This window comes from Anser brachyrhynchus, assembly GCF_964034855.1.
Source record: "Anser brachyrhynchus genome assembly, chromosome: 4".
NCBI lineage: Eukaryota > Metazoa > Chordata > Aves > Anseriformes > Anatidae > Anser > Anser brachyrhynchus.
This window is the reverse complement of record NC_137698.1, coordinates 22,204,553-22,348,731: the sequence shown is the minus strand read 5'-3', so window position 1 is coordinate 22,348,731 and position 144,179 is coordinate 22,204,553.

Below are 144,179 nucleotides of genomic sequence, written 5' to 3'. Positions count from 1 at the left end.
CTTGATTTCCCTACTGAGCAAACAGTTGTTTCCTGTACATCATTCCTTAAGTAATTCACATATTTATGGAAATACTTGTTTATAGTGGAGTACTATATTAATAGTGTTGCTATGAGATTATTATTGCTGTTAGCCTACCATTCTATTGCTTATAGCCTTTCAGTGACTTAAATGCTATCAGAATGCAATCACGTTATTGTTTTTGTAAATTACCTTGCTGATGACTATATTATCTAGCTTGAAATTTATAATTGTATGAATATTTAAATGAAACTCAAACATGCAGAAATTTCAAATTTCTGTTGTTCTCTTTTTGATCCAGAATTGCTGGTCTTTGTTACCTTTATTTTTTTCCAAAGATCAGAAACTTTTTTGTGATTTTTCTTAAGAATTTAAAGGTGTTTTTTTTCCCTGCACGTATTGATAAAACTAAGTTTCACAGAATCACAGAATCGTCTAGGTTGGAAGAGACCTCTAAGATCTCCGAGTCCAACCTCTGCCCTAACACTAACAAGTCCTACACTAAACCATATCACTAAGGGCTACATCTAAACGTCTTTTAAAGACCTCCAGGGATGGTGACTCAACCACCTCCCTGGGCAGTCCATAAGTTTCATAGGTAAGTTTCATTAGCTAAGTTTCATTAGGTATAAGAACATACTATTTGAACATACTCTTTACTGTACAAATTAGTCATCTACTTTATTTTAAAATTCTGAAACATTTAAGCATTGAAGTTATAATAAAAGGTGTTAAAAAGAAGAGTGCATAAAAATTATTAGATATAACAGCTGATCAGGTATATTGTGGGGAAGATAGCTATGAAATTGTTGCCAGATGGGTCTTGTTACTCAAATACTGTAAGTGGTTAGGCTAAGAAGAAGGAGCTGGAAATCCTAACAGATTATGAAACGAGATATAATTATGGAGTAAGTGATTAAAAATACAGAGGTGTGAAGACTGTAATTATTTTAAAAAATCGATATTTAAAAGGTTGGGTAACAGAGTGAGAAGAAAATAATGATGAAAAATAAGAAACAGTAGATTGGAATAAAAATCTGGTGTCTATTCTGAAACAAATACTTATTAGGTGCAAGTTTTTATTTTAAACATAGAGATACGTACTTTATTCTTATCCGGCATGGCTGTGTTGTATTGGTATGTTTTTTGGTGGAATTATTACTGTGGCAGGATATCACATTGCTTACAGATTGAACCTGATTCACTACGGTGTTGAGAGGATACATAGAGGATGTTGGGATCCCTGATGGTACTCTGTAAATTTTTCCCTTGTCGTAATGTGCTATAGTTCATCTGGAAGATAAATACTAAAGAAATGACTGTGCTCTTTGCTCAATTTTAATGATTGGGAAAACGAAAGGGAGAGCTTCTCAAAAAGGAACTACTTCCTGTCTAAAACATCTTGTCCCTTGAAAGATGCCTCCATAACAAAATAGAGGTGTGGGATCTTAGTATTTTCATCATACTAGCCAAGTGGAAGCAAGCAGCGATCCAAGAGCAAGTACAGGCCATCTCGGAGATCCAGGTTTGATGGTGATGTACCTCTCGTGTCCAAAGGCAGGAGGAACACTTTACCTCTCAGGGTGTGCCTCTTTTCCCTCACCTCAATGTCTGTTTGGTATCACAACACTTTTGAGTAGTCAGGGGCCCAGCACGTCCCAGTAATTCCCCAGGGCCAGTGGCTCCTGAGAAGAGTTGCCTAGAGCAGTCAGCACGGACTGTGTGGGAGGATTATCCACACACGGTGGTGATGCCTTTTCATCAGCTTTCTCCTCCACTAAAGTGCTCTATGGAGCTTTCCATTAGCTTCTGTAAATACTGAGGTCCCCTTTTCACCATCACCTGCCAATCACTGGGTCACCATCTGCTGGGAGAAAAATAAAGCACCTGCAGTGCTTTACGTAATATGAAGGCACTTGTCCCATTTCTACTGCCTGTTTATTCCCTGTCTACAATAGTTGAGGGCTTATTTGACACATTTTACTATGCAAACCTCTTATCCAAAAAATAAACAAATACTGACAGTGTGCCAACAAGAGGTGAGCACAGAGAACGTGTTCAGTGCTATTTCAAGACAGTTTGGTAGGGAAAGAAGAAGCATAACTCAAAAAAAAAAAAAAAGAAAATCAAGTTTTAATACTCTTGGAAGTTTGGTTTGTGACCATATTACACACTTGATTATACAAACCATGATACTGGTTTCAAAATGAAGTTTTAAGAGGTGTGCTTTTTTTTTTTTTTCAGTATGTTTCCCTAACATATTTTCAATGGAAGAGAGGATTTCTGATCTTAAATAGTTGGAAATAATTGTTATAGAGTCAGCAATGAAAGGTTGAGTTTGTGAAGATAGCCTGAGGGAATGGGCTCAGACAAAAGTTTGGTCATTATAACTGTATTGATCAGAGAGAAAAAGATAACCCATGATGACTAAAGGGAAAAAAAGGATGAAAAGAAGGAGGGAAATAGCTAGTAATAACTTCATTGTAGGTGTCTGGGGAGAGGGGGAAGATTTTGTTGCTAATCTGTCACAGATTCCTAAATCCCCTAGCCTGATTTTAGGGAGAGAAATGCTGCTAAATCACTCAATGAAAGCTTTTCAGCCAGAACGCAGTAGAAAGACTGCAGCTTAAATAAATAAATAAACTGAAGCTGCAGCTCAAATAAATAAATAAATATATGTTTTGGTAAGTGGCTTGAGGTTAGCTGGAAGAAGCTATTTAACAGAAATCAAATTTGTTTTCTAAATATTTGGGTTTTCACAGAAATACTGTAACTTTCAGACATTAATTATTTTCATTTATTGTTTCTTGATTATCTGGCATTTAAAGTTCAAAAGGCTACTTTGCACAGCTTGATTTCAGGTTTTTGCAGATAATGTGAAATAAATAATGTAAGAATGGGCAAGACAGGATCCTTGGCTTAACCACTTCAAAGGGTGTAACTACGTTATGAAGAGAGAACTTGTATACAAGGCTGACAATAACCAGTTGTGGCCACAGTAGAAAAATACATTTTAAGCAGCCGAAATGCACACAAATGAAGTGTAACTTAAAACGTTTTAAATAGCTGTGTTTCAGTGTGCAAAACAAATGACACTTCCATAGTAGATTTTCATGTTAAAAGGTAGGTTTTGAGATAAGAGCATTGAATTTAAATCAATCACGTTCAAGAAGCATCTGTATTTTCTTCTTAGCTGCCAAAAATTGTCTTTTTAATTAAATTTGTTATAGCACGTTATAGCTTTGGTCTTATAAAAATTGCTTGGCGGACTATGTAACAATACGTGATTTTTCCTTTGCACTACACAATAAGCAGCAATAACGAGGGTTTTTTGTTTTTTTAAGATGTATTAATAAGGCACGTAAATTCCCCCTTCTTTTTTGTTCTTTGGGCTGCTGTCCTACTAGTTTGGGCATTTTCTGAAGCCTGCACATAGAGGAGCCCTGTGCCTTGTTCTGGGTGAGGACATGTAGTGGTCTGTCCTGGAGATGTGGACTGGCACCTCTTCGGTTCCAGCATATTGAGCAGATTCTCAGCAGCGAGAACATGGAGGAGAAGCGTGCTCGGGCTGTCTTGACAATAGATATGTTGAGATGAAGAAAACATATGGAACTGTGCTAGCAAAGAAATTCTCCAAGTAGCCAAGCCACAAGAAGGCTCAGGTCGTTTCTGTTTTCCTTGGCTGGTGCCGATGCTGTGTAGCAATTTCTGAGGAATGGGTGAAGCGGAAAATCAGGGCTTCCAAGTGGAAACTCGAGTTTAGTCTGTCTCTTCAAGGAGAAATTTAAGAAGGCTACCATTAGAGATTAGATGCCTGATTGTTTGAGGCATATGTCTGAAGCTGACCTTGAAAAAAATCACGCTGACAATGAATTGCACATTTTAAGCCGTGAGTAATGGAACATGGATACAGTTATTGTATGGGAGTGGAAAGCTGCCTTTGAGAGATGGACTTTTAAAAATCAGAGTTGGTTGGGTTTTAAAAGCAGGAATAGTACAACTGCACATTGTTCACCTTTCTGTAGAAGCAACTGGGTTATTTTCTGTGCTCTGCGTGTTTTTAGGCTAAGATTAGGACAAGTAATGGCCTCTCTTAGAATTAAAAACTGAGTCTGGTAATACACAGATTGCATCTCAGGAAACGGGTGCATTTTTAGCTCTATTGCAGAAGTCTTGGTTTCATTTTACAGTAAGTTAAAATCTGTTTTCAGTTACAGTGAAAGTACAGATGAATGTGGATTTAGTTCGTATATCCTACAACTGATCGGATTACTGGTTCTGTAAGTATGCAACTAAGAGCACACATAGTAAAAGAAGACAAGAAGACATTACATAGTAGTTAAATTAAGCACCGGTTTGAACATTTATGCAGCTTTGCACACTCAGTTGGGTCCAATTCTCCTGCATTGAGAACAGTTTGTATTCTGCAGATGCCACGTAATATCTTCAGGATACCTCACACAGGATTCATTTAGTCTGTAAGACAAATAATTAATAACTATCCTTGAGGGTATGTGACCTGTGTCTTATGATTGGGGGGGGGGAAGTCAGCTGCTGTCATTTATACTTTAAAGAACTGTAATATCTCTCTTCAACACACTTTGTCCAGCTTCCCTTTGAATTTGAAGCTCCCTATTGCAGTAGGCTATCGCTAGCATATTGAAGTCAAATGAATTGTTTTCCAAGAGCTGCAGTTATTGTTTCCAAAGGCTGTCATCTTATCACATTAGATGTAAACCGTTTACAATGGGGAGTATTTTAAAAACCTGTAGTGGGAATGTACTCAATATCCCGCACTTTAGCCTTCAGTCCTTTAGAATCTTACCTGTGCTGTGACAACAGAGCTGAGATGTTAAACAGGGCTTGTGCACAAGCAGGTGGAAGGAAGCAAGAAGTGACCAGATGAAGTATTCGATGAATGACAAATAATGTGTGCTCCTCGGTTTGGAGTAGGGAGTATTGAACTTTACAGATATAATTACCAGGTGTTTGCTTTTGCTAGAAAACTTTTTTAAAGAGCTGCTTAAAGAAACTAAAATCCTTTGTGATAGTGGTGTTTTGCTGTTGTTTGTTTGGTTCGGTTTTTGTTTGTTTGTTTTTGTGCTGTTATATTTTCTGTGCCAAAGATGCACCTTTATGATATTTCCCCAAGGTTGTTTTGGAACATGCTGTCTTATTTTCATTACTTATGTAGCTCCTTACTTTATACAAAAAATGCTACCACATTTCATGGTTTTCTTTTTCTATTAAAAAAAAGCTGGCAATCTCAAGATTTTTCTGACAAAAATGCTGTTGATTTTTCTGGATTTAGAACTGCTATGCATTAGACACTTGCTATGAGTTTCTCTGTATATAGAGCTTTACAGTGCTAATGGTTGTATGTAACTAAGCTGGGCTTGCAGTTAAGGCTATGGGATATCTCAGCCACTTTTCCATTTTGAAAACATATTTGTTCAATTATTATTATTATTTATTACTATCGTAAGGCTGTATATGTGAATTGGCTGGCATCTCATTGTACACTTGTACCTAAGATGAGTCAGTTGTATGGAGTAATGGAAACTGCTGTGTGGACCCGTTGAGTTGTTGTTGAGATGCAGTTCTTGGGATGTAATCTGTAAGGTATTTCATGAAAACAAATACTAAAATGTCTAAAAACATAACTGGAGTGCATGCTACCATGATTTATTTTATTCAGTGAGCTCTCTCTCGCCGATTATGTGAGCCACACAGCATGTTTGTTCAGTTCTGGTATATACACTGTCATGTGCAGCTGCTAATCAGAGATTAATAAGGTTTAAATTGGACAGCAGAATAAGCAGCACGGTCTTTATAAACAGTTGAGTGTTTGAGTAGAAAATCTTTTTTACATGCTTACAGCGAGCCATTGTGGAGACCTGATGGTGAACCTGGTCGCTGGTACTGAGCCACACAGGTTTTCTGGCTTTCAGAACACAAGGTCAGGGTTGGAGTGAAGTCCTCAGGTAGCAGAACTACTTCCACTTTTACTGAGACAGCGATGGCCTCTTAGCTGTTTCTGGGAAGTTAATATTTTCTGAGTGGGCTCACAGAGGTGGGGTGGGTGTCAGCTGCCATTCCTTTATTGCTGTTGCACATTGTTTTACAACCCTGTAGCCTTCAAAGGCAGGAGAGCACTGAATAATACCAAGTACAGCATATATCCATTCATCCCTTCTGACCAAGTAAGTGAAAAAACAATGATGTGGAAGATCTTTAAGCAAAATCCTTCCCTTTCAGGAAATTTATTGCTTCTGTTTATTGACCTGATCTGGGAGTGAAACGCACACCTTTATAACTGTGTGTACAACTTACAGCGTAAGATCTCAAGTAGTTAAAAAAAAAAATATTATTTGCTTGTGACAAATGCACAAAAATACCTGGCCTGTTTTTTTTTTTTCCAATACAATACTTTGAATATGTGCTGTTGCAAGAAGAAGAAGAAGACAAAAAAAAAGCTTCACTATGAGTTACAAATCTGTCTGAGCTGTAACTGTAGGATAATTAGAATAATCGGTCCCTAACCTAAAATATTGCTATTGCGTAGTTATGAAATGTGACATTGGAAGCAGAAGTCATGTTTCTCTGATTGCTGGGTAGATAACATGAAAATAAGATGTCTTAATTAAAATATGGATACTAAAGAAAAATTCTGGTGATGAAATTCCAAATTAACGAGTATCAAAAGTGGGGCAGAAACATCTGTTTACAAGTTTTGTGAGATTCTTTAAAAGTGACAAAAAAGCCTTAGTTTGAAACAGTAATGATGTAAATAATCATTACTTCCAATTTAAATTCATTTTTATGGTTGTGTACACACACACAGCACACCTAAGATTCAATAGGTAGCTTGGTTATTCTGTACTTCCATTAAACAGGTAACAGATGTTAGCCCTCCCAGAAAGGTATGAGCAATCTTATATATTATCTGCTATGTTTAAGTCTTCTGAATTTTGAAAAGCAGAGCAAGGTATTATATCCCTTGCATCTGGTATATTCTTGATTTTGAGGTACACAGAAGTTAAATTATTTTTAACCTGTTAACTTAAATGTCAGCTTTTAAGCACTGTTCACTAGTTACCTGGGTAAAGTTAAGCATGCCTTTCCCTGAAATCAGCATTAATGTTACAAATAGGACAGTTAAACAGTATTTAAATGTATTAAATTCGATCTACAGAATGCAGTAAGGGTGTGGTATTTATTCTTTTCATGCTTGCTGCTGAATTTAAATTAATAACCTTTCACCCTCATTTTTCCATTTGTGAAATAGGAACAGTCCTAGTGTATGTGTTCTGAGTTATAAGTAGCATTATCATTATGATATCAAGAATTCATTCAGGAGAATATATTTGCAAGTACAGTTTTTTCATTTTGGTTACATTCTTTTTCTCCTGCTATTTTGTATACAAATTTAAAGCTAAAATACCTCAAAGTGGAGTTTGTGTCTCAGCATAACAACTGACCTCTGCTGAAAAATAGCATGAAGTATATAGCATAAATCCATATACTGGAAAGATAATTAGTACCTTGCTATTTTGAACATAATTTATATATTTTATAGGTATTAGTCTTTGCATTTAGAAATATATCTTTCAGTAGCTTCTTACTGAGGCTTTCTTCTAGTGAGTGGAAATACAGACAACTTTACAATCTGATCCCAATCAGTATTAGCTTTCTAAAACAATACGCTAAGCTTGAAACAACTTTTAATGAGTGTGTGTTTGATAAATAATGATTTTTCTCCACTTTATGCATTTGGAGAACATGTGTATTGGGAAAAGAAATATTCACTGAGATGTCAGAGAGATGAATGATAAGAATTTGCAGGGAAAATGGGAGGTGGGGGTCTGTAGGCTTCAAAGCTGCGAAGAAAATTCATTTAAAAAAAAAAAAGGAAGGTTTTTCACCCATATACAAGAGAATTACAAATAACAGTGGAACAAATTAAAACAATATGGGATGGAAAACTATAGCTGTGCTTAAATGATTATTTTTTCCTGTAAAAGGTGTTAGCTTGTTTAATTAAAAAACAAACAAAACCCACAGAACACAAATACATGCCCCTGCCAGAAAACCGAAAATTACAGAAAACAGAGACTATGAGAGCTAAGGAGTATCTTTGTTTATACATACTGTGACGCTGAGTAACCAGTATCCAAGTTAAGGAGTGGATGTGGGGATTCTTAGGTGGAGAAATCCAGTGTTTGATATCCTTGTTAAAAACTAACTTGGGGTGCTGCTCTTACATTTGTCGAGTCTCTTAGCTGCATAGAGCAGTGTGATATGGCACATAGTGGTGTAAGGCAGCTAAAGATGTGAGCAGATCAGCTACATGTTTTTATCTTTTAGTCTCTGTCAAAGTAATTTACATAGACTCATGGTTAAGACTCCAGGTCTGGGTGCTTATTGGATTGCTTGAGCTTGTTGGGGGAAGAGTAGTGATGAGTTGCAAACTAGAAGAGATGATGATCTCTTAAAAATAAATTTAAATATATATATATATTTGCAAGCTCCTGACTGAGAATTTCTTTAGCTGAAGGGTTCTTGTGTCTGAGGATCACCCCAAGAACTGTTAAAAGCAAATTTTTTTGCTTCATTTAGAGTTTACTTTTGGATTAAAATCTAGTAAAATAAGGACAAGTGCATTGATTCCTTAAAATGCTGTTAGAGCTCTAAAATGGGAAGTTGTTAGCACCTCTGTTAGGCAAATTGTTTTTTTAATATAATTACATTTTTGATAGTGCTTAATATTGTCAAGGAGTTGAAATGGATTCATTAGGACAGCTACCAATGTATTATCTGGTGGTTGTTCTACCTCTTTAGAAAAAGAATTAAAGAAAATCTGACAGTGTCTGTAGTGTCTGCTTGTGTCTACGGCACAAAAGCTACCTGAAAATTCTCAAGGCAATGATAAGATTATTTTTTTCTAATAGTTTTTCACTTGCTTAATTTGCTTTCTTCTTTTTACTACAAGCAGTTGACAAAAACATGCCATTTTGTTCAAGAAAATGCACTGAAATTTCAGTTACGCCTTTATGAAGCATGGTACTTTAGGTATGTAAAAGATGTCAACGATTCAGATGAGCATTGCGCTAATGAATGTTATGTGGGCTGCATGGCGTTTAACAACCAGAATAGCTTTGTTAATGCATCATTAGCAAAAAAAAAAATATATATCTTTTCATTACTTGTAACTTAGAGCGCCTATGCATGCCACGTGTTTGTTGTCTTCAACTGTAGCCTTGCTTTTTTAGTCTTGATAAGTTGCAAATAGTATTGATTTCCTGTACTGGTACCATGTGTAGTATGATAAATGGCTTAGGCACTAGCATTCAAAGAGATCTCGAATAGGACAAACAATATTAATGTCTTAATAGCAGTATGTTCTTATAGATCTCTGCGTAGTAGATGAAGTATCTCACACAGATACTGGTGCTAAGGAACGTTTAATCTAAAGGTCTGTCAGGTATACTTGCGAAGGCAGCTATATGTGAGCATGCAGTACTTCCAGTCTGTTCAAATAGCATAAACACAGAAAAATTAATTGTGAATTTAGAATGGGAGAAATTAATGCCTTCCCTGCTGTGATGTTAATGAATCAAGAGATAGTTTATGTTAATGATTCATGTATTGGAGATGAGTGTAGTAAGCCTAGTCTTTTGTTTTGAAAGGTAAGTAGGAGTTGCTGAGATACCAAACTGTTTACTTCTTCATGAGCAGGTCCGGACTGGCAGGTTTGGTCTTGTCGGAAGAGAAATTTGCTATGTTAGTAATAAATTTATGGTATTGTCTGTTAGCCTCATAATCCTCCTGCTTTGCCTTTGTGGTCTAGATTAACAGTTGAGATATATCCATACAAGATCTGTTTAGGAATAAGAATTTGTAAATCAGAACTAAGTATTAAGAATAGATTCATAGGGAGGAAACAAAAACAAAAAAGGGAATTTATGTAGGGATACCTAGCGTACTGAAATATACTCCGGGATGTTATTTAACAATACCTTAAAACTTACAGTTAAATGAAGCAAAACAAGTTGTTTTTATACTAGCTTGAAACTTAACTATAAAAAGTGAAATAAGAGGGCAAAATTCAAGTGATGTTGTTCCTTTTGTAGTATGTAAGGCTGTATCTAGTGAGGAATTAAATGCAAGGGGAAACAAAATGAATTACGAAGTATCTAGATGTTCCTCACAACTCACAGTAGTTAGGATAAACACCTTGTGAACGGCACAGAAGAAACGGAATACGTTGCCATAGAACTTTCCCTGAAATACTTTCCTACAAATAGAATATGGACGTCTCACAAGGATGAGTTAAGGAAAAGTTCTCCTCTCTTACGAAAAACAGATCAAAGCTGCTGAAACTCTAGGAGCCTTTCTTCCTATTAAGAAATAGTTGGTCTGCCAACTCTTTATCTCTCTTTCAGTATTGACATTAAATCCAAAACAGTTCTTATATCAATAAGATGACAGTGTGAGGAGCTGTTCCTTCCCTGGGTGACAGCCTCAGAAATTGTAAGACTTACTATTTCTTCCATGTGCTGATCACTTACTAATTTACCATAAATCTTGAAAGATGCCATGCTCTTCAGGCTCCTTACTGTGTCAGATGTGCTGCCAGCCTGAATGCAGATATTCTGTTACTGGAAAAAGAATTGCTGTTAGAAATTACTTGGTGATTCTGTGCAAACAGGTATTTAAGTTGGGAGGGACCTCCAGAGGTTGCTCCTTGCTCAGCTCCGAGCAGGCCTGGTTAGGCCGGGTTGCTCCGTGCCACATCTAGGCCTCGGGCACCTGCAGCATGGAGACCCCACAGCCTTGCAGAGCATTTGTCCATCCTTATGGTAAAACCTCTCCCATCCCCATAATAAGGGGTCACGGCTCCTTTGGAAGAGCGTATATTTTCGCAAAGTTTTCTGGTTTCAGATGAACTAGCAAGTAGAAACATGCCATCTTTCTGCTGCTGTCCCCTCACTCTTTTGCTCTGAAGCCAAAGAAGCTGCTTTCATACTGCAGCAGTTGCTAGACTGCTTACTCCTCATAGAGTTGTACAACACTTCCTACACTTAAGTATGTAGTCTAGCTGTAATTTTCTAACTTTTTTTTTGTGTTAGTGAGAAAGAGTGCACTTTCCTCCTAGTTGATTCTGCTTCAGTAATTGGCTTTCCATTTTCCGCAGGAGTCTATTGCAAGGTGGAACTCTGAGACACAGGCAACGGTCAGGCAACAATTGCTTTAACTTAGAGGTCAGCTATTGTTAAGTTTCCTATTTGCTATCATATTGGCAGGGAAGTGGGAGAAAACTGAGAATGGGGTTTGAGAAAGATGACATTTCCATATGTAAAAATAGTTTGCCCTTTTCTGTGGATGCCTATAACCAAGTGATATTTGTCCTCAACCTTTTCTGGCGTTACATACATCTTACCCTTTCTCTTTCAAAATGCAAAAGTTCTTACCTCCGCCCATCTCTAGCTGACAAACAGAAGTTTTTAATAGTTATTCTTCTTCCCTCACTCACTGCCAGGAAAAAAAAAAAAAAAAGCTAACAAAAAACCTTCAACTATTTGTCCAGTTATTCAGCTGTGGTGAGAATGGATTTTGAAAGGGGGTAGAGCTGGGGATACAGTTTTTGTCTGGGGAAAGATGAATCATAGCTCTTCCCAGGCAAGCATTTCCCCTAGTTTCTCACAGCGCACATCCTTTATTGACTGAAGGTGTCTCATACCTGCTTCCAAAATGCAGCAGGGCCCAGCCCCGTCACTCCAGTGTAAAAGCTGGGAGCTGCTCAGTGCCATAGGGTTGGTCTGTGTGGGCCACCAGTAGAACGAGCCGTTGATTCTAACATCTAAAATACTTGATTTCTACAATCATACAAATAGAAGGAATGTGCTGGAATAGAAATGTGAGTAAGATTTCTTTTCACAAAAATAACTGCATAATATGTTTCTTCACTGCAGAATGCTACAGTTTAATAGGCTAATGATATACCAAAAGGTTAATCGGGTGTCCTCTTTTTTCTGAGGCAACTATTTCTTGAAATAGCTGTTTCTAAGCTTTTCATCCCAATTTCTGTCAACCAGACTTCCACAATGAACAGCCCAAAGGAGCATAAACAGCAGCTTCTGTTGTAGAGTGTGCTTCCTTTTTACTTTAAAGCTATGATTAACCCTTTTTTAAACTTCCTTTTGATGTGACCAGACAAAGAGAGACTCACAGCCCTCTGGGATTTGCCTGCAGTGAACCTTCTTCAGAAATCATGACCTTGACTGTCCAAGTGACATGGCTCTCAAGTCGTTAAAGTAGATTTTAATGAAAAGAAAGCAGGATGTCAAATATGCATATTTGTTTCTGAAGATGTAGTGTAGCTGCTGGCAAGACTTTGTATTAGTTAAAGCACGTGAGTACACTAACTACACAGATTGATGCAGACAGGATAGAAAACAAAACTACTATCATGCAGAAACACAGTGGAACAAACTGTACTATCATCCTCTTGTCTAAACTTGCAGTCATTGAATGCACTGAAAATGAACACAAGTTATGTTTACTTATGTCTGGGTATAGGAATATCGACAGTCTTTCTCTCAGTAGGAAGGACATTCTTTTTAATGCAGATATATGTATACCTTTTCCTTTATGGTCATAGCAACTTCTTGTCATATGAACCAGAAAGTCCCAAGTGAGGCTTTCCCATCACAGTAGAACAAGAACTCAATAACTTGTTATTCAAAACCCTATGATGGAATACATTTCTGTCTTCACAAATGGGGTTCTTCACACATCTTCCTGGGAAAAAATGCACTCCAGTGATTTCTTCAATGTATGCACTGGGTTATAAAGGGAGCTTTAGAGATACTGTACTTATCAGCTGCACATGAACAGTTTGTGGTTTGAAGAGGGAACCTGGGATGGAGAAATCCCGCCTTCTGTATCCAATTTTACCCAGCAGAATATGGCATTAAACAACCCCATTGTGTGTTTAAAATTTCATTTTGTCTGTTGGAACACTAGGCCATATGGTTTATCTGGAAAAGCTTATGGATTGTTTGTTCATCGTTGTTTTCTCATTTTCCACTTTATAAATAACATTATATGAGGCAAAATATTGTGATATTCAAAGATAAGCCTTGAAGTTCAGCATGGTGTAAAACTACACCTTAGGTCTTAATTATTTAACTGGAATGCAGAAGTTGTGCCTTTTTGATTTAGGCTGTACAGATGAATTAAAGGCGTATTGAACTGAAGAGTAAAACTCAGAGGATTGAAATATTTCACTTGGAGAGGGTGTGGATGGTTTGTTTCGCAATAACTGTTTGAAGAGTTGAATCATCTTCAGGAAAAGAATATATTATTCTTTTTAATTTGTGAGCTGGCTATATTTTTTGACATCAGCCAGTCTTTTTTGTTTTAAAGAATGCTGGTGGTTTTCTGTTGTGTCGTTGTTGTTTTTTCCTTTCCACTGTGGCCTACATTTATTTTCTAGTATCATTTTATATATTTGTTTATATATGATTCTTTTCAAGACACATATTTAGGATGTACTCTGTCTAACCTGTATTTACTAAAAGTGCAAAAGCTGTGCAAATACTTGTGATGTCTCCCACAAGTACATGTGTGAGACAGGCTGGAAGGCTAGGTATCAATAGTTATTTAGTTAGCTTTTAGCATTGCTGCCTATTACAATTTTAGATGCATGTTTTGAACGTGGTACAGTGCTTCTTGCTTCTGGGACTTAAACTTTAAATGGAACAGCCTCACAAAGAAATGTCCTTTAATGATAAGTTTGCAAAGTGAAAATGAGTGAGCAGAGAGAGTACGCCAGGACTATAATAATGTTTGTAACATTCATTAAACTGTTTGTTAAGTAATGTATTCAGACTGACTAGTGTTTCCCAGCTTCTACATCACCCATTATGTGTTCTAGTAAATTAAAGCTAGGAAGCCTTTGTTGGAGTTATAATACTCGAACTGACATGTAATTCCCCCAGACAATAGGTACAAGCCTGCAAGCCTCTCTAATTCTTTCCAGTCTTTACATTTATTGATTCTTTTGTAAACGTGTTTCATCCAATCTATTACAAACATCACTGGTTAGAAGTGTGAAGTTTACCATGTTTGATCTAAGGCACATTAAAAACAATAGCTATCTCGCATACTATCATGCATCCCAGCCTTAGACTTAATCAGAAGATTTGGGTCTCTAACTACTCAACTGATTTGATGTCCTGCTTTGGTTAGAAGTGACATGTTGATTCTTTGATCTGACTGGTTTGGGTCTGAATTTATCAGCTATCATTTATATTCTAGGCTCTAATATTTTATTACTTTCATTGACTTCTGTAAGTAGTTTACTTTGATTCAAGGCTTCCTTTTGTCTAGTTTTGGGTAATGTTTTGCATATACAGATGTAAGTTTCTTACTGCAAAGTATGAATGTAATCTATATTTTTTCTCAAAAGGACATTTTCTTTGCATTTTCTATTATTGATAATTTATCAAATCATCCATAATCTCTGAATGAATAGAAAGAACATTAAGTTTTAGCGAAATGAATATAATGCATTTTTATTTTGTGCATATCTTATACTGTAAAACATATGTAATAAATAATTGATGGTAAACAAGCACATCTTATTTTTCTCCCTATATTAATCATCAGTACCAAAGCTTTGAAGTTCAGTAAATAATTTATGAAATTTGTTAGTGTAAGCAAATCAAACCGTGCTCCTGATCCTGCAGGCTTTTTGTCCTTGTTGTTCCCAAGCAGAACTTGGATTGGCCACAATGCTGAGTGAGAAAGGGTGCATGGGTAACCTAGCAGATTCGTTAAACATGAAAATGAAATTGAAGATTTTATGAAAAAAATCATGTGAAATATATAATGAAAATTGTCTTATGCAATTTCTAATTATTTAATTGGGGAGGAGGGACAGGACAGGGGACCTTACATTTTAAAATACAGTGATGGAGGTAAATGCTTTTAATACAAAAAGGAACGTGTCTTCAGCCTGCTTTTGTTCACAGAGCTTCAATAAGGGTGTCTGCTGGCTTGGTTAAAGATCTTGCTGAGACCTGCTGTATTTACAAAGAATAAAAAAAAAGCTGCCAGACAACAAAAATCAGGAAATACAGGGTTCTGGCCTTTAATGAAGTATTCTCTATAATACATGTTCTAATTCCTCTGTTTTTTCTTGCTTACATGGAAAAGCCAAAGACTTCAGTGATATTTTTAGGGGCTGAAGATATGGTTTCCAGGTCATTCATTCTCTTCAGTATGACTTTTACTATATGCTCTTATAGAAGTTCTTAAATACTCCAGTAACATATTCTCATATTCTCAGTTTGACCTTATTTTCTGACTTATTTAAGGCTTCAAGTAAGCCAGGAAAAACGATGTGATTTTAGGCAGATGTAAAAATTCTGTGTGATACTGTAACTTTCACGCACTGGTTTGTAAGGTCTCATCTCCAAGCCTCAAGACAGTTTTGTCAGGACAGAGCCAAATGGTTTGAGTCCATCCTCTTTTGGCTGCAAAAACCTCTGCAGCACAAAACCTCACACATTGGTTTCCCAGGCTGGGTGGGAGCTGGGATAAAAGTTTCATGTTCTGGATTTCTGCTACTTTTTTTTTGTCTGTGTGTGTGAAAACCATTGTTTACGTATAAATACAGATGGCGTGATCGTACTTGTGCTCAAGGCGACGGGATTTCTGGGAAGTCTTTGGCCTCACTAACTTGTCGGTGTGCGGTTACAACCTACAACTCTTCCCTTAGTGTGCGGTTTTGCAAATGTGAACCCCTGAGGTTGTGCTTTGTTTCTGACAGGGGAGCAGGGGATAAAAATAGGTGCTATTTTGTGCAGCCATAATTATAGTGAGGCATCACAGTGAGGCTTTAAATGATAACTTTGATGCAGGGCTGAATGTATTAGGTAATAACAGAAGGAGGCAATTATTCCCTGGTATGGGATATTCTGGGTTTGAGATGCGCTGTCATGTGAGGCTTTCTGCATAGATGATGATTTATAGGGGTCATGAGCAAGATGTTGTGAAAGTCAGCAAGAATAACAAGGATAGTTAGCTTTCTCTTGCCTTTCAGGTGGTTGTTGGCTCCCAAGATTTCCTGTATACCAGTGTTATTTCCCTTGAAAGTAGTATGGGTCCTGCCTTCTGCTGGCAAGACCACATGAAGCTATTATCTTTATTGGCTCACTAATTTTGCTGGTGTGGCAGATGACAGAAGAGGAATGTTTTGGAAAGTTTCTGTCTTTGACAAATATGATGATAATTCACTTGGCAAAGGCAAGTTACTGCTTTCTCCCTGTTGAGTAGTAATAACCTTCTCCAAGAAATTAATTTGTTAATTTTTTTTAAAAGCAAACAAAAAACAAAAAACCCACCATCTTTTCTAGTTGAAAGACTTAGCCTAAATATAGATGTTATCACTGTTGCTCTGTGTTGTTGGACAGTGGAAAATTGTTTCCTTTAGGGATCTGTGAATGGTGTGATGAACAAGTATTCAATCTTCACGTGGTAGTTCTAGCTGCTTTTTAAAAACTACTTTGGTTTGGCTTTGTTCTAAAAGCTGTTTTTCCTTTCTTCCCTTTGGCTTTTGCCACGTATATTTTAACTAGAGCTGTGCTCTATTTTTAACTACTATGCTGTAAAAGCAGTGATAGGAGTTGATAAAGCTAATGATATTTGCAGATGAAGACCCATTTTCTTTTTGAAGTTTTAAAATTATTAAAAGAATATTAGCAAAAACATGGCCTGCAAGAAATGCATGACTACAATGTGACCTCGTGCATGTTAATTTTTCAGTGCAAGAAGAACCTGTATACTTGCCTAAAGCGTCACTGGCTTTCATAGATCAACTTGAAGGATTGGGACTTGCTTTTGTAGAGAACATGGAAGGTATTTGTCAGCTACGGCTCCCTACTTGCAACAATACATCACCTTCATACCTTTCTTCGGTCATAGAGAGATTCTGCTGACAGCAGGACTACAATAGAACAGACCAGATCCCCCATTGACTTTTTACTTTCAGTGTCACCTTGGGGCATCGTGTCTAGTTTCCAAGTAATGATAATTTCATAAATGATTTTTAGTACTTCTGTTGTTGTCCTGTGCACCTTCTACAGAGGTGAAGTTCATGTGTCTCACCAAGTGACATAAAAATACTAGATGCTTTATAAAAGAAAAACAAGATCTCAATTATTTTCAGGTTACCTTTTTTGTAGTCAGATATTCTGAACGCTTTAAAGACTTGTATAAATTTGTATTAATCTGTAATCTGCATAGGAAAAAAAATCTAGATTGCTTGGCAAGGAAGACAGAGCAGAAAAAATGAAAAAAGGCGAACTTCAAGAATGATAAAATTAACCTTAACTATAAAGGGAGGAGGTTAACACTTACCTGTACATTAACAGTGTTCAGGCTAAAATATTGTTCATGCACAAACCTCAGTTATCTGAGGAACAAAGGAAGATTTTTCAGCAACTGTTAATGCAGAAGGATCATAACAGTTAGCTTCATGACCACTGCTAACTTAGTAAAAGACAAGACGTTCCTTCATGCAGTGCTCACTTCTTGGTATTGAAATCTTTGGAATTAAATTAATAAAACAAACCTGTTTAGCTGTCAGTGAATGCCTTCTGGAACTAGATGTTCGTATTTAGGTCACTGGAAGCACCAATCACTCAAGCTATCAAAACCAATGTGCTTTAATTAAAACATTTTTTAAGTGTAAGTCTACTTGAAGAAACAAGTCATTCACATTACGAGGGATGGAAATGAGAAACTGACACGTGTATTTGTACACAACTTTGCTACAATTATTGAACCCTGTCTTTAATGTATATTAGTTGCTAAATCAAGTCAGATTTCTGAGGCGAGAACTGGCGAGCTGAGAGCAAATATTCATAGTGGCAGCTGATAACAGCCTTAATTAAGCTGCAGCTATCTTACCATGATAAATTTAGAAGTTCTCCATAAGTCATCTGACTTAACGCTCCATTTGCATACAGGACTGTTTGATTTAGATGGGTTTCTTTGTTAGGAGCTCTGCAGATGTCTCTTTGATAGCCCGAGCTGTCTCCCATTGAAGGAGAGCCCAGGAGCTCTGCCTCTGCTGCGTGAGGCGGTGTGGAGAAGGAGGCTTATCTTGACCTAAAGCCACCCTCTCAGCATTGTGCTTCTCCAGTGCTGAAATACCATCAGAAATACATTCTTTAAGGACCAGTGTTTTCTTTTCCCAGTTCCTGGACCCCCAATTCCTTGATCTTTTTTAGTCACTGTGGAAGGTAAAAGATGCGACGTGCCAATAGGTGGGTAATAACTGTCCTCATGAGCGCTGAGCAATAACATCTGTTTTACAGAGGCTGTTCAGCACAGCTGTGTTACAAACGAAGCTTTGCACATTGTGATCTCTGAGTTATGTTCAGAAAGGAGGACACCTGCCGTCTACGGGGAAGATCAGATTTCAATTTGGAACTGACTTCTGTACTGAAACAACCATTGCAGCGTATCCCAGTGGTACTGGGGAGAGTGTTCGAGGTAGATACAGTCATGGCATAAAAAGAGCGTTGCTTTCTGGGTGTCATCTGGGACCTTGCAGCCTGCCAGTTTTATGAAACAATCCCAAAACCTTCATCTTCTAGACTAAGCCATGAGAGTTGAAAGTAGGAAAAAAATGAGAGGTGATGGTCAGCTGAGGTTTCCTCGTGGTTGTGGTTGTGGCAGGGTTTTTTGGGGGATCCCTCTGCTCCCGGCTAGTTGTGTACCAGTGGGGATGTGACAGTCATTCTACCCGCTTGTCCCATTCCCTTCTCACGCAGATACCTCCACAGTTAGCCACTGCGTTCATCTTCAGATTCCGTGTGTGTGCAATATCTCTGCCATTATCCTAAAAATTAAGAGTAGCTGGGGAAAACTGCTGACACTTACTTGATCATAAAAAGTTTCGACCCTAAGTTTTATCTTGAAATTGTTGGCTAAAGGAATAATTTCAAGTGTGTTTTCAGAAGTTTTGGTGGGCATAGTCCAAGGCAACTATCTTCCCGTAGCATTAACTGCAACTTTTTCAATCCTTTAAACTGTAAGGCTTTGAGACAGAAACTTGTTTTTTGGAGGATTTTTTGAATAGCAGGTTAGTATTATACCAGTGGATTATTTGGATGGATTTATTTTCTCTGTAGTTTGCTTTAGGGCACTGTGTACATTGTATATGTTACTAAATCATCAGTGAGAAAACTTTCCAACAGAAGTGGTTTTCTCCTTCATTTCAGGAGAGAATAATTGGAGTTGAAAGGTGATTGTTTCGGTAGGATTTTTTTGATCAGAAAGTGAAATGCAACATTTTTTCCTGATTAGAAATAATCTCATTATTAGTTTCTGAGCCTAGCTACTTCAGTAGTGCTCTATACGTTTTGCTTAGAAAATACATAGAAGGAGCATCCAGTACCACTCCCTCACAAATAGTGAATAAGCAATATTCAGTAATTCTCATCTTCATCAAACTTAGAGATAAAATGGATCATTACGCTGGAAATGTAAATTTAAAAAGTTATCTATCTGCGCATTTGGTTTCAAGTCAGTGTTCATATATTTTATCCCAATTAAGTGCAATAAAATGTTATTTCAATAAAGCAATGTCATTTGTGAACGCTTTACTCCGTGGAATGCTGCTTGCTTTTCAATTCCTACAGTGATAAAACTGCTCGGCGCACACCGAGAAGAGCTGTAGGCGTCTCCTGTGCAGTCTTCATGTTGAACGCGTAATGGAAGTGCGTGCTCATTTACAGAGAGAGAGGTGATCAGATGCTTTGAAATTGCTGAGTGAGAGATGTGAAGGGTCTGGTGTATAAAACCACTTAAATTAAAACAAGCAAAAGAAATCAAACTTGTTCTGCCATATTTCTGTTGGCTGTGCTTATAAGTGCTAGCATTCTTTACTAGCTCATGGCTACTCTTTTTTTTTTTTTAATGCGGTGTGCCTTTTGATGGATCTTTAGTTCTTTTTTATAGTACCTTGAACAAGTTTTGACCTTCTCTCTGCACATGTGTGTTTATGGTTATATTTCTCCTCAGTTGAGTAGCAACATATAATAGAAATGGACCTAGTGCCTGTATTCTTCTAAGAAGTGAAGATGATCAGGAATTTTGTATCCTGGGAGCAAGTAATCACTGATCGGACACATTGCCATGGCTTTAACTATGAGATATATCCCCAGCAAAACTGCTTACATATCTGTCTTAGAATGAAACTTGGGGTCACAGAAGTGCCTCGTTCACTGTATGGCCATTGTTTAAGTAGGTGTTGTCTTAAAAATATACATTCGGGGTGTGATCTTGCCTACAGCAGTATGGATAGTTACTGGTTAAACTAAGTGATAAAAATGCATCTTTTTGTATTAGATACAAAGTTGTTGTGTTTTTTTTTTCGTATGCATGTACGTTTGTTACACTGTGATGCTGCTGATTCAGCAGTGTTTCACAGCTTTTGAAATGTTAGGATTTCTGGGTGTCGTACCTCAGGGGGAAGAAGAAGAAAAGCAGACAGCAGTAAGAAATAGTGGCCAACACGCAGAACTATCCAGTGCTTAAAGTGACAACAGTGATTCAATTGCCATTTTCAAGAAACTGATGGGTGAATAAAATATTGTTAGTTTCATTATCAATCGTTACGAAAAAGAGCAGTTAAGTGGAATTTGTACCTGGAATAATAAATGTTTGTAGTGACATCTCCAGGTGTTACGTGCAGTAAATTATCCAGTGATGCATATTGCAAAAGAAGATGGAAAATACTTTTGCAAAACAGAAAGAGCTGCCTATAATTAATCTGGCCTACAGTGAATCTTTTATGAAGTCTGTAATCTGATTAGCTGCATCTTGAGTTTGAAGCAGGCTGAAGGTGTAAAAGATTCTCCATGCAGACAGATGTTGCTGATTCCCTAGCCTAGTAGTAGGAATGCAGATCCGGAATGTGAAGGGTGTTTACGGACCTGAAGAGATTCTCTGGTTTGGGATTAGAAAGGAGGTGGATGCAGGCATCTACCCTAGACCAGTGGCTATCAAAGTTTTCTATCCTTGCCTCACTCCCCTCAGGTTATGTGCTGCCCTCTTTTCTCCAATATTTGACAGGCACTTAACTGAGGTAGCTGATTTTCTGAAGAGCTGCTGAGAACAGAAGCAGATGGCAGCTCATTTAGCCATCCTGCACTATTTACTTTTGTATTTCTCTGGAAACTGAAGTTAACTGACGTTAAGCTGCAACTTCGTACCTCCTGCTCTCTTCCTTTCCTAAAAGGAGGAAATAGAAACCATTTTTTTCCTGTTTTCTTTACAGTCCCAAATATTTCAGAGCAGTAACAAGTAATCTTTGGGAACTACTGGAAAATGAGGTACCCAAAAGACTCCTAGCCAAGTCAGTTTATTCTGTTTCTAGAGACACAAATCAAGAAGATAACAAAAGCATGCTTAAAATACCAATAAAGATTGAGGGTTTGGGGGGTGGGGGGGTAATGTCAGTCTAACCAATCTTTCTCCAATGTTGGGTCCTTTTGGTCAACGTGGATTTTCAAAGACATCTGATTTGTGATGTGAAGGAACGATAGGGAGGTACTTTTCCCTGCAGCAAAAACTAGTCCAGGTAGTTTTGGCACTGCTTGGAGAACTCCATGTGCAGAGTAACTATCAGTGGCTCACTGCCTACAGAGAAGGATGCAAGGGACGAGAGGAGTAGTGAAAGTGTCGAGCCAGTACTAAAGCAGACCTGTGTAGGTGTTTGTAGGAAGCCCAAGAGCCCGTCCTTTGGCTTCCTGTGTGGGTGACCACTTCTCACCTCCGCTTGCATTCTGGTTCTTTTCCTCATGCAAGTTTGTGGAAAAAGGTCGTGTGGGTGAGGAAGTAGGGAGACTGTTTTGATCCACTGGCTTAAACATAGTCTCTGCCATGGTATAGGTATCTCTGTTTTCAATTAGCATGCCACGTTGCGTTTGTGCTTCCTGCCATTTGGAGTGCTTCGCTGTACGTGTTATGGCAGAGGGCAAACAAACAATTAACGGAGCTGTTTCTCAGATTCTGCACAGTTCTGTAATTCCCAGTTAGAGAATTTAATGTGGGGTAAAGGAAACAAAGTGGCTTGTAGCGTGAAAGATGGGTGCTTAATCACGAATGTCATGAGTGGTTTGAATTTCACCACTGCTTTATGTGAATGCTTTAAATTTTGATTATTTTTTTTTCCCCATCTTCCTTCAGGGTGGAATTCTAGGGTGGAAGGAGAAAGAGATACTTGATTGACTGCCCATAACAGAATAAACAGGAGAGGAGGAGACTGGTCCTTAGTTTTGTAACTTCTGTATGCATCTTGGAAATGTTGCGTCTTTCTTTTCTTGAATCTGATATGAAAAGAACTGTGAAGGCAGGAGTGATATTGCCCATAAATTGCCTTACATTAATTCCTATTCCAATTCCGTGTAGCATATGTAAGTGAAAATCCTGGAAATATGTTTGCTAAATCATGTGGTAAATGGTCTTGTTGATGACTGCAGAGCTGCTTTGGGGATGGAGTTGTTAAGCACTTATTATAGGAATCCAACAGGGCAAATTAAGAGAAACCTGTGTGTGTGCTTGTTATTTTAGGACTTTTATGCTTGTCTTCTGAGAGACCTCATGTAGGACCTCATGACCTAAAAAGCCTTGCTGTCTTTTATTCAGAGGTTAACTTGTGAAATCTCTGTTTCTGACCTATCAATGATGAAAATAATCGCCTCCAAGGGAGGGTTTAATGTTACTGTTCTTTAATGCTAAAGAGCTGAGTATTGCTGTTAATAATACATATAAAGTAGCTTTTTAGCATTCTGCTTAGTTCTATGTGGTATTTTTACATGTAACTGTGTCTTTTTGTACTTGTAAATTAGGGGGGGATATATTATGTAAATAATTGCTGAGCAGGTTTCTCATTTGTCTGTAACACCATTGCAAGCATTTCCTTAATCTGCGAGCGTTCAGATGCAGTGGGTGGAACTTCAATCTGTACGTGAGTGTTCCTTGAAAACATTATTCCAAGCACACAAAACCACTGTGCACCGTAGAATTTGCCCTTACAATAAACTTTGTCACAGAAGAACCAATGTATCCCATTTTTTTTGCTAGTTTTCACAGTTTAGGTTTCAAGGCTTGAATGTGCAGTCCATTTAAAACAGGCATAGCTGTTATTTGTACTGCTTGCTAGATACTTCTCCAGATGCACATCTGTAAAGATGTATCAATTTTTAATGTTAGTATACAAATGTATATGTCTACATAAAGTTCAAATTTCAGTATATATAGAGCAGGTGAATCATTTTCGTCCCCCCCCCCCCTTTTTTTTCCTAACTTCACTTAACTTTCTCTGAAATGATATTACCTATCTGAAAAGCCATCATCCTCTTCTAATGCTGTTTTTGCCAGGATCATAAGCATTTTCAGTAACCTTTGCGAGCAGCTTTACTTGATAGATCTTAAGTTCCAGCTGGATCAGTGAAACCTTTTGATGGCATGATTATTTTGCTAGTCATCGTTATTGTAACAGTGGAACTCCCCTGTGTGGAAAAAGGGGGTCATCCATCTTTTGTAAGATTCAAATGTGAGCTTTATCACTACAGTAATAAAATTCATTGCTTGCTTGGTAACCACAAAGTACGTATACCACTGGAAAACGTAGCCACACTTACGTACATTTTGATGTGCACAGTTAAGGTAATTTTATAATAAGCACATGACTGAATGAAAGTCATGCTGATAAACAGGGAATGCGTGCTTTGTTTTAATTATTGGAATGCTGGGAAGTGTGAGTAACATCTTAAAAGCACCAAAGGCTCCGCAGCACTGAAGAAGCATTGATTAGATGGCTGCTCTGTAAAATATATTCTAACCAGGTGTGTTCACTAGTATTCACTGTACTTTTCATGTCCATCTCTGTCTTACTTGTAGTATTAATGAACGTATCTCAAATTAGTTTTATCTATACTTAAAGAATAATATATTTATATAGAAACCGATACCAGTAATTCATACTAAGAAAGTAACTTATACGGTTTCAGAGAACAATATGTACTAGTAAACCTAGCAGTGCTAAATTGACTTAAAAAGGGGATGGAGAGTATTATTTCCAATTTGTGGGGAAAAAAAAAAATCATAGGCCTTTTAGCTTTAGCACGTGGTATAGGGTCTCATGACCACATTATCATCAAGAAATAATTTTCATTCAACAGTAGTTAGAAATTTATTTAAAATTCTGAATTAATATTGTGAGCTGTGAACTGTAGTAGCTGTGCTGTATGTTTGCTTCCATTACTACTGCAGGGCTGTCGCCTTCAGGCAAGAGGAAGAGGCAGAGAGATCAGGCAGTGCTACTTCAAACTACAGTTGTTAAACTGACCAGGTTTGTCTGCTTTACAAACCACAGCATCCTTATGGTTTTCCAGTACAAAAAGAGGAAAATATAACTGAAATCTGAAAAAGCTGTTTTTAGGATACGTCAGTTTTCCCATGGTGCCAAGCACTTTCCATGTCTATTTAAGGAAAAAGTTGCTTAGCATTTCACAGGCAGCATGCAGCAACACGCAGCCTTGCAGTAGCAGGACCGAACGCTTCCGCTCCCCCTGCATCTCCAGAGGGCTTCGAGGGCTCTGTTTGCAAAGGCTGCCACACAAGGGATGAGTGAATGGGGTGGAGCAGAAACAACTCCCCGTATTGTGAATTAGGACATGAAAGTACTTTTCGGATGAAGACTGTTACCGAATCCATTGTTGTTGGTGATATTTCACATTGAGCTTCTGTTAGGTTAACCTTTCCAAAAAATAAAGGCAGTTGAACACGTGCATATGCATTGAAAGCTAAAGCAAATACAAGTCATGGGCTGCACCGTTGACTAAAGAAACTGATGGTGATGGGAAGAAAAACAGGCATTCCTTTTAATGAAATAAAGGAAGTCTGCACATAATCTCTCACACATTAATCTGTGCAGGTGATACCCATCTCTTTAACATTTTCTTTATACGTTTTGAAAGCTGGAGCTACCAAAAAGGAAACAATAAAATTTCTTTTGCAGGCGTACATCTTTAACGCTTTGTTGTCTGTTTCCCAGTTCAATAGAAGCTGATTTGCCCTGAACCTGACAGCCTTACAAGTGGATATTGTACTAAGCTTTTTAAAAAATTCCTGAGATCCCAGTAAGTAATTGAATAAAGGAGACAGCCTTTAGTCTTGCTACAGCTGCAGAATATTTCAGAGTATCATGTAACAAATCATTGCAAGCTCTTTTATATAAATGATGAAACTTTGGATAAAATACCATATGATGGTGCAGAGTATTTTAAAGAATGATTTCAATCTTTAGTGTGCTAAAATATCACAAGCAGATTGCAGATTTACTCAGCCTAATTGGGATTTCACAGTTGTACCATTGTAAAGAAGAATTTCTGTGTAAGCTAAGTAGTGTGTGTGGAAGGAATCAAACTATATGTTTACTACACAAATTAGATGAGAATTAACTTTTCCTAAAATATGTAACAAGCTAGATCACTGAGCAAACTGGTAGCAGCACACTGGGTTTTAGGTTGCTCGGTAGTTTGGATATTCTGATTTGTAGGCTTTTATAAATTCATGGGTAAAAGTGTCTGACAACGTTTTATAGACTGTTTAAAATAATGGGATTGACATTAACCTTTAAAGTTTATTTAAAAAAAAAAAAAGGAAAATATTTTAAAAATAAGCCTCTGTTAGAGGTTCCAGGGAAAAAAATCTACTCTTATGTTTAAAATTGTAACTGATCATTCAGTTTGGCTGTGTGTAATGGATACGAAATTAACTTCATAATTTTTCTGATCTCCAATTACAGGTGTAAAAAAAAATGTTTAAAAAAAAATCCATTTTAACTTACAAAGAGCAGCTGCATTGAAATTTAACCAAAAAAAAAAAAAAAAGCATTTAGGCAATGTATAAAATACCTGTTGAAAAACCTAAAATCAGGAAGGCAGGGCAGGGTACATGCAGTGAATCTGTGTTTCAGTAAGAGGATGCAAATGTAGATACGTTTAGTACTTGTAGGACTGTGGAAAGTGGCAAGAAGTCTTTTGCTTGTGTTTTTTAACCAAAACTCACCTATGTGAGGTTAGTGTTCTGTTGTAGTTCTAGGGTGGCTTCACCTTGCTGGGCAGCTGAACTCCACCGTGCTGCTCTCTCACTCTCCCTTCTCAAAGGAAAAAGGGGAGAAAATACAATCAGAAGGTCTCAAGGGTTGAGATCAGTACAGGGAAATTGCTCACCAGTTATCGTCATGGGCAAAACAGACTAAGTGTAGGAAGATTAATATAATTTATTGCCTATCACAAGCAGACTAGCACAGTGAGAAACCAGAAACACCTTCCCCCCCAGTCCACCCTCTTCCACCTCCTCCCCGAGTGGCACAGGGGAACAGGGAATGGGGGCTGTGGTCAGTCCCAAATAGCACTTCGTCTCCGCTGCGTCTTCACAGTCCCTCTCTGCCCCTGCTCCACCGGGGGCTCCTCCACGGGGGGGCTGCAGCGTGGAGATCTGCTCCATGTGGGACCCATGGGCTGCAGGGGGACAGCCTGCTCCACCAGGGGCCTCTCCACAGGCCGCAGGGAAACTGCTGCTGCCTGCCTGGAGCACCTCCTGCCCTCCTGCTGCACTCACCTGGGGGGCTGCAGGGCTGGGTCTCACTCCTCTCTCCCAGCTGCTGTTGTGCAGCAGTACCCCCCCCCCCCCCCCCCCCCCCCTTTCTTCAATCCCCTCCCACCAGAGGGGCAAACAGCATCTTCTACTGGCTCAGCTCTGGCCAGCATCGGGTCCCTTTTGGAGCCGGCTCTGATCTGACATGGGGCCGCTGCTGGGCTCTACTCACAGAGGCCGCCCCTGCCACCAAGCCCCTGCCATGTAAGCCTAATACATGTTCAAGCACAAGTAAGGCAGGGAAGCACTGTTCATTTGGGGTTTTTTTTGCATCATTGCCAGTACTTATATAAAATCTTGTAAGGCTGGTTCAGAAAGCTGCTCAGAGTAAATATTAACCTTAAGCCCCTCTTATTTCCTCCAGGATCGTGACTGCTTTCTGAAACAGCACACTTTGCAATCATTAAAATATCAGAAAAGGGGGTGTATTTGACTGTGGACAGGGTAACAGGGGGCAGGACAACAGAAGTAGTGACTTAGATTGATTTAAATTGTTACAGAATTTCATTGCTAACTTCATTAGACTCGGTTGTGTTTCGGATTCTCATCAGCGTGTGGCTGAAAAGATGCTGCAGTGTTTCAGGTAATCAGGTGTCTTGTCTATTGATTCTGTTTGATACCGGGCTGTGAAAGATGTTCAGATGCTGGACTGAAAACACTCTGTGAAATAAAACCTACAGGTGGTGGCGATGCGCAAAACTGTCTCTTGACATTGGCCTATAACGATGGTAATTTTTATATTTATTTTTAAATGGATTTATTTTTAAATGCATTTATTTTTAAATGACAAAAGAATAGCTATTATGTAGGGGAAATGTGTTTTTTGTTTGTTTGTTTTTCATACCTCAGCTCAGAATCAGTTATTCATGTTTTTGGAGGTTTTGAAGACATTTGTGAGCCTGATCTACAGGTCATCATACAAAGAACTACAAGTTGTAATGGGAGCAGTACTTCCACAAGTTTTTGAGGAAATCCTTGGGGAAAGGAGTAATATATACAGTCTGGTTTCAAGGGAGCCAAGAAATTCCCAGGCTGAAAGAAAAGGCTACGTTAAGAGAAGTTTGGATATTTTTGCTTAAGCAGTTTGTTCTCACTGGTGAGGAAACTGAGGCAGGGCAACAGGAGTTTCTTTACAGTGGTTTATTTGTGTGTGTGGGTATGGTTTTTAACACTAGCTAAACTTAAATATTTAATTTTGGAGTTAGTGTTTGTGTCACTGCTTTCACTCATTTTTTTGGAGATGTGATCTGTTAATCAAGAGTGACCTCAAGTTTTGGAGCTCTGGGAAGGGTTGCGCACACAGTGTTGCAGCATTTCATGAGGTCAGTCCATTACTAGGAGGCTTAAAGCATCACATCTGCAATGCCTAATTTACGTGAAAGATGAGGAATCTCTGCTCAAGGTGCTTGCCAGTGAGACCGAGGAGAGGGACAGTGCCAACGCCTCTTCAGATGAATGGAGTCTCTTTAGCTCCTGAGACTTGCAGTCCTTCTTGACTAGCGTTGTCCAAATAGTACATCTCGGTGAGTTTACTTGAAGGCATTCTGACTGATTTTGACCAGAAATCACTTTTTCAGGGTAGTGCGCCAAAATAAATGTTTTTGTTTGGGAAACTCGTTATTGAGATCCTGAATGAATATTTTGCAGTTCTAACAGCTCTCATTAATGTCTCATTAAGGGGTTCTCCAGTGTACGGTAAGGTAAATCATGGAATAATTTCAGTTGTAAGGGTGTTCTTGAGGTCATCTAGTCCAACCCGATGCATAAAGCCAGGCCGTCTTCAAAGTCGAGTCAGGTTGCTCAGGGTCTTGTTTAGTCAAGCTCTGAAAATCCCCGAGGATGGAGATTTCACAACTTCTCCTGGCAGGCTTTTCCAGTGCTTAACCATTCTCATTATGAAGCTGCAGGAGGGAGTTTATAGTGTATTTTGTAGGTCTTGGATTCAGATTCTGTTTGGGGTGTCTCATTTCTTATTTCTGGGTAAGATGCAGATTAATTTAACATACAAGACTGTTTAGATCCAGAGCTTTTTAACTGCCCTCTAAGAAGACTCAGGCAGTAGATCTTTGTTTCTTTTAAATCAACATTAGGATTTTAGTTTTTGACTTCTCTTTTGAAATTTTTGAGCTGTTATGGGGTGTTTTGTAACTCCTGGAATGTTTAGTTCTCTTTCCTTAGAAAATCACTTACATATACTTATTTTCTGTTTTCTCAAGCATACAGTATATGAGACTTTTTGCTCTGCACTAATGCTGAGATGGGTAGTTCGCAATGTGCAAACATTTACCTGGTTTTGCATCTATCTCTATGTACAGTACCGTTATTGTCAGAAAAAATAGTGAATCTTCTGAAAAAATAGTGAATCTTCTGAAAAAAATAGTGCTATGGCATGTGCATCAAGTCACACAGCTTGAGAATGATAATGTTTCCTAGAGAATAAAGGATCTGAAAGTAGTAGATAAGTCATTTAAAACAAAATTGTGCATTCTTGAAGGGCAAAAAATAAAGGGGAGAACGGGCTGGTTTGTAGTGGGTTTTTTTTGTTTGTTTTCTTTATGTAATCCTCTAACTAATCAAGGGTTTATCTTTATCTTCAACAACCTAATTAATTTTTATATCTGTAAGGTTTTTATCATTTTTCATATCTGTGGAAATCATATTTTTTTTGTGTGTGTACAATGGGAACACTGCTATCTTTCAAAGAAGAGTGCTCAAGTGCAGAGTGAATGAGGTGTCAGGAACTGAAGCTGTCACTGTTATAAATGATATTTTCAGGAGCCTTAACGGGGGACAAGAATGAGAAGTTCATTTCCTTGATACCTTGTAGCAGACTTTAAAAGTGTATGGTGATCTCTTTGATAATTACAATGAAAACATTGAGAGAGAATGTGTTTATGTAATGTCTTGTATGTCTTTTCCAAAATACGTTATTGGGTACATGTTTAGGGAACGTTTTATTTTTAAAATGAATGTTTTATTTTAAAACGTTTTTATTTTTAAAACTGTTTTATTTTAAAGCGAAAACTGTGTTTGGTACAGATGAGGTAGTTGTGTTCTTTGGGTTAAGGGAACTCACTACTGCTGGATTGTGCAGGTCATGCATAGTGCATTCCAGGAAAACCTTTCTAGGTATTTTGCTCTGAAAGTTTTGAGCACTTCACTTTTTTAAGATGACCTAAATGCTTGCTCATACTAAAATCAGAAATTCTTCAAGTCTGCTTGGAAACTTGGTATTTCTCTGCAATATCAGCCTAGAATTTGGAATACGTTCTGATTTAGTGGAATGTTACACTGCTTCCGCACTGTAATGTTCGTCTAAGGTTAAATTCGTAGGTCACTGAATCATCACTGCAAGGGACGAAGCAAATAACAGCTATGTACCTGGTATCTTACATTTTTATGTCAGTCCCTGGTCATGTTAAAAGCCACTTGAAATCAAAACAATTGAAGTGAATACTTTTTGTTGTTGAGTTGCATAGTCATTTGTTATGGAGAGTTAAAAGGCTGCATAATCATTAGTTATAGAGTTAAAATCCTGTATAGTCATTTGTTATGGAGAGTTAAAACGTTGACTGCAAGAGTAAGAAATTGAACTGTACTTGGATTATTAACTTTTCCCCCCGTAATTGATATCTCGAGTGAGAGAGCTGTCATTTAAAAGTAGTGGGCTGCTCTAACAATATCTGACTGTCATGAACTCATAGCCATAATAGAGTTACAAAGATATATAATGGATAACATCAGAAATTTGGGTGGAGAATTAATAGCTATATTTACTTTCTGGTTATGCTGGCTTTTCTTTGTTAGAGAATACTACTTTCATATTTATTGCAGATGCATGTTGCCAAGTGGCAATTAAGTTATATTCATCTTTTTTGTGCATGAAAGTCGTAAATTCAGTGGAGATTCACCGGGCAGAGTAGTGTGGAAGGAAGAAGGTGGAGTTTTAGCTGCCTTCAGTCCATCTTAATCCCACCTTCTTGCTGCCTGCTTTCGTGCTGTGGCATTGGCAGCTTGCCCTCCTGCTTGCATCTCGTTGGCTGCTCCAGGCAGAGGATGACTCCAGCCCCGTGTAGTGACCAGCTCCTGCACGCTGCTACCTGGGCTCCTCTTTGGACAGATGATGCCCTCTGAAAACTGCCAGGGAAGTACCTGGAGTTAGTGCCTGCAAGCCTTTCACTTGCACTTAAAAATAAATGTGAGTATGGTGAGTTTTTGCAGGATGAGTGGTCGAAATAAAAGCTTTAGTTTCAAGGTTGCAAAGAAAAGTTGAAAAGTATGTATTGTTTACCTAAAGAAGGCATTTAGCTTCTCCTCACGCAGGCATATGCAGACAATAAACAAAGAAAACCAACAACAGAAAATAAAGTAAAATAAAAAAAATGTGGTGCAGGTTCTTAGCACCAGGTTCATTCAGGTTATCAAATTTCACCTTTAGCCTGTTCTTATCTTCAAAATATGGTCTGGTTTAATAGTGCAATAAATCAGTCCCTAGAGTACACATTACTTAGATAGCAGCTCAAAATGCCCATAAAGAGAAAATTCTGATTCAATATAATTGAATGGTTCAATTATATATGGCTCTTATGGTTCATTTTCTTCTAACTTTTTTGGTTAATTCACTTTCTGTGAGGAGTCTTTATGCTGGATCATATGTCACCTGCTCATAGCAGTCTGACTTTGTGCTGATGTTTTGTTGTCTGTTTTCTTACAGCCTACATAAATAATGCAATATATATAACGTCCATACAGTGTTCTTCAGCTAGTTTGACTATTTGATGTAGTCATTTTCCCAGGCCCAGTCCTGCAGGTCCCAGCAATACCGTTAGGAGATGGAGCAGTGCTCCTGGCTGCTGCTGCTGCTGCTGTCATCCATCTCTACAGAGGTGGCTATTGCTACAGAGGGGAAATCATTGAGCGAACATCCTTCTGCGTTCTCATTACAACCGCCAGTAAGAGCTACAAACTGAATCAGACTTCTAGGTGGCAGGCATTCTGTGGAGTTGGTACTGGAAATTCTGAAGCGGTCAGTGGTTATGAATTCTGAAAACAAATCTGTACTAAGTGTGGGCTAAAAAAGAGATATTGTAAGTAAATTAAATCATTTTCTGCAAAAATGTGGAATTGGTGACATCGAACTCTTGTATGATTTTGTGGCAAGTTAACCAGATGGTTAGTATAAGAAGGTCCACATTTTCTGGCTGAACAGAATTTTCAACTCTTTCCTAATGTAAAGAAACTTAAAATGAAATATTCTTTAATTCTTATACCAATTTTATAACATTGCGTTGGGTTGACATAAAAACATACCCATCATATGTGTCTCTCAGGACATTTCTTCTCTTCATGTATTATGGGGATGCAGGACACCTGTTGTTGTAATGTTTAGGGGAAGCGTTTAAAAGTTTGCAAAGAGAAAGTAAATCAGAAAAAAACTTCTGCCTATTTCTCTCCTTGTGCCTATGCCCAACTAACAAATACTACATAATTGTGTACTCAAGTTTTCTTCAGTTTTTGTAAAAGCACTTAATTCATTTGTTCATGCCATACGCTGTATGGCATAATTAATGAATATATCCAAAAAAAATGCAGGTGCCTTTTGCATTTAGAGACTTCCTTTAATTTTTCACTGTCAGTGGTGTAAAGATAGTGGCATCTTTATCTCTTTACAAGGTTAAGTTGGCTAGACTCACAGGATGCATCCTGGGAAATGAAACCTCTTCCAGACTGAAAACCCACTTTAATATCACTGTCTCATTTCTGTTCTTCATGTACATCTGTTTATGACAGCAGATATTGTTAAACTTCTTAAATGGAATATATATAATAAATTTAATTTAGATTTCAAAGTCAACTACCACAGAAGTTAGAAAAATGACAGATTGATACTTGCACTTACAATTTAAATTCTGTTTTCCTGTCCATGAATACTACGGTATCTGTCATGGACTCTTTAACAAATGTGTAATTATATAATTAAAGACAATATCATAACGGATAAAACTAAAAGAACATTGTAGTTTTCCATGCTAGTATTTAGTTTAAGATGGCAAGCCAGACTTGCAGTCATATGCATTTCATTTCATAATTTCTAAATGATTACCTTTGCAGTGTGGGTAATATAAAACATAGTTCCTGAACTCATCGTTCTTCACCATTGCAACATGGTCTGCCATGTGAATTGGAGGCCTATTTTAACAAACATCTGGAGAAGATCACTGTATTAGATTTGGGAATTGGACGTGTTTGAGAGAGCTGGTTGAGTTTTCTTCTTCTTTCAGGAGTTTGAACGAATCCTGTTGTGTAAAGGGCACTGGATTTGGACTGGCAGCGCCATAAGCCGCAGTGAGTGGCTGTTGCTTGAATGAAAATCTGCATTGCTGCAGGGGTTCAGATGTTGACCCCAGAAAGCAATGTGGTGGGGAACGGGGTGGAAGTGTGCTGTTTCCAGTAGCACAGACTCTATGCTTTGGGAAGTTTTTGTTCTCAGAGCAGAAACTCTCTCCTATCCCTGTGGCTGTAGTTTCCCGCTGATAATTGCTTTTGGCCATTGGAGCATGCCTTCAAGTTATACTGATAGTGTTCTGGTAGCGTGCTGATACATCAGTCTTACTGACCAAGACAAAAAAGTAAATTGAGGTTTCTTACAGATTATAGCCAAGTTGGTCCTGAAATAGCTGAACTGAAGAAAGAAAAGGTACTTCTGTACCTTGACAACCACACTAATGCAAAGCTTCAAAGGCTGTCTCTGCACAGTGGAGCTGTTACATCTGAAAAGAAGTTACCATTTCAATTTACAGTAGCAATTGGTAGAAAACCAAAATCACACAGGTCTTCCTATGGTGTACCATCCAACTTGGTTGTGTCACAGTGGGAACGGATTCAGGCACTGAGTCAGTGTCACCTACATACACAAGCAAACTGCAGTCACGCGCAGGCAAAACGGTGTGTGTGCCACTGGTACCATTACCCTTGTCTTTGGTGTTTAGCTGGGGGAAGAAGTTGCTTAAGCAGCATCTTCCCTGGCTTTTCTTCCATGAATTAAAAGTATACAAGAAAATAATCCATAAGTGTCTGAGCTGTAGGCAACTGGACCATTGGTTGCTTTGGTCTGGTGGTATAATATATCTGGCAAGTTCTGTAAGCTGATGAAATGAGCAAAGATCGTTTTATGTGACCTTTGCTTCTCAAATTATTGAGAAATGACGGGGAATAAAACCTATACCATTGTTAAATAATATTTTAATAAGATATATAACTGGAAATATGTCACCAGTTTTCCTGAATAGAATCGCTCATTAATGTTTGTTATCTAACAGAGTTTTGGCTTTAAATCTTAAAAGTTTTCAAGTTGTTCCTCTGACTTAAGCATTTTAGAATAAAGCTGTTTCTATTGTACCTCTAAAAGATGTCATTTGATAAATCTGTAACTTTTCAAGGGCACTTTTTCGTACAAATATGTTTAAAGGAAAGTATCAAACTAAATAGAATATGGAGCTGGGAAAAAAACCTCTTAGAACTGAGAATTCTCTTCTTTCTTGGTGGCATTGAAGTCTGTTTGAACATGAGCAATGACCGTCTCATAACCCTCATTCAACTGTTCAGGTCCCTGACAGCTGGATCACTTACTGACCCTTCTCTTTGTGTGATTTCTTCAGGGATCAAATCTAAGTACTGCGACGCTGAGCATTTTCCAAACGTAGGAGGACCGAACAGGAGACAGACTTATCTTAGATTGACGACTAGATTGATGGTATGCAGCGCAGAAGGTTCAAGCCCCGTGCTAGCATGAAATCATTTGACGGATAGAAATATTTGCTTATAAATTGAAAGAGTAGGTAATAATAGTGGGTTTTATGATTACATTACATGATATTTTATGATTACACAGCCTAATAGCTAGCAGATGGCAGAGTATACATTTTACTTGTTTACCGAGATGATGGATGGCAGTGATTGAAAAACATTTTTTTTCCTTGTTACATTACTCTGAAAGCTTGTGGTGGACAGGCAATTTACAGTATGAGTCAACAATAATTTGTATCTGCTCTGGAGTTTTGGGGGCATCGGTTATTCTGTTTCCTATTTTATTGGAGTTTTTTCTTCTTTCAATGATACTTTCTTCTTGAAAAGGGGAAAAGTAAATATGTGCTATCCATAAAATGTACTTGGACTACCAGGCTTTTAAAAGGGTGCATGTGTGCCTGACAGCCTACATACACAAATAAGGTCTCTTTGTATGAAGAATAAATGGTGGGAGGTTTTTTTCACTCTTCTATTTCAATGTTTATCGTATTACTCAAGCATTTTGAAGAAAAGAGAGATGCTCTGTCTTTTGTTTAGGCACCTCAGCACAAATCTACATTGTTATATTGCGTGTTACCAAGATAGTTAAAGCTATCCAGTCGCAATAATAATTGCAATGTTTTTCATTCCTTCTATTTAATTGGTATTGACTTGAATTATCTGTGGGTGTGTTTTATATATAGCTACTGTTTACATGGTTTTTTTTGTTCTTAAGCACTATGGTTTTTAGAATATTCCAGAAACTTCTGTTGAGTTGTTCTGTGAGTAATAGACTTCAAGTCTGAATTTCTTGTAGGTTCATTCCCAATGTATTTTAGTCTCCCTTGTCAGATGCCCAGCTCCCTGCCATGTCCCCAAAGGTTCCTATTCCTTTCATTCTCTCTCAGTGGTTTTTGGGCAAGTGTGGAACAGCATGCTTGTGGTTTCAGCAGATAGTACCTGAATTTTGCTTAGCTAGTTGGTTGTTGTCTCTCCGGGTGAAAAGGGATGAATCTATGGTTGCTTTTCCTTCAATAGTCACTATGTTGGGTCTTATTTTTTCTGGAAGGTCTCTAGTTTCTGTGAAATTTGTATCTGAGATGTGTAGCGCTTTGTCAAATTCTGTGTAACTTGGCCTACATGTGCAAATGTTGTTATGAGAAATCTAAACACAAAAGCGTAACCTTAGTTTCCTGGAAAAATCAGGCTAAAAAAAAAAAATCAGATGGCACCAGGGTGTCTTCTCTCCTTAAAGAACTCAATAAGATCTTCTAAATGTAAGTATTGAGTCTATTTAAAACCGCCCCTTAAATTTCCTTTATGAACTCACATACGTAACGTACACTAGTACTTGGAAGTTCGCTTTTACATCAATCAAAGATGGATCTACTGAGTCCCAGTAATTTCATCTATTTTCATCTCTCTTCTCTGAAGGGGTTTTCATCGCTGTAAATAGACATTTACACCAGGCATTAGCTGGCAGCTCTAGTGAGCCTGTTTCCCATATTCCCTATCCCAAAGACACACAATTTTTTTTCCCGGTCAGTAAATTATTTTTGCTTCCCTTATCTCTTGTTTTTTACCACTGCGTTCAGATTTGGGGGGCAAATAAATATGCCAACAATTACTGTCTTGCTCAGCTCCCTACCTTTGCCTGTGTCTTTATTTAGCATTCTCTGTAAGACCCAAGTTTCAGAGCGGCATGATAATACAACGTTTTCCAGCTTGTATGTCTAAAGATGAAATAGCTTCAGTACTGATGCTTAGCTTTGGTTGTAAAGAGCAGAACGAGAAGCAGTAGAAATCTAGCTACCAAGAGCCAAAATTCTCTAAACCCCCTTGATTTTTATATGGAAACCTGAATGCTGTCCTTGAATCAGCACCGGTAAATGCTTGAGGTTGGCAGTATGGGAAGAAAACAGCAGGAGCAGACCAGAGGAGAAAGAGCAGTGCTCGGCTGGTGTCCTTTAATATTCACAGTTCCCTTACTATAGCAGAAAATAGGTACTTCAGCAAAAAGCGCCCGTTGCATCAGAAATAGTTCTCAGGTCCGCATGGGTTCATAATTGATGGCGGAGAGCTGGCTGGATTCAGCTCAGGACGCCGGGCTGGGAGGTGGATGGAGGTCAGCGTCCGAGGAGCGCCGCCGGGTCCCTGCCGGTGCCCGCGGCATGGAGCCTGCGGCGGAGCTGCAGCAGCTGTGGGGCGGCAGGCTGGGGGCTCACCCCAGGTACAGCTGCGTGGCAGGAGTCAACCTCTGGCTCAGGTAACAGGGGAGCCATCTCCCTGCACAGATTTGGGGAGGGATGATGGGTAGGGATGCACAGGCATGGGTAGGACTAGAGAAACACGGGTTTTACTTCTTCTGGGACTGCCGTGGACTTGCAGGGCTACAGTGCTTGCAGAAAGCTTCGTAAACTAAGCTTCACCCTGTTAAAGCAGCACAGGGGCTGGTTTCTGGGGGAGAAGGTGACCGTGATCAGCATGCATGTGCTGTTGGTGTGCAGATCCCTGAGTTTTGTTGGGATTACAGATGGTAAACTAGGCCATAGAGCTTACTTAAGGAATACTTAACATGTAAAATTAACTTTATTTGCCCAGATTTTTAGTAGCTATTTTTGTTTTCTTTTGTACATCCATTCTTAATTATGCATGTAATCCATATGGAGTCCAGGAGGACTGCTAGGTCTCCTTAGTAAAGTTATGTAGCAAAAATTTAAATAATGCCTTTTTACAGTTTGTGCTTGAAATATTTATATCTCTCAGCTGCAAAGCTACATAATCCTGATTTTTCAAAGTATTCAAAGTCAGCCCTTTGTAAAAGCTTGCTTTTTTTTTGTATGACTTTTTTTGTTTTTAATAGTTCTCTTGTTGAGAGAGAAAAGGTCTCTTTGAATTTTGTGTGTCTAAATGATGCCTTCATGCTTTCATTGCCACTTATTTAATTCTATTTTTATCCTGTATACACGCCTCACGTAAGTCACTTGCAAGCCCTTCCAATGTACTACTTCCATTAGCCCTCATCAATATGCACAATCAGGAGATATATTCATGTTTGGTAACAAATACTTAAATAGTTCCTCAGAAATGCCTCAAAGAATATACAGCAGCATTTTCAACAATCACCTTAGTATGCAACATGGTACGAATATGGATCAAACCTCAAAATTGAACCTCCCTATTTTGAGAATATACCAAGCCAGCCACGTGCTGTCGTAACTAATTTGCTGTGTGTTTACTCAGGGAAGTGTGAGGGAGTTGAAGAAATCTACAGCACTTGCTCTTTGAGGATTTGTAACTTCTTTCCCCAGAAGCGTGCCCTTCCTGGTGCGTCCTCCAAGGAGCCTGAGGGGCCAAGGGGAGCTCTTCTGTGGCCCAGGGGCTGTGCGTGCTGACACCTGGTTTTGTGAGCCTTTCTTCAGATGCCCGTTTGTGTGCTGCTCCTGTGTGTCTCCCGGGACGGTGGTTCAAGTCTGTCTTGATAATAGGACAGGTTTTCTGACAGCAGGCTGCCATTTAGATTTTAGCAATGGCTTTTACCTTGGTGTGGGGAATGAAATGGATTTCATAGTAATGATTTTTGTCTCTTAAATATGTGCTACTGGTACATGTAAAATTTATTAAAGTATTTGGGGATTTTTTTTTGCTTTGACTTTAGTTCCTAGAGAAGGCAAGCTATTTTATTTTGGTTTTTGATTTATGGTTTAGCTTTGGCATGGTTTAGCTTGTAAACAAAAACAAAGCTGAAGGTCTGTAAGACATTGTGCAGGTCCACCAGTAGTTTCGTACAACACTTCATCATTCTTCTATCTGATCCAGAATGAGTGCTCCTCAAGCTTCCAAATCGCTGCTGAAATCATGAGGACAGCTACAGCAATGCAGGGGGGCAGGAGAATTTCGTTGCTGTTTTTTCTGTTGTTGTTTGTGGTGTGGTTTTTTTGTTTTGTTTTAAGCAAAAGCCTGTAGCCTCTCTTCGGCAATTCAAAAACAAAAAAGTTATTTACTACCTTGCATATGGCAATGTCCAAGTGCCCAATTCAATTTAAAATAAATAATTTACAAATAGGTGTGTTTTCTTACTTTTGGAATAGAAGTTATCCATTGTATTTTGTTCCTTTGTCGAAAAGCCCCAAGTTGAATGGCAGTGCTGGTAGAACTCTATGGGACTTTCATGTATTAAGGGACGGGGGAAAACAATACAAAAAAAATGTAAGTGAAAATGTAGTTTGCATCTCCAGGAGGTGTATTTTTCAGTTACAAAAAGATTTTTGTCTTTTGTATGTTATGCTTTTCTAGTCGCTTTTCAAAATTAGGCTCTGGTGTTTTGCAGTGATGTAGAATTTGCATATTTAATGCTGGAGAAAGAGAGTACCGAGTGTGTGTCTGCATGTGTCTAGTTAGTTAGTTAGTTATCGATGACAAAGGAAAAAAAAAAAAAAGGCACTATGGGAGAAATAAAGTATTAGCACTGTAGAAAAAAAGACCCAACCCTGTACTCTAAAAAATGTGGGTAAAAATTTCCACTGCTGTGGATCTGCAAGAATGTCAGGAAAGAGTAATGGGGAAAAACTATTATAAAACTGTTACTGTTCTTGTCCTCACCTCCTGCCACACCACTCCTGCCCTCCTCCGCCCTGCTAAATGCCACATTTTTATACATTTCTGTATTTTGATTAGAAAGGTGGTTTTGATATTCCTCGTGTTCTAGGTGACAGTGTCTGTGGGACAGGAACAGGTAGGCTCAGGGGCACAGGAGACAAATCCTGTTCCAGGAGTTCTGACCCCCAAAATCATTCTGTCTGCTTAGGTGCCTCCCTGTCCCATGAAGAGCTGTTTAGAAAAATCAAATGGTATCCATTTGTACTATTAGTTTTCTGTGGGGGGGGGGAAATAATTATATTTTTTTAAAAATAGGATATCGATCTGGATGACTATTCCAAACTGTAAAACATCCACTTAAATATCTCGGGTACTTCCAGTCTGTCCCCTACAGCCACTATCTTCAATTTACTTAAGAATAAATAGAGAATAATAATAAAAACCACTCTTTTTTTCCCCTTCACCTATATAAAATGAGCAACTGTATCAGTTTAGATCTGTTACACTGTCTTGTGGAAGCTAGAGGGGGAACTGGAAATGCATCCACTGTATCTCTTGTGTAAATTAGGTTTTTGATCGTTTTGATAGAAGATAATTGCTTAAACATGACAGTTAATTTATGTTTTGTGTTCCAGTGTAGAAGCTTCAGAGAAAGTGTGTTACAGTGCATTCAGTTGACTTTACTTCAAATTTCCTCGACTTTCTACCAGAGGCAATTTTATCAGTGCTACAAGTACAGTAATCTACGTATTTTTACAGTATGCTATTGCAGCAATATGTGCGAGTAGAATCTGGCTTTTTAATTATTCTTTATTCTACAAGTTGCTGGCAATGACCACGTCTTTGCTGTAAAACAATACAGAGCTGGGGAAATTTAATCTTAATGCCTGGCCTTCAGTACGTAGGGTCAGAATATATTAGTTAAAATCAGTCTTGCCAGGCAATGAAAAATACAACAAAATCTGTTTTTTATCAATAGTCTATAGACAGATTTGGATAAAGGACTTACTTCTAATGCTCTTTATCTGATGTTATTTAGTTTATGCTGTATATAAATTATTAGAAACATATATTTTTACAACAAAAATTTGGTAATCCTCAGATAATAAGCAGGCATTAGCTTTAAATGAAATAGTGAATGATTAAATGACAGAATTCAGGGTTCTGACTATAAAGAAGAAATCCAGGTCGTCTTTGTTAGTCCATCTGAATCAGTTTTCAGTTTTTGTTGTTTGACATGGATTGAAATGAAATAATTCAACTAAATTGTAGCATAATGCTGTGATGTTACACCTTAGTCTTAAATTATGCTTGTGCTCAGGATGGTTTTAACGAACTCAGAATATCCATTGAACTCGTGCTGTGAACTTGATGTGAGGGTACCAAGTCGCTCTGTATTCGTTTGTGCTTATTTTGGTGTCACAGTAGAGGTGTAAAAGGGAGATATCTGAAAGGAGCAACACAAGGAAGGGGCTTCTGCAATGCCAGTTTGTTGTAGCCCTTGGCAGGTGCTCTACGTCCCCGCCTCAGCCTTCAGATCTCTGTCCTGCGAGGCGAGGGATGCTCGAGGGATGTAGCACAATTTACCCTGCAGAGCAGCTATGTGTATCGGTGGCCTGCTGAGGGCCAGTGGTTCCCTCAGCAGGCAGCCTCGCTGCCCTGCTGTTAGTACCGTACCTAGATTTAAGAAAGAAGTTTGCAATAGCGTTTTGACCGTCTTCCAGCACCACCTTGCTCAGTTATATTTGAAAAGACGCTTTTAAGACTCGGTGTTCTTTACCATTATTCATAACATCAGAGAAGTCTGTGATATTAATGTGGTCACTTTGCAGAAGCGCTGGCAGCCAGGGACTGACCTGCAAGGAACACTTTCACCACTTCATCATTATGAGAAACGCAGCATTAATGACTGGAGAAACCATGTCAAATGAAGCACTCACCGCAGCATCCGCTCACGGGCTGAAGTAATTGCATACAGTACCACTTGTCTAAGGAGGAGTGTTAGGCTTGAGAAAGCACTGAAACTTATGCTCATTATTTAATGTCAAATAGTTTAGATTTTGGATGGATACCATGGTCCTTGAAGCACCCAGAGAGAGTGATGTTGGCAAGCTGCTGCATGTGTCCCTTCTCTGGTCACTCGTAGCTCTGGGTGTCCTGGGGAGCCCGATGCCTCTTCGTTCCTTCCCCTGACAGCAGCAAGCATGGTGGGAGCAGGGACGTGGGCTAGGGGCAGAGCACTGCAGCATTTGGAGAACAAGTATAACCTACCCTTGTTGTGCTGATCTTGTAACTGCTCTACTTGAGAATAAAAGTCTTAGGAATGGGTATAATGGTATTTTACAATATCGTAAAAAGTGAGTTTAATCTTAATTTCTCTGATAGCTGCTATGGCAGAGATCCTGAAGCACTACCTCTGCATCTCTGCCTGCATAAATTTATTCTGTAGCTGTAGTTTTTGGTTACTGGCCTGGAAGCTATGCGCAAATGTCAGAGTGGTGCTATGTATTAAAATATATCGTTATTCCTCTTGGTACCATAGCATGATGTATCTGAAGTAAAATATTTTTAAAGGCACATATACATCTTCCTGCGAGACAGATTTTTGCAAATCTGTCTCCATTTACTCTCATTAGTATTAAATCAGTACAATTGATAACAAATGTCAGACTGTAATGTTTCTGGTGAAATAGACCATCTGCCTGTTTCAAAATACGAACATTTATGCTTACAATCAGTATACTTCAACAACTGTGCCTGAAATGCCAGGTAGTAATGTCTGTTATTTGAGGTCTCTGAATACATTATGTATATTTGAACAATAATTAATTCCATGCTTTCTGGCAATGTAGTTATTAGAGGAGATTTCCTTCCATGGGTTGTTCACGTCCCTCGGAAAATGCTGTCCTCCTTTTAGCCTCTGTTTTATTTCCCTATGAGTGTTTGTTTCTTACTGATGTATTTATTTTTCAAGCTAGTTAGCCTCACTTTGAAGAACTGCAACTTGTGAAGGGTGCCAGCCTATCAGCCGAAGTAATGGTGTGATACCGGAACAAAATCATGTTATTATCAACTTACCACTTTGTTTTGGTGGAAAGTTTTCCCATTAAAAACAAACACCAAACAAGCTAAAATAATACCAATATCTGTGAAATCACAGTAGCAATCCAAAAGGAGTTTCAATTAAAGCTTTCAGGACTGCACTAGAGCTTGCTTTCCTTCTTCAAGGAGCAATGGGAAGTGAAAGGCGAGCTGTATTGCAGAGGACTTAGTTTAGCTCTCCTTACCATACTGATGCGTGTGCATATGATTTTAGTGGGATGGATGGAAACTGATGGGATTCAGCCTCATTTTTCCTTCAATCTGACATTTTCACATCATTATTTGAAATCCTTGTATTTTAGCCTGGTAACACCAGTTCTCTATTAAAATACCCACTCCATGTGCTGCACAGTCACAACATCTGGACAGCCCCTTTGATTAGTGGCAGAACTTCATGAAGACCATAGGCCTCTCTGGGTTGGAAAAGAGGTATCTTTACTGCCTCAACTTTTCCTCAAGCCCTTTTCATGAAAGAGGGGACTCTTCAATGTCATTGTGGCCGTGAGGCCCCCAGTCTCAACACGTTCCACAAAACAGGGTGGTCTTTGTTTTGAAAGAGAGTTTAGCATGCCAGAAAGGAAACTAGAGAATTGTTGTACATTAACAGCAAAGCTATGTACGTTATGCAGCCATTTTCATCAATAAGAAACAATGTGTAAATAAAATCAGTGAGAAGATGCTAGGTGTGTTATTTATTCTGTTTTACAGAAATCTTTCGTATTCAAATTAAAAAGATTAGTTAACGCTGTGCACTTATAATAGATGGAGCAGGTTTGCTGAGTTCTGCTGGTGATACATAAATTGATCTTTGTATTATTTACTATATTTCTTGCAAGCTGTGATCTTTCTTCATCTGGGTTTGAGGCTGAAGGCTATGCTATTCCTTTGATTTCTCTAGATCAGGTGAATTGAAACCGTTTTACAAAGAAACCCTTGCTTTGTTGCAGGGCTTCTGTTGTTATAGCACTGATGCTTTTCAAATACTAGCAAAACTACCTGCCCTACTTCATAGAATCAAAGGATGGGTTGGGTTGGAAGGGGCTTTCAAGCTCATCTAGTTCCTACCTCTATCCCCCTGCCACGAGCAGGGACGTGTCCCACTAGATCAGGTTTCCCAAAGTCCCCAATTTTTAACAACCTTTCCTGTCATTGGTGTTTTTCCAGTATTTCCAGAGCAAAATGTGAAGTTCCCAGCTTTCATGTTTAGCTTGCAAACGTGCGCTGTTTAAAACTTGGAAATAAGCAATTTCCATTCATACGTTTATTTGTTCATCTTCTTATCCTGCAAGGTTTCTTAGAGTATTATTTCTGAGTAGCTACAGGTGTAACTTGTAGGTATTTATGTACCATAGGTATTTACACATCCTTGTTTTACATAAGTTTTTTTTTTTTTTCAGAAGTGCTCAGCTCATGTTTGTCTTTCCTGGTTAAAGCAAGGTTGAAAATCTGTCCTGTAACATATAAATGTTTGTATTTCTGTGAAGAATCTGTGTTCTTAATTCATGCACTGAGTCTTGTTCTGACTGCATAGCAGAGATGTCTTGTGTACTGAGCATTAACAGCTTTTGGATGCTTCAAATCATCAGCCTTTTAAGCAGAGGAGCTTTGTCACTGAGGAAAATCAATTTGAGGTAAATTTTTCCTTGATATTACTGTAGTTCTTGATGCCATGTAAAGCAGTAGGTCTGGTAACTCAGATGGAGAGTTACAATCCTACAATGAAATCAAGATCTGTTGAGGTTTTTGGTGTGTAAATATTCAGCAGAATCTGTCGGTTGGTAAAAAAAAAAAAAAAAAAAAAAAAAAAAGACATCAGACATGCAAAATTGAAGCAGCTTAAGTTGTAGAACTGCTTCAATAGAATATGAAAAGTTTTAATTCACAATGATATATCCTATGCATGTCCTTATAGAACACTTAGACGTAATCATATTAGGTTGTTACGTTTTTATGTGGTCTGTAAGGATGTGCATATGAGACATCATTGTGATTTAAAACTTTGTAATCTTTATTCTTTGTCGTCTTAATTTTCTTTCTTATTCCAATTTCCTGATCTTGGTGATAAAAAGGCAGATTCTGTTATTTCAGTACCTTAATTGTTTTGGAAGGCAAAGTTTTAGAAAGTAGATGCAGGATTTCAGAATTACAGGCCTGCTTGTTAAGATGTTCTCTGCTTAATTCATTTAAAAACTGTGAGACTTGAAGAGTATTCTCGTTTTCATCTCCAGCACGCATACAGGACAGGCCAAGCATATACGGCCCAAATAGATGCTCTATGAGTTTTATGAATCTTAAAACTTAGATCTGTTCTTCATATGAAGTATCTCTCAATATTAAGCTATTAGATAAGATAGTAAAGATTTTCACTAGATAGTTTAAAAAAAAAAAGGCAAAAACACCTACAAAAATTGGGTGTTAAGATGTGTTTGTTAACAAAACAGTCTAGCTGTTTTAAGCAAGTTTGTAGCGTGTTGCTGATACTGTTCTCTTTTCTTAACCATTTTAACTGCTTTCCTATGACGCCAATTTAGTTTCTTAAAGTAATAAGTATACTCTTAAATCCGTGGTTTGACAGAAGCGAGGGGATGATCTTGAAACTGTTGAACCTGAAGCTACTTAGGGTAAGTTTGGCATAGGCTGGGTTGGTAGTCAGACACTTGCTATAGAGTCTTCAATTTTGGTTTATCCGTGAAATGTGCAGCCCCAATTATGGCTGATAAGTGCTGACAAGTGATATTTTCACTTTACAATTCTATCTAGTTAGATCATTTAAATAAATGGGTAAGTGTACCCACTATCTGCTGTGAGCTTGCCTGCCTGCTGCTTTGCTTTGTGAGAGTTGGCTTTGATTGTTCAGTTAATAAAAGTTTTAAATGTCATATCTATAAATGGCCTGATATAAAATCCTCCAGCTAAGGAACATTTTCATCATGAACATCCTCATTGTGAAAAGGGAGGATACACAGTGTTAGACCTTACTCATAGTCTTTTCCAAAATACTGGTTAAGAAGTTATATTTGAGATTGACCTAGCTCTTGATAATTGCCACTCCGAAAGACTCTCCAATATGTGTATGCAGGTATTATTTCTTTCATTTTCTCTTCCTTGCACAACAACTGCTTTTCTACAGACCTCTCATGCTAGCTGCCTGCCCTATCCTTTCATTGTGGATGTTTTTCTACACATCTCTTAAAAATAAAAGAAGGTGTGTATTTGTTCTCTCCTTACGTGCCAAGACCCCTGCTCTCCCGAGTCCCTCTCACAAGGGTCACTTCTTGGCCACCTGCTCTCTCCTATATACCATGTCTAAACTGTGCTGCTAACTGACAGCTATGTGCTTGTGATTCGCAGCTGTACATATTTCTTGACACCTTTAATGAGTCTTGTCTGTGCTCTCTGCCTGCCTCTCTTGACTTTCCCTTTAAATACTTCCCATGGATGTGTTTCTCCCGGGGACAAATCAACTGTTCTGCTGTTGTAGTCACTATTTAGACTTTCTGTGAATAACCTCGGTATCAGGTTTGATCCTCAACTTCTCAAGTGATACCTTTCCTCTACCTGCAGATCTCATTTGCTATATATAACATTGGCATTTTTTGCTACCTCGTGACCTGAGCTTCTTCTCTTGACAGATTCATTTCTCCCTGCTCCTTCTGTGTGTGTATTTGCTGCATGTGAAAGAAGCATGCATTCCTTCTCTGAGTGTCCTATAACTCTGCTGGTTCCAATTAATTTCAGGGATCAATATAACACCATCCTCTTAATCAAAATCTAAATACGCTGACTCACATATTTTTCTTTCAGTGTTTTCCATTTATTTTAGCGCAGATCTTATTTACATGAGTCAAGCACATTTTATTGCTTCAAAATAATTTTTAGTTCTTTTTTCTCCAGCTACTGTATTGCATTACTTGCCTGTGTAATTTTCTTAAAACTTACTTTTATAAAGGTACTTGTTTATATTCATTTTTACATTCTTTTGTTTGTTATGACAAGTGAAAAAATATATATATTTCTATATTTGCTTCAATGTGTAAATGCACTTAGTATTTTTGAATTGTGACTTGTAGGTGATATTCCATGTTGTTACTCAGTTTCTTGAGACTAACCAAAACAAACTTTATTGTGGTTGCTGTACAGACCATTCCTGCCACACCAAGTCCAATGTTGAGAACCCTGGCTTGTTGACTGACTTAGGAAGTATCTTTAATAGAAGACTGACAGATGTGGAGGTTAGTGTCCCGTGCCATGGAAGCTAGCACCAGGCAGTTGTCCAAGCAAGGTGCAAGAAGCAATCACTCCTGAGCCGTGTTCCTGCCTGATACCCAACGAGCTGAATGGCATCGACAGCCCTAGCTCCAAACTTAAGCCTTGCCTGTATCAGCAGAATATCAGATCTCAGAGCTGCTCGCATGCTCCAGACGTGCAGTAGTTCCTACAGTCAGATTCTGGCTAAGAAGTGACAGTTTGGGTTTGTTGATTTTTTGAAATGTCAGATGTTAAAACACGTTGGAGAGTTTGAATGCAGGCAAATTGTCTGTTAACAAGTTGTTGCTGGCTGTAGCTGAAGACCTTGGGAAGAAGTGATCAGTTCTGCAAAGGTCACAGAGTGTTTGGAGACTTGCATTTGTTTCAGTCAAAATGTTTTAACTTCAAATGTGAACTAAGGGAAATCAATTCATACCAAACAACTGGTGTTTACATGCTGTAAAAAATTCAGTTAGACTGTAGTGACTGACCGGAGAGTAGCTCTGAAATGAGTTATATTTTCAAGTTAATTCTGTCCAAACCATTACAAAATGTTAGCAAATTTTCAAATAGAAGAGACAAACTTTCCCCAGAAGCCTGTGGGAGACCTTTAGGTCTCCTACTTAATTTTAATGTTTAAAATTTCCTTTTTTGTTAAAATATTTCTCCACTTTCATATTTTGTCTACCATGTACAGTATTCTAATATTTGAGGAATATGCAGAGGTCCGTTTTAGGAATATGAAGAAGTCTGTAGCTGCTTCCAGATGTAATTTAGTATCTTCTTAGTAAGCACAGTGCATGCAGGTAATTAAGGGAAGTTATTGTTGGGGTTATTGTTACTGCTTGCAGAACCTGTTCTCCTTTTATGCAGAAAAATAGTTAAAATATCTGTAGCAGATACTCTGTGATGCTTCGCCAAGTATTTCTTTACCATTTAGAAATGAAGCCAAGACTAGACTTGGAGTAATAAGATACCCTTAGGAGTTATTTTGGAAGAGCAGTGGGGAATCAAATACTTAAGGCATAATTTGAGTATTGAATTGTGATACCTCTGTCAATGTAAGCATATAGATATTTTTTGTAAAAATTACTTACCATAGTGAGTAGGGTAGCTGAGCACTTCCCTCATTCTTTTGTGGAAATGGATTTTTGTCGCTCCGTGACAGCCCTTTATTGTCTCCAAACTAGAATTGTTTTCCTGCTGATGAGTTTCTGGCTTGCCCCTGTGGAAGCTCAGCGTATGGCTTCGAGAACTCATCTCACTGGTGTTTAGCTGCAGTACTTGCTAAAGTGCTGCAAATGCACTGCTGAAGTTATTTGTTTAATTTTATGAACTGGATAATGATATACACTGCAGTTATAAAATGCCGTCAGTCAAACCGAGTGAATCTTCATGTTTTTAAAACATGAATAATGGTGGTAATTTTTTGAAGTGCTTTTAAGCACTGTGGCTTTATCTGAATGTCTCAGGAATTCTCTTGTACATGTGGTTGTATTGCTGTGAAGTTTTTGGTTTATTTGTTTTAAGTTTAGAAACCTGCATGGAAAATGTAGGTCTGATTTGATGTTCACTTTTTCAAAACAGGTTGTATAGGCTGGTGAAAAGGGACTTGCTGTTGGATGCTTCTGTTCTAGTGACTGTGTCCCAGAAGTATATCCAGTAGGGACGGTTATATCGGGTATGAACCTCATGGTGTGTAACCAGGGGTGGTGATTCATGGTGAGAGGCAGTTTGGCAGATGTTAAATGTATTGAATTTGTGTGTACATTTCTGATACTGGAGGCAATCACAAAATGCCCAGCGTTGTTCAAAACCACATATGGTACAGGCTAAGTTACAGTGCAAGTGGCTTAGCCACTGAAATCTGGGTAAGGCTTTAGTGAAATCAGGAAAACGCCATGCAAAATGTCATGTCCCAAACACTGGTTACAGCAGCAGGGATGATTCACCACCTCTAGCTTGTATTGTAGTCCGTTGAGCTTTTATGTTCAAGCAACACTGGGCACTTGAGCTTCGTGATGCCTCTGTGGCTGTCATACAGGTGCCTCTGCTGGCTCGCGTGCACTGCAATCACTGGTGGTGGTGAGTGAGAGCAGGGACTAGACAGAGCATCTTCATCTCTCATGAGGAACGGTATTAAGAGTTTGGTTTTAGAGTTGATATTTGTAATTTTCTGTCAGTTCTTCAGTCCTTTCAGAAGCGCAGTTCGGAAGGAAATTCTGTTTCAAATTTGATGCATCCCAGGCAATTTGGAATTTAAAGATGCACAGTTCTGGGGGGAAGAACTAGTTCTGTGCTCAGTGGAAGTGTTGACGTTTTTCATGGACATCAAGGGACTTTTCTCTCCGATCAAGAATGTTGTCACTCAGTTGTCGCTACTCTGCACGCAGCTGGTCTGGCTGAGAGAACAGAGTCTGATACAACCGCAGATGTGGGAGAGGATGATTTATCTGTTTGCCTTATTTTCGCTCTCATTTTCCTTTGACCTCTCTCCTGCCTGTTGCTTGCTTCCACTTCTCATGAAATGATGATCAAGAGCCTTGTCTGTCTGTATTTCAGAACACAAGCGACTGAAAATCTTACATGCAAGGCAGAAGCAGACTGACAGGAATACAGGCTAGCCATGTCCTACAGGCATGAAGAAACAAACCCAAGACAGTTCCTCTCTCCTCTTTCTTCATTCTTGTTCTTTCTTGAAGGTAGTTGCTCTGACAGTCAAGAAAGCACATTTTATACATTAAGGTAGCTTACTGTGGGACTTCAGATGCAGTGTTGCATGCTCAGCTGCCCTGGCTGCTTGTGTTGCTCTTACCCATCTCCTCTCTCTGTGCCTCGGAGCATCTGCTCCTGGCTTGCAGATGGCAAGGCTGCAAGTACTGACCTTTGGCACTTGCCATCACTTTGTCACCAAAAGTCTAAGCAGTCCTCTCAACTCTAGAGTGGCCACTGTTACTGTCCTTCACTTACTACTATGTGAGTGAGAGATTTTTCCATGGTGAGCAGCTGTGTGTGCTTTCTACATTCTCATTTTCTTCTTCTTTTGAAGACGCTGTCATGAACAGAATCACTGTGGAAGTGTCCAGCAGGTGCACCCTGAACAGTGCTCAGGGTTTGGCAGGTGTTACTTGGAGCACTGGTTGCTGAAGGCTTTTCAGTGTTCTTCACGTTCATAAAGTTATAAGTGCTAAATGGCTGGGACAGCACTGGCAGAGGCTGGAGGGTGTGATTCCACATCTGGGCATCCGGAGTCTGCAGGTGAGAGAGAGATAAGCGTCCTCCAGCCTGGTACTAGAAGGTACTAGAAGAGGGTGGCAATAATCTTAGCATTTTGGAACCTTCAGTGGAAGAATAGTTTCCCCAAGCTGCCTTGTAACCAAGATGAATGACTATCAAATAGTTAATGTTAATAAGGGGAAGGTTTCTTTTAAATCTTGTATTTTTCTGGAAAGCATAAAACTTTATTATAAGGAAAGGAACACAAACAATAAATATTTTCAGAGTTACGCTGTGTCGTCAGTAAAAAGTTGGTTTTCTTTGCAGTCCCTTGCTGCCACGCTACTTATAAGTTTACCTTCAGGAGAGACAGATTCTTCAGAGAGCCTCATACAAAATATAAATGTAGCAAATATTTCTAGTGATGTAAACTTATTAATAAAGAACAGCAACAAAGAAATTGGAAAATACTTATTAAACTAATGCTGGAATTCATAAGCTTGGGAAATCTTGTTTGTGGTGTCTTTCACCTAACCTGTATATTCTAACCCATATATTCATTCTTGCCTAAAAGAGTGCTGTAACATTCTGCTAGATTGTATGCACAACAGATCTCTTGTAAGAGCAGTCTTGCTTTGGATGTGCGTTCTTCTGAGTATTTGTGCAATGAAGAGACTAGAACTGTCATTTTCCAACTCGTAAAATTCTACTTAGCTCTCCAAATCTAAGAATTATAAATTTCAAAGGGACAAAACTCATGGATTTCTCTTAAACCATAGTCTTCTGTTTCTCCATTTTTTTCCCATTTCAGCGTGAAATGTATTTGGGCAGACATAATGAGATAGACTAGGACTCTGTCCTTCACTATCTTATGTTAAATTCCAGTTTTAAAGTTAAATTCCAGTTTTAAAGTTACAGATTTAATTTTAAAAGCTGTCTCCGAAGTTCGAGATACATTTTGCAGAATATTGTTAAATAGGTCAAATCCAACTGCAAATAGTTTCTGTTCAGTTGTGTTTGATTTAATACATGAATTATCTCTATTACTACTAAAAGTGACACAATATTAGAAAAAATCTTCGCAGCAAAGACAAATGAGGATACAAGGAATCTAAGCAGAAAATAATCGTGCTGCAAATAGACAGTTTTCAACCCAGGTTTTTCCACCTTAGAAGTAGAAATTAATACAGAATATTCATCCAAAAATCTTAATTAAAGCTATGGTTATGATTGTCTCTTTAAAGCCATGCATTGATAAGATCCAGCACTTAAAAACTGAATTGTTTTATTCTTGCACTGTTCTCAAAATTAAGATTGATTTGATCTGCCAGCACGTGACCTTTACAAATCACAACACCACTTTATCATCTGATCCTTTCTCCGAAGAAAAACTGCTTAGGTCGTACAGCTCCCGTCTCTTATTATCTTCAAATCAATACGTTCCTTGTTAAATTCTCTGCTTTCCGGAAGCTGCTCTAAATGAAAATGGTTAATATGGAAGGGATTTCTTCGGGACAGTTGTTGTGAGCATATTTGATAGATATGCAGTATTTGAAAGAAAAAAAAAAACGATTTGAGTTGAAGAATCATATTATGAAGATGTTATAAGCTGAGTATTTTATGTCAAAAGCATGGAGATGAAAATATATTATCAGTGAATATGGTAGGTATTTTTATGCTGAAGTAAGTATGCTTTACACGCTAAACAAAATACTTCCTGCATGTGGAAAATCTTCACTTATCTCTAAGTTCATTTTTTTTTCCCAGTTATTTCCTGAATCTTAATTGATTTTTTTTCTAATTCTATGCACAAAAATGAGTGTTTCGTAACTGCTATTTATAGGGTTACTATAATATTTAAACATGAGCTTTCTGTAATTTGCACCTGTTCACGTCCATATTCAGTCTCTTTCAAGAGTTGTAAGGGAGACAGTGAGTAGTCCTGTTTTCAGTCTCAGTTTTGTTGTATTGCTAACTCATTTCTTCTCACAATTCTTAGCACAACTCTGTGGGACTTTTCTCCACAAAGAAAACATTTACTACTACCCTATTTTGCTGTTATCCATCTGCTGGTTTATCTCTGGGAGTGTTTTCCCTCTTACACCATAGCAACTTAAATTTGTAGGAGTCCGTCTTGCAAGGAACCTTCTCAAATACCTTTATCCATATGTTCTTATTATTTTCTAGCAGTTTAGAAAATCAAGAAGGGAAAATTTGTATAGACGTTTGAATATTCTCCACTACATCAGTGGATTATGTATGTATCTTCTGTGTGTGTTTATAAACAAATAGACCAAACGTGCCTTTAGCATCTCCTGACAGCTGCTTTTATTCTTTGAGAACTTCATGTGAATTTGATCATTACAACTCAGTAAGAAAAGCCGCTGAGCTTTGGCATCAAAGTCCTGCGCCTCTTGTTCCCGATGAAGTTGTCTGACAGATGTCTCCAGTACATTGTTCTCAAGCGTTTCATCAGTGGGTCAGTGGAAAAACAGGATGAGTTCCAACTTTCCCACTAGTTGGTCTCTGTGCTTGCGCTTTTCTTGAGTTTATGTTCCTATGTCTTTATTTTCTCAAGTAGCTTTCAGCTTGGAGGGATTAGAAGACAATATCTCTAAAAACTTGGATAAAGAAAGTGGCCTCTTGCAGTTATTTTGTTATTGTTTGCGATCCTTCTTTTACAAGGAGTCTCCCTGTGTACAGCAAGGAAATGGGTTTCTCTAAGGTGATTGTCTCCTCTTAGAAGATCTTACAAACATCAGCTGTCTTCCTGATCACAGCACCAACACATTTTGAATGGAGAGAAAAAGCTTGATGGCCTTCTGGTTATACAGCATCCTCTGGGCTGTGCAGTTGGCCTGGCCTTCAAGGCTGCTCTCAACGGGCTGTTAGAAAACCGTGGTCAGCCCCGTGGTGTTAATGTTTCTTGATTATGGTCAAAATGGGCTCATTGAACTGTATCTGAGGGCTGTGCAGGGACGTTCGGAGATGGATAATGAAAAGGCAGGACATTCTTGTAGATGGAGCAAGCTCTATGTGGAAGGTAGTGAGGTGGTAGATGGAATTCAGCAGCTCTATAAAACCTTATGCAAGAGTCCACTGGGTTCGGTGTCCGCAATATGTGCATAAAATTCTTCTCCTTCCTGCACCCCTGGCTTGCTATGGGGGGTTGGAGGCAAGCCCTGTGCTTCTTCCAGCAACTTCTGCAGGCTCCAGCTGGGAGAAAAATCAGTGAAGAATTGATAAATATTCGAAGACTGGGAGAGACAGGCTTATTTTGGCAAAGAAAGGTAAATTTTTATATATCTATGTAGTTTGAATTTCCCAAGGGTGCACTTCCAGCCATAGTTTACATGTTGGATTTTTCACTGAAGGCTGTGATTTGTGATTATTATGTTTGAATTTCAAACGTGGGTTTCAGAGCCTTACACGCCAGTGGATCTTCACTGATGTGTATTTGTTATGCTAAATAAGCTTGCTATTATGTGTTCTTTATGTAGTTGTTTGTACTATAACTTCTAAAAAAAAAAAGAAAAAAAAAGGAAAACTTGTCATAAATCTTAATCTGTGTTGTCTATTTATTAGGTTTGCTTTGTTGTGTGAAAAACCGTATTTGGAAAACTCCTGAGAGGCACCATATGAACCAAAACAGCTAGATATGAAAATATTAGGGGCTTTGTATTAGGTGCTTTGGACACTTTCATATAATTCATACAATTCAGTGAAAGTATTTTTTTTAACGTACAATGCACAGTACTGCATGTGGACTGTAAATTATTACGTAGGCAATTAAATAACCATAAAAGAAACAACTATGCTGATTATAGATAGTTTCTATATAGCGTGTTACAAATAGTGTTTTTCTTTCACACTCGTCATGAATCCTGAGATTCTGACTAATCTCTGCAAGATAAATTGTCAAAGCTTATTTAAAACAGAAACTGTAGAATGTAAATCATTCAGCAAGAAATACTTTTCTTTTCCCATCAATAGGCAAACTCATATATGTAACTGTGTGGCCTTGAAAATTGTGTGAGACTGTTCCAGACATTAGCCTCTGTGCTATAGTAAGATGAAGCATACATGCAAGTATTTGGGGGTTTAGCAGCATACAGTTGTTTACCCATTGCAAAATCCATTTGTTACCATTTTTTATTTAATGCCTGTTTTCCTCTGAGCCTGGACCATAGTTCCCTCTTCTTCTCTCTAACTCCCTCTGATAAAAATGAATGAATGATTTTATTTTTTTTACTGCTATCAGTAAGCTTTAATGACGTTAGTAAAAAGAGATGAGCAAATATTTTTTTGAAATTCTTCCATTTTTCAGCAAACAATTGAAACTGTGAACATAGGAGGCTACATTGGGAATCTGGTAAAATAACAACTTAAGTACAAACATTTTTTTAAGATTTTATGCTGACAACACATTCACTCAACTTAAGAAAAATTGCAGATACAAACCTTTCACGTAGCTGTTTTTTCCATCATTTGTCAATGTTTTCAAATTGCTTCAAAACTTAAGAAAGAACCACAAACCGAGATGCTTTAGTTGGTGTGATTTGTTATTGACAAAGTTGTGCGTATTTCCTAGACACTTCAAATTACAACGGTTGAGATGTGAAAAACTAAAAACTAATCAAGATTGGTAGTGTCTTACATGAATATTTCTGTTATGTGTGCTGGCCGTGTTCTAACAACAACTTAGAAATACTTAATTGATTTTTCTTCATGTGATTTATATTGGTGCTTGCTTGTAGGAGGCTGATATTACACAGAGAATGAGTTGTACATGGCAGTCATCACAGCAGCTCATATTTCTTGCTGAAAATAAATTCTTGACTCTTCATTTTTGTTTGCCTTCCTTTGTCAATATTGTGCCACGGAGATTACTGGTGGTAAGCAAGTTCACCAAAAAATGTCATGTTCGTGAGCATTGGTTATACGTATGCTATATGTTCATAGCAGCAGCTCAGAAAGGCAGGGCTCTGAGCTGTTTGGGCATTTAGGGCATTGTAAAACCTGCTGGTCCAAAATGACTGAAATTCATTGGCTTGAAGGAAACACCCCTTCTGCTCTGTTACCCAGTTTCCTTCCACGCTTTACCGTTAGAAGTGGGAGAAACCCAGATCTCGACTCTCTCTAAGCAAGTTAAAATCACCAAAAATGGTACAGAACACAGTGCTGCTACTGTTTCACGACAAAATACTGGGTTTAAAGGGGTCAATTACTTCCATCATTTTAGTTGATCTAAATGGGATCTACTGTGTGTATTTATCTGTTGAGCATGGTCTGTATTGAGCTTAGCTTATTCTTTTTTTTTGTCTCGTTCATAAAAGCTGAACATCTGCAATAAATCCTGCAATTTATAGTATGGATTTCTAGATATGTCTCTTTCATGCTATCTGCCTTACCCTGTCTTGGCCTATGAGGAGGAATTTTGTCCTGAAGAGGCAGGCTAGTGTTTGCACAGGTCTGGCTGAGCCTTCAGCTGTCATTTGTAGGCTGCAGCTCACATTATGCCTGTCTGCAAGTGCAGTAGCTGCTCTGTTAATTGCTAGGAGAGCAGCTGAACAATTGCTCATCTGAAGTGTTCTGAGTGTTCTTCCTCCCTGTTGAATCTACAGGCAGCCTAGCTGCCTGAAATGTAAAAAAGAATAAAAACAGAAATAAAAATCCTGTTCCTGAGCTTGTAGAAATTGCTGTATCATTTAAAATATCTGTAGTATATGTAAGTTCTGTCGTGAAAGCGGTTGCTTGAATTGCTCCCTTTACTAAGTACCCCAGAATATCTCATTGTCATAAAGCCTACGTTTTATTGGAATTTTTGAGGACCTGGCAGAATCTAGACCTGCACACAGTATTAATGAAATTTTTTTTAAAGATACGGAGACGATCCTACAAAATGATATCATGGACTAGGAAGGCACTACAACTGTCTAGATTACTCAGTTTTACACAGGTTGTAAAATGTGTCTAATGGGAGATTGCAGACAAGCAATATTTGAGAGGTGGGAAGTTTATGACCTTTCCTGATGCTTTGTGCAGTGTGCTCCTGACATTCGGTACAGAATTGAGATGTTCAGGGAGCTTTTAAATGAGAAACAGAGGCTTTGTCCTGTTTTCAGAGTAAGAAGTACCTATTTCTGGTGTTTTCTGTCAAGAAAATATTAAAAGTAAATATATACCAGATGAGTAAGTGCACACTGGCCGCCTTTATTTTTATGAAACCCTTCACGTTTATCCTTGTTTGGGGGTGTGAGTGGTTCTGAGTGCAAGGCATTTGGGAGAAAGATTACCCTCCCCTGGTTAGAGTATTTCTGTTCTTGCTGTTGAAGTCTGAGAGTGAAGTTCATTGATCTTAATAATGAAGACATTGAAAAGCCCTTCATCAAAAGCAGGGAGAGCAAACTTGACATTTTGTGATATATCTGAACTTGTTCGGAGAAAAGGAGGGATATGGGGAAAAGATGTCAAGTAACAAACCACAGCCTACTAGGCCTTATTTAAGCACTAGGGCTTGGAGAGGGGAGTGGTTTGTTGAGAAGGTTTGTTGAAGTGGTTTGTGGAGAAGGGTTTTTCTGTTGTTTTAGGTGGTTTGGTTTTTGTTGTTTTTTTTTTTGGTTTTTTTTGTTTGTTTTTGATTATTTTTTTTTTTTTAGTTCTGCTTTATATTGGAGAGAGGAATCATCATAGTTTATTTTCCCTTGTTCAGTTATCTTTCTTGACCATCAAATTGATTTCAGCCAGGGGAAGGAAAAGAATGAAATACTTATTTGTCACTAATAATAGTCACAGATGAATAAAAATAAAAAACAACCAACCAACCAAAAACTTCAATGCCATTCTTTGCTTCATCATATGGCAGATTTTTTTAATATCACAGAATACTCGAGCTTTCTTCATGATTAGACACGTACTTGGGGTTCAGTGCAGCAGCCTTTGCTTGGGTGCTTGCTGGAGTTTGCTAGAATTTCAAGTATTAAATCAGAAACTTTTAGCTGGTTGTCTTTATTTTGAAAGTGAGGTATTCATTTTAATAGAGGCTCTTTGTATACGTGTTTAAAGCAAGCTTTCTTGGTCTAAAAAATGGTTATAATTTAAGTGAAGGAAGAGTCAAGTAAACAGTCATTAATTCCTGTAATAAACCTACGTTACGTAACTCTGTCTTGATCTCCGACAGATACCATTTTCAAATAAAACTGCATGCAGTATGTGTACATACTGACAGCTTTCCACTGTTCTTTTTAATCACAAGATTAAAGAGGAAATGGCAGGGAATTTACAGCCTCTCCAAAGAGGCCCAAAGAGGAGCATTCTCAAGTGTTAGTCTTCAGAAAACAGGTGATAGCGCTGCTCATGTTTATTTTTAATAAATGTTTTTCAAGTTAACGCCGTTTCTGTGCGTCGGTACCAGATTGCCTGGTTACAATACGTGCGCTGACATCTGTCTAGCTTATAATTAAGCGTAGGCCTTCTATACATCGAGCATCTGAAATAGCTCCAGAAAACACAAGTGCTGGCACCGTGTCTCACTGAAACTTGTCCCTCTGTTGTGTCCCCACATAGGGAGGCAAAGTGACCTTTATCTCTCAACATTGTCTTTACCTGAAAGGAAGAGATTCTGAATTCTGAACAGCACTGGAAGTTTATCACTAGTAGTTGTAGCAGCAGCAGAGAGGGTTGTGGGTTTGTTTGTTTGTTTGTTTTGTTAAAATGCCTGATTCTGAAGCTCATCAAAGGATTCATTTCACAAAACTGTGTCCGGGATTAGGGTATTTAAGGTCTGTGGGAGCAAGGGCATTTTCTTCCAAAGGATCAAGAAACAGAGTATTTTCTTCTTACTCATTTAAGAATCTGCATTTAAATAAAGGTTAATATTAATCACAGGCGTTGTGCAGTAATGGAACAAAAGAAGCCAGTTGAAAAGGGTTGGCTGATTCAGCAAGTAATCACCATGAGTCAATTATAACGTTAGTAATAAAGCAGGTTTTTTAACCCATAATGTAGTTAAAACATATGTAAATCATCTGTCCGTGAAAACAAATAAATGAATTCCTATAGTAATTACATATACTTCAGACAAAGATAGACACCGAGGCTGTTTCGATTGTGACTGATATGTGCTGGAAGGTAAGGTTTTCCTTGATACTGTTTGAAGTTAATATATTAATATATATAGTTAATATACTTAAATATATACTGTTTCTATGTTTTTTTGAAGAAGCTAGCTGTTAACAGTAGTGTTTAAAAAACTTTCCTTTCAGTGGGTCAAATTTAATGCTGTATTTTCTAAAGTTTCCTCTCCCTTTTTGTTCTGAAGGCTATTGACGCTTGTTAAGACTTCAGGAAGTGATGACTTGCGTGCAGAGTGTAATAATTGCGCTGTGATTTTGCATGCGTGTCATAAGTAGTGTCCTGTGACAAACGCCGTTGGCTCGTCAATCAGACATTATTGCCCAAATGAGAGCCCGTGTGGCAGCATCCATTATTATCATTGCTCCCTGCTACACCTTACAAAGGTTTTGCTTATGGAGAGAGTGAGGGAAAAGTGGCGGAAAGTGGCAGAGAGCTAATGATCTACAGCTCTCGGGAGCCCAAGTTTTTTAAAACCTTTTGGAGGTTGTGAAGTTCTCTCTTTGCATTTAAAGGCTATTGCTCATAAACTGAGTGGAAGGGAGACGCGCTTTACTGTTGCACTGAATCTTGTTAAATTAAAAAGTCGTGCACTGTAGATAAGGAACTAGGAATTTACTGGTAGTCAAGTTAATGTTTCAGCAGTCTAATAGCCCATATTAATGTAGAAAATCCTCTTTAATAATACACTTAAAATTGTTAAACATAACTTCCCAGCACCTGTCCCTTTGGTGTTACACTCCCCTTTTTAGTGTTCCTCTGCATTGTGGGGTCGGCAATAACACAGGTGCGGGGTGGGGGTGTACCTGCAGGTAGCCACCGCCATTCTCCGTCCTTCACCACAGGGGTGTGGTGTTTGTGGTAGGGCTTCCTTCTTGCTCACGGTCCACTTGGGCTTGATTTTATGTTTCCTTAACGTAGCCAGCCTGCTTTCTTCTCATTCATTCCCAGCTAAAGTTTTGCAAGTCGCCCCAAAGCCCCCTCCAGCCTCAGGTGCCAAAAAGGACTACTGTCTGTTAGGATGCAATTCCTGGACCACCTGACATCACTTGAAAGCAGCCCAGGTCAAGACAACCCCAGAGAGCTCCTGAGACCCTGCTCTGCCATGTTGGTACAAAGCCTCTGGCCTCTTACTAGCATTCACAAGGATTGTATTTATTGGGCTGTGTCATAGATAGAAATATCACTAGATTAAAGCTTTCTGAAATTAGGACCATCTGGTTCATATTTCCTATCCAAAAGAACTGTGTCGGTCAACACTATCAAATCTCCTCAGACTGTCTGAAGTGATAGCTGCAGGTCAGAAACTTACTACGTAAAACTGGCTTAAAGGATTTATTTATTTTCAAATGAAAGTCAATGGAAGCAATGAGCTAGTACCTTGCTACATAAGGAGAAAAGGGGCCATGAGTAGTCTTCTAGTAGCTAGCGTATCCTGTGCAGAAGGTTCTCTGCTGCCATGAGTACCTGTGGTTGCAGTGGTTGCATTTTGTGTTGGGTAGGCTCTGTGTGAGCACTCTGTGGAACTCCAGATCTTTCGTTTTTATCAGACCTGGTTAAACCACTTCTCCTGTTTTGGTGACTCTCTCCTTGCCACGTCAAGGCCCAGCTCCAGCTGGAGGAACGTGGGATGATGCTATGGGTGTCCAGGCCTGTTTGGTTGTGGAGCACTGCAACACACGCTTGCTTTTCTTGGATGACCGTTCAAACTGAGGCATCTGCAAAGTGGAAAGGAGGGAAGGGGATGGATGCTATTGCAGTTGCTACTGTCCTTCATCTTCCTTTTCCAAAACAATAAAAAGCTGTTCTGCTGGATTTTTTTAGAATGACATTTTTAACCAGATTTCTTGTAAGCATCAGCCAGTTCCTGTTGGCTTCCTGTGCAGTCAGTAGAGAGAATGTAGACTCCCTCAGAAGACTCCCAAGTCTTTTTTTCTTGGTTGCGTGAAAAACTGGACTCTAGTATTTTATTGCAGGTATTCTGGCAAACTGTATTTTGGGAATCTGAAGTACATCTCATTTGATGAATCTGACCTGCCTTTGTGATGCTACAGACAAGACATTCAGAAACTGAGACTGAGATAACTTTCTAAGAAAACCACATTGTGTCCTTTCATAAGCATGGCACGCTGGTTTGAATAAGCTTTCAGGAGTGATGTTGTAGTGAGGTAAGATACTGCTTCCTTAGCTCCTGATTGTACCTGTTACTGATCAGTAACAGTCTCTAATCTAGCAATTCTCCAGGACAGTCAGTGCCCTTTACATTAGTCAAGTACCAGCCGGTAGTGTTTTTGTGGTTGTTGCCATACCGTTGTGAGAAGTAACTATATCCTTCAATAGGATGTAGAGGATGCAGCCTCTCAGCAATGTTTCTGACCTGCTGATAGACGGTACTTTTCCCTTATGAGGCAGCAGCTCCTGATAAATCTGACACTTGTGCTAAAAGCCACTGATTCCTCCTTCACGTATTCAGGAACATAGCCCTGTGGTTATACCAGGTAAGACAGTACAAAGTAATACATATGGATGGCTTAGGTTAGCTACGCAGTGTTCTTTGGTATTTTAGATTCAAGAGAGAAGACTGGTATGTTTGTCTCATTCACAACCCCAACAATGCTTACACCACAGGACAGCCTTCATAGTTTTTTTTTATTTATATGCAGGTATACATGTATGTATATAAAGCATTTATATATATATGCATACGCAAATATTTCACTCTCTTTGTAATGTTTAATTAATCTTTTAAGTGTTAGGGAAGCCAGATCTGTGCATCAGTGAAGATCTGATGTTTTTTACAGAATCAGGCCACAGAACTAATGTCTCCTCACCTTTCCAAGCTCTCTAACCTACTTTGCTCTAGTCTCCGTCGCTATGTTCCGAACTCTCTGTACAAGCCTGTCTCTCTGTTCCAGCTGTGCTTGGTGTTTGTGGGTTTGGGGATTTTTCTTTTGCACTGCTTTCTGTCCGCGTGTGAATTCTTAGATTTCAAATACTTGCATTCAGTTATATGGAGATCTAACTGACATAACAGAGTATTAAGATTTCCTTTATCCTTCCCATGCCCCCGTATGAAAGGTAAGCTCTCCAAATGCTTATATCATGTGCTAAATCTATTTCTTTCTGAACACCTGTTTCTTGCAAACCCCAATTAACTATACCGCCCACCCACAGCCCGGTAATCCTGTCCTGGCAGTATGTGCATGAATGTTGGTGAGTGCTTTGAGCCAACCTCTAAACTTGCAGGGGGTCAAGGAGGAGTGAAGCAGCCCATTCATTGTCCTCAGCTGAATAAGGACACCCCGAGAAGACGAGTACATCCGGAAATGATAGCTGAGTGGTGTGATCCCCTTCATTCATCCTGCTGGGCATTCTCATCCTTTCACCTGTGTGTGTTAAGAGCCTGTGATATTCATCAGACCGGCTCCAGTCTCAGGGCTCATCTCCATCAGTGGTTTTAAAAGTGCACTCTTCAGTCAGTGTAGCTGCATCTGCACAATAAATTTTGCTGGCTTAAGCTATGACTTATAGTAAATTTGACTGTACTGGCGAAACTTTTCAGTCGAGACTGGATCTCTCAGTACTGTACATTTTGAAGCCTGCTCCTCAGCTGTGCAAATACAGAATCAAGACGTTGATTCCTCCAGGTGCAGGTACAGGTGCTGGGCTGCTTCTCTTTTTTCTGATGCCTGCATATGCTTAGTCCTGGCCAACCTGTCAGAAGCAGGAGAGAAGGATCAGAATTTTCTTAAAAGTAAAAATTTCTTAATGTAGCTAATGCAGCTGAAGGAACTTCCCAGACTTCCTACTGTGCTATAGTGTCCTCCACATTAGGTTGAAGATGAGCCCCTCTGCTCCATTGAAGAAGAAGATCAAGAAACCTTCCAGATCCTGACTTCTTGAATGCATCTCATGCCCTCTTTCTTCTCCCACAAAAACGTCTTGAGTATCAAGACAGTTCAGGGAAAAAGTTGGTGCTTGGAAAAGCCTATATGGGAATGGAATTTGTGTCCTTAGCTATAGAAGTAAGAAAAACACAAATAGGTTATTATTAGGTATAAAGCTATTTAAATAATGAATTGATGGCAAATAACACATTAATGATACTTCCACTAATACATCCATACAGATGTTTCATATTAAAATGGAATTGGAAATACTTGAAACTGGATGAAAATCAAACTGCTCATCCATCCAAGTACTCCGTATGCATTTGTGTGAGGCATCTTGACTGTCATCGTGGGGAAGATTCTGGTTCTCTCTGTGCTTTTGCTTTCCCTGTCCTGTAGTGAGCTGAAGCCTGCAGTGCTCCTGGCTTCTAGTCTTACGCCTGTGCTTGCTGAATGTATTTAGTAAGAAATAAAGGTAGGTGGAGTAGAATAAGTTTAGTTCTAGTGTTACTGACCTGTGGAACTTCTGTACAAAACTCACATTAGATCACAAAGGATTTCATTGATAATTGTTAAACATTTTCATTACTCAATTATAGTTGACTGTGCATGCATGTGGAGGGCAGCTTTCCATTTGTTGTATAGAGATTTTTTTTTTTAAAGGATAGAAGATAGAGGTCCATCCTTTAGAGGTCACTTTCAGATCTGTTACTGAATTGAATTGCTACTTTACTTAAAAGGGCCTTTAATCAATGCTTGTACTGAGAAATTCTGGATATTGTCTTATGTGGGAATAAGGATTTAAAGGAGCAATGTCCATGCCTTTCAAAAGCATAATGCGAAGCTGCTCAACTCTTTGTATAGAAGCTTGCGCTTCCTTTGCAGAATCAAGATCTTCAGGCAACGAAGTATTTCTGTTACAGGTTGTGACTGGCCTGTGTCAGGTCTGCGTGCTGCACCAGGCGCTGTCCCTGGGCCCTGCCAGCAGCAACTCATGCAGCATGTGGGAGTACGGCTGGGTGCCGTGCCTGCGGGTGGCTGACACAGGAGGAGGAAGTCAGCAGGAGGCAGATCTTCATGGCACTTCTATAGCTTCAGGAAGGAGGCTTTACGTTATTAGGGGTTAATCGGGTGTTCTTTGAAGGCTGTTACCGGAGAGGATTTTGGTTGGTAGCAAGCTAGGGCCATGCCAGAGCAGGCTGTGTAGAAGCTATCAGAGAGAAAGGTGGTGCTTTGAACGAACTTGCTAAGTAGGGTGGGAAATGGTATGCCTCAAATAGTTAACCAAAGAGCTTATTTCGAAATGTGTCATTCTTTTGTTTGCCTTAATCAAAGTCTTTGTTGGGTTGAATTTGGAGACAAAACGTGGGGATGTGAGAGTGGAACAGGGGTGATTAGAGGACAAAAAGGGTTTGTATGACCTTAGGTAAGGCTAAAAATCTGGTGCTATGAAAGGGACGGTTTGAAAGAGAGAGGGAACAGGTATTACAGAAAGGAAGTGATCCAGCAGAGCAAGCATCCTCCTCCCTTTGCTGTTGATGGAGGATAGCGCTGGAGAGGAGGCAGAGGTGGTGAGCAAAGGGTGCAGCTCGTGCAGGCAGGGACGCAGGAACCTGGGAGTATGAAGGGAGATGTGACAGCCGATGCAGTCTGACGGATGGGGTATCTATACACAGAGTAGGCACTGCTAATGTAAACTTCAGCAAGTTAAACAGTGCTTTACTATACTTCACGCGATGTGGGCATCAGCTAATAAATTTTCACACTTCTGGGTTAGGAGTGGCGAACAAATGTTGTAACAGTAGGAGCATAGAGTAATTCTGGTGTTGCTGTGGGGGTTTTCATCATCTGGGGGACTCCAGTTTGCATCTGTATGGTTTTGATTTGTTGCTGGTTTGGGAAGGAAAGTCATAGGGGCAAGGGGTAATTTTGAACAAAACAGAGTTGTTGAGCATAAAAAACAAAAAACAATTGGCAGCATGCCGTATACATCTTCCTAGTCACTCCGTATTGAGGTGAGTCATTAGTGAGTCTCCAGGTTTCCAGACAGAGACAGTACTGTAATTACAGTGTGACTGGGACTGAAAAATCCAGTTACCCGTCTGATCACTTTGAAAAGAAAAATCTTGTTGTGAATGTCCTGTGTTTCTCAGGAATTTCAGCCTTCGCTATGAGGAGCTGTACGTGGAAACCAAGGCCGATGCTGCACGTGTATCCCATGTCACACAGCCACAGGTCCAGCACCTACCCTGCTCTCTTCTTTCTTCCCTGTCCCCAGTGATGTCCTCATTGGAGGTTCCTCAGGTCCTCCTTACATTTCCACACACCAACATAAAGATATTTTCAGCTGAATTCTGTCACAGTATGCCCAGCTATGGGTATGGCATGTGGTATACTTCATTTCCCTTACAGTGACTGGAGAGAGGTATGGGTTTTGAAGCCTCGCTACTGTCAAAGTGTTTGAAATTAACTCTGTTAGGAGAAGGGGGAGTTGAATGATAGACAGCCTGTTCTGATGGTAAAGCTTGACATAAAGATAATTTTGTTCTCCAAACAGAAATGAAGAAAATGTTAGGCTGTGTTCTCCACTTGGGGACTGTTGCACCTTTGCTGTTGCTTGTGGCTTGTTGCGTGCTGTTCCTGTGTCAGGTTCTCCATATCACTTGTTTTAGTTTTAAATGTCCCTAGATTTCTTTGGTTTTATCTCTGAACAAAAGTAGACTATTTCAAGAAAGATTTGTTCAATTGTATTCTTGAAATGTCAAACAATTCCTCTGTTAAATTGATCGAGAAAGAATTGTACTTGCATAAATCAGGAGGCCATTTCCATGGGTTGGATGAGGAGAAGGAGGGGAAAAATCATAGCTAAAAGATGGGTAAGGAAGGAGGTGATGGCATAAAGGATGAATTTCAAGTTTAAAGGAGTGGAAAAAAGTATTTAGGCCTTTTTAATTGTTGCTGAATAATGAATTATGCAGTGCTGACTCTCAGAGTTGATTATTTTTCTCTGAAGTAAATAAGGCATGATGTTTCTCTTCTGAAGTTTTGTTTGTTCTTTTCCTCTGTTCAGGTTTTCCTCTTAGGGTTTTCTCTCTTCCTAGGCTTGCTGCATCATTTCTCATCCCCAGCGTTGCCATTCTGAATTATTCCTTCTCCCTCTGCTCTCTATCCTGAGTTCAGCTCGCTGTTCATTTTCTCATTATGCTGCAGCATTTCTGCTATCCTTCGCCTCTCCATCTTTTCATTGCATATTCTCACCCTCATTTTTGGTACCGGAGCATGCCACATCATTTCACTCTTTCAGTCTTGGTGTTCTCTTTCTCACTTAGCTCTCTCAGCCCTTCAAGAAAAAAGAAAAATCTTATCCAAATCCCCCAAATTAGACATCTCCTCTCAAGATCTGAAATGCATGACAGCTTCTGCAAACCATTCCTCCCAAGGAGGAACAGAAATTGCCAACGATAGCCCATTTTGAGTTCCTCCAGAGAAGAAGCTGATCCACTGCATTAGCCCTCCCTGCTTGCAAGTTACCCCTGTCTGTAGAGCCTGCCTGGGAGCTAAATAACCAGCACAGCCCCAAGTCATATTCCTGCATGGTCCAACTGTGGCTCTCTTTAGTTCTTGCTCCTGGAGGTTCACAGCCCTGCTGTGGGAGGGCTTCCAGCAAGCCCAAACAGCTCCAGCTCCATCTCAAGCTCTGCTGCACGGTCCTGGGCTTTGTACCTTCAAAGGAAAATGTCATCCAGGGGAGTGCTCACATCATTACAGGGAGTGCAGCATCTCACAGGAGGGAAGGCATGAGGTGTTCTCTCCCTTATATATTTTTTTTCTTTCCCCCCCCCCCCAGGGGTTTCAATTTTAAGTACTGGCAGCAAAAATTGTTACACAAACGTCAGCCTCTGTGACTAAGCAGGGCCCTGAAGATCTCTTTTATCTTCTTGCTAATTTTCCTAACTGTCATTGCAACAAACTTTTCTAATGAACATAGAATGCATTTATTTGTTGTTTATTCTGCCGCTGATCAAGCCGAGATTTTTAGATGGACTGTGCAAAGTAATCTTTATTAACATTATGTCCTGTAGCGATGGCAGATACGAATGCTCTGCTCCCCTGACTAATGCAGAAAAACGCTTGAAGAATATGCACTATTTTTTTTCTAGTGTTCATTTTTCTTCCTTTCTTTTTTTTTTTTCCTTCCCCTTTCTATTTTTGATCTAATTCTAAAAAGTAGGGTTAGTCAGTGACTCAAGTAGGCTTTTTCAAATTTTGGTTTGTGAACTGCCTGTCTGGCAGGCCATCTGTTTCCCACTCCCCCTTAAGAATGCTGACTTTGGATGCTTTTCTGGGCTGGAAGACAGACTTTTAATATTAAAGTGAGTTTCTAGATATGATGACCTGAAATATCCATGTATTAAGAGTCATCAGTTTGACTAATGGCACACCATGGCTACAGATCATCCTAAGCACCTCTTCAAAGTGTCATTTTTCCAGCTCAGTTGATTTCTGACATATCTCACTTTATCAGCCATTGAAGTGGAAATTTCATCACTCTTTTATGCCTTTTGAGTTTTTCTTAGTATTTGTTTGTAATAGGTTTTATGGGTGATTAGTTGTGGGAATTGTGAGTATCTTTTGTGGACAAGAAACTTTCTTAATTTCTGCTTGATTGTTGCATATTACGCTTAGCCTTTTTAATCTTCTTGTTACTACAGCTGAATTGGCTTTGTTCTTTTGCTATTAAAAGGCATGCAAGTATTATAACTAGTGCAAATTGTAATTAATGTAATATTTACATTAACAAACAAGTACAATTAAAAGGAAATTCCAATTAAAATAATTCAGTAGAACCACTTAGGCATTATTTGCAGCAATTGTTTTCATTGCTGACAATAGGAGCCGACTTGACTCCCAACCTGTACAATCCTCTTCTCCTATTTCAAACAGAAATGTGAGCCTGCTTCTTCCCACTGCAGTCCTGCTATGCTTTCCCTGCCCGTGCTTATGTAGTAGTGCATCACAAAAAGAAGTTTGTTCCTGACCAAAGCAAGCACAGTCCAGTCTGCCCTTGTATTAAGGGATCAGTGCAGAAGGATCAATGTTACCTAATTCATAATAATAGTAATAAGTAATAAAAATAATAGTAATCCAGTAGTAATGCAGGCTTTTGAATGGAACCGTGAATGCTGATGTTAGAAATGCTTAAATTGTTAGATTTAGGTCTTTGGAGGGAAGATTGTGTTAAATGCCTAAGTTTCTTCCACAACTCGGTTCCCCTGCCTTGGGGATGGAAGGAAGAGTTCTGCTCTCAGCGGTAGGTGCCTTTTGTTAGTGGTGCTTTCTGCCTGTGAGACTGAGTTCATACACTGGGCTTATAACCATATCTCATGCTCATTACTGTTCTTCTGTAACAAAGAAATCTATACATTTTACCCTCTCATTTTTGAAACCTTTTCTATTCCAGCACTGTATATGTTAAAATAATACTTTAGTTATTCTCAGAACCAATTCTATTTTTGCTTTTTATGTTTTGAGCTGTCTAAAATGGCTATACACATCGAAAGCAAATGTAATATATGTTGTAGCAGATCCATAAATCAACACAAGCAGTGGTATAGTCTTTTCCGTTCAAATATCACTTCTTTGTTTTGTTAACAAGCATCTTTTTTCATACCTTTTTATTATTTTGTATCTGCGTAGCTTTTGGATATTAAGGGGCATAAAATATCGAGGTATGTTTAGGCTTCTTAATCAGTTACGTTACTGTTTTAACCAGCTTCTATTCTGGAAGAAGATCCTGAGAGATGGGTAGGGAGCACTGTGTGTGTTGGGAGAATTGCCAACCTCTTGCCAAACTGTAATAACCCTTCTGGGGAACTCAGATTGAATTAAATGCAGTAATTTACCATAAAAGTTTAAAAGGCCTGCAGGCATGCTAAAGTTGTAGCTGAATGTTTTAGATAACACTGTAGTATGACCCTAAATCCTCATTTACATCTTGACAATTAAAATATACACTACATTTTATGTCTGCTGTACTTTTCCTATATTGCAGCGAAGGGCTTCAGTGGTAAGGTATTGTTGTTTGTTTTTTTTTTTTGGTGTGTGTAAAAAGTTAAACAATTGTTTCTTTTCACTACTGTGACTTTATTAAAAGTAACTGAAATGCCGTCTTGGAGATTTTTAAGTAAAACTACTTCTTTTGCATCAGCCAGCTTTGGCTGTGTCTGAGACTTCTGTTCAGTCGTCAGAGCTCTGCCGTAGCTTCAAGAGTTGTGTGAGAGTGTGCCTCCTGCTCTGGTTTGGTTTGCACGCTCAGGCTGTCTAAAACACTTAGAATAAAAAACTGTGATCTTACAACAAGTTGATTGTTCTAATTACTATTTGCACATACCTTATCTGACTTAGTAATTAAATATTGTGTGTAAGCATTTGCACACAAGGGAATGAGTTCTGTGGTCCCAATGACCTAGTCACGTACCGGAGAAGCTGCTTTGATTTTCCTGCTTCCCTTCTAAATTAATTTTAGAAGAAATAAGTAAGTATTAATTAAAAAGCAGGCATCTGCTGTTTATGGTTTTGAATGGTTTTTAAAATTTGGAGTGACAGTAGGAATGTTTGGTCTGATTGGGGCTGCAATCAGCTAAGCCATGTACACAAATGGAACAGACATGAATATATAGGAGCTGACATCTCGGTCTGCTGATTAACATCCTCTCTCCTGCTAAATCCAAACAGGAGCCTGTAACACTGGTCAGATCACTAAAAAGGTCACAGGAGATCCCAATAGTCAGTGACACATCTGAGCACCCTCAGTTCTTCATACATAGAACAGCATTAGGCGAAAACACTTGAACGAGTGGCATACATCAGTCAGTTAACTTTCAATTTTCTTCAGTATATGCAGACCATTGCCAGTTAGCATTATAATGCAACATGTAACAGTATTTAGCATGGCTGTTTTGACATCCTCTTGTGAGTGGGTGAGTTAGTGGTTCAATAGCTTTGTAAATATTGCTCTATGGAAATTTTCTTTCATTTAATTTGAGCAAAGCTATTTGGTGGACCATAAATATTGACATATGGGCAAAGATTACTTGCAGATGAAGGCAAGTGTTTTTGTATCATGTCACAAAATAAATTTAATTTTATTTGGTTTAAAATTTTAATCTGATTTGTCAAAAAAAAACCTATTCATGCATCAAATTAGTTGCTGCGTTCCCTTGTGTTTGTATTGTACTCATTACCAATATTTCATCTGAGCTTTTTCTAAGGCATAGTGAAAGAAAGCTAGACAGTACATTAGGGTAACTCCCACTGGGATGCAGCTTTTATGATACAGAAAACAGAGGAGAAGAAAAAATGAAATGTGTTGAAATTTGCCTACCAGTAGTTTCAGTTAAATCTGAATATTTGAGTAAGTTGGGGTTTTTTTTGGTTGTTTGGTTGGGGGTTTTTTGCCTTTTTTTTTTTTTTTTTTTGTATTGCAACTATAGTGATCTTTATAACAAAGCCACTAATCAGATGTCATTACTGACAGGATTTTTTTGAGAAATATTTTTACCATTAACTGAATATGCTGGTCAAATTTGTGGGGGGAGAAAGGGGGTGTGTGTTGAAAATTGGGGGCTTGGGAGGGGATTCATGGTGGGAGAAATAAGTCCTGCACAGTCTTGAGACTGTCGCAGTATTTAGTACTGCAGTGGGATGTTTTGTTCAAGACTTAAGGTTCAGATCTTGTAAAGCTATCTGCAAATCTTCCATTGTTTGACTTGTCATAACTAGACTAATAAGTAATTGTTAATGCTGATATGGTTCTGTATTCAGCAATTGGTGTTCTCTCTTTCTGTATTTTGATTGTGGTACAGGACATTTATTTGTAGACATAACTTTAAGATAGTTTTTATTCTGTCTCCTTATCTCCAATATGTATGTTAATTCACTGATGAGAAAAAGGCGTGAAAGGCTCACTGAAAGGCGTGAGCCTAAGGACGTTAAATATTTCCTAAAGCTTGCTGAGAGATACTAATAGTTTCCCAGAAGTTAAAGGTTACCAAAGGTAAACAGGTGTTTTGTATAATGCCAGGTTCAAAAAGATCAGGCTCTTAAATCTGACAGTTTTTTTTTGGTTTTTTTTGGTGTTTTTTTTTCAAAATGTCCACAAGAAATCCACTACCCTTCATTGTTCATCATGGTGCTATGCTCACAGTCAAAGTGTCTCAATAATCTGGTGCTATTAAACAGGTTGTGTTTTTTTTTTTTTTTAAACTTTTTCATTCTTTGCCTGGAGAGGCAATAGATAACCCAGAAAACTGCCTTTTGATGTTTTATTGAATTCATTGACTTTTGTGGGAAGCAGATCAGTAGTTCCTCATGCTACAGCATAGATTAAATCTTTGAGGATTTTAGCTTGGTATAGTAACAAAGAATTGTGTAAAGAGTGGGGTTTTTTAGTTTTTGTTTTTTTTTTTTTAATGTGAGCTACATACGCCTGGAAACTTGAAAAAAATCACAATTATTTAATCTTTGATGAGGAATTGTGCACGTCAGTTTTCCCATGGACCAATTTAGAGACATTAGGAATTATTGTGCCTTTATAGTCTTGAAACACGTAGATGAGAGGGGAGATAAGCTTCCACATGAAGTCTTTACACTGAAGAATACCTGTTAATTTTAAATTCACAGTTCAGCTTAACATTAATAAACCAAAAGCTCACAAAATTCTTAGAAAATTGTTTTTACATGAAAAGAACTTGAATTCATTAGTCAATAAAATATTTTAAAATCTGGGTGTTCCATATACAGTAAATAGATACGCTACACAGACATGCAGGTATCCAAATAGCCATAATTTAAGTAAACTATTACACTACTTCAGTTTTCTTGCCAACATACCAATATTTCAGATTCTTTTACCACTTGAAGAACATTTGTAAATGTAATAAATATCAAAGAGAATTTGCTCAAATGGAAGGCTTCATAGCTTTGTCTTTTAGTCTAACTTGAGATTCAGACAGGTCAAGAAACGTGAGAGCTTTCCAGAGAATTTCAAGACAGAAGATGATAAAAGACCTGCTGTTCAATAACTTGAGTTACAGTTCAGTGTTAAATTAAATACTCTCTCAAAATCATTTCAGGAGTGACAACTAATTAGTTTGATATTAAATGTTTAAAGTGAAGCAGGCGAAGGGCTCTAAAGCAACCTTGGTTTTGCTGAACAAGGTGCCAATGGAGTTGGGTATTGCTTTGTGATATGTGCTGTAAACTGTCATTTTAGTTCTACATCACTTGACTGATAATACTTTGCAAAAGTATAGTTTGTGGTATTTAAGTATGTTAAATTGAGGAGAGCACCAGGGAGAGAGTTCTTGAGACAAAACAGAGAGCCCTAATATATGATGTGTTGAACAAGAAATATCAAAGTTATATAAAGTCAAGAAATATAAAGTCATCCAAACTATTCTTCATTTAGACATTTTTTCAGTTGTTTAAATATATGAATTATATTCTTGATTTTAATTTAGCTCTTCTCTTTAAAAACAACAGCAAAATTTCGAAACTATTTCTTACTCTGTCAGAACTGTAGATGTTAAGTGTGCAGGGCCCGTGAGATGAAACTGAGAAGTCTTGTTTTGAAAACTAACTGGAATGAAACATTAAAGAAAAATAAATAGCAATAAGATTCTTACTGTAATGTTCCTCAAAAACATGATGGAAGGAAACATTACTCGTGACTGTCATTTTCAAATCAAATATTTACCTGCTTTCCAGCAGAAGTTATATAGAACATGCTACCTGAGAGAAGCCTTCCTGCATATCACCTGCAATGTTTTGTAACATGCTCAGAAATTGTGCGCATGTTTTTGATGAGAACAATTCTAAAAGAATAGAATTGACAAGAAAAATTGTAGAAGTCTGTATATCAGAAACAGATGGTAAAAGCAGAAGTTCCTGACAAGCAGGAGAAAAAAGCACATATATCTTTCCCATTAGAGCATGCACCTTTCTCTGAATAAGCGAAACCGACGTATTTGCAGGTAGAAAGACTTCAAGCACGTAACGTGTTCTTTAAGCTGAAAGGCTGAGTTCCCCCCCTCCTCTGAGTTTTCAGTCTGGTTTTGGTCTTCTCATCTTCCCTATAAAAATAGGAGTACACCATGAATTGCATTGTTGTTAACAGGAATTTCTTGGCTAGTTTTTTGTCAGGATAGCTCGTACGTGAAACTGTTGGAAGTCTTGCAAACGTGACAGGACTGCATTTCGCCCATGGTTGATCAGGCCTTGCTTTCTGTATCAGGTAGTTAGGCAGAAACCAGAGCAGTTAGAGAACATTGTAACACGTAATTTGTCTTTCTAATTTTATTTTAGGTGGATGTGAGCTGAATGCAGAGAAGAATTCCAAGCAAGTTGGGCCGATGAGCACACGGAAGGAATGAAGTATGGATGTGAAAGAACGTAGGCCTTATTGCTCCCTGACGAAGAGCAGGCGGGACAAGGAGCGGCGCTACACAAATTCTTCCACGGAAAATGAGGAGTGCAGAGTGCCTACACAGAAGTCGTACAGCTCCAGTGAAACTCTGAAAGCTTTTGATCATGATTCCTCTAGGTTGCTGTACGGAAACCGGGTAAAAGACTTGGTCCACAGAGAAGCAGATGAGTATTCCAGACAAGGTAGGCAAGAAGTTTTTATATGAACAGAGTATATAATTCATTAGTAACAAGGCATTCCTGCTGCGGGAAGAGTATGTTGTTATACACATTTTAACAGTTTTAGTAATACTCTACAGACACAGTACACTTCATTTGTATCCCCCTAAATATTTTACAAAGATGGGAAAGCATTATGCACCATCTTTGAAATACATAATATACGATGCACAGGAAAGTTACGTAAATGGTCCATGTTGGTCAATGGCTCAGTGACAGCATGGCGGTTTCAAGTGTGAAGTATTCAGGCCTTACAGTTTACAAACTAGACCCCCAGCATAAATTAATCTGATTAATGGATTGTCCAAAAGATTGCCACTCCAATATCCCTAAACTGTAAATAGCTTCAAAATTAATCAAATAAATGAATACAGCTGTTCCAATAACACAAGGCACTATAAACAGGATTGCTGAAAAATACAGTGTGTGTGGATGAGTAAACGAAAAATATAATAACTCTGTAATGGAGCACTGTAGAGCAAGTAAATTAGTCAGGTAAATTAGTTAGAAGGTGTTCGGTTTATTTGTGTGGAGTTTTTTGTTTGTATGGTGTTGTTTTGTTTGTGTGCTTGTTTTTAGTGGATATTTATGATATCTAACCAGATGCTAACTGGTTGGTGTCTTTCACCATTAAATGTTTGAGTCCTGGACTGCAGAGAGATGAGAGAATCAAATACCCTTGGAGATATCCAAAACCCAACTGGATATGGCCCCGAGCAGTTTGCTGTAGCTGACAGTACCTGAGCAGAGGGTTTGAACTAGATGGTCTCAAGAGGTCCCTTTTGATTCTATGAGGTTGCACTTATCTCCAGTTAGGGTCAAGCACTCATGCGTCACTTTCAGATTCAATTGTAAACTCTTTAATTTGCATTTCTACACTTCCAAAACAAAAATACTTAATATAAGGAAAAAAAAATACTGGAATGTGTGGAGTACTGCATCCCAGCCATCTAAAAGAATAAAGATAGGCCAGGAGCTGTTTGAAATGAAACCTCAGTTTTCTGTGTAAAGCTACACTCTCTTTTTTGTGGAAACAAAAATAGATTTAGGGGTAGATAAGGAAAGCTTTCTCCTTGTGAGAAAGACTTTAGTTTTAATTTTAGAAATTTTTAAAAATATTTTCCCATTGGTGGTTTTTCTTTGTTCCAAGTAGAATAACTTTACATTAGAATTAGAGCTGTGCAGATGGTGTTGACTTTTTTCCCTACAAATGTTTGCAAAGGAAATAAAAATATTTCTCTTAGGCTCATGTAACTGAGGATTGCTGCTACTGTAGCCTGTCTGCTTTCTGCTATGTATTTTTGGTTTCTCTGATGTGTTGAAACTTCAGGTCATCACTACTTTCAAGTTTAAGTCATTAGTCACCTTGATCCTGTTACTTTACTAAGGAAAAATCAAGAGGAATGAAGTTTTCTAAGGCCCATACTATAGACGCTTTCAGAGTAATAGTGACAAAATTATATCAAAATAGACACTGTTTATTTAATGTTCCTTAACTACGAATTCACAAACTGTTCCCTGAGTAGAGTACTGTTCTCTTTAAACAGAAATAGTGAAATGGAAGAAACTAAGTAATCTGGCATGCCACATATGACGAAGCACAGGGGCTTGTGGTTTTTTTCCTCTCCATTTTCTTCAGAAAAGTACACAGTACTTATTGTCCAATATGCCATAAGTTACACATCTGTAGATCTTGGACGTGTAGTGTCGTCTTCATCTTTCAGTGGTCTCGGTGCTGTCATCTGTCTCCATTTGATTTTTCTCATTGTCCTTTCAATTTTTCTTTTATGGCTTATTGGCTTCCTCTAATGCTTGCTGTTTTAGCACCTTCAGGGACTACCTGCATGTTTGATAGGGTCAGTTTAGAAAGGGCTTGTTTTGCAGTCTTAGGTACAGTGTTCCTTTGATTCATCTTTGACTGAGAAAATTTACTGCTTCTGGCATTGGAAGCATTTGGTGGAAAAGGTGTTCAAGGTCATTCTAAAGGTTTTTAAATAATATATAAAACATGCTTCCCTTTATTTTTTTTTGCTTCTGTCTAGAAATAGAGTGCAGATATGTAGCTGCTTTGAGAGTCTAATTGCATCATAGTCTGCTAAAACCAACAGGAAATAAATCTATAAGTAAAAAAATAAAAATCAAGTGTTAATAAATGCCTTTAATTGGGAAATAATTTTTAAAATTTTTGATGACCACTGCTTCATTTCTTTTTTCCAGATTGTGCAAAATATTATCAAATTTCCAGTGTCCAGTGGAAAGCTACTGGAGCAGTTACATGAATTTCTTGAGCCTCTCAAATCAGACACAATTTAAAAATGCCAGTGAGTTATTTCAGCAGGTATTGTGGGGTAAAGCCCTTCAAAGCTTTTTGTTAATGTATCAGAAATTTACCACCTCTTCTTCCTGATTTGTCTCACTACACATCTTTGGTATTCCTACTTCCAAAATCCATGGTATAATTCTGAAGGGGATACTGCTGTAGGAGATAGGTGTGCCCCATTTAGTGGTAGCGTTATTCCAGGAAATCTTTACTTGTGGAGAGGAAGTTCCCCAATCATCAGCTCCTCTCACAGAATCTTTCCTTGTCCACTGAATTTCTCTTGCTTGAGATTAATTGCATAAATTGAGGTAACAGCCTAAAAGTATGTTTCTCATTTTATTTCTAAAAACAGCATTTAAAATAAAGAAGAAAATATTTTAACATGGAATTATTATATGGCTACAATTATCTTTGTTATTTTTGAAACCCAGTTGACAAGATTGGAAGAGTGGGTATGCATTTTTAAGAAGTGACTTGGTCTAGGCAACATACGTTCAGTTAACTTCAGGGAGAGACCTGCTGTGGTTTCCTTACCTTCTTCTCAAGCTCCTTCTTGTGTCGCAAGACTGGTTTTGTTTTTAAACTCTTCAGGAAAGGATTATTTAGCCTACTGTTTTTAGAACTTCTAATTTATTTATTTGTTTTCACTTTGTTGTTAATCCCCACATAAGATGAAAAAAACTGGTAAATGTGTGAGTAATTAAACTCTGTACCCAGACATGTAAATAAAGACCTTGAGTTTTTTTAATGTAAAAGTATTTTTCAGCTAGATACTCGATTTTACATTGCATGTTTGAGAAGATACCTAATCTCATCCTTGACAGTGGATATAGCACCATGAGAGACTGTTTACTTTCCAAGTGTGATGATATGATTGCTTGCTGTTTGTGTTAGAGAGGAAGACGATACCTATTTACTTATGCTTCCAAGTATCCAACTATAATGAGCAGTCTAATTTAAATATACAACTTTTCTAATTGAATTCAGCAGCCTAAATGCTTATGCTTTGGAATATGCCCAAGTATCTTACTGAATTCAGGATTAAAGCTGAATGTATGAAGTTAAATTTCTCTGTTGCTCAGAGAGAAATCCCTGTGTTTACAAAATTAAATTGCTGTGTGAAGTGATAAAATGTACGTAGGAGAGTGCTAGGCAAAAACATCTGAAAGTGTTGCATGACTATGGATTAGGAGGGAAGGATTGTAGAACTACAGATAGTAAATTGTATTTTTTTTAAATTGCATTTGGAAAAAATAATTGGAATTATTAATATAATAATTTGCAAACAATTTGAAGCTGATCGTGAATCAAACCAGCAAGACTCATAGGAACTGAAAAGCTTTTTATGTGGATGCATTGTGTTAACAAGAAAAATACTGGCATGCAAAAACTTGTTTTTATTTATACAGATGCATTTTGAAAGGAAGAGAGCCATATGCAGTACGTGTTAAGTAACCATCGTTGTATTTCAAAGATTTTTGTTGTTGCAAGACAGTACAATGATCTTACAATGTCATCCACATATCAAGTCAGTGAGATTTTGTGTGGGAATGGGAGGCTAACCATGAGCACAGGTGGCAGGATACACTGTAGATTTCTGCGTGCTCATATTTTCATACAAAATAGTTACAACACTGTTTGTGAACTGCATGAAGTGAAGTGCTGAGCTGCAGGACACCTTTTGCTAATAGAAGAGGCGATGAGGTAGTGCAGGTTTTGTTAAATTTTTACTTTTTGAAAGCTTGATGTTATCTGTAGTTTAGCCTGGAGGTAGTCAGTTGGTCTTTATACCTGGCAGCAAGAATGAGTTCACTGTGTTTATCATTCAGCACAACTGGTTGTCAGCAAAGCCTCAACGTGAATTTCTTTTCATGCTGTCGCTTTCAGTTTTGTAGGAGAAGGTACTTGTGTGCATGTTTTTGTGTCTTTACTCTTCTGAAATACTTAGGAGTCTAATAACTCCATGGAGCTGCAAAAAGAGGAGCTGAATTTAACAAAGAAGCAAAGAAAAAGATTTTCTTTCCTTCACAACGTGCTGGATCACTGATAGGAGGTCGCCAAAAAACAAAGCCATGCAGAGTACGTTACACTGTGCTGATGAATCGTAGCTACTGTTTAGACGTCCCTCCCATGACAATTTTGATTTTGGTGCAGGAAAAATCTCACCATCCAGCAAAAGAAAGACCTGAAGCAGTGCTATATATGTTAGGACAATTTTATTTTATTATTTAAGATGTTAAACACTGTCACAGATTAATTTTTAAGACTTCAGAAACATGAAGCATGAATTGCAACTTCTAGCTTAATGTAATAGGGCTCCAAAGTTTATTGCTTTTAAATATTAGCTACTTAAAATGACTTATTTGGTTAGCAAAATGATTAATCTTTTTAGTCATTATAAATGTCAACTCTAGGATTAAGGGATTTACATGGTCGTGGTTTTAAACCTAAAGCTCGTGTGCTTCAGACTTCCCTGTGTGAGGCAGTGGGAGGATAGGTAAGACCATTGCTGACTTTCCAGTACCCGCGCCTTATTGATGAGCTGATTTTGACTATTGAGCAGGCAAGGGCTTCTCACTAGAACTGAATCAGCCTGCTTTGCAGATTATTTACAGGAGGGTATGAAATGATGCGCAAGTGACTTTGCGATCTCCTGATGAGCAAATTAATCGCCATTCACTGACATTGCAAATGCAGTCTCTCGAAATCTGAGGCAGCTCTTAGAAGTGGAGTTTTATGTCGGGAGCTGCAATGCAGAATGTGTCCTTACTCGGGTTCTGACAGATACTTTTTTGTTATGCTAAAACACAGCCGCCTGCAGTATCTGCCTGATTTGAGTGGCTACCTTTTGTAAGAAGCATGTAGTGCCACTATGTTCTGGGTAATTTTGTGGCCTTGAGCTAAGCACGTAACCTCCTGCCACAGGTTTTTTGCTGTTTTTTTTTCTTCTCTGTAATACAGGAATAACACCACCTTGCAGGCGTGTTGGGAAGATTAATTAGTTTATGTTTGCAAAATTCTTTGAAGATAAAAAGCGCTGTAAGTGCTAAGTAATGTTATCATCTTACATTGCTATACTAGTTACTTCTTAAAGCAACAATAAGAAGTTAATTGGTTTTCAGGTTCCAGGTGATAAGGATCTGTTGACTTTTAAAGTTATTCTATTAGCTACAGAGTGGTACTAAGAAAAACATTTCACTTTCATTTGGTTAGGAGTATATTTAGCTCATGCTCAGTGATACAAACGCTTTCTCTAAGGTATTCATCTAGTGGAAATTGGCCCCTTGTGGATCATGGTCCACAGATGAGCTATGGATCTGGAGACAAAGGGCAATTGTGATTCTCCAGGGAAAAATCAACCTTGGTTATTGGCAGTACAATGCTTGATCAGGCATTTCTACATGGCCTTGGTCCACAGAGTAAAAACCTTGTCTTTGACTAGTCTCTTATTGTAAAATAAGAGAATTAAGTTCTTGATCTTAATGATTACAGATTTTTAAGGTGAACACGGGGCCTTCACAAGGACTTTCAGCCATGGAAAGGAAGGTATTGTAGAAGGTCTGCAATTACTCTTGTAGCTCTCTGCAGTTCATATAGTGAGATGTATAGGTCGCTCCTATTCATAATAAAATCTGACCAGAGGACTGGGGAGATAAAGGGATCACATGCATGACTTTGAAAGGTGACTTCAGAGTGTTAGTATTGATGGAGAGATCAAAGCTGGAGAAGCGTGCTGTCAGAGACTGGGTGGGCAAGGGATGCAGAGGCTGAGGAGTCCCATCTGTTGATTTATTCAGTGCTTAGGGCTGAGACTCAGGACTGTAGGCCAGCCTACGAGGGACTACTTGTTCCACCAGTGGCAAATTTATGTGGAAAATGAAACAGATTTGAAGTAGGAATAATTCCTCAGACGACAGTTGATGCTTTCTGAAAGTAATCTAAAATATTAAAACGTACTGGCTTGAGAGCCAGTACTTAGCGTTACTTAGCTTATTAAAGCCAGAAGAGGAAATGGAAGAACCATCAGAACATGTTCCTCGTGTTCCATGTTTATACTGTTTTGATTTGCCATGCCACAAATTTGTCTGAGCCATAAACCCTTTCTTTTCTTCAGCGTGATGGACATCCTGCTAGAAAGTTTAAATTAAGCAGGATGTGACCCCTGTTGTGGCTATGTGAAGGGAAGTGTGCTTGAGAGAGGGAGTAATAGAGGCTTTCTGCAGAAGTTCTTGGGTCTGTTATTCCTGTTGTTCCTTGTGCTTACCTGTGGTGATGGTCCAAGGGCTCGTTCTGCTTATACATTGCAGAAAAGATTCCCGTGGATGTGGTGTACTTGTTTATGAAATTGTGCAAATAGTAACGTATGGGGCTGCTCTGAATGTCTCTGAATTATCTGAATATTTCTTTACACCAGTTCAGAGCCCGTTGAACTAACCAAGTTTTCTACCATGCTGTGAGACACGTTCCTCTGTGGGTCTGTTCACTCACTTGGGGTGGCAGATGTGCCTTTTCTCCTGGAAAGGCAGACGTAATGGTGCAGAGTTCTCTCCTCCATATCTGGAGGAACAGCAGTGAGCCTGAGCTCTATTGTGCATATTTCCCTCCTTGCTGCCTCCTTCCTCCTCACCTTCTTTCCCCATTTCAAGCCATATGTCATGTCATTAGCATCCTACTGACCTTAATGTGGCAGTTCATACCTGTCAGGTCTGTGGTTTTAGGCTCTCTGTAGACTGGATATCCATCATCTCTGCATTGCACGCCCTTGGGTCATATTTTCTTCACATCTATCAAATTTAGGCTTTATTTGTATTTTGTAATAAATGGATGCTGAGAAGTTGATGATTCGCACTGGTCCCAGGATCCAAAGTTTAAGACAGAGGCCTAAAAATGTCTATACTGTCATTCTGGTTATGATCAAGACTTTGCATTCCTTGATACTCTTGGTGTTGTATTTCTTTTTTAAATCCACAGAATCCTCTTTTTTTTCCTTGCCGCCCACGTTCTGGACAGCCATGCTAGTTGCCCTTAATTTGGATTATATGTTACTTAATCATATTCAGAAAACCAGATTTTTATATAAAATCCAACAATTTGGAACTGTAATGTTTGAATTAGTAATTCATTTTCTGGAACATGATTGCTGATGCTGTAGCTTGAAGCTTTTAATTGTGCAATTGTGAAATTATCTTCAATTGACTTTAATCTTATTCTGCAGTACCTTCAGAAGGGCTTGATGAGCAGTCCTTTATCCTTACACTGGATTAAGAAGTGCTTCTTATGTTCTCGTCTGTGGATTAGTACTGAGGATCCCCTGCCACCCTCAGGGAATAAAATTGAGTCCCCTGTACCACACAGAAGAGTCTGCATGTTTGAACCCTGATTTGGAAAACTAGCGGCAGGAACAAACTTCATTCCATTTGCATCTATTCTGTTCTATTTCTTAAAAGAAAAAATTCCCAGACTAGTGTTTAAAGCCGTGTCCCTTGTGATTCTGTAGCTTACTGCCAGTATGAATACATGGCTGGTCTAAATATCAGGTTTTAAATACTTTATTTCCCTCTAAGTAATAAGAGTGGGTATTTTTTGTAGAATTGGCTCAATTTTGGGGTCTTTTAATGAAAAACTCTTCTACCAAAAGTGGCAGAGTAAGTGCAGCTCAGAGAACTCTGTGTAGCTTGTGCAAACCTGCTCGTGAGTCACTGCGATGGTGACTTTGTTCCCCCCATGCTCTTGGAAACCCGTAAGGAATGGGAGAGCAGGATGGGTGATGTTTGCTCAGAATAATACAGGTTAACGCTGTTTGTTGTTATGTAGTGTGCTGGATATATTGAGAAACAGCGTTCTTTCATGTGCATCTTACAGCTCCGCCCTAAACCAGGTAATGGCAAGGAAAGGTGGTTAAGATGGAAAACTGAATGGAGCAGAGAGGTTGAGAAAGAGAAATGAAGAGGTTATGAGGAACAAGGTTGTGATGAGTTAGGAGAAAAACAGAGGAATTAAAACCAGGATAAAAATGTGACTCAGTGGATTAGGATGGTTTAAATTTCATAGGTAACCTTCATAAAACCAAAAAAGAAAATCAGAAAGAAATAATTAAAAAAATAAAAGGCCGGTCAGAAAAAATACTTGTTAACACTGGCAAAGCTTATTACTCGTCAGTCTTTACTGCAGTTTCTTACATTCTGGCAAGGAGAACTCTGCAAGTCCAGCTTTGAAAGCTCCTGTTTAGTAAATATACCATGGAGTTTGTGTGACAGAATGAATGGTATCACGTCTATTTCTCATTCTCTCTTTTCTGTAACCGTATTCTACCTGCTTAACTCAGAATCCTAAAGACAGCATTTGTACGCTTCTTATCAGAGCTTTGTAGAGCATGCAGGGCCTCTATCTTTTGCCAGTTCCTTTTCTAAAATCTTCATCCTTTCATTTCCAGCAAACTTCTTTTCTTAAAATACATTTGCTTCCAATTTTATGTCCTTTTTCTCAAGACCTTTCCTTAGAAAAGAGCGCATTAGAAAGTCTGTCATGTTCTCTTTGCCCCTGGTAAATGGAGAAGAAAAAATCTTATTTTACTTACAACAAAATTATATATTTTTTCATTGAGAAACCAATCAGAATTGACACTTAGTAGTAAGTAATGTTTCAGATCCCATAGGATTGCTTGGGATTCTCGCTAAGTCAGTGCAGCTCTGCTTCGTGCATCTACGAAGAAGACATCTTCTTAGTGGTCCATTAGTGCCTACCTAGTCTGAGAACAGAACAGTTCTCTTGCTTATCATTCTATACTAAGAAACTTCTTTTTCCATCTTTTACTTGCACATGATTGAATGCTGTATTATTTTTTTTTTTAGGAATTAGCAAAGTGATCAGTCCAGCCAACTTGCTGTTAGCAGAGCTATTCCTTGTAGCTGTCATGTACATGAGTTAGGAAGGCAAGCCGCTGTCGAACCAGTGGTGTGGAGCTTTGGGTCCTACAGGAGTGATGAAGTGTTTCAGAGACGTGGCGTGGACATGGTGTAGCTTCTGTAGAGCTTTTGCTCTACAGAAAGTATTCGGAAGTACTGAGAATGAGCTCCAGGTAAGGAGTTTCAAGTAGAAGAAATGTGCCCATTCTGCGTATTAGGTGAGCATGGTACAAAAATAAGCAAGTAATTCGCAGTATCCAAATAGCAGAAAACAACATCAGTGCTTTTGACATCAGTGCTGCTTATAAGCATTGTATTACAAGGAACTGTTTGTGTGCTCTAGTCTGCAGACAAAGAAATAGAAACGAGAAAAACACTCTTCTTCATTTATTTCCTAAATAAATTAGTCGTCTTTTAGTTTAAAAAAAAAAAAAAAGATTAAGTAGGGAAGCAGAAATATAAGGGAGACAAAAGTGAGAAGACTGGTTCTCTCATGGACTGTGATCATATGTTGTTTTGCGTCTGTGTTGCTTTAGTTGTTTCACAATTTATTTTTCTAAATTTAGTATAAGTAGTTTTTTATAATGCATTACCACAGAGTGATTATAGCGGAAAAAATGCATTTGGGAATGATTTTGGGTGGCACAAAGGTGTTACAGGCAGAAGGCAGGATACAGAGGAAGAATATTTCCAAGCCTTAAAATTAGAAAAGGGGACTGACAAGTAATGAAGGACACGGAGACAGCAGAAGGGGAATGAAACTTCATCAGAGCTTTAAGCAAGAGCAGAACTATGCCCAAGGCACAAGGTTGAGCATGGATGTGGGTGCGTTTGGGACTTCTGCCTTTTTGGTACTAGCTCTATCCCGTTACAACAAAACCAAAGGCAGCAAAGGCACTCAAATACAACTTCTTTGGTTTGAAAGAGGGGTGTGTGTGAGTGTGTGTGTGTGTTTATGCTAACTAGGCAGATGCTGTGGAGGCTCTTTAGTTGGGGAGTGTTTTCTTTCACTTGTTTCCAAAATTGTTTGTCGTTCAGTTCTTGCTAAAACCTGACTTGTAGACTTGCACAGTGGGTTATGGATTGCTAAGGTCGGTGGCAGTATCTGGAGGTGCTGACAAATTCTCTGCTGGTTATTTTTTGTTCATACCTTCTGTTAGTTTCTTTTCCCATTTTCATGGTTTGTCATTTTAAGAGAATATCCATGTGTTAGTGCAGATCCAACTTAGAGCAAGCACTGACAACTGAAAAACCGTGTGACCTTTTTTTATTTTATTCACTAGTCCTCTTCAAAAATCCTTTTCCACAGATAGCATTTCCAACTTGAAGCTTAAGTTATTGTGGAAGTCTTTGAATAACTTCTCCAATTTAGGGCAGTAAAACAAATATGGCACAGGTACAACAGATTGCCACTTAATTTCAGCTGTGAAATTCTGACCTAAAATAATGTGTAAATTCTGCATACATTGAACTTGTTTATATATGCAGTATTTGATTAAAGAAATTATTTACATTTCTAGATAAATACAACCCGTGTGGTCCAGGCAGAGAAATTTATATATACATAAAAGTACTGTGTGTGTGTATACATGCATATACACATACATGATCATATATATACATATGTATATATACACATACATACAAATATATAACAAATTAAAATATATGTATATCAAAAGTATATTGGTATACTTTTTTGTATTTACTTAATGTAGGTAAAGAGGTGCACCAATCATACATGGGTCGTTCAGGTGGGTCTGTATGGTTACTATTGGCCAACGCTGCACTTCTAACAGTGATTGCTGTAGAAGCTCCTGGAAGTTATTCTCTAGTTATGATGTTAATTTTGTTCATCTCAACAAGTGGATGGTGTCAGCATTCCTTACACTAACTGTACATTGATATTCCAAGCCAAGAGAGATGGCAATATCTAATGGTAGAGTGGTAGTAACAGCATTATTGTCAGTTTTTAAAACCTAACATCACTCCGGATCATCCCAAAACCCCAGTGTTGTCTCCCAAATAACTTTCCTTGAAACACTTTGTCTAATTTCTTTCTCCATTTTTCATTTCATACTTCTTGTAAAGGAAAGGAAAAACAACCACAAAGCATTATAAACAGCTATTTATTCTTTCTTCTGTGGTTTCTTCTCAGAAATGAGTTCATTACAGTCGCCAAGTTGTTTTTAAGTACTTACGAAATGTTGAAGCACCAATTGTCAGCGGGAGAAATTGCAAATGTATGTGTAGTGTATAAAACTGATGATTAAATCCCTCACATCCAAGCCATCCTGGAAAGGTTAATTAGAAATGTTAAGAACGCAGGAGGGAGAACATCCTGTCTTCATACTCCTTTCCGCTGAGCCCTACAACTTCCTTTCCAATTTTTTGGTAGTATCATTCCCTAGCAGGTAAAAGCCCCTCTTCCAGTCTCCTGCCTGCTAATTCTGTGTCCCAGCTGTGTTCAGCTTCCCCTGGATCCTGAACATTTTTTCTAGACTCTGTTTTCATTGTCGGGGAAGATCAAGATAATGTCAGTTTTTTGTATTGCGTATGTATGATTTCCTCTGGGATATAAATTCCTACATAAATACACATTTTTCCATGTCAACATTTTGTTTATTTTTCATTTGTGTAGGCAACTTACACAGAGTACAATCCTCTTAGTAAAGCTTTTAGGAAAGCTTTAATTCAGGAGATGATTGAGCCTGATGTCTCTAAAGCTGTTGCAACATTTCTGGGCTATGCTGTAAAACTTCAGTGTAGCAAAAAAGCTTTAATATATTGACTGTGATGAAAGAGCAGTAAACAACCCCCTTTTCTGTCTTCACATTTGCACTGGAGCTTCGTTTTGGTGCTGTGACGTGCCATTTTCCTTTTCCTCTTATCAGAAGAGGGGGGAAAAAAGGCAGAAAGCAGGAAATGTTATATGTGGAGGCAGGTTGTTGTAAAATGAAGTAAAAATAAAATCCATTAGTGGTGGTTGGGTGGTATGTTGTGCCTGGGACCCAGCCTCCTAGACAGTGACCATGGGTGTTCCTATAGAGTGAGTGCCTGAAGGAGTTTCTGTTACAAATAACGGTTTGCCCAGCAGTTTAGAAAGTAACAAATAAAAACCTTTAAACAAAAATGATTAAAAGAAGGGTTCAGTAGTCTCTTTGAAGTGCTGTGTCTGCACAGGTGGCTCCCCAGGGTTGCTGGGCGTGCAGGGAGGTGCTTTGCAGAGCTGGGTGTTGCATCCCCCAATCTCCCTGACTTTTCAGGCCTGCAGGCCCAAAAATCCAGGTCTGGGAGCTGACAGGGAGCCAGGCATAAAGCCTAAGCATCTTTTTCTATTTTGCTCCTAAAATGCTGCTTTTCTGAGCCATGCGGTGAGCATGTAGCAGCTGTTCTGAGTGTGAGTGCATATGCAGGCACGCTCACACACCTGCACGTGGGCTCCTCCTGTGTCGGCTTCTGGCTTCAGGAGCTGTTTGGAAACCTAGATTCTTGTCATAATTTATCAAACACGTGACACCAGTGTGCTAAGCTGCCATCCTTAGCATATATTTGCCAAAACGCTAAATAGGAAGCACGGTAGACGCTTTCATGTGTTCTGCCCTGACCCCGTTACCACTGGGTGGTTTGTTTGGCCTGTTTGCTTCTCGTCTGAGTTTCAGCTCTCAGTATGCCTGAATATCTGGCATGATGTCACACGGCATGGCAGTTTTAAAAATGATGAGGTACTGTCAGCGCACATGATAATCCCCGACCTTAAACTCCTCGTGCTGTTCAGCTGTAGTCATAGATGCGTTTGGTTCTTTTGCATTTATTTTGCAATGCACCTCTCCAGCTTCATTTTCACTCAAATCCTTATTCACAGCAGCATAATAAATGTAGTTAGCTTTGTACCTAATTGTAGTAACTGGTTTTCATTACTTATGAAAGTCATTGTTGGAATTAATTTATGGTTCTGACTGCAAAGAAACTTTCAGCAACAGCTTTGTGTGACCACAGCAATAAAGTAATTAACTGGCTCACTTAAAACACATAAATGGCCAGGGCATTAACTCTTAATATTTCAGGAATTACTTACACTTCTGTATTCATACTCCTGCAATTCTATTAATTTCTAATTGAGAGGAGTCTGTTGCATTATAATCTATAAAGATATTACTAACATGTATTTTTACACTAAACTAATTTTGGGGAAATTAGGATGCCTGTCAGATTCAAGAGTTGAATATGTATTCTAATTTGTTCTCAGAGCTATGAAATAACTGTGAGCAAGAGTGGAAAAGCATTGTGGGTATAGGCATGCAAATGAGCTTGCTAAGTGTCTATATATCATACGGTGTCTTAAATCTGCGGACATAAAAGCAGGATGAAGACACAGCCATTAAAAAGGCAGTCATTTTTGAGTGTCACATAATTTAGAGACTTTAAGTTATTGAAGTGTCATGAGTTTATTGCACCTAATTTATTAATACAATCATTTGGGATTCACTTATGTCTCTTGCTCTGCCCCAAAACAGAGGCTAAAAGTCTGTTTAAAATGTACAGGCTCTGCTTCAGCAGTGAAAGCCTAAATCGTTTCTCAGAATTCAGAGAGACGGAAAATAACTTACTGCAGTTCTGCAGGTAATGGGTGACAGTCTTACAATTTATTTCCGATTTATTTACATTTGTGTATTAAATGAGGGCAGAGAGATCTATTAAAGATGAAGTTGGTTGTGTTCCCATTTAGTTTTTCCATTGTCGCATTAGGTGTACAGAAAAATATCCTGTTGCTTAGGCTTCTAGCCTGGACGAAAAAAGGTAATCCTGACAAATAACTTCTACTGCTTTCACACTTAGAAAAGTAAAAAAATAAAATAAAATGGGTAGAGAGAAAAGAAAAGTTTGCCATTTCTTTTCAATCCTTTCATGTGCTGAATTGGCTTCTCTTAGTTTGCAGGTTCTGTTCTGTTTCTCTCCTACCCAGGAACACTTTTAATGTGTTGAAGCAGTTGACAAAACAGCGCTAAGGCAGTATGTATGAAAAGGGGAGCTGCTGAGAGCTGGAGACAAAAGGAACCACTTGATTGTAATATATGCAGTTTTGACAAAACACCTTGTGTGATGCCTGAGAAAATTACGCACATGAAGAGTTTTTACTTTTAGCTTTGTATTTTTTTTTTATTTTTTTTAATTCTCATGTTTTGTTATCTTTTTTTCCCCTAATCAGGACAGAATTTTACCCTAAGGCAGTTAGGAGTTTGTGAACCAGCAACTCGTCGAGGACTGGCATTTTGTGCGGAAATGGGGCTCCCCCACAGAGGTTACTCTATCAGTGCAGGGTCAGATGCTGATACTGAAAATGAAGGAGTGATGTCTCCAGAGCATGCCATGAGACTTTGGGGCAGGGGGGTCAAGTCAGGGCGCAGTTCCTGTCTGTCAAGCCGTTCCAACTCAGCCCTCACTCTGACTGATACCGAACATGAGAACAAGTCCGACAGTGAAAATGGTAAGTTCTTACACATATGCACGTATATGTAAATCAATGTTTTATTTGCTGTTTTGGTTGACACTCGATAATTTCAAGTCATTAAAAGTTCAGGGAGTGGCCTTGAATTATTTATCTACTTATTTTTTTACCTTCCCTTCCCAGGAAAGTCAATATTCATTATCAATCCTAACTAATGCAAGCTTTGGGTGTGATGTTTTAGCTGTAATTTTGGGAGAGTTTAATCACAAATAAGATTAGCTCTGTTTCATCTTGGGCCATGTCACCTGTTACCCTTTGGGGAGCAGCAAAGTAAGTGGTGATAAAGTTGATCCCTGAGGCCAGCTTGCAATTCAAGGTTTTGTTGTAAACTCCTCTTTAAGACATCTCAAAGAAGTTGCAAAATCTTAGAATGGATGAATGAACACAAAGAATAGCTTATTAACAGGGCTCATGTGATTGGAAAACAAATTTGACCATGCTTTAAGCTCACTGGCTGATGAGAGCAATTGGAATTGTGGTGAAGAGGCGTGTGGCCTTTGATGTGCCTGGGGGACTGGATTACTGCGCAACTAAAATCTGGAAAAAAAATCTAAACCGCTTTGTAGGATATGGGGTATGACCATTGTATATTAAGGTTTAGTGTTTAAATGAAAAGAGGTTAATACAATTGACTTGCTTCACTCTTACAGCTTTGCAAAATCTTGTACTTCAATGTGAGGTTATGAACAGAACCTGATGCGCTGTTAAATGTTAAGTGCACAAATCTTAGAAAACAGTTTGTCTTTAACTTATTTTTATTTGCAGAAGATTTGCGGCTTCACTAGAATTAAAATGATTGTTCTATTAACTTCATGACTTCCTATGCGACAAATTCAAAAGAAGAATAAAGGAAAAATGAGTAAAAATGAAAATTAGTGAGATGGCTATTGCCTGGATGTATGTGCTTCAGTTTATTAATTTATTAAACATGTCTGCTCAGATGTACATAAGCTGCAACAATTTTATTTCTATCCTCTGGACATAGCTGTAACACACTGTGGTAAGCAGCAGTGTGTGTGTGTATTATGATATGATACTTCTGTGATCATAAAAAAAAAAAGTACAAAAAAATAGTGCACCACTTGTATTTTAAACTACAAGCAGTAATGCTTTGTCCTACCTATTTACTGTTTGAACTTCAGTTTGAGAACACAAAACTAAAGCTGCCGTAGTCACGGCCTTTCCTGTGCTGGCTGGTTCTAGCTGGATTCCTCTGTGAGATGGCTGCCTCAAATGGGATTTTGCTTTTTGTGTTGGAATTAATGCTGCATGTTACCTGAGGAGTCAGCTGTCCATATTCAAAAAGGTTTTGTCTCATGCTTGGAAAATTTATTTTGAGTCAGAAGCAAGCTTTGAAAAAAGAAGATAGGAGTACATGCTTACCTCCTTTTGGCAGTGGAGTTGTTGGATGGCTATTGATATTTCAGCTGCAAAGCAGTCTAGAAAAAATTGTTGAGCAGTCCTCTGATTTTTCTTTTGAAAGATCTGTGCTGAAACTGTCTTGAGTATTTTGCAAAACCCTAGGTTAATGATCTTTTATGTATGTGTTTGTACACACACACACACACACAATTTCCTTATGAGAGTTGTATCAATACTTTATCAGAGGTCGCTGCCTCAGAAGAATGATAGTTTAGGGATGCTTTTTTTTAATAAACTTATTTTTTTTAAAGCTCCATGTATCTGGTTACAATATGCCAAAAGTCCCTCTGTGAGGTTAAAGGTAGAGTTTATATTTTGTGTGTGAGAAAGCTGAATATGTTAGAAAAGATGCACTGGTTAAAATCCTGCAGGGAGTGTCTGATGTTTGATATTACTTCAAAGAAGAGTTTAGTCACTAAAAGGATTACAGTTGATTTATTTATTGATAGGGAGGCCAGCAGTCCAGCTTAAGAAAGTACTAGGACTGCTGTGAGGCTAATGAAATTTTGATAGCTTGAAAGTCCCCTGGGGTTATGAAACATACATAACTCAGACCATGTCATGGGTCCTCATTTCGTTGGAGATGTTAGGGAAGTGGTGAATACCTTAACCTTCTCTGATGCTTTTCTCTGCATTTTTGTTTCCACTGAACGTGGGAGATTTGGCTGAGAAACGATTTTATAAATGTAATTGGAAGTCAATATGTTAAATGCTCACAGCAGAATAGAAAATACATTTTAAAGCCAGGGAAGCAATACTGTCCTGGCAGGCACAGGTGCTCTGCTTTAGGGACCAGACTGCAGGTGTGAGTATTGTTAATTTATGGCCTGATGTTAATAGCTGTGCTAGTATGCTGTTAAAGTCTGACAAATCCAATAAAGCTTTGAATCAAAGCTAGAATTACAACCAGTCCTCTGTACTGTGTCCCTCTTTGCTGTGTTTTCAGGTTTCCTGACTGAATTTCAATGGTACTGTTTTTACAGGTAAATGCATTTCTGTGCATCATGTTTATCGCTAAAGTAGGTCAGGAGCAACAGGTTATGATGAACAAAACCAGAACATACTTTCCTCACCTGAAAGGTCCCAGTTCTTGGGTGATGCTGGCGTTCACCTAGGAAAACTGCTCACCGCTTTAAATAGTCCATTACTATAAGCAGACCTCATTTGAGTTAATGGGACTATTCATAATGATGAGAAATGTGACTTATCCTACGGGTTTATGAACTCAGGATTAACTATTCGTTGAACGTAAGTAAGGTTTTCTTTCTTGCCTGTTGGGTAACAACAGAAGCTTGGCGTCAAAACACAATTTCTTTCCCTTCCTTGTAACTGTTGGGTATCTCTGCTCTTCTGAAATAGTTGTAGATTGCATTTCCCTCAGAAAGGCAAAACTCTAGGTTTTATTGCATAATTACAGTGAATGAGTGGAAATACTTTGTTGAAGATACTAACTTTTATTTGTTGAGGCCTCAAGCTTTTTTCTAAGATCCTACAAAAGCCACGTAAGTTTGTGCGTACTGGCCATACTGGCAGGATTAGAAGTTTCTTTGAAAAAGTTGCAAGTGATTGTTGCAGAATTTTAAATACATTAATAATTTAGTGAATGCCAGCAGATTTTGTATAGAAAACATCAGAACTGTTTTCCAGACATAGGGTTTATAGAAAAATTCTCACCTCAGAGGTTTGGGTTATTGCTTAATAAATCATTCTAAAAGGAAATATTTTTCTCTGAGCTTGTTCAAGTTCCTTATATGACTGTTGGCATCATATTCTGAGGGATTTGTCATGTCAGCCTCCCTGAAGGAGGTCCCACATCTGTTAATCTGGGCAATCTACCAGTGTCATGTACAGCGTGTACAATTGGAGCACACTCAGCATTCACATGCTTCTTAGGCTTTCTTCTCCATCCCCATTGCAGTTCTCCTGGAGGCAAAAGAAGGCGAAAACAAGAATATGGTACTTAAAAATGGATCAGCACAACATACATGCTTTCCTATTTCAAAATGCTGTGTCATGAAATTTGTGGTATTAATTGTTCTAGGAGCTGTGTTCTTGAAATTCAAGCAGCCCGTCTTTTACATGCACGCCAGTAACTTTTTGTTTTTAGTGTGTTCTAAGATTACTGAAGCTTGTCTTATAAAATTGATCAATATTTCAGCAGAATGTGAGCAAGAAGTTACAGTTAAGCTTCAAATGGCTATTTTGTTGAAAAGGTCAATATATTTTAAGGTATCTTAGAATCCATGTAGTTATTTGAATTATTTTTAAAGCCATTAAACTGCTATCCCTGACCTAATGTGACATCAGAAAGATAATAGTCAAAACATGAAGGTTAATTGAGCAAGTTATTCCTAAATTGCAGCTCATTTCAGAGTTATGTATTATGCATTTATTTATTTATTTAAAGTTATATTACCAGGTTTGTATGCACTTTTTGTGCAGGCTTGAAGCTGAGGCTACGGCAATGATTGTGACTAAAATGATTTTACTTGGTCATTTCAAACTTAAGCAAATCCATACCGGTTTCTATCCCTTTGGAGGCAGTATTGACAGTGCTTCCAAGATTTAGGCTATCCAGATAAATGCATGCCACTTAGTTGACCCTGCCCACATCTACAAAGGCTAAGTAGGCATACAGGAAATATTTGCACTGGCACTAGAATATGGGGGAGTATTTTGTTCTTTAGTGAAAATTTTGCACTGATGGAGATTTGTTTTAAAACAAAAAAAAAAATCAAAGGAGATTAGGATGTAATAAAATGAAAAGAAGAAAGAGAGGGAGGGGTATGAGATCATGGCCTCAGGGCAGTCATTCTGAATTGGTTAGATAAATGATTTGAAACCTGGACCCATTTTTCACAGCTATGGAAAAGCAGATATTGCTAGCAGAATGTCCATTGCTGAGGAATTCTGTGAACAGAAATTACCAGCTTATCAGCTGCTTGGGCACCTGCCTGCTTCCTCTCCAACTTCTGCCAATTTCTGAAGACAGCATTCTTGTGAGCCTAATACTCTCTTATCCTTCCAGAATGGTGAATTTACTGGCATTCAGATCTCTGAAAACCAAGAAGTACATTGGTAAGGTACTTGTCAAGACATCTTAAATCCGTTCTCTCTAACATCTACATCTGTAACATACGCTTGAACTCTGCATTCTTACATAATGCACATCATTCAGGAAGTAGTGTTAGACCTTTTTACCTGTTTAACATCCTTCTTTATGATGAGATAAAACTTGATTTGAAAGAGCTCGACTGATAGGAGTTGCTTGCTACCTGCTAGGCAAACCCTGAGCCTACTTATCAAAACCAGCCACATATCTGATGAATTAATATTCATCTTACTGCCATACCACCATTTACAGCTTCTTCACTCTTTCCCACAGTATTCCATCTAGCAATTATCTACCCCTCATTAACCACGCCAATGTCTCTTTAAATCCTGTTTTGCTGCTAAGAAATTTCATAGCCAGGAAATCCATCTGTTTTATTGTTGACAGAACTCAGTTCTGAAATAGTATTTAGTACCTAAACAGGAATATGCATTTTTCCTTTGGTTACAGACACATGGAGCAGAAATCTATACACAAAAGGAGTCGTCCCTGTTTTTCTGCAATATTATCATATGTGTTCTGCAGTTATCCCAATATCAGATTCTGTTACATTATGATTGCCGGTCTGCAGGTGTGTTTTGGTACATCTTCCAAGCATTCACAGTTAATGGAATTGAAAATCATGTTGATGAGTCTGTTGGCTAGTGGTAGCCATAAGAGGGAACAGCTGGGCTGACCTTTTTCCAGTAACTTTTTTGGATCTTCTGGACTTCAAAGGCTTGAGTGTTGCTGAACTTGCAGTTGAGGAAGGGCATGAGATTCCAAAGGACTGTCCTAATGATGCATATATGGTGGGAGTCTGGTATAGGCCATCAGGCTGACACTCTGAGAAGATCTAGCCAAATCTTCTGATGCACAGGAACTGTAGGCTTAACAACAGCTGACAGTAATAAAATCAGAATTGCGTTCTGCAAAGAAAAACAAATCTAAGATAATTTCAGAGAATTCACACTTGGCTGTCAAGATTATAAATACTTCTAATGTTAAGGAATGGTGAAAGATGTTTAAAGACCAACTGGTGTAGCTCAGGATTTCCTCAGATCTGAATTCAGGAAAGAATCACACAGAAAAATGGAAGCAAGGTCAGATTCCTCAGGAAGAGCTTAAAAAGATGCAGCTAGAAGAGAGGCTATGAAGACAGGCTGAGGGAGTTGGGGTTGTTCAGCTTGGAGAAGAGCAGGCTCTGGGGGAGACCTTGCAGCACCCTTCCAGTACCTAAAGGGGGCCTATAGGAGAGCTAGGGAGGGATTATTGGTAGGGGGATGTAGTGACAGGACAAGGGGTAATGGTTTTAAACTAAAAGAGGGGAGATTTAGATTAGATTTCAGGAATAAATTATTTTACTCTGAGGGTGGTGAGGCACTGGCACAGGCTGCCCAGAGGAGCTGTGGATGCCCCATCCCTGGAGGTGCTCAAGGCCAGGCTGGATGGGGCTTTGGGCAGCCTGGGCTGGTGGGAGGTGTCCCTGCCCATGGTAGGGGGGTAGAACCAAATGGTCTTTAATGTCACTTCCAACCCAAACCAATCTATGATTCTATATAAATACAATTATGAGGCATAATAGGCAAAAAAGTGAAGATGTACAGAAACATGAATGCTAAGAAAAGGGGAAAGAAAGAGTTATTACTCGGCAGTCAAGGAAGACTGGTAATATATCGCTGATGTGTTTTCTTGTGGTTGTTTTTTTCTTCAGCATTTGCTACCAGAGTAACTGATCACATTGCTAACATTTGTACTATTAAATAAAGGATTAGAGGTTACCTAAGTAAATAAAATTTGTCCTGCATGTATAGGGCACCTATAGCCTCTGGGCTTTCTGTGACTCATGTCTGAGAAAGCGCTGAAGATGGGTATAGTTCTGGAAAACAAACAGAACAGCTTCAGAAGGGACAAAGGGAAGGAGGAGAAGCTGCCTAATCAGTTAGCTAGGAAACATCCTAGAAGGAGAAAAAGAAATAAAATAGAAGTTTGTTTTGTAACAACAAGTATGTGCTTGTGTGATGTAAGTCTTGTCACTTACTTGATCGCTTGACACTGATTCCTTTCTGTGATAGTGTAAGCCCCTCCTTGCTAAGCATAAAGCAGCAGATGCTAACATAATAGGTGTTTTGACATTAGTAAGGCTTCTGATACAGTCTCGCTCCCGACATACTCCTAAGTAGAGGCACATGGTCTGGGTTCATTATTGCATGGCGAATGTACAAATTATTGGAAAAATGCATAAAGAATGATTATCAGTATTTCATGAGCTGTCAAGCTGAATCAAATAGTACTCCACATAGTGTGCCATAGATTTTCTTAATGGCTTGGATAATGCAAATACAATGTTGTAACCTGGAAAAAAAATCACGTGTGCTTTGTAAGACAGGATGAAAGCTGGGGAAGTAATTCCACGTGAGAAAATGCAGTTCAGTAAGCACAAGTGCTAAGGCCTACGTTTAAGTGGGAGTAATCGGTTTCCAAAATGTGAGAAAGACAAGTGGCTAGATCTCAGTCCTTTAGAAAATCATAGAATAAGTCAGCTTAGAAGGGACTTTTGAGGTCCTGTGGTCCAACCATATGCTTAGAACTGAACTAACATAATTTAGATTAAGTTGCTCAAGGCTTTGTTCAGTTGAGTTTTGAACATTTCCAAGAAAAGAGATATCCACATCTTTTGCAGACATCTGTTCCAGTGCTTAGACAGCTTCTTCATGATTTTTTTCCTTTATATCTAGTCAGAATTTCCCTTGCTGCGGTTGTGACCACCATCTTAAGTGATGGAAAACCCAAGTTAGATTTCCAACTTTTACCCACTCCAGCTTGAACAAACTCAGTGCTCTCAGCTTCTCCTTGAGCTTTCTAATCATCCTGGTCAGCCTCCGCAGAATTCATTCCAGTTTGTTGTATGAGTACTGGGGAGCCCAAAAGCGGATGTTATACTCCAGATGTGGTCTTCAAATGTTGAAAAAAGGGTGACTGTTCACTTCCAAGAGCATGCTATCTGGTATTGTGAATGCAGCTGGGTATGGGGTTAGTTCTTATTGTTGCAAGGGCACATTGCTGACTCTTGCTGAACTTCTTGTCCATGTTGACTCCCCAGGTCCTTTACTACAAAGCTGCTTTCCAGTGGGCTCCAGCTGGTACTGTTAGATGTGGTTATGCTGCCTTTGGAATTCATAGCTTCTTTCTGCCCATTTTCACAGTTTGTTGAGATCCCTCTGAAAGGCAGTCTTGCCGTGCGGTGTGTTGATCACTCTGTCCAACTTGTCAATATTCACAGACTTGCTGAGGGCATGTTCCATCCTATTCATTCTCAACGTGTTACATGTAATACAAACATTAAGCAGCATTGACCCCAATATTAGTCCCTGAAGAATGCCATTAACTAATGCCAACAGTTGGTCTCTGAACTACGGAGCACTGTTCTTCCAGCCTGAGGTGCCAGTTTTCTACACTCCGCACTTGCAGCCCACCCATCCAGTTCATCTCTTTCCAGCTTGGCTACCAGGATACTAGGGTAGATCATGCTGAAAGCCTTGCTAATGTCAAGAAAAAAAACAACATCCACTGTTCTCCCTTTGTCTGCTGAGGCCGATCATAGACAGCAGTCTGGTTGTTTGGGTGTGATTTGCCTTTTGGTAAATCCATTCTGGCTGTTCTCAAGGACTTTTCGTGGAGCCCTGTCCAGTCATATGCAGGGTAATTCCAGCAGTATTTGTTCCATTATCTTTCCTGGGGGACTGAGGTGAGGCTGGCTGCTGCTGCTTCCCCACATAGTCCTTGCACCTCTTGAAGGTAAAATGACTTCTATCTTCTTAAAAAGTCATCAGGAACCTCCGTGACCTTCCAATGAATCAGACTGGCCTTTCAGTGACACTGATCAGCTCTGTCAGCACCTGTGGGTGCCTTTGCCTGGTCCCCTAGGCTTGTTGATGTCCAGCTGGTGTAAGTGGTACCTAGCAGCTTGCTCTTCCTCTACTGTGCTTCTCAACTTTGGCTTCGGCTTTCCTATCCCCAGACCTGCATGTGCTGGAAATGTTTTTGTATTCCTCTCCTGTAGCTAGGTTATAATGGAGCACAAACGTTGGTCAGCCGTGTTTTCTGCAATCTGAGGGTTTCTTCCTTATAACATGTCTTTTATATTCAGTACAGCTGAAATAATCCTGCTGCTGCTCTCAGCAGTGCTGAGACAGATGTACTGTGTCTCTGTGACTGGTCTTGGCACTACGTTTTGAGGAAAATGCCAGCCAACTAGAGGCCTAGAGAAAGGTTAACAAGAATGGTCAGCAATTTTAGACATATGACACTAAGAAAATGCTGGGAGAATTCAGAATGTTTTACCTGGCTTGTTCTGTTTGGATATTGCTGACATTGTGAAGGTTACTGTGGCAAAGACGACCAGAAGCAAACAGTGCAAGTAGTGAAACAGAAGTTTAGTCAGACGATGTAGCACCAAGGATAACTTGGTGAAAGAGGTTACTGAGGACCATGCAAATACTTAGTCATCTAAAATATTTTCAAAAACAATTTTAAATTGTTTTTTGTCAACTTGGGAGTATAATTCCTGTCAGTCCTGTTGTGTGGGAGAGGATGGGCAAAAGAACTTCTTCAAACTTCTTCAGTGTCCTTCTGGTTTTATTTTTTGTAAGTCAAGTGTGTTACCATTTGACCCAAAAATTGATCAACAGGAAATGTACTGAGAAACTGAAGGCTATGAGAAGGTTGCTTTGCAATTTACTATAATATTAATATCTTGATTGGTCTTCTAATTGTAAATGGCTAACTTCTGGTATAATTTTTTTCTTCTTTTTAATGTTGCTATACAAATATTGCTGTTTGGTCCACCTAAACAAAATGTGATCTGGACGTGCTTACGCAAGGAAATCTGAAAAAGAAAACAGTTCTTTTTCACTTGAGTTGTAAGTGTTTTAATTGTGAGGTTGCCATGAAAGCAAAGCATGCTTTGCACATCTATAAACTGATGATCTCTGCTGTTTTGATTTTGAATGTGGTTTTGATGTCCTTGAAAAATCACAGTGGTAGCAGTAAATTGTTTTAATTAATGAATTAGAGAGCAATGGAATTGCTGAGTCAGGTTTATTGATGTAATTATCACCGGAATAAAAAGAAGAAGAAAAGCCTGGAAGAACTGTGAGGTTGTTTGTTGTCATTTGAAAGCAACTTTCTCAGCCATTGCATCCTTCATCTCCTATACAGTTATGTGAATATAAGGGTGTGTGCATACATATACACACATGTATCTAAACATACATATACATTTACATATTCACTAGCAAAACTAAATCAATGGAATAGGTGAAGTCTAATGATAATTCTATATAAACAGTAGGCTTATTCATATTCGGTTGATTAAGAGAACATTTTTAAAGCTTCACATGATTTTGATTTGAAAAAAGATTTTAATTGCATTTGCTTGTTTAAATATAATGAAATAATCTAATAATGGTTTTTACTTTAAATGCATGCTGTGTTGTCAGAGAATCAGTAACAATCATAGGCTATTGTCTTTGTATGCTGGTGAAATAATAGATGGAGAACTTAAATACTGACTGGAAGTCAAGACTTTTGCAGGTAAAAGGCTGAAAACAATATTGGAACAGACAGTTCTTTAAAACAATCCCTTTTTAAACACGTGTAAAAATTTGTTTTTATATTTTTCTGGATAAAAAGTTATATTTCTTCCATTCAGATGAGAATTCAGTTCAAAATTAAATTTCAAGTCAAATTTGAGAATGAATTCCTTTTACAGTTATTAAAACTGAGCCAGTCAGAACTTTGTTTGGTCTAAGTAATCTGCCTGATATGTTGGCAAAATTTAAGATTTTTTTTCTTAATTTAAGGTGGGAAGAAGATGAGGTCTCAAATCTCACGGGAAAGGAAATGCTGGTTAAGAAGCTGTAGCATTTATTGTTATTCTTTTCCCACTCATCCAGCACTTTCATCCTAAATTATATAAGTTTTGTGTTTAGTTATCTGTTGTTTTCACTTGTATGTTGTAGGGAAGGGTGTTGTTGGCAGACAGAAACCAAGGAGATTCATTTTCTTTCACTCCACATTCAAAACCTTTCAGTGGAAGAGCCTTTGATGCCTGCTGCAGTCAGTACGGGTTAGTCCGGGATTTTACATAGCACTTGGGATTTGCAAAATAGTTACCAATATCTTGCTTTAATTTTTTTTCCTTTTTAATTTCACAGTTGTAAAACCACAGTATGAGAGCTAAGAAAGATAAGGAAAACAATGTGAATTAATTACAGATTAAATTATGAATGCACAAACGGTTAACAGGCGTATCTCATATCTTCAGTCAGGGCATCTGTAATAGATGGCAGTTTTCTTGGGGTTTGGAGGCTCTGTGCAGCTGCTGGTGAATCCCTCCTTCAGGTACTGTGGCTGCTGACTAGGTACATCAGAGATGAAATGTGAGCATTTGTGGTATTTGCAACATAAAAAGAAGCAACCAACCTGGGAAGCTGTTGTTACAGATTGTTATGCTACTACAGAGTAAAGCCAACAGGCTGACTGCTCTGGTTGACCACATTATGATTGCTTTTTGTCCTTTGTGATAAAATAGATGCATTAATGTGTGTGTATATGTATGTTTTTTTGTCCTTACAAGACCTTTTCTTACACAGTTTTAATTTCGGAGCTTACACGCATGGTTTTGTTACAGATTAAACACAGAGGGCTGAAGGCAGCTTTCTTCTTCAAATGATCCAAAAACTTCAGCACATTTCCGTAGTGAATCTTTGTGCAGTCATGAGCATAGGCAAGGGAAAGTTATTCTGATATTACACACTCTGCTGCTGATCTGCTGTGCGCTGGGAAAAGAAATTCTTTCAAAAGTGCAATATGCTATAAAATGTTTTATAGTTATAAATAAAATGTGTTATACAATCACTGCTGACAAGCTATCCGGTCTCCGTCTGAACATGAGGCAGATAGTTGAAGAAGAATTCAGTACAAAAACTTCAATTTCTTTTTGCAGTGGGTATCACTGAACCAAACTGTATTGGTCACCTGTGCAGTTTGTAGAAAAATAGCAGAACTGAGAAGTCCAGGATCCTTTTTGGCAAAAGTAAGTTCTTGGAGGAGGTTTCAGAGTTGTTTCTGTGTACTGTTGAAGTTGGATATTGAGTGTGTCAAGATAGCTTATAATCTTTGAAGCTCATTTGAATATTCAATTTCCAAGATACCCAGGTCAAAATGTGTCGGAAGGGAACTGTCTCTATTGTCAGCATGTGGTTAAATGGGTGGTGTCCAGTCTCCTTCCACACAGAGTTAGCCAGAATTATGCAAGCCGCTAAGTTCTTCATTGCTTGATTGCTATATGTTCTGTGAGGAGACTTATTTAAAATTGCTTAAAAGCTGCACTCAGTGGGGAATTCTGCTGCTCATTCCCTTAACTACTTTAGCTGCAGAGAACATATGACGTCTTTTTCATTAACTGTCTTTGCTGCTTGTTTGCTTTCAGTGGAATCGTAGGAGATTTTTATATTGTTTTGTAAACTCAATATTGCTGGATCCTGACTGCTTATGGCAATTGAGATGAGATTAGATGCTTTTGTTAACAGGCCCCAGACTTTAAATTTATAGGGACTAGGCACCATCTGTTCTCAATTAAAGGTCTTGAGCTCTGAAATTAATTCCTTCCATTGGTCCATTAGACTCAATCTTTTGACCTGAAGTCATGATAAGGCTATATTAGCCTCTTGAGCCTTTGAAAAGTGAGGAGCTCATGGAGGGACAGAACTGGATATTCCTTTTAGTCACTGTATCAGAATAGTTAGAAAGCAGAAAGTAATGATTGTTTTTCCATTTTACATATATGAGTGAGATTTTTGAAAAGTGCCCTAGAGATTTAGAGCTCAAATCTTCACAAGTTGTAACAGGACTTGTGCTTCTAAATTATGTAAGTGCTTTTGAAAATCCTTTCCAGAAAAATCAAATTAATATAGAGAACGTTGACTAAATTCGTAGAAAGACTTGTTGTAAAAGTGAGTTGAGTATAGAAGTTTGTTGTTCACAGACCCACATTTACTCCAGAGATTAGCTGAGTTTTGCCTTAGCTGTTTGTCATTGGTTCTGTTTGCAGTTGCAAAATGTTGGGAAATCTTACCAGAAATCCTGGTCCTATAATTCTTCCCACTGTGCTTTTGCAGAATTCGTATCTGTCTTGTGGTATGTAGATGTTGCAAGGAAGACATAGATGGATGGATAAATTGGTTCACGTTTTTGAGGTTATAAGGTTTTTCCCCGCTCTAATTTCCTGTCTGTATTTAACTCAAAATTGAGTTAAATAATTTAACTCAAAATTTGCTCTGTCAAAATACAGCAGGAAATACTGTGGAACAGGGAGAAGCTATAGTGACCAGCTTTTTAGTTCCTCGAGAAAAGCTCTAAGATGCCAACTAACTAAGCTGATTGTGTAAATTTCATATCAGTATTTCATAAACGTGAAACTGTACTTTGAAGGTTTCACGATCTGGTGGTTCCTCAGCAGACATTGATGTAATGTATACAGTGCTACAAATTTTCTGGAAGGCTGTTGGTAAGAATACTGATTTTGAGACAATATTTTCAATGTGTAAGAGTATTTCTATCTTATCCCAAAATGCAGTTTATTGGAATATTTTGGGATCTGCTGGCTAGTAGGTTACGAATAGAAGCAAGCAGGGAGATAGTTGGTAAGCGTGTTTTTATTCATATCTAACAAACTCTATTACATAAAAAATGCAGCAGCATTTGACTTCATAGAGAAAGCGAACAAAGTCAAGTGGCTGCCTTCTCAGCGTAGAAGGATTGAATTGTGGCCATTGCATCGAAGTGTTGCTTGTTGGCGACCTGTCAGCCAGAGGTTAAATTTGGAAATTCACTCTTTTATTACTCTTTCTCAACGTTTTCCCTACATTCACCTTACTCTCTGTCCAGCTCATAAATTTCTTATTCACAGGCCAGTGAGGATGCCTATCCAATCCTGGTGCTACCAAGGTTTACACCTTCAGGGCTGACTGCAATGCCATTTCCTTCTGCCATCTTGACGATGCTAGGGCAGTTTTATGGAGTTGTGTCACCGTTTGGGTTTTAGGTTGCCAGAAGATGGACATACCTGCCAGCTGAGCCCTGTAACTATTAGCTGAAAAACTGGCTGAAAAAAGCTGAAATACTCTTTTCCATGTCCATGGAGAAGATAACTCATCTTTTTAATCTAGTTGTTGTGATCATTATTTCCGACAAGGTCAAGTTTCAAACAGACAACAATCTGTTGTCTTTAGATGCAACACATTGTCTATAAATTTAGATGCAATACATTGTCTTTAAAAAGTGAGATTCACTACAATCCAGCTATAGCCATATAGCAGCTTTTCAATTGGGTTCATAAATAGTTTGGTAAAAATATTTCTTTCCATAGCTGTCTGCAATTAATAGCTCTTAAAATTAAGTAACTTTCTGGATGCCCGCTTTTCAACATCACCTAAACTAGAATAATGTTGGAGTCCCCATGATCCTAGGCCTTATTTGTAAGTGAGGCTTACGTTGCTCTGCAATCTAGTAACACATACATACAGTTAGAAATGAAGTTTTAGTTGTTACAAATGCCCAACTATGTTTTTGAAAAAATAAGTTAGAGTTCTTCCCTTCTGTTTTGTTTTTTGAATGTAACATATACAAAACTGTTAACTGAACTTACCCATGAAATGCTGAAGTGCCCATGTTAAATGCATTAATAATATTCTCTTTATCCAGAAAATCGTCTTTGCACTTCAGGGGCTTAGGGAACACATTTAAATAACAATAATGAAAATACGGTAACAAAGTCCATGTACTTTAGTTAGCGAATTGCTTTAAAAAAATAAAAAAATAAAAAACACAAAAACCCACAGATTCATTTCTTACTTGTTTTCTTACAAGCTCTTTGTTCTGTGCAGTATCAAATATATTGATTTTTATGAAAAAGTTAATTGGCTTACCTTTGTTCAGAGTGATTTTTTTTCCTTCTGATCACCTCTGCACAAATGAATTTTTTATCCTCTTTTTAGAGGTATTTCAATGTTATGAAAAAAGCATTAAAGGGAATTCTGATAAATTATTCCTTTAAAAAAATGATTCTTAGGCACTTTTGTTATGGCAGAAGAGTTAATTTGACTCAAAGATTTCTGTTTTGCTTTCAGTGAGAAAGATATCTGTGCTCAGTAAATATAAGAGAGAGTGTCTCTTGGGGAACTGGATTGCATAGTTCTGTGCTGATTCTGCTTCTCCCAAAATTTTTATTATGAATTTGAATTAATTGTTTTGGTGACATGGTACTATCGATTATCCCAAAACCCTATTTTTAGTGTGATTTAAAACATCTTAAAGTAGATTCATAATACAGTACACTTACAAGATAATGAAGAAAAATGCTTCATAGTCATATCCATAAAAGAAATGATTTCTGTATCATACTCTTTGTTTTCACTTCTATAGAACAACGGTTCTTCTCCCCAGAAAGACATTAAAAAAGACAGACACTGTGGTGTATTTTTATGCCAAATACATGATTATCCTATTTTGTGTTTATAACAAACAAACAACCTCCCGCCCCCCACAAAAATACACCCACCACCTTTTCTACCACTGTGGTCCTACTTTATTTTTCCTTATTAAATCAAGCCTGACCTAATCTTTTATGAGTTGTTTTTGTGTCTGTATTACCTCAGGCTGTGCTCTCATCAGACTTCACAAGCTAAGTGGACTTGAGTTTTGGATAGTCTGTGGAAATAATCAAAGAAAATGCACTATACTCCTGGATGTGATGATAATGGTTCATTATGTCCATTAAATTTAGTATGGAATCAGTGCTGCGTACTCTGCTGTGAGTTAAGGTTAGACTCAGTGTCCTGATCACTTGCAATTACTCAAGCACAACTGTTAGCTCAGCTAAACTCCAATCCTAGTGACTTGCATTCTGCTTACCAATTTCTTCTGAACTTTACATGTGGTAAGCCTTCAGAGTCTTTGCTTTGAAGTCAGAGGTTCTGCAATGAAATCCTGGTTTGGTCACTAATTTGCTGTCGCTGCATTTGTACGTTACTTCATCTTTCTGATTTTTTTTTCCCTACTTACGAATGGGCATAATAATGCTTCCTAATGGTGCCTTTGTCTAACCTTCTTGAACTAAAGGATTTGAAAAAGTTAGGGTTTTTTTATAGAAGTGTGTGTATATTTATGTAAGTATGCATGTATTTATGTGTATAAAAATAGAAATACCCGTGCAGTAACATCAAAAAAGGCAAAACCTTAATGAATTTGGAAGTGTTTCTGAATCCTGCAAACAATCTGACTGAATTTTATCAAACTAAAAAAGTAGTGTCTACAAAAGCCTAGATTGTCCTTGGTAATTTAAGTTGAGATAGTAGTAAAACCACTGCACAAATTACAATCAGCTTTATAATGCTTGTTTTTATGTATTTTGAATAAACGGAAGTAGTTTTGTATGTTCTTTGAGTGTTTGTCAAATTGCTGTTACTGTAAATGTGTTCTTTATCCACTTATACGAGAGCAAAAAAGCAGAGAAGTTACTGCCCGTTCTTCGGTTACGTGCCACCTCCCGTTAGAGCAGGGTACAGCTAAGCTAGTTTTCTTGTCAAAGCTGTGGCTAAATTGCTAGTACCTTCCTGAATTGCTTCTTTTGATTTTTGATTGTATCAGTACTCTTAGATCAAGTACTGACATTTTTCACACTCCTCTATAATACCATTTTTATGTTTTCCCTTATCTCCTGTTCAGGGCTCTTCAACCTGAGGCTTCAAATTCCATCCATTCAGTAACAGATTAATTTTCTCTTTTTACAAAATGGGCACAAGTGTCTCTGTCTGCTCTTCTGTAGAGTTGCACATACTGCTCAGTGTGCTCGTTGCTTTCGCATCGGAGGCACAAAGCATGAGATTGAGGAGGTGACATCAGCTTCCTGGACCTATCTGTACTGTTCTCATCAGATCTAAATGAAGCAATGGCCTTTTCTCTCCTCTTTCCCTTCTCACCAAAACCATGGGAACAGTTTGTCCTCAGGTAGACAAGCCAGACTCCATTCTTGTACAAAATGAATGTCAGGGCAACCACTGATTATTGGAAAAGGAGGCAGATGCTTAAACTTCTGGCATCACAGATGGATTCAAGGAAGGACCATGCTCAACCTAGAGTCAGAGGTACTAGACAGAGCTTTACTCCTTTTCTGCAGTGTTTGAGGGTAAAGAAGATGCCTCCACTTTCCAACAGTGACAAATAGCCCAAAATTGCTTGCTTCTTACCAGCCACATAGGACTGGGATAGTTGAAACAGCAGCTGACACCAGAGCACCTGCCATTTCAAGTACTGGTCGTGGGTGCATCACTGCTGGTCGTTGATGTTTGCTTTCCCTTATGGATAGGTTTTTCTGCATGAGAATAAGCAAATCTCTGGCCAGAAGTTGGCAGTCAATACTGCAGAGAGCAAAGTCAGGTCTGACAGCACAGGTCAGAGCCCTGTCTGCTCAGAGCACTGCCTTTTGGAGCTGCTTTGCTCTCTCTGAGTGCTCTGGCAATGCTAAATGTGATGTCTTCTAAATGTGATGTCTTCCAGGCTGTATTTTCTTGCAGTATCTTCCCTGTCCGTTCTCAGAGAGAGTCTGTTGTAACCAGAAGTGGCCTCGTTTTTGTTTAGGAGCCATAAATGATGACACAGCAGACTTGAAGAGAAAATGTCTGTGTTCATAATATCTCCTCCTAGTGAAATGCAGGATGACTTCAGCCTGTCAGATTGTCTACGTTCGAGGTGATTCAGGAAATCTGTAGCACTCTTGTAAACCTTTTCCAATGGTTCCAAACTCATTTGGGTGCAGCTTTTTAACCTGCAAGTCATTGGGCCACTTACTGACCCTGCAAGAGGTGTTCTATTTCAGATTTACTGCATGGCCAGTAACATATCAATAAAAGGACTTTTCAGAGAACCAAGTATTGTGAGATTATGGCAGTTGTGCAAGCATGTTTGAGGAGGGACCAAATCCTTATGGAAATGTCCACAGAGGTCACGTAAAGCCTGCAGCATCAGCTGGGATGTCATGAGAGCCTTACCGTAACACCTTATAGTATATTCTAGATGGTGGCTCGTTGGAGTTGGTGATGAACTGCGGATCAGCCAGTGCTGACAGGCATTAATAAAATCTAATCCCGTGAAGGCACTATGCGGATAGTTGGAGATCTTAAATCATGTGTGCATATGTAAGACAGCTTTCAAGACTTCACTCATAGCATCTCCTGGTTTGGCTGGCGTTTGTGTACTGCCCTTCCAGGTACTGCCTGAACAAAAGGATTTTTAAAAGGATGCTTTTGTTGATCAAGATCTGGCTTGGTGGCTGGATCCTGTGAACATTTGGAAATTCTTTGCTCTCTTCTTCATTGCACCAATCTGACTTGCTGGAGTTGAAATTTGTCATAGTGACCAACACAGTGGTGTTCTGTTTCATTTTTGTGATGGACATTAGAGAGCAACTCCTGAAAAACAACACACTTGAAAGCTACAAGGATATAACATTCATTCATCTCATCTCTGCCAGGAAGGAGTCTGTCTTGCAAGGTGATCTTATCACATGAACTCTGTTTCTTATCACATGGGCTCTGGAGTGATCTGGCATTTCCAGAATAGTCAAATGATGACTTAGGAGTGGCTGCTGATGGAGTTTGTGCGGTAAGTGTTAGGGAGGAACCTACCTGTGAAAGATTTATTTGCTATGTAAAAGAATACAAAATTTGTAATTTCTGCTTATTTGTGAATTGGACTAATTGCCAGAAATCTTTATTTTTGATTCTTCCTGTACTCACTTCATTTCTGTGCTTTTTATGACTGCCAGGGGAGTGCCCAGGCTTAGCTGGGACAGGGCTGCAGTCATTTAGCTGCAGGGTTCCTTACTGCTCCAACCAATTTCAAATGCCAGGTCTGTCACCAGGCACCTCATTTGTGATCTTGTGTCTTAGGCGCGGCATATTCTCGCAGAACCAAGTTCCCTTCTTATCCAGTCATTGAGACTGGTCTTGAATGTTGGTGCGCTACAAAGAATTCCTATCCCGTACCTTGCAGATTCAGAGAATCCTTTTACAAAGCAGAAAGGATAACAACAACTTCATTAAAAAGGAAAGCTTATACGAGTGAGGTTCAGGCAATTTAGATCCAAAGGCACTGTCGGTATCACAGAACCTAGTCAGGTAGGACCAAGTTTCAAGTCTTTATTAGCAGTATTTGGTATTTCAACTCTAGTACAAACTATTGTTTTCTTTCACTTAATGAACAGGAGAATTCCTTAGTAGTCTAATTCCTTAGGAGTCGCTCTCAAACTATAAAGAGGCAGTTACCTGGTGGATCATTGTGTACATTTAGTATTTTTTCTAGCATTTTACATTTTTCAATTAGCGTATAAGGTTAAGTTAAATATGAGGACAATGGACTTCTTTATCCCACTTCAGAATTGGTAAGTTTATCACAGGTTTCACTGCTTCCACTGGCAAAATAGAACTAAGCAAGTATGTAGCTAGATTAAAAATATATGTTTAAAACCTTTGTGCTGAAGAGCTTGCAAGTAGAAGTCTTTAAAGTAGACTATTATAATAGACAATATTATATATATATAATATACATATATAATATATATTATATATATAATATAATATATATTATATATAATAGACAATAGGCTATTAAAAGGCTAAACAAACTGCTGACTAAATTCGTTCAGAAACTAAATTATTCAACAGTATCCAGTGTACATTGTCATAGCATGAATTTATATCTTGCTACTCTTCTTGGGAGCATTTTGTGCAACTGCTATAACTTGAATATTAAGAACTAGATTATTCAATCTTGCTTCAAACTGATCCGCAATATCTGCAGAAATGGGATATGCATACCTCCAAGTTCCTGGCTTTTTTTAAATTGAAAGAGTATTCACATATTTTAATGTAAGTATTTGCAGAAAACCGTGCAAGGCCATAGCCTTCTAGACTTTAAAAATGTTTGCACAATAGCACACTTCACAGAAGCACAAATATGAACAAGTAAGCACAAGATAGGGAGTAATACCTAAGGGGATAGGCTTTAAAAATTGTTATCTACACCTTATTTTACTCTATCAAACTAAAAAAAAATTGTCTTGAGGTCTTTTAGAACAATATTCACATATCACGCTATTGTATTTAAACAACTTTAGAAGAATACCTTTATAGAAAGTGTTTCAATACCTTTATGGAAAGCATTTCAATATGTCCATGGATATATTAAAAACTTAATATCAGAGAATACTTCAAGGAGTAAAAAAGTTACTAAAGCACTCCCCTGTGCTGCGATTAATTTGTGTATTATCAAGGTCTTTATTATGAACGCAGTTCCTAATGTAGGCCTGTAATAAACAGAGTGTAATTGAATTTTCAATATTTTGCCACCAGGGAGTAATTTTCTTACAAGACCTCTGCTCCATCTTCTGGCTAATTGTCAGCAGTTACTCAGTATTACTGCGTTAACGTCACCAAACGGTGAAAACAGAAGCTACCTGCTTCTGTTACACGTAGGGGCGTGTAGTTCCTACCCTTGTCTATTTACTGGCTTTGGGTCATGTACCATTATGACTTGCACCTCTATTAGCAGCACGAAGGTTTTTGAAAATACAGCCTTGGCGATGAGCCAGACGTCTCATAAATTTGGGTTGGTGTAATGTTTCAATCAAATTGACTATTCCACGTGGTGAAAACAGAAATATCAACAGTGTTAGGAGTTTCAGATGCCCTCGTGATAGGAGCATTTAAAGTAACTGGTAAGTAATTGAATATTTTGTTTTGCTTTTTAGCAAATGGCGCCATAACTTTGGAAATAACCAACGCCATTCACTTTCATTACATGAAAGTATGCTACACAGTAAATACAAGAACAGAATAGGTTGCTGTATGTGCAGAGGAATGGTGCCAATTAAACCACTGCAGTTCTGTGAAGATCTTGGTTCCACTCCTGGGCAGCGTTTCCATCAAGGTTTTGAAGGTTTGGAGTATTCTTAATCAAGGTGCTGGTGCCACCAATCTAAGTGGAGCTGCAAACGCTTTTCTGGAGCAGATTAACGTTACAATCTTGATACACTGGACTAGTATTGCAATGGTTGATAGTGTGAATGAGCCAAATACTCATTTTGTGGAGGGGGAAGAACAATCTGTTGTGATGTGTAAGCATAAGTGTCATATGAAGTAGTTGTAAAGTAATTCATTTATCATCTCTTTGCACTAGGAAGGCCTCACCTATAGAATTGTCTGCCACTGGGATTCACAGATCAGCTAGGTTTTGGACCAAGACCACTGGGGAAAAAAATAATAAAAAAAAAAAAATAAAATTACTGGAAATGTGAAGTGGACATTATGTCCTCTGAAAAAACAATGGCAGAACCATTTTTATTTATTTTTTTTAAGAAGGGAAAAGGATGGAAATACCTCATACGGTTTCAGGTACGGAAATGATGGTAAGGAGTAGGGAACAACTTTGTGGGTCATTCTTTCAGTAGGACAAGGAATAATGTGCTAATGTTGCAAGAAGGATACTGCTTAGGCATCAGGGAAGCTATGCACTGGTTGAGATGTCTTGGGAAGGCTGTGAAATCTGCCTCCCAGAGGTTTTAGGAACAGGTTAGTGTTCTGTTGAGAATGGATAATCCTTGCTGTCTCGTTCATTCCTGTGAATCTGTGGTCCCCGCAGATTGCCATAAGCAAGGTGTAAGAAAAGTTGCATAGCAAAAGCTGACAGAAATAAAGTATCTGGCATCATTCTTCTATTTCGGTTGCTTAGCTCACCTTAAATGGTGTTTAATAACAATGTATTTCTGTTCTTTTCCTTTTTATTTTACTAGTGATGATCATTAAACTGCTCAGGTTTTGTGTAGTGAGCTCCTCAGTTCGCACATGAGAAAAATGAAAGCAGAGGAGAGTTAGGACTTGTTACAGTCACTAGCAGGCCCTTAAAAAATAGTATTACGTAGTAGTGCTTATAAAAGTATTTGGACGTTCTGTGTTCACACTTGCAAGCTAGATTTTTAGAATTATTTTGGCAGTTTATTTTTTTCAACACCTGCCAGTTTAAGAATTCGCCAAATTTCCTGACACCCAAATGCTGCACTTTAAATTCCAAGGCAAACTTCGGTATTACATGAGAAAAAAATAACTCCAGACCAGCAAATGTTTCACAGAATTATACTGGAAAATACGGCAATGCTGTTAAGTGTATTTACAACCTAACGTGTGCAAATGGTGGTGAGCAGTATGACAAGAATATTCCGAATCAGAAGGGTTGGCAGTTTAGACCAGCTCTGTTCACTGATGACCAGTTTTACTGTTGTCTGTTTTACAAATGATCATCAGTCTGTGATTGCCCGAGTCAGGAATCTTTTTGTTTTCCCCTCTTATTTGGAGGGGGAAACAGCAAATGTGTTAGAGCAGGTATTGGTACTTGACCGCAGTCATGCTCTCCTCACCCCAGCAAACCTTTTTTCCAGGGCTTTCTCATCCCAGCTGCCATCAGAAAACCCAATGCTGGGGAAAGAGAACCGGGATGAGTGCTGAGAAACCAGGATGCACTTGAAGCAGGAGTGAATAGGCAACATTGCCAGCTGGTTTGGAGCAGTGGCAAATTGAGGGCCGATGCTTGTGTGCACAGATGTGGAGGAGCTCAGCAGGAGCGGGATGGTTCAGGACAGAGGCAAAGGAAGCTTTCAGTCTGTGGGGTCTTTGAACAGAAGCAGCAACTCAGGCATGCTTTTAAGATGAGGAAGTGGAGAATTTGCTTTTAAATAAGAAATTGCAATAATAACTTCACATCCAATTCATTGACAGTATTAAACGATGCTATAGTTGTTAGTCCTGTGTAAAAATGATCTTGCCTAAGACATGAACTCAGACTCAGTAGCTGGATTGTACCAATAATAGCCTTTAAAGTGTGGTCAGTGTAATTTTGGAGGTCAGAATTAAGGTACAGAGGCCACAAAGTCCTAGTCATCCGTTAGGAATTGCTCTTTGCTACTCCATTTATTCAATATAACTGTCTGTAAAACACGTGTCTGCAATTCTGCGTACTACATGCTGGTTGTACCTGAGCTCTTCCTGCAGCATAAAGAATCTGCATGCTTTTGATTCTTTCGTGTTACTATGCAAAGGATATTTGCCCTGAAAAAGCATTATAATAACTCTATAGCATTCACATGCCTCCTGGAAACCTTACAAGGAGTTCAAAGTGAGGAAATTCCTTCAGTTCCCCCCGGTCTTTTTTGGCACAAGCACTAGGGCTCTGCTTTTATCAGACCTGTCAGGTCTCCTGATTTCAGTGGGAGACAGGTTCCCTCACTGTGGTTCCCCTGCCACTGCTTATGCATCCCCTCTCCAGGAAAGCAGCTCTGGAGCTTCTTCCACGCTGCTTTGACTGATCAGCTGCCTTTGGTGCCTAGGGTGCTATCGCAGAGCCTGGTGGCAAGGCTCTGCGCTGTGAAATCCCTCACAATGGCACGATCCCCTGCTTTGGCCCTGCATTGCCATGCCTGTCCCCTGGTGTGCTCCTGTAATCTGGCCCAGAGAGGTCCTGGCATGAGTTTCATCAGTTGCAAGGTTTACATTTAACTTTCCTAATTCTGCATTGTGACAAACAGCTTCTCTGTTTCTCTCCTAATATATTTTCTCTGTGAGTTTTGGAGTGCTTCATGCTTACTTTAAGGTTTCCCGATTCAGCACCTCTGTGAGGCCCTTCTTCAGGTGCCCAGCAGAAATGTGAAGACTGGTTTACTAGTTGGGGCTTAACCCGAATTTCTTTCTTGAGGTTGTCAGTCCAGACATTTGTTATAAGGAAAGCAAGTTTGTAAGTAGTTAGGAGTATTGTGTTTTTCATCTCAGGAGTTAAGAGTTGTTTGTCAAATAGCATGTGGGCAGGTAGACGGCACACGTGAAGAAAGATGTGGAAATTTTAGTATCTGGTTCTTGGACGAAATGTATTGACTTAGGGAGAAATGGGAAACAATTTATTTCAGTTGAAATCTATCCACTTATCACCAGTAAAAAAAAAAAAATAGTAATAACCAAAAGAAAAATCACTGAAGGGTACAGGGGTATCTTCCTACAGCACCTCAGCAGCAGGATGGTTTTGGTAGTCAGTAGGTGTACAATAATTGGACTGAAAATTGGATGGTGAGGTCATTTATGATGACAACATGTAGAGTGAGAATTACTGCTTCAGTTGGGAGCATACAGTACCTCTTTGCAACAAATGTAAATGAGAAGAAAAGTTCACAAGTGGGCAGAGGCTTAAAGTGGCTCTCATTTTGCTAGCCTGGTTCGTTTTCATGGACTGGGGGAGATATAATGTCAGTTCTGCTGGGAGCTCCTGGAAATTCTCAAACTATATCCTTGAAATAAATTTGCATAGCTCCTGTTGAAATAACAAGGGCATGCAAATATCAATTTGAGATTTAGATGTGTGCTGTGTTTTTTGCATTTCAGGTGGATAATGAGTCTCTTCTGGCCCATAGGGTGAGAATAATAACAAGATATATAACACGGAGAAGACAAGATCAAACTAGAAGTGAGGTGGAGGTAGGGGAATTAGTTGGGTTTCTCAGGGCCCATGCTATATAATTTAGATCTAATGTGCATCGGGGACATGGCATAACCCCAGTTAAGACCTCAAAATGTAAAGTTCGGCAGTTAAGTGAATACTCTTTTTTTTCAACATCGCTTAAAGCTGCTACAAATTTAGCACACAATATCTAATTCATATCCAGCTTGTGAAACAAAGTCTCTCCAAAAATTGTCAGTAAAATGTGTAAAAACCACTTTTATAAGAAATAATCCCTCCTATTGAAAGGATAAACAGCTCTTTACTTGGCATTATGAAGCTGAAAAAGAATTATTGAGAAAATGCAGGTGTTATGCCTTCTTGATGGAGGTTTTCTTGCATTGTTTAAACAAACATACGAATAGAACTTGTGCATTTTCTGATTCTCTTAAGAAATAGTATTATTAAAGTGCTAGTGACACTGCCTTGAAAATAAAAGCAGCACTGAGCGTTTTCTCCTCCATCTTTATTCTTTCTGTAGAGGAATACGTTACTGTAAGAGTAGAATGGGTTTTCTTTGTTTTTAAGCTTTCAGGTGTTGTCATTGATACTGCTTGTGGTTTTTTACATTGCTTTTTCCCACTCTAAATACCATGTCTCATTCTCTCACAGCATCTCTGCATTATCATTGCTTTTGTAGTTCCCTAGAATCTTGTCTATATTAGAAAAGTCCCTCTAATAAGGGATTCTATTTAATCTACTTAACTAATGTTTTCCAAAGATTTTAAAGCAAATGAATGAATTCTGTTTTACTTAAAGCATCAGTACAGGTAGGATTCATCTCCCTGCAGGTTGCTGTTGTTCCTGTGTTCTGCAGCAGATCTTGTTCCAAGTCAGTCACTGGCACTCCCCACCCCATCCCATTCCCACCCCCCACCCTTTTTTTTTTTTTTTTCCATGAGTACTCGGTGAACTGGTATCTTTATATGCTCCATCCTTACTGATAAAGACTAATGATTTTTTTTGGTTATTAGATTTACATTGGCTGTTTCCTTCTCATGGTTATTGCTACATGGCTTTATGTTCCTTCAAAAATATCAGTGATTTTTAAGGTTTCATATCTAGGAGTATTTTACAAGCACAAGTTCAATGTATGCTAATATAAATATTATTTGTCAAAGCTAGCACAGGAAGGATTTGTCTGAGTCAACGTCTATATCCCCTTTATAACTGATGGAGAGAAATTCTAGAATGTGGTTCAAGTACTTGGAGACATAAGTAGATGCCTAGGTCGTGCAAGGTGACTTGCCCATAAGTGTCTTTGTAGAGGAAGCGTTTAAAAGTTGAACTTACTTGCATGTCTGGACTACCAGGATCTTAAGTCAGTTTAAAAGAAATGGGGCATTTATTTCTTTTCCCCTAGTACAAAGTGTCCTCTTTTTCTGATATAGACAAAGAGTTCCTCCACAGTTTGCTTGGGCAAATAGGGTTTTCAGAAAATGTACTTAGAGGGGTTGAATAAACCCATTATTAATGTAATGCAGTAAAATCAAATCAAGCAACAGCCAGTCACAATCTTCCTCCCCTCAGCAGTCAAAACTGGAAACTGAACTGAGAAAGCTGTGGAGGAAAGGAAGGTTTCAGGAGTGCTGTTACTGGAGAGAACATGGCTATTTCTGTGTAAAAATACCATTAAAATGGTACTGTTTCAAAGACTGAAAATAGTAAAGAATGAAGATGGAAAATCATACAACCCAGTACTTCAGAGCCTACTCAGTTTTACTACTGTTCTTATAATTGACCACTTCCTTAATACTCTTTGCTTTCTCTGGGGGAGTATTTGCCTTTTTTTCCTGGCTCAGTCTCCATATGACCAGGGCCACAGCTGCTGTGCATAGCACAGAATATGGGAGTAATGCAGATGCTGTGTGCCATAGTCAAATGCGTGTTTTTTCACCTCTAATAGTGTAGATAAAACCATTTTAAATTTAGAAATTAGTTTGGTGAATTCTTCAGCATTCAGGGATGCAGAGTTAAAGTCTGTGGTGATTTGTAGTAGATTCAGTGTACTGAAAATATTTTTCGTTGCTTACAAAGTTTGAAGCATCTATCTTTAAAACTGGAAATAATCACTGATACCAATTACCCTATATTAAATGCATAATTTTATTCCAAACCCACCTGCAGAAATTATACTTCTGCTGCTGTGCTTGCAAAGAGTAGTTCTGCATACTGACACGGAAGTTCCACCAAACTTTCTTACTTCTGAAAAAATGCACAGAAAATTAAAATTACTGTTTGGTATCAAATGTCCTCAAGTTCATGTTGTGTTATCATGTGCAGTAGTTCAGTCAGGGATTACTTCAAAGAGAGTGATGAGTATGAAGTCTCACATATTGTTCTGAAGTTGTGGTGTGTTATCTTCCATGTACTATTGTAATGTTGATAGCCCTTTTTCAATTAGAATTAAATGCAATTTTACAAGTGATGGAATGAAACTCTAGTAGCATTCTTTAAGAATTAGAAGACCAATAAACTTATTAGAGCTTTAATATCAGCATACAAAGTTATTAGAGCAATACTTCAAATATATCTGGTTTCTACTGCTTACAAAGCATGAAATAATTCTAACTGTTAAAATATCATTGCAATCATTTCCTTATAACAGGAGGATTTGGTACTTCACATAGACCTTCTCCTGTGTGAGTACATACACATTGTCAGGATGTGACGCGCTTCTTTTTTCTCTGGTGATAATTGCTAAGCAATCACAATTTGGAAGCATTTGTGTTGTGTCCATGCTAAGAAAAGGGGGAATAGGAGGGGAGAGATGAAGCCTTTTTTTTTTTTTCTGTTTTCAGAAAGAGTGAGGTGTGATTTATTATAAGGTATCTACCTTGTCTGACAATATAAATATGTGCATTCATGGATGTGGTACAGCCAATGACTTCTCTGCTCTTTAGCTTTGAGAAAGGCATTTCCCTGAAATGCCAATGTTAATTTTTTTTTTTTTTTTTGGCAAATAAAATGAGACATGCAGCAGGTAAGAGTCAGGACTGTTGGAGACGCAGTGTTAGGGTTTGATTTTCTCCTGCTTTTAAGTAAGTTTCCATTTGGTTTACATCTTTTTGCCACTTTTTCTCATGCCATTTCACAAACATACCTTTTTTCCATATCATACACATATTTTAGGCCAATTCCTAATTAAGGATGATTCTTTAGTGAGATTGTAAAAGGAATCATGTTTGTTTCAGAGGAGAAAACAAGTCAAGTCATAGTAGCAACTGTTATTCATAGTAGTGGCCATCAAAAACACGTATTGCTCTCCTCATAAAATGAGAGAATGTGTTTGGTTGTTATACTCATCAAACAAAGAGTTAAGGAAATGCTTCCATAAGCAATGCAAATCTTACTTTTAAAAGAAACCAAAGAAATTTCTGGGCTTTCTGCTGTAATGCTGTAACTGAAAAAAACACAGACTACAATAATTTAACATTAATCAGGCTAGCACAGGGCATATTACTCGCTAAATTATGAGCCTGCAAAACCCACATACAAATATATACGTATGTGTACAAAAATTTGTTAGAGAGTACCAGTGTGATGCATGCATGCCATTAGGAACAAACCACAAACATCAAGGTATTTTTGCAGATGCATAGAGCCGTAGTTTAATTTTGTATCAGAAGGTGACTGCTTAAAGGTCATTTCCCAAAGCATAAGTCAGATTCTTTTGGGATGTATCCTTTAGCTTCATCTTATGTTTCATTGACTGTATAAGCATTAAACTCGGCGAGAATGACAGGCTGTAGTAAGTGGATCCCAGGTGGGCCGTGGGATCTGCAGAGCCAGCTGTTCCAAAGCGCAGATAACTCTTTCAGATTTGCAGATCCTTTTGCATTTGACGTGGTATGCCAAGTCTTTGTACTGCCCAGTGCTGATGTTTTAGAGGAGAACGGCTTAATAATTTATTAGCTGCTACATTTCCTTTGGGCTTTATCTGTGTGATGCTGTTGAGTCACTGAGAAGTGTAAATACATAGAAGTTAACAGAAGCACATTCTTTAGGAAAGGGAAAGCTTTTTCTCTTTTCCTTTTTTTTTTTTTTGACCATGAACTCCACTGAAAATATATTGTTGGTTTACCTAGTTACCAAAGAAAAAAACTTCGTGCTTTTTAAATAAGGGCTGAAACATGTTTTGAGTTTAACATCATGCCCTCCTCAAAACAGTACTAATTAGCAGTATAACAGCAATGTATTTTCCTGTTCATTTGCGTTTTTAGCTACTCATATTTTTTCAGCCTATTACTAAAATCAGCTTGTTGTTAATCTTTCTCAGTATGCAAAATGTACATCTATCATCGCTTTCCCTTCAAATTTGGGAAACATATTCTTATCCATCACCTCTGCCTCACTAATATGTTAGCGTAGGCTTCTGCCAAGCTGTTGAATCTCCTAAGGCCACCTGCTCGTCACCTCTAGAAAAAGATAATGAAGAATCAGTAGTACTTGTTCAGCATTTCCTGGCTAAGAGAAATCAAATTCTGTCTTCCGGTTCCCTGAACAAATACAACAAGTAGACGCTAAAAATTTTCACACTTGTTTCTTTATTCTCTACTGTCAAATCCTGCCTAAATCAAAACAAAGGCATAACACAGTCTTGTCTGCGCCTATGGATTTATGATACACATATGTCAGGCTATGTTTTCTGTTACATATTTATGAGTAAAAGTTATGACATAGAATTACAGAAGTTTGATATAGCTATATTCAGTAGTATTATTTTCATAAGCTGTAGTAGTACTGTACTGAATTAGGACCCTTGCAATATTTATTGCTCGGATATAAAACAGTGTAGTGCTGCATTTAAAACAAAACAAAACCTAAAACCTAATAATTCTGTTTGGATATTTAACACAGAGGCCCCACAAAATAGTGGTCCTGCACCGGGTTTTTGGTAGAATAATGCAATAAAGAGGAAATAGACTTCCTCTATTTCATTTGTTCTGTTCAACACACATGAACATGCAGAGGTTACTGCATGTTTAAAATATTAATTGCATGTAATACTAAAAATTAAAATCAGTATGAATAGAAAACTGTTAAGAGAAGTTTTCAATGAAAAAACAACTTTTCTACTGATGTCAAAGAAAAACTTAGCTATTTGTATACTCCTGCAATTTAACAATAAAATACTAATTTGGACAGAGGCATCAAAAACAGCCTCCAAACACAGCTTCATTTCATTCTTTATCCAGTTGTGAAGAAAAAATTGCCAGCTAGAAACTCACATAATGCTCATTGCCTCTTCTCTTTTTCACTGTCCAGACACCATTTATACTCTCTGGAGGGACCAGTAGGTATTGGGAAGCAAGGGGACAATTCCTTCTGCAGAAGAAACTGAAGAAATGGGTTTATATAGCTTTGTGGAACGTCAAGGAATATCTGAATGCCTACCACTGTGTTGTAAATAGTGGTAGAAAAAAATGGTAGAAGTTAATTCGGATATGACTGAGTTTTCTAGCTCCAGCTAGGGCACTCGCTTTGTGTCTGTGTGGCCCGAACGTTTGGGGGTGATGCTGTGCAGAATTTTGCATGCTATGTTACTGCTTTTTATGTGTTGGTTTTTTTTATGGTCACTGATGTTTCCGTACTAAAAAGCTGGAAGCTTTTTCATTGCGTTTGCAGACTTCATGCTGATTTGAGTATCAGGATATGATAACATGAATTATTTTTCATCCATTCAGCAGCATTTAGACTCCGTGGAGGCTGAGAGCATGTGAAAGCTTTTCTTATCAGGAAAAGAGTAGACCAAATGTGATAGGTATCAGTATCAATGTAAAGAATGATACATTGTTTCCTTTAGATAAAGCAAGCAAAACAAGTCTTGCAGCTGAAAGGCATTGACGATTTTCCTGAGTGGGCTTAGGTTTTCCAGCTGAGGTTAGAAGTATGGCTCTAGTGTGAAAAGAGGCTGTATGGAAAAGATCATTTCTGAATCAACTGCTGGGATCCTGTATGTGCTTATAGTTCTGTTTAGTAATGCTAAAAAAAAAAAATAGAAATAATTGCTGATTTATACATCCTTTGGTCTTGTGAAGTTAACATAGCTTCGAATTAGTGAATTGTGTCCTGGTCTTGCTTGTAAATTAAAAAAAAAAAAAAAAGGTACCTCTAGGTATATCTCCAAACTTCTCCCTTCATTGCTCTCTCAGAGGTGTTCACAATGGTGTTTCAGTAATGCAACTGAGAGGGAATTCACCAGAGAGACCAGATCTGCTTTAGATCCAGGATAAGATTCTTCTCTATAAAGTCAACAAATTCAGTGTACAGATTACTGAAGCACAATTAATACAGTTTAACAATGCGTCTTCAAAATGAAATTGTTTTAACTCAGATTGTATCTCTGTAGGTTTCCACAGTTTCCAGATTGGCGATTGGCTTTATAAACACCCAAAGTAAACTACAAAGCTTATAAAAAAGAGATAATTACTCATAATGTTCTTGGTCTTCCTTTTAAATTCTTAACAACCTACTTTTTCTTTTTAGTGAAATTTACAGTGTGACATTTTGAATAGACTTTCAAGACTGTTGAAGCATTATTATTGCTATTTCATTATTTTTTCAGAAAACACTCCGCCTTACAAGTAAGTGTCTCAATTTTACACATCAACAAAGCCAAATACAAACTTGATAAGACAGCTGAAGAACTAATTTCTTTGTGAAGTTGAAGTCATTTTTAACTTGAGACAGGTTTTGTTTTGAGACCCATGAAAGAAGCAGCAGTTGCTGTTATTTGAGTGGGCCACATTAAAATGCAAAAATGTGGATGTACGGTAGAACTACAAGAAGAATTGCTAGCTGATTAGGGATGAGGATCCCAGGGTAATTGTTGGACAGACAAAAAAGGATGGAAGTAGTGAATGATTGCTCTCAAATGTAGACACATTAAAAAACATAGAAAGCTGGAAGTACTGTTTTTGCTGGAGTCTACTGTTTGTTTCAGTAGCTTTGATACTTTAAAAGTACTGTCTCATTAAAGAAAATGCATGTTTGATATGTATTTATCTATGCATAAAAAATTTACCTTAGAAAAGCCCAAAATTGTAGTCAGAAGAACTCACCTCCTCGCTTGGCTGTGTAAAGGTTCTTAGTCAATCTCACCTTATTCCATAGAAGACTTTAATTAAATTAGGAAACTTCAGATCGTGTTCCAACCTTGATTCTGTTTAGCTGAGACCCTCAGAGATGTGATTTTATGGAGAATTATTTAAAAAAAATATATACATAATACATTTATTTGAGAAACTAATTTTTCTTCATTTTGTTATATCACCTTCAGATAATTAGTATCAATAATGAAGCACTTTTGCATTCATTTACAAAAAAGCATTACCGCAAGCATCAATTAATATGTTATGCCTGCATATGTCTACATATACAATTCTCATTGTCTCTTGCAGGAGTGATCAATATACACTGAACAACATAATTTGGTCCCTTCTTATTTATGTAGGACTATCACAGTACTATAAACCAAAGAAGTTGTTATTGTTTTGTCATTTTTAATAACGTTCTGTTTTGATTTATGCATGCTTAATTCCGTTCATTTCTGATCCATTGATCTGTAACAGGGCAGAAATGAAATTCACTCACGACAAAGAAATAAAATTTTCATCTTAATCAGTCAAATGCAGCCACCTCTGGGCTGCTTGGCTTACCTACTAGTGCCAATCAGTGTGGGATAAAAATTCTATTCAGTTCAATGCCCAAGAATTATCATGAGAGGAAAAACAGTTGTAAAAAAATGTTCGAAATCCTGTTTAAGATCTATGTGATCTATTTGCGTTTTTTTTCTTTGTTTTTAAAAGTATTTTAATTACTATGCTGAGACAGGGTGGCTGGAGTACCTGCAATAATGTCCAAATACCAGGCCTTTTGTGACTTTTTTTTTTTGTTAAGATATCTCAGAATGTTTCCCTGATAAGACTGATGGGAATCTGTGTTTTATGCTGGCTAATAAATACCACTGACACATTATTAGTAAATAGGAATAGTTTCAGTCAGGAAAAGTGTCTTCCCTAAATAGGGATGCTCATTTCCAAAGCGCGGTTAGGTATCAAGAAATAAATGGACAGAAGATTGTACTTGAAGGCAAGCATGGCTGTATATGTTTGTCCTGATTTAGGACTCTTAGCAGGTAAATGGGTGACATTCATCGTTGATTATTTTCTTTGTGTCCTTCACCATAGTGCATCATGGAATATTTGCTGGCAGGTGTGTTCAGGTAGGACTACCATGTGAATCCTAGCTTGTACCCTAAAAAACTAACTGGTTACATGACCAAAAGACAGTCACAGGAGAGACTTGGGTCTGCTTATTTGGTGGACACCAAGGTCTTTTTAATGGCCTCCAGCCACAACAGTCATAGCACCACAATGTGCTTATTATAATTTTACTTTTGCAAGGAACTGGCAATACATTTATTTTGAAAACTAGATTGTTAAATCAGTTTTTAGCAAGTCTTGAAATTGCATTAGTCTGATGGTTTATTTGGGTTGAACTAATTTGCAGAGTATTTTATTTGTGTTTCGTTGATTAGTAAAAGCTTTATTTCTACTCACCTTGCCTGTGTTATTTAGAAATGCAGTTGTGAAGATGGAATTGATTTTTCATTAAGGAGTCTTTATTTTCCTCTACAGATAAGCAAAATTGACCCAGAATATTCTTAAAGCATATGCAGTGGATTGTCTGAATTCTGAAGCTGTCATCTCAGGTACTTTGCTAACATGGCATTGATCAATCTACAGATCCCAAACTGAGGAGAAGTGGTAGGAGTATTGGCCACAGGATGCACTACAGGCCAGAAAGATAAATTGTTTGGGTTGTCTTTTTGCAAGTTTAAGGTCACAATTCATTCATCTTGTTACTTTGCTGTATCCCTTTAGTGCCTTCAATTGCAAGATTAAATATTGAATGGTGGCAGATCATTCAATATATGGCTCTTATACTTCGGCATTAGAAGGCTTTTCATGCTTAAAATGGAACTATGTGCACACAGAATGCCAAAGGTAATCGTGCTGATGATCCGTTCTGTAAGATTAATCCCACAACAACATTATCAGGCAATTCTTAACACATTGATTTATCCCCGATATGACACTTCTGAAACAAATGGATAAATGCTTGGCATATACTAAGCATTCGAGGAGGGAAAAGTGTGGAATTGAACCCTCTACAGAGAAGATCCATATTTAAAATTAACCCGGTAAAAGCTTTTAGTGAGGAGAATTTTAAACTTTTAGACTGAAAGTCACGGTCCCTGATTCAAGGCTGGTCCATAAGAAACAAGAACAGGGTATTAGGGAGGACTCGTCCCCAGAGAGCAAATCCCAGTCTCCTGCAGACTGACCTCATGCCTTGCTCACAGAAATGGTTGCCCCATTATATGTGTCAGCCAGAGAGGTCCTTCACGTGCCCTACCACCCTCCTCTTTACAGTTAGCAGGCAAGTGTAGGCTTTGCAAAGCTTTTGGTTTCCTGTGCTGGTGCAAGGAGCAAGAGCATTCTGCCTCTAATTATTATCACCTCTACAAACTGTATAAACACCTTCTGTGTTTTCAAAGAGTTTTATGTACCAAATGTGAAAACTGCTCTTGAGGTAGATACACGCATTTGCTGGTTTTGTAACTAACATTAAGGCTGTAGTGCAAACCAGCAGATGTCAGGAAATGGGTTATGTCTTAGCCTCAGTATTTTTTTATAGAAGGTTTCTAAACTGGCATTGTGTTTTGTGTGTTATTCAGGTTTTTGTTAAACCTGTCTGCAAACAGAAGAGAACACCTCTGGAATTCAAAAATGTGAGGTTAATTTCACCGAGTGAGAAGTAGCTCCAGAGGAGAAAATTACATTTTGCTTTTTAAAATTGTATCTAGTGATTAAATATGTATTTCATATGAATTAGGTCAAGAGTGAGATCCCGTCTCAGTGCTGCATCTGACTTGCAGATACTCGCTCTGTCAATTTGGTAGACATGAAAGCCTCAGCCAGGTGCCCATGCTTCTTAATGGTGTATTAATTACACTTCTGTGCAGGTGTGTTAAACTGACCCTCACAAAAGGCTGAGCACTTTTTGAGGAGTCGCTCCTGTAGCCAGAGAAGAATATGTTGCATAAGGATTGCAACAAGTCATCTGGGCTATGGAGGTACAGGTCCCACATCCTGTTCACATGTGCTTGTGCAAGGAAGAACAGTTTCAATAGAAAAGGCTGACAGAGACCTGCCCAAAGAAGTCCATTGCGATGGTCTGTCACAGACCATCAGGTCAGATCACACTTGTTTAAAGTCAGAGGTCTGTTGTAAAACACTTTCTTTGGCAGGATTTGATTCTGAATCAGTCAAGTGCTATACAAGAGGCAGAAGGAGGATGCTGCCTCCAGCTTATTCTTCTGGGGAGTGTGACTGTGAGGGAAGTTTACTCACAACGCACTTTTCGAAGCAGAAGTTACTGACTTGTTAAAGAGATGAGCTTGGTGAAACTAGCTGACTAGAGAGATGAGGACAAAATTGTTTCTAAGGTTTATTCTCAGCCATTAATTTGGGTTGCGGTCTTAAGTACAAACAAATATATGCTAGGCCAGGTTCTTAAGTTAATGTTCTTTACCATGTTGCACTGAAATAGATATTTAAGATGCATGGGTTCTGCTTGCCTGCCTGCCAAACATCTCATCTGGATATGGTTACTGCGTAGACATAGCCCCTGTTCATGTGCTAGTGCCTGTGAATATCCAGGCTAGCTAACAAGACTTTTGCTTTCTTTGCAGTTTCTTCATGTAAGTGATCCTTTACATTAACCATTTTCATACACTTGAACGTCCAATATTCATTGAATTGAATGAATTAAATTGGGAGTTGAAGCTTACTGATATTCAACACTTTTTCCTAATGCCACTATGAAATTTTTGTTGAACGCAAGACCTTTTAAAGTTTGTTTTAAACTGCTAATGTTTGTTTATTTCTAGTACCAGTATAATGAAAGCTTACTTGGCAATGTTTTCACTGCAAAATAGTGTGTGTGAAATGCTCTATGGCTGGCTGTTCATGTGTTTGAAAAAGTAACTTTGTGGTGAATGTGAATAGTTGTTTTAGATATGAAAATTTTTTATCCCGTTCTCTCTGATTTTGGTGATAAATATTTGATTATCGAATTGAAAATAGAATCATAAATACTCTTGATCATACACATAAAAAGAAAAAAAAATGATATTATTAGGACTCGATTTTTCTTTCACCAAAGTCCTGGAAGTGTTTAAGGACAGGCTGGATGAGGCTTTGAGCAACCTGGGCTAGTGGAAGGTGTCCCTGCTCGTGGCAGGGGGCTTGAAATTAGATGGTCTTTAAGGTCCCTTCCATCCAAGCCATTCTATGATTCTATCCTGTACCACAGGAATATTTTAATTAATTTGGCTGTTGTTGACATCATAAAATCATCGAGGTCAACATAAAATACAAGCAGAAGATCCTTTTTGGGGACCAAGAATCTGTTCCGGTACTTGTGCTGCACATTTATTATTTACACCAACCACCTGTCATCCTGGAAGATTCCTTTTGATTTCAGGGAGAGTAACATGTAAGTATCACAATAAGTAGTGATTCAGATTCAAAAGAAAAATGTCTCCGTGGTGTTTGAAACAATTTTTGGAGTATCTTCTGACACAATGAGGTCCTGCATTGAGGACATCCTTAGGTAGCTACAAACGCTTCAGAAAGTACGTACTTCCCTGTGATGTAGACTGCAGTTAAATTGCATAGGTGTCATGGTGTAAACACAGCAAATTATCATCAAATCCACATCTTTTTGAGAAAATGTTTTTTTCTGGACTTGAAGATCAATGATGAGAAAAACAATATTTTACACTTTTAAATCTAGAAGGCAATAAAATCATCAGTTACATGAGAAGTTGGTTGGAATGGTTTTCCTTCTTTTAAAAAACACACTTCCACTTTAACGCTGATTTTTCTGGTAGAAGGTGATTTAATCTGTTCATTTCCTTATTCTAGATTTTTTTTTGTAGCACAGTAAAATTAGTAACCTCATTATAATGGGTAACCTCATTAAGGCTTACTAGTGTTATTTGTCATTGTTCTACATTTTTGTCTGTTAGATTGGCAGATAATAGGAAGTGCAGCTTTGGGAGTGAAAAGCATCGCTGGCCTGGAGGTTTGATTTCTGACATATATATAAATGTGAACCTGTTGATAAGCAGTGTATGTGACCTGTGACAACTAGCTTGCTATTCTGATGGGGTGAAATATTACAGCTCGAACATGCAGGCTTCTGCTCCACTGGACTTGGAATAGATTAGTAAAGTATTCTCCCAGCTCAAAGGGTTTTCATTTGTTTTCTTCCTCATGATGGATTATAGATAAACTCATATGCAAGTTTATTGCAAGATTCCTCTGAGACCCCTAGCTTTTTATGAATGGAAAGGTTGTTTATAAATGTTCAACATTGTTTTCTTATATTATTTTCCCCATAGGACAAGATTGCTCTGTTTTCTGTAAGAGACTAAACTCAGATTTTACAACCGCATAGATTTAATGTACGTATTAGTTGGCTTTAGATAACTGAAGACTCTGTGGTGAAAAATGTGTTTGATTTCAGCTCCTGGAGGTCTCTTTTATACATACTTTACAATCCTCAAACCAGAGTACAGACTCTACAGAGGCCAGGAGTCTCCAATTCGAAGTTATTGATGGAATCTTTGCCATGCATGTGGTTTTCTATAATGCTAAAATCTTCCAAACACTTCTTTTCTGGTATGTCTGATATTTCTTTATCGGAGTGGCTTTGAAGTCCAGTATTTGTGGAGCTCTGTTCAAACAGTGAGGTTATATCGATGCAGGGTCTGGTCATTCAATTATATTTCATATTTATATTTGCTGTTTTTTGTTCCTAGATCTTATTTCCTTTAGGCATACCATGTCTTTCAGTCACTATAACATATAGTTTGTTATCATTCCTTTAAAAGCATTAATATTAACTAGGAAAATCTTCACCCAGGGGAAGTCCAGGACTTGAACTTGTACAGCCAGAAGATAGGTTCATTATGATGACATAAAGTGTCGATTAGTAAATCTGAGAGCTAATAAAAACAGCTCTGTGATCTGACAGAGGGATGCAACTTCAGGCACTGAAGTTCTTCAAGCAATTTGTACCTTGTTTAACGCCTTAAAGGAAACTTGGATTTTATTAGTAAGGCTTGCTAGCAAAGTTTTTTCTTGTATTCCTATATTCCTGTTCTTCCTATATTCACAAACCTCCTCACACCAGGAGAACAGACACCATCTCCAACTGCAAAGTCTATCAACATTTTAAAAAGCATCACCGAAATCTAGAAGCGGTTTCCCAAGATGTAGAGAAAAGTGTGGGGGAAAGAAGAGTTCCTCATCATGGAGTGTTTTGCATATGGGGGAGGAAATAATCTTTCCATCTTCCAAAGCATACAGTCAGTAAGAACCCCAGCTATATCTGAGAGAGCTTCTGAAAAGTTCGTCTGGAAAAATTTCTCCAGATGGCAAATGTATTCATGACTACTGCCATGCTTTGAATGTCTTATAAAAAAGAAGATGGCTACATTGCTTGCAGAGTCCAAGGTGCAGGACTGCATTCCCACCTCAAGGCAATGCAATAGTAAGCTCAGAGTAGGGAGCAAAATGTGCTATAAAACATCAGACCCAGTGAAGTGTCTCATTTGTACACATCCTGTGGGGATACCTGGCAGTTCACACTCCCAAGCATTCCTCCTGAGAGGTTTAGGAAAGATGGTTTCCCTTAAACAAAAAGCTGTGTTTGTCAGTGATCATGGCTGCGCTAAGGACCAAGTTCTCTGTGAAGTGTTCGGTGGCTCACGAGGCTTTAGACTCGTAGGTTCAGCTCAGTGTGTAGTGCTGGCCACAGATGTCAGATAGCACTGTCTTATTAGTACGTAAGTGGTGCGTGGGATTCTGACACGCTTCACCAGAAGCAGCTAATCGGTGTTTTACCTGTTTATAAATCATGCTGTACTGGTGGTGCTGGCCTCCACAATGCCATATTTTCAGTGCTGATTAACAAAATCAGTTGGCCAAAGAGAAAAGAAGTCTGCTGTTTCACAGTGGGGGCTGTTATTTCACAAGGTAGAACAAGTGGCTCCTTGTTCATTTCTTGGTGTTGTAAGACAAGTTGATTTATTGCCGTGAAGGGAGAGGATTATGGGCCTGTAGTATATTTAATAGCTTCAGAAACATCTACTTTTTGCGTATGAAATCCAGTAGCTCTTATTCTCTAAGTGCTGTCTCAAATTTCTTAAGTTACAGAATTCAAGTTCTGTAAATACCAGCGGGTAGACCAAGTTCTTGCGAGCTCTCATGAAACATTATTGTGATTAGGCTTTCTGAAACTAAGTGTTTTTGAGGCATTGCTTGTAGGGAGTATTGGCAATGAGAACATAATGAGATCAAGAGGCCACTGGCTTCTCGCAAAGAAAGTAGTCCTATTCAAGAAAGTGTGAAAAGTGACAGCATCTGAGAGAGACAAAACTGTGTGTTTTTTTTTTTTCCTCCCATTCGTTTTCCATAGTTTGTTGCTATCTGGCAATGGGCTAGAACCAGTTCATGTTTCCCTTCAAAAGGCCTGTTTTTCTTACCAAGTATCTTGAGTAGACAGGATATAAAACAGCTTTTTTGGAGAGTCCAGAGCATATTGCTGATACTCCCCTGGAAGTAATAAGATGTGCCTCCTAAATAAGGCCAGCTGGCATTCATGAGTAGGTGTACAATTAAATATACGTGTATTGTGTGTCTGTTTTATGGGATCTCTGATTGCTCTAACTTACAGTTCGTCTGGTGTCTTGTTACAACCCTCAGTTGTCAATCTGGGCAAGTTTGCAGCAGGTTATCAGATCTCAGCTACTTAAGTTTGTTGCTTTCTGTTCTGTTTGTTCAATATGGGAACAAATGGGAAATATCATTATGTGTCATAGCTTAGTTTGCACATTTACTTGGCCAACCTCTCTTTTACCTTTCTTCAGTGTGTTTATCAGTCTGCTATAGTAAGACAGTGTTAGGCATGGTTCCTCCTTAATACTCCTTGCGGTAGGTAAGGGCTGTTTACCTCTATTTTTAAAACACTTTTCTGAACGTCAATTTGTAATAAAAACAGCTAAGACTTTCTCCCTTAGTTCAGCAGCTCTGAGAACGTACCCCTCAGGACTGCTTAGTCCGCTGGACACTCTGTGGTTTTCAGCTATGGGCCACAGGCTACCACTAAGGGACTTGGCGAAGGCAAGCAAGAAAATTGAGCTTGGTGAGATTAAATTTTCTGTATAGGGGTCTTCATCTTCAGAGGAATGTTCTTAAGGCTTCATGAATTAAAATGTAATAATGTTTTTAGAAGGCTGAAAACAACACGTACCTTCTTTGAAAGTAATTTTTGTATCATGATAGTTCAAAAAAATCATTAGGCCTCTAGTCACCAGAGTACCCTAACCTTTGGCATGCAGAAGAAAAGAATCTTGCTAGGTTATCAGATTATATTTATCACATAGTCACATAGTTCATAAAGGGTTAGACCTCTTCATCCTATATGAATTTATGTTGGGCTGTATTGATATTTGCTAGACATTAGTTACAAAATGAGTAGTGCATGTTTGTGTGTCTGCTGGTTTAAGGTGAGACGTGTATCTGAAACATGCATCACCTCCCCTGCCTTTTCATAGTTACAGATTCCTTATTCTTAAAATGATGAATGTAAGAACTGCTGATTTCTCTCAAAATTGTTGCCCAACTACCATATGTAGTTTTGTGTTTATGGAGTATATCTTCTAAGTGCTTCTGTGTGAGTGTTGTGAACAGATTTTACAGACACTGAAAGCTATGAGAGGTGAAAGTGGTACCATTTGGGTAGTGGAAGGGTTTCTCATCATTACTGAGGAAAACATTAAGCAAAGGTGCTCGTGTAGTGGTGTTAATCCGAATGAGTTTCTTACCTCTTTGAGGGTCTGTTTATGTATCTACACCAGTAGAGTTGGTCATATTTGTAAGTGTATTGAAACACAATCCTTGCTATAGTAAAACTGTATAATAAATTTCTATATATTTGCTTAAGGAAGGGCCAGAAATCAGATTTGTGCCGCAAGGAACTGCCACCTTCCCATTTTAGCATGATGCAGTGGGACAGAGAGAGCAAACCTTGAAGTGCTGCCACTGGGTAAAGGCTTCCTGGCTCTTAGTAGGTTGAGGTATTGCTGTCCTACAGTCATATTTAACAGATTACTAGTAAGCTCAGTGGCTGGGTGACGTCCATGCTGAGGCACTTGCTAGTCTTCATCTCAAAGAAGGTGCCAGCTTTCTTTGTTGGTTCTGTGCTGTTCATGTAAAAGGATTGACTGTGTCCTAGAGAGCCATATCAATGCTGAGGCTGGCAGCAGTTTCCTTGGGGGATCTGGTTAGCAGCAATACATGCCTTCCTGCAGACTGACCGGGTAACAGCCTTTGGCACCTGACTGATATTTCAGTACTGCTTTTTTATCCAAGAAGGCACAGGTGTATTTCCCACTGATTGCATTAGTGCTGCTTACAGTACTTTGGGGCAAATACATAGCCCATATACATATGCATGAATATGCATATTACAGTAACATAAAAAATCAATTTGTAATTTAAAATGGTGAATGCAAGCCATTTTTGCATGCTTTCCTGGTTTGCATGCTTCTTGTTTGTTTATATTTCTGTTCTTTCTAATACCGAATAAGAAAATACTCCTCATTCTCTGAAACACTGTGTGTTTGTTCACTTTTTTTTTAAACTTCTCACCTGTTTTAGTGTCATACTTCGAGAGTGGTATTAGTGTTTTAAAACCACGTATGAGTAAATTGATTATGCTCATTTCAAAATCCAGATTGGGCAGCTTAGCTCATTTCCAGGACTCTGCTGAAAAATGCCTCATCAATAGGCTCTGTGGGAGTGCTATCATTTTGGAGACTTAAAAATAGACATCAAAGACATGTTGCTTTTAAAACTCCTTCTTGAATGCAAACTTGAGACCAAGTCACCAATATTTTAATACGGTCAGTACCTTTCAGACTGTCAGTGGATTGCTTTTTTTCACATGCGGAAAAAATTGTTGTGGAGTTGCAAGAAACTAGGCTTTAAGACACAAAATCCAAAAACTCATACTTTGTAACTCCTCTGCAGAGACATCAGATATTTCACGAGTGCTGACAATGTACTACTCAATTAGCACTAGGAGTGGTTTTGTCGTGTCTGGATAAAAATGCATTATCTACCTGCAGCGTGGAATGGCTCTCTCCAACACCCCCTGTGGATTTCGTTTGCAGGGCTCACAACAAGTCTGACTTCTCAGGTGGGAAGGGATTTCCAATGGGAGCACATAATGCCAGGAGTTTTCTGCTACCCTTTCAAGCCAGTGACAAGTTCTGAGTAACATACATGATTTTTCCAACTGAGGAAAATATTAATCGTGTCATATAGTTGGCATTAATTTAGCATTTGTGATGTGTAGTGGCTGCAGTTCAGATTCAGCCCTGTGTGGCAATGGAAACGGGCACCAAATCTGCTAAGATCGTGCTGACCTGACCTAGTATCAGAAGAGAGGTTACTTGGAATTAGTTTTCATTACTCGTTTTCTCAGTTTGTCTGTTCCAGCCATTTCCCACGTGAGTTGTTCTTATAAAATACAAGTATATATTTCTGACAGCAAGGCTGCAGGAAGTGCAGCTGATAGCACACAGTTCTAGTATTTTGCCCCAGCAGCATTATAATATGTTCCTAGAAATCACTAAGTGAAGCCGGAATACAATTCTCCCACCTACAAAAAGCTCTGCAGCAAGAGCTGGCTGTCTGTGGCCCTAAATATTTATGGCCTCGTTCCTTCCTTTGTCACTTGGGCTTCATGTGCCTTGCTAGGAAAGACTTCTCAATAGGTAGCATGCCCCATTCGTACCGTGCTTACTGTTTCGTGTCCCCAGTGTCAGTCACTGAAGATTGTGGCCCACGGTGAGGCTGATACTATTTATGGCTAAATTTAACCGAAGGAATTGCAAATTAAACATCCTCACATACACTCGCTTTATAACTCATAAAATGTCTGAACAGAAATGTTCATTGTGAGCCTACATGGAGCACAAGGAGAGAAATCTGAGAAATTGTGAAGCATGGTCAAAATACCAGGCCCCTTCATAGCGGTTTAAGTAGATAGTACAAAATTGTGTTAAAGTGTTTTTCCCAAGCTGTGTGAATAAAGTCTTTATTAAGTTAAATGAAATCTGATTTGATATAAAAGAACTCATAAATCATCTTTTACGATCTTCTGTTCAGCGTCAGGAGCAGGAGACATTTATACGTTGTATACAATAATATCTCTCCCCCCCAGTTTTCAGACGCCTTTTCTAACTAATTGGGTTTTCTTACATTCATTTTATTGTACTTGAAGTTTAATATTTACACCGCCTAACGTGGTAATCGATTAGTAGAGGGCCAGACCCTGTGACACCTTTTTATCATGCAATTTTACAGGCCTATCTGCACCTAGTTAATTCTTTTCCCTCATAAACCCAATTGCATTCCCTACATCTGAAGTACTTGTAGCTCCTTAAAGGCACAGGTTGCCACCGATGGTCTATGTTCTCGTTATGGTTGAAGATTCTTGCAGTTTTACTTTCACGTAGTGCGTTCCTCCAGTCCATCATGGCTATTGACATGTGAGCTGATGCATAAGGTGAAGATTGTTTGTTGCTCTTTTAGATGTTAGAGTTTCCAGAATCCAGTTTTTGTGTTTGTCAGCTGTGGTATAGCTGCTGGTTTGTTAAGCTGCTCCTTAATGAGTCTCAGGAGGCTTGGACACCACGTACTGCTGGGTAAGAAACCCTGTAGCTACAGCACAATGAGCCCAGTCTGACAGAGAAGTTAGGGACCCAAGGTGGGTACGAGTCTCCCTGAGCATCGCAGGTTATTAAGGTGGTGCAATCCCTCATTAGCACCAGGAGACCAGAGGTGCTGCAGACGGATGGGGAAGCTTCTTCCCACCGGCAGCACTGAGAGCTGTGTGTGGCACTGATCTGGGGACCTGCGTGAGGCTGGCTGGGGTCCAGCTGAGAAGCGACGTTTGGGGTGGAATGGGTTCCCCTGGTGCCCCACGGGAGGTTGTGGGCACGCAGGGCTCCCATGCGATGTCAGCTCGGGGGATGTGCTGCAGGGTGGTTGCGGTGTGTTTGGTGTGGGTGGGTGGTGATGGGGGTCTTGCAGGAAGCTTTGAGAGGTGGCATGGACTTGGGAAGCAAGAAGACCAGGCACCTGTGACATGGGAGAGGCTTGAGGGTCACATATGGAGTAACAACAACATGTACTGTAGGGTGACAAAAATGTTGTGCTTTGTTCTTAATAAATGTATGACCTGCTTTTGAAAAATCAGGCTAGCTTAGCTTTAGCCAGCATGGTATTTCTTTGTCCTTTTCTAATCCAACTTTCTAACCCCCAGGAACTGCAGGGAAAAAAAAAAATCTTTAGTGTGTTTTTTGTTTGGTTGCTTTTCTTTTGTTTGTGTTTTTAAAGAAGGGTGTAAAGAAGTCAGGAAAAAAAATGTATTTTCATGTTTTAATTTCAAATTAATTTGTGACTTAATCAGCCAAACGTAGTTTAGAAACTGGAAAGAATTACTGTTTCACAACTTAAAACCATTATTCCTTTCCAATCATTACCAGGCTGTTAATTCCAGGCAAACACTTAGCAAATTGCAGGAAACCTGCCTTTAATTTCCAACCCCATTTTCCGTTACAAGAGCTCATCATATTTTTCAGGCAGCAAGTCAATGTGGAAGCATTTATGTAGCTTCCTCCCCACTAAGTCCATTATGTCTGTGTCTTTGGTCATGGGTTTGCTCTGCTAATATGTCATGGACTCAGCAAGCAGGTTACTAATCAGAAGGTTAAAGGGGACTTGCTGAAATGGAACTGCATAAGCCAGACTTAATATGAAAGGACAAAGGAAAGCAAGGAAGACACACAAAAAAAGAGGGCAGCAACAGCTTTTTCTGTGATCTGTGCAGTGAGGGTGAGGTTATTCTGCATGTTTCTGGCTTATTTTGTTCCACTTTGCCCAACATAATGTATTTCAGTGCAGGCTATTTTATTAGGCGTTTGCCTAAGAACAAACATTTCCTTAACTCTGATTTGTCTCCTCATCACTATAATACTTGTAATGGATAAATACAATAAAGTTAGGAGTGTTTCAGAGAAGCCAGCGGTATGACGGAGCTTATTTACGCTGAGCAGCGAAGAGCAGAACTGTCCCACTTTGTAGTGACCCCAGCTGATCGATCAGCATGTTAAAAAGCAGCACTGTGCAAGCTTGCCACTTTGGGCACAAAAGTCTGTCTGCATTAGCCAGGAGCTTCACCCAGCCTAATAGACCTTGTCAAGAGGTATAGCGCAGTGCTAACACGCTTTGATGTTTTTCAGCTCAGAGGTACTCGCATACTTGCCAGGTCAGGTATTTCAGCATCCGTATGTAGACATCCATCTGTAGATGTGTAATTTGAAAAATGGTTTTGTAATAAATGGAAGGCAGCCATGTCTCCATTTTATGGAATCGGGAGCAAATACTAGAAAGTTGTTTGGTTGGGTTTTTTTTTGTGAAATTTGTTTGTCTTAAAACCTGCTCTGGTTTCTCTGAAAAAAAAGAGCAACCAAGAAATTCAAGAATTGAGATGCAAGTTGCAGAGAGTTATCTTCTCATTATCGTAGTTACTTGCATATTGCTTATATGATAATTATTGTTACAGTCCCACTGATTTTACCAAGACATAGGATGTTTTCCATGTAGCAATTTAATAGCATATAAACACCCTTATTCTTTTTATCTTGATACATTTCGATATTATCACCTATGTAGCAAGTACATAATATTTTTCCATTCATTAAAATCATTACTAGTAAACAATGCATTGTGAAAAAGTAGTGTGAAACGATCTGTAGCCTTTCAACTCATTCCTTTCATTTCATTTCATTCAATTTAAGCCTGTTTGGCATTGTCCAAGTTAACAAATCACTCTCTTGTTCAGCACCTACTGCTGGCAACCCATAGCTCAATGTCTCATCCAGAAACATGAAAGACCTCATTAAATCTATTTTTGTGTGAGTTAACAGATCTCCAAATTAACCTTTCTTTAAAAGTAAAATAAAATAAAATAAAAATAGTAGAGGTCAGCCTGCTTGTACAACAAAGTTTGCTGACCACAGAGATTTTTCAAGCATGATGGCACATTTGACTGCATGGTTGTCTCATCAGTTTGGCAGTGATCTGTTCAATGCCAGCGAGGAATGCTAAGGCTCTAAGTGTCTGAAATGTGCTAACGTGTAGTGGTGGGCTTTTTTTGTAAGCAGGAAGTGAGAAATGGAAGAGACAATGTCTTTACATTTTTATTTTTATTTTTTTTCACAACAGCAGTAAATTATTGATGTGAAAAGACTTGGCTAGTAATTTTGGGGGAGAAATGCTCATCTCTATTCACTTGCCAATTCTTTGCATGGCAACACATTTTTGCATTTTGTTTGTTTTGTGGTTTGGAGTATTTTTTTTTTTTCTGTTACAATTCTCTAACTTTCACTAATAGGTAAATACAAATCAATAGGATCTCACAGAATTGCAGAAAGGCTATATAATGAAATCCATGTCTTACTTGGACGCGGACTGTTAAAAGTATAAGGCAATTAACAAGACCTCCAAAGGAAAAAACTGAACCTATATATGCTGGTAGTCATAATGATCTTAAGCTATGCCTGAAAATGTAGGAAAAATATTACTGAAGTTATTTTAAGCCCATTACTTTTTCAGTAAAAGATACAGAAGATAATGTATTTTCAACAGAAATCACAAAATTCATCTGCATTATACCTAAAAGACAAATGACAAACATTTTCAAAATTTACGCATAGAAATGTCTAAATAAAAAACACATAGCATCAAACACAGGCAGAAGGAAATGTTAAGGAAGTATTGAGCAAAGTGAAGATGCTGAGTAGAAATAGTATTTTAGTAACAACATTATTACAGCAACATCTATATTTTTGAGTTTCTGTCTTACAGGTAAATAAAATATGAGTATAAAATATGTCAAGTAACAGAGAAGAGTACAAATATGTGTAGCAAGGTGCAAGATAATGTAAATTTGTTTCTTACATTGGTTTAAGTTTCTGCAACACTGAACCAGATTTGTGTGTTTGCTTTTGTGTTTGTTTTTTGGCTTTATTTAAGGTTACACAATACAAATATCAAGTAATGTACTTCTATTTAAAGAGTGCATTGCATGGCCATGGTGCATTCTTTTCCCATTTGTTACTACCTAGCAGAGCATGGTAGCACTAGTAAAATCATCTGGGGGTTGGTTCTAAAAACCCTCTCAGTGTTGAACTCAACTGAACATCTATGACATAAAGTCACACCAGGTGACACAGTGACTCATGAAGAACCTACCTATAATATCTAAGTAGCAAAAAATTGTGTTATTGGGGGGACTTCAATGGAATGACTATGTTCTGTATGTCTTATGCAGTCAGTACTAAAAAGACTGACATTCAAAAACATCATAGATAACAAATATTGGTGCAATAAATTCTTTGTTAAACATCATGTTGATGACTAAAAGGGAAAAAATCACAATGCTGGCTTAGGTAAGCGAACAGATTAATTTATGGCTTTGTTGAATAGTGGAAAATTAAAAGCAGAAAATTCTGTGTGAGAAACTGTAATGTAAATTCTCTCAGTAAATTAAAAACCCATTTCACAAACTTTCAGGTTTGTGCTGAAAACTGCCCCAAAGAGGAAACAAAAAGCCCTGATAAATACATCCATTTGAAAGAATGCATATTGAAAAAAAACAATGGAAGGGAGCGTAAGGTGATGATAATGAATATATCTCAGATAAGAAGTTCGGAAAACTGATGGGCAGGAGTTCAAATTAGGGAGAAATAACCTGGCCAGTATGTTTTGTGGTCTTCTCTTTTTCTTTCCTTTAATGGATGTTGGGCTTCTTACTGTGGTCATTAAGATGATGAGGAATAAAATAATTCCTAATAATGTTAACCAAATTTAGATAAAACTTGAAGAGTTTCCCACAATTAAGCAGAAAATGCTGAAGTATTCAATATTTACCTTCTGTGCTTGGATGGATGAAGAAACGGTAAACAGAACAGTTAGATAATATAAAATATTTTCCTTTTCCATTGAAATACTAAATTGTAGCTAGTAATACAGAGTATTTTCAAGCACTAAGGCCTGATACCTGAATTAGAGTAAAAAAATATTTAGTGAAACAAGTACCCATAAAGCAGATGAATGTAGACTGCAAACACTAACACCATTTTATAGTAAACTGCGTAGTAAACTGTGTAGTTACTTTTATAGTAAACACAGAGGCCACCCCTGAGGCCCCCTGCTACCAAACCCTTGCCACGTAAACCCAATACAACTTCCATCAAAAATATTTCAAAAACTGGATGAAGAGCTCTTCTAGTTGTCAGTGTTTACTAACTTGTTGACTAACTAAGTTGTCTAACACTTGAAAATTTTTAAAGAAATGAAAATAAGTCATGATCATTTCCCTATGCTTTATAAATATTGATCGAGTATAATTTCAACTCTACAGGGCTGCCTTTTTCAGGCGAAATAACTGAATGAATGATACAGGAATCATTTATGTGAATTTTCCCATTAACATTTAACATTCAGTGGCATTTCTTAGCATCAAGACTAAGTAACCACTGAAGCCAATAGTGTGCTTGCAGTGATACTTCCATTTGCAACATGCAAGACTACAGACTGTAGCAGGTTTGTCATGTTAGAATTACAATCTTTATTTAAAAAACCTTTCTGAAGAAAGACGCTAGGAAACTTCTTTTATCATGTCTATTAATTTCCAGCTGCTGTCTGTAGGCTGTTCTATTAAAGGCATAGTTAGAATAATTGATATAAAACCTTTTGCAATGGGAGGATTGTGGTATTTCTGACCATCTGCAAAATGGTGGCCTTACAGTAATAATGAAATGAGCAAAAAGGGCTAGGTACTCGCTGTATTAATCTTTTCTTCTTTATGATCTTTTTTCTGTTACCTGTAATAGAGCTCTAACCTTAAAATGGTCTCAGACTTGAACAATTTTTCATGATCTGGCTGTCTCAGGATTGTTTTAGTTCAATTTAATATTTCTTTTAATTCACTGATTTTTGAGCTATTTATGGGATTTAACTCTTGTGCCAGATGCAGGGGTCAATAAATCATGATTTCAGTAATTATCAAATGGTTATAAAATGATTGTATAAAAAAACATCAACTCGTTAGGGAAAAAAAAAAAACAATGCTACTGGCTTTTTCCAACAAATGGATGTTTAATATTTCTTTTTCATACCTTTCTCCCACTAAAAGACAAACATACCAAATCTCTGCTTCAGAAGACTAAAGAAAAAATATCTTGATCTATCGATACAACTATTATTCCCTAAGTTTCAATTATTCTAATAGAAAATATGGTTTATTTTTAAGGATGAGAGTAAATCTGATATAGTTAAGCCAATCCAATATTTAGCTGCATCAGAAGGGGATGGTCCCATCCCACTTGCCTCCAGCTGGATGCATTGACCATTTCTTTTGCAGACAGGAGTTACAGAGACACAGAGCATGTCACTGGATGATCCAGGGGTGATGGTTGATGCTAGTGTATGCTGCTCTGGTACTTCCTTAATCGTGCCTTGCACGTGGTGGCTGTTTTGTATTATTGGTGCAGGCTTTCATCCAATTCCTTGATGAGCTAGTTGGGGGTGTTGAGCCAGCAGAGGCTAATTCCCCACTCTTTCTCTCCCTGTTTCTTTGGATAGGTTCCTGAAAGTTTAGTAGTTTGAACTTGCTTCCTGCAGACTCAGATGAACAACATGGTTGACGCAACACAGAAGGCAGGGCTTTGGAGAAGATGGCCATACCTGCAGCAGCACCAAATATTTTAGTGTCAGCTTTAATGGAACTATACCCTAGCCCTGAAAAAAATCCCCTCCCATTATCAGCCGGCTGAGTGAACTCACCCTGCAGCTGCACAGCCTGAGCTAACAGAAGAAGGGAGGGGAGAGGAGGCAGGCAGGCAGGAATCCATGGCTTGAAGGGGTGGGAAGTGGGGCCTCCCCCTTTGGCAGCCGCTAGCTGTTAGACTGGCACGGCTGTAATACGAAACTGCTCAGAGCTTACTGAGGAATGTGGAAGTGTCTGCTTTGGTTTTACATCATCTAATTTGTGCTCAGTTATACTTCCTCATCACAATTTGTATTTCGATTAATAATTGTTTGTGAGACAGAGAAAGGAAGAAATGCAAAAGCAAAATTTTGAACTGCAAGTAGGACTTTATGTAAATAATTAACCACTTAAAATATCTAGTTTAAAACTAAAAGTAAATGTATTTCAAAGCCCAGTAGTGCCCCCAGTACAGGGGCGCTCCCTCCCATAGTAGGCACAGCTCATTGTGCTGCTGCACATGCATAGCTGTCCGTCCTTTCATAAGAAGGCACAAGCTGTAGCAGGAATTCACTGTCTGCTCGCTTATTTGTTCCACCTGTATTTTCTCAGGCTTCAGAAACCAGGTCTCAAGTTAGAACAGGCAGATCTTACAGTTTTGATCTGGTTCTCGGATCAGGCAGGTAAGTGCCATTAAGCAGGAGGCAGCGTGGCAGCTATGTCTGACGTAAGTTGTTCCTGCTCCGAGTGTCTCTCGCCTGTTCCCTTTAGCGATTCTCTTTTGTGTCTGCTTAGCCGTCTTTCAGATACTTCAGAATGACACCCTTTTTTCCACAAGCTTTCTTAGCATTGCTGATGTCCATGCGGGCTCCCAGCTGAGTGGGCTTTCTGTCAAACAACCCAGTCTCTCCCATACGTGTGAGCAATGCATGGGACTTAACAAGCGTTGTTCAATAAAATGCGCGGGACTCGATCTGCGTCGAGTAGATCTGATGGTGTCAGGACAGATTGGAGGAAAAGCAGCTCATTCTTTTAGCTTGTTTATTCTGGGAGCAGTTATGATTTTGAAGCCATAGAGTGACTGACTTCAGCCTAGTTAATACCCAGAGAATATTGTTCTGCTGCTTATCCAGACAGATCTGGTATATTGCTTGGAGCACAGGGTCCAGATGCCTTCAAGATCAGGCTGCCAGAAGTATGGACAGCTTTCTGGTTATTCAGAAAGGACTGTTATTCAGAAAGGAAGGTATGATTTCAACTTCCTATTAAGGCTTTCTAGGTTGGCTTTTAATACTTAAGTGTGTAGTTTACAGCTTTCAGGACCAGCACCTCCTTGTGCTTAGGCAGCTATTGGAACACCCATTTTAGAGATGAGGTAACTTCATCCTGTATGTTAGTCATCCCATATTGAGGAGTGGTGAGTCAGTGCAGCCTCACTTGAAAGCAGCCCTGCATTTTGTGATGAGATTGATAAAAGTCGCTTTCTTTTCTTCATAGCTCATCACAAATTTGAGTAAGGAGGGAGAACTGTTGGTAATTGTGCTGGGGTACATTGAATTGCAAGCCCAGGTTTAGAAATTAATGGACAATACTGTGTTAAAATGGTAATGTTACTTTGTAACTGAGAACAAATTGTGTATGCAGTGAAAAGTAAGCCTGTCCTTTGCTAAGCTCTTTTCAACAATTGTACTGGTGGATCCGTGAAGTTTACTGGGATGTGCTCCGAGTCATGTTCTTACAATAGCCACTTACTCCCCAAAAGATAATAGCCACTTACTATCCAGAGTGTTACTGAAGAAATAATGTTAAAAACTATTTCTTTTCTGCTATTTTTTTCAAGCTACAGGAATTATCTATGTTTCATCTGAAAGCATCCTTACCTTTTCCTGAAGCTTTGACACCACCACGGGTTTTACAGTTGAAGAACAGAATGTTCTAGCTCTGTATTCTTGAGAATGCCCCCATCTATCTTAAGACTGAAATTCCAAGTTAATAAATACAAAATCCATAATTTCAAAGTTAGTAATATAAAAAATGATGGCAATTTTTACTCTGGTCTATTAAAAGTAACAAATCAATGAATTAAGACAGTACTAAAAATACAGCCTTTCCTATTATTATTTCAAAGTTAAATGTTATTATTGCTCAATACATCTTGTTTTCTGTGAAAGTATCAAAGGGATGCATAGTTGTTACTTGTACAGCTGTTTTATCATTGGTACCAGGGGCTCTGCACTGGTAAGGCCCTGTGAGTTGGTCTGGGCACCACATGAAGGCTTGGGGTGAGCTTGGAACCTCCTTACCTCATAATGAAGCACTTAGGATGGAAAACAGAAAAAGCAAAGCTCACCCTCTGAGCTCAGCAGGCAATTGCTCTAGGATGCCCAACATGACTGTATCACCTTGCTATTTTCCCAGTATCCTCAATTTACTTAGCTCTGCTTGAGGTTGGACCCACTATACCTACAGAAGCCTTTCTGCCCTTCCTGTGAGTTTATACAGCCCTATCATTTACATGTTTTCATGTGGGAGGGCTTTTCTCCTGTTAATGAATTGCTTCAAGTAGATTTCCCATAGCAGTAGAGAAAAGATTATGTAATTCCGTGAGAAAAGGAATTCCAGCATTCTTTCAAAGCAAATAGAGTTCCTTTCAAGCTTGGTTATGTACAGGTACTCTTCAAGTAAGAGAATAAAGATATAGTTAGATATATATGTATGTTTAAGTGTATATTTGTAGCTGAATGTGACTTAAAGACAGTAGGAATGTTTGCAGTTAGACGCGTTTGTCTATGAGCTTTCACAGTACTGTGAAGTAAACAGTCTTTCCATATTCTGCATACCTATATGTGCTAGGAAACTGGTACAGCTGAGAGAGATAGTTATGCTGCATTTCACTGAGCTGTTTATATCAGCTAATCATGCTCTATGTCATTAGTTCTCTAGATATGTAGCTCTGTATGCACCGTTTTTCACCTTGTTTCCCATGTTATTCACTGGAAATCTGGGTTTACCCATCAAGAAGTGCACTGTTACTGTACAACGTTTTATATATATAAAATGAACATTCAGATTACTGCAGTCCATATGCTTCACTGAAATTACCAGTTTTCACTGGAAACTTAGCAAAGCATAAGGAAAGAGGTCTAGGTGAATCTAGGATGTTCTGTAAGTGTATCTGCATTTAGATTGCTGGTTCACAACTAGATTTGCTTTGATTTTGCAACTCTAAGCACGAATACAATAGGATTGTTAACAAGCCCTATCTTAAATAACCTTGCAGATCAGTTTCCATTTCTGGGATCACTTGACCACCACAAGAATGTGTTTAAAAGAAAGTATGTAGGTAAAGAACTAAGAATATTCATAGCAATATGACTGAACTCTTTCCTCTTTTTTTTTTTTTCCTCTCCTATTATGGGGTGGTATTTTGTTTGGCAAGATAATCTAGGAACAAATGGTAATTTGAGGACGAGAAATGGTGTTTCAGCTCGGAGGTGTTTCCTAGACTACAAGAAACTAGGAATAAAGAATTACATGAGGCCAGGGCTTAAAAGGATCCTTGCAGCTCACCAGATCCAACCTTCTGTAGAAAAGTGGGACTTAGCCTTCATTTATCCATGGCTATATCAAGCCAGGGTCGAAATAATTTCCATCAAGGGAGATTCCACATCTTCTTTGGACAACTTAGTCTATTTTTTAATTGTTCTCATAGTGAAGTGTTTCTTAATATCTAGACAAAATTTTCTTGGCAGCAGCTTGGGCTTGCTGCCTCTCCTGTCGACATACACCCCTGTGAAGAGAGTCCCTCCATCTTCTGTATCACCACTTTGTAGGCACGGTGACTAGTGTCCCCTGAGCCTTCTCTTCCCCAAGCTGCACAGGCCCCTTTCCTTTCAACTTTCTTCCTGTGTCAAGTTCTCCCCTGGTGGCTCTCCACTGGGCTCCCTCCAGTTCACTGTCTCTGTTGAGCTGGAGGGACCAAATCCCTCATGTGTTTCTACACCCATCACCATGGAAGTATTTTAAGGAGGCAACGTATATGATTTTGTGGAGCCCATCAGTTTAGTGCTGTGCGGTGCATGTTATCATATAGCAGTTGTTTAAGCCTGTGACTTTGTGTATGTTGTAAATAGGCTATGAGATTGGTTTTATGTTATCTGAAGACACACACATTTTGGTGCAGTGCTTTGCGGAGTTTAAACGTTTTAATTATGTATGTTCATGCCTTTTCTTTCATACTTTATACAGTGTGGATGCTAGGATTTGGAGCTGCAGGGGGGAAAGAGGTTTCTTTCTTCAAACAAAGAAAAAGGGAAAACTATTCATTTGTTCTCTTATGTCTCCCACAATTCGAGACTGCTGCTGCATCAAGTAGTACTGAATTGTGAGTGGTGGTTTTAAACAATCAGCTACATACTAAAACATATTTTCAGGCACTACACATCATCAGTAAGGTTGTGTACTGGAGTTGAACTGCAATCCCAGAAGTAATAATAAAAAATTTTTTTCAAGGAAGTCCAACGAATAAAATTGTGCTATCATCTTAAGACAATGACTGACGGCATTTGTATTACTTATATATCCTAAACCCTGATGTTCCCTGACTCACATTAACCTCTTGCACAAGGATCACAAATCTTTGGAGGATCTCTTATATCTAAGTAATTTACTTTCTGTCAAACATATAAAACAAATCTCAGTAATACTTGCCGTTAAGGGGGAGAAGGAACTTGGAAGGGAAATCTCTATCATGGCCTGCCCGGCAGTTTCACTGTCCAGATCAGACAGATGTGAAAATCCTTGTTTCAACGCTCATAACCATGGTTAGACTGATTCTTGGTTAAATACATTAGTGCAGAGTCTGCTGAGATATGTGGGAGGGAAAACAAAAAAAAAGGATTCTGTCACAAGATTATCGATAAAGACTTTTTGTAATTACATGAAATAAGGCAGGCTAAGATTAAGCATTGCCAAAATTTCCTGTCTTTGTATGCAGGTATTCGTGTTTAGGTTTAGCTCCGTTTAAAAATAAAGTAAGTGAAATTCCCAGGCAGCAAAATATTTGGGAAAGTTTAAACTTTCTTACATACTTTCTTAGTTGTTGCTCATATTTCTCTTCTGTTACTCTGTCAGGCACTGCTTCGTGACTTCTAGCTTATGCTACTTGGTGTATAGTTCTAGATCTCCTTGAGATGGTCTCCTTTATTTCCTGTTTTGTAACACATATCTTTGCTTTTAATTAGTTTTTAACCTTCCACATATTTACATGATATTAGAAATATTTCTGTATGATTGTAGCTGAAGTGGTACTGGTAGACCTATTTTATCCATGTCCTTCTTGCTTATGAGCTTATTTTTGTGTTTTCTTGTATACAAGAACTTGTCTATTTTTGCCTTACAATATAATTATTTTAAATACAGATTCATCTGTGGTTTTGGTGATTTATTTTTTTTTAGACTGATTGTGCTGGCACTACAGAGTAGAATTTGACAGCGGGGTAAGTCTTATTTAAGAGAATATTTTGCTAGAAACTACTTCCTGTAAAGAAAAAGAGAAAACATATAAGGTCACATTTAAATCAAAAACCTGAAGGAAAAGAACTCTTTAGCACCAAATTTCCTGAACTTAATTTCCAATAAATAATCAAAACCTAGAAGTCATTTGGGATTATATCCATAACTTCATTCTAAATTGCTTGTCTTTTTTATATTTTCTCTGTATTAGGAGAATATCTGTGTATCAGTGTATTTGGATAAAGACAAGCTTTGGTAGTGGAGTGAGATGAAGAGGCTTTCACCACAATGAGGAGAGAGGTTAAATGCCTCCCTGGCTTGAAAATGGGTGGGGAGTACTTGAGCAGTGACCTGTGCAAAATCCAGTGTTTAATCACAGTCCTCCTTATAACACTTAGTTACAGCATCACCGAACCAATTATAGCAACGTCCAGGCTTATCAGAAGTCTTAGCGGAACAAAGTCCAGAGCAATTCACTTACCCCAGAAGTTAGAGCAGCTCAAATCCGAGAGCTCTGAAAACCACTGTATTGCTGCTGCTGCTATTGCAGCTGAACTGGGGACAAATGTAATTTTAGTCTCTGATGCCAATCTGGCATCTTTCATGGCTAGTTATTTTATTATATAAAAATAGAATTGTCCTATCTTACAAGGGGGTTATGTAGTAGAAAAATTGACTTTTTTTTTTTTTGTATTTCATTATTTATTGTTGGAATAGAGTTAGGGCAAAAATTCCTAAGAGGCTGTAACTATGGGAGGAGAGACTTCAGAAACCCATTCCATTGATGCACAGTGCCAAATTCTCATATTGAAAAGTTTTGGCTAAACTACTGGGACATATAGATAATATGGTCCCAGAAAACTTGCCAAGGAAACTGGAGTCTGAAATGTAGGAAGCCGTCCAAGACCAGACCTCAGACATGCTGCATTCATTACAAGCAGCTGTGCACATAAGAAGCATTTCTTTATACCACACAACCAAAACCACTGCAGCCTGTCACTGTCATTTTTATACCAAATTGCTGACTTTTTAAGAAACAGGAAAACGTTTAGCTAAAACAGAAGTTGAAGTGATTGACAGAGGATAATTTGAGGGAGTTTTAATGGTTACCAAGTGCATACTGTATAACTATGCTGAAATGCAAATATATTTAGGATTTTTCTGTATGTAATAAAAGTCACTTAAAAAAGAATGATTTTGTACTGACAATGGTTCAATGTTTACTGTAAATCACTGATGCATACCTTAAAAGATTCCTTAAAAAGGAGAAAGTAATACGACGCTATTATTATTTTGAGCATTAGGATTTTAAGTTGCCGATGTTTTCTTTTAAGATAAATTCAAATCTGCCTCCATTAGGGGGAGTTACACATTCATCACTAAGTGCCTCAGATTTTCAGGAGGCTGGTATGCTACATTTTCTCTTGTATGTTTTTGTATCCTTTTAGAGTACTCTGTTTCCACTGGTACTACCTTGTTCCCTTGCAGTGGGACATGTTTTCAGCCTGTTTAATCAGCATGCAAAAATTTGCAGCGAAGAACATCCAACCTCATCTCTCTCTGAATACTCAAGGTAAAAATCTCACTGTTTTGACAGTGGAAGTATCCCTATTAATTGGAGGGTTTGCAAGAATCAAATATAGATGGTAAGATTTAGAAAACCTGGAGCAAAATTCTCTCTCAAGCAGTTTTGCCTTTGCCCATGGTGGTGTGTGTTTTTTTCCTCCTCTTTGAAACTGTTTCTGCCTCAGCAAAGTGCAGGATATCAGTCAGTGTCTGGTCTGTTTACTCTGGTGCAGGAGAGTTTTAAATAGCAATGTGACCCTCACAGTGGCTGCGAGCATGACTGTAATCAAAAAAGCAAAGAATACTGATTGACTTCAGCTCATGAATTCTTCTGCCAAGATTTAGATTATAATAGTTGAGGTATGGTATTGAACTCGTACAGTTATATGCCTGAGCACCCTCCATCTAGTTCCCCTGTGCCAGGGACAGCGTCAGAATCCTTTCCCTTCAGGGGAGACCCGAGAACCACAACCAGATGAGCTCTCTGTGCACTAGGTCCTTTGCAGAGTTGCAGTTCCTGAAGCTCACCTTTCGACAGTCACCGCCTTTGCCTGGCTAGATGACCGGGTTGCATGTGTAGGTCATCCTCACTGTAGGAAACAGCATTTGGGATACTGGGTGATGGACACATAGATGTGAATCTGTTCACATCTGTTGTTCACCAGATGTGGATTGAACACGTTAAATGTGGAATTGAGATCTTTCTTGTAATAAAATTCATATTTTGTTGGATACATTTTCCATGCGATTTTAACAAGCT